We start from the raw sequence: 141,613 nt of genomic DNA on the forward strand, positions 1-141,613 counted from the left end.
GGGGCGTGGCGAGCTGCGAGTCCGGGTCCTAGAAGGGCCCGGATTCGTGGCTCACCATGCTCTTGGCCTTCCTCGCCCTCCCCTTCTCTGGTTTTGCCTGCGCTGCTCTTGGCTGCTCCTCCGAGATGGGCTCAGCCTGGGCCCATCTCGGAGGAGCAGCTGCAGTGGGCGGGGAGGGGGCAGCAGCGGCGCGGCGGCCTCGCTCGCTCCAGGATCGGGCGGCTCGCCATGCTCCCTGGCGCCGTTTCCCCCCTCCCCCCGCTTCCGGTTTTTTGGGGAGCGGGGGAAGAGGGTGGAAATCCTGGGGTCCCCTGCCAGGGCGGGAGGGTTGGGAAGCCTAGCTTTAAAGCATAGTCTCCTGAGAGGGGGGAGGGGAAATAAGGCTATTTTGTGTGGTTTGGCCTGAGGGACCTCAAGGTAAGAGCTGGACGAGGCAATTTATTTGAGCAAGGTCACGCAGGTACCAACATGGGTTAAACCAGAAGCCTGTATTGTGCTGTCTGCCGACACTTTTTTCTGGCGCTCACCGAGTGTTCTTAGGAAACGAGTCTTTTCCCCAGTATGGCTTCTGACTGACCTTTGGAGAATTGATCGGCCGTGCAGATATTTTAAAACGTTGCTCTGGCAGCAGCTGCCACTGCAGCACAAAGATCTACACCCTGCGTGTTCCTGTAGTTAAGCGGCGGCAATTATTATGCGGCTGGCTCCGCCTCCTGTGGAAGCCATTTTGTTGCCAGGCCCACCGTACCGTGTCAGAATTCCAAAGATGCCTCAAAGTTCAAAAAGGTCAGGGGACTCCTGGATTAAACCCGTAGGGATGCATTCCACAGATTCCTTTCCGCTAAGAGTTCTCCTCTGGTGTAAAGTTTCCTCCAATCCAGGAGATACAAAGAGCCTCTTGTGTTAGAGCAGGGGTGTCATGAACATGCGGCCCAGAGGCTGAATTAGGCCCTCAGAAGGCTCTTATCAGGCCCCTGAGCAACTGGCTCTTGTCCACTTCCTTCTCCCTCTCTTGCTTCCTTCTGCACCTCAGCTTGCTTTGCCAGGCTTGCTCCATTGCACAGAAGCTGCAAAGCAAAACCTCAATTTTCTCCATTGGTTGCGGCTCCTCCCTCTCCTGGTCCCCTGGGGAGGGAGGGAAAGAGCCAGAGCTTCCTTTGCTTCCCTGGATCCCATAGGAGAGATACAAAGAAAGCACCTTTAAGACCAAAAAGTGCTAATGTTTTAAGCATATTTTATTTTAAGGTGCTGGAAAGCCAGTTGGGTGTAGTGGTTAAGTGTGCGGACTCTTATCTGGGAGAACCGGGTTTGATTCCCCACTCCTCCACTTGCACCTGCTGGAATGGCCTTGGGTCAGCCATAGCTCTGGCAGAGGTTGTCCTTGAAAGGGCAGACTCTTATCTGGGAGAACCGGGTTTGATTCCCCACTCCTCCACTTGCACCTGCTGGAATGGCCTTGGGTCAGCCATAGCTCTGGCAGAGGTTGTCCTTGAAAGGGCAGACTCTTATCTGGGAGAACCGGGTTTGATTCCCCACTCCTCCACTTGCACCTGCTGGAATGGCCTTGGGTCAGCCATAGCTCTGGCAGAGGTTGTCCTTGAAAGGGCAGACTCTTATCTGGGAGAACCGGGTTTGATTCCCCACTCCTCCACTTGCACCTGCTGGAATGGCCTTGGGTCAGCCATAGCTCTGGCAGAGGTTGTCCTTGAAAGGGCAGACTCTTATCTGGGAGAACCGGGTTTGATTCCCCACTCCTCCACTTGCACCTGCTGGAATGGCCTTGGGTCAGCCATAGCTCTGGCAGAGGTTGTCCTTGAAAGGGCAGCTGCTGTGAGAGCCCTCTCAGCCCCACCCACCTCACAGGGTGTCTGTTGTGGGGGAGGAAGGTAAAGGAGATTGTGAGCGGCTCTGAGACTCTTCGCCGTGGAGGGCGGGATATAAATCCAATATCTTCTTCATCTTCTTCTTCTTTTTTTGTCATGTTTCTCCATGTCTTTTAAAAAGTTTATATCTCTGCTACCTAATCTTAAATAGGTACACACACGGCCTGGCCTGATACTAGGGTTGCCAATCCCCAGGTGGGGGCTGGGGATCCCCCGGTTTGGAGGCCCTCCCCCCGCTTCAGGGTCATCAGAAAGCGGGGGCAGAGGGAGGGAAATGTCTCCTGGGCACTCCATTATTCCCTGTGGAGACAGATTCCCATAGGGACTAATGGAGAATTGATCCGCAGGTATCTGGGGCTCTGGGGGGGGGTGTGGGCTGTCTTTTGAGGTAGAGGCACCAAATTTGCAGCATACCATCCTTTGCCTCACCTCAAAACACCCTCCAAGTTTCAAAAGGATTGGACCAGGGGGGTCCAATTCTATGAGCCTCAAAAGAAGGTGCTCCTATCCTTCATTATTCCAAATTGAGGGACGGCATTTAAAAGGCACGTGGTCCCTTTAAATGTGATGGCCAGAACTCCCTTTGGAATTCAATTACACTTGTCACCACCTTGCTCCTTGCTCCACCCCCAATGTCTCCTGGCTCCGCCCCCAAAGTCTCCTGGCTCCACCCCCAAAGTCCCCAGATATTTCTTGAATTGGACTTGGCAACCCTACCTGACATGGCCCAGCCTGGCCCGACAAGGCCTAATTTATATAACAAACGAGTTCAGCATCCCTGTGTTAGAGAGAAGGGTTCCCAAGCAAAAGAAAGTGCTGCCAATGGAACCAATCCATGAGATCCAACCCTTTACATGCTGGGGCTCCTGTTTTGTTCCAAGCAGGAGTCATTTAGTAGAAAAAGAGGTGCCGGAGCTCATATGCCACACACCCCTGACATCACCAGAAGGTGTACTAAAGTATATCAGTTCAGCATCTACCTTAAAATGCTTCTTGAATTATAATGAAGAGGAAGAAGAAGAATTGCAGATTTATACCCTGCCCTTCTCTCTGACTCAGAGACTCAGAGTACAATCTCCTATATCTTCTCCCCCCACAACAGACACCCTATGAGCTGAGTGGGGCTGGGAGAGCTCTGACAGAAGCTGCCCTTTCAAGGACAAGTCTTGCGAGAGCTATGGCTGACCCATGGCCATTCCAGCAGCTGCAAGTGGAGGAGTGGGGAATCAAACCCGGTTCTTCCAGATAAGAGTCTGCCCTTTCAAGGACAATTCCTGCGATAGTTATGGCTGACCCAAGGCCATTCCAGCAGCTGCAAGTGGAGGAGTGGGGAATCAAACCCGGTTCTCCCAGATAAGAGTCTGCTCTTTCAAGAATAACCTCTGCCAGAGCTACGGCTGACCCAAGGCCATTCCAGCAGCTGGAAGTGGAGGAGTGGGGAATCAAACCCGGTTCTCCCAGATAAGAGTCTGCCCTTTCAAGGCCAACTTCTGCCAGAGCGATGGCTGACCCAAGGCCATTCCAGCAGATGCAAGTGGAGGAGTGCGGAATCAAACCTGGTTCTCCCAGATAAGAGTCCGCACACTTCACCACTATACCAAACTGACTTTCATAATGGTCATCATAAAACCTTACTCCCATCATATTTTTTAAAATGACTTTCTCCTATGTGGCCACAGTGGCATGAGGAAGATTTCCATCTGTCTGCTCGATATGTTTTGGTTATTTTCCCATTTTTGGTGGGGAAAAATATTAGGAAGTTTGTAAAATCTTAGAATTCAGCAAAATTCTCACAGGGGCTTTGAGCAATGGAATCCAGACGCAGGATTTTTTGGGGGGGAGGGGGGGGGAGAAAGAAAGAGCGCAATAACATTTAGAGGTTCCAGAGCTCCACTCTTGTGAGCTCCTGCCCAAAATAAGGCCTGATTCCAAGACAGAGCGAGAAAGAAAGAGGCGGCAACAGAAATGTAGCTGCTTCTTTTAAAAACAGCTTCCCCTCCTGAGCTTTTGAACTTCTCCATGATCATCACTGTTATTATTAGCAGGTTACCCATCATTATTATAGGCCAGAACAATCTGGAGCTTGTATATTAGCAATGTAGAAGGCTCGCTTGGTGCCTCTCTGCACTGTGAGGTTAGGAAGAGATTGAATACACACGAGGGTTGCCAAGTCCAACTCAAGAAATACCTGGGGACTTTGGGGGTGGAGCCAGGAGCAAGGGTGTGGCAATGTGATTGAACTCCAAAAGGAGTTCTGGCCATCACATTTAAAGGGACCACGCTCCTTTTAAATGCCTTCATCCCATAGGAAATAATGGAGAATAGGGGCACCTCCTTTGGGGGCTCATAAAATTGGACCCCCTGGTCCAATCTTTTTGAAGCTTGGGGAGTTGTTTTGAGGACAGGCACCAGGTGCTATGCTGAAATTTTGGTGCCTCTACCTCAAAAAGACAGCCCCTCCAGAGCTCCAGATACCCATGGATCAATTCTCCATTATACCGTATGGGAATCAATCTCTGTAGGGTATAATGGAGTGCCCAGCAGACATTTCCCTCCCACCTCCTTGCTTTCTGATAACCTTGAAGCAGAGGGAGGGCTTCAAAACGGCAGGATCCCCTGCCCCCACCTGGGGATTGGCATCTCATAATACACTCATTTGAAGGATTCCTGTCACCAGGGGACAGAACAATTGTTCCCAGCGACAGATGTTAGGTACATGAAGCCCCTGCCCCACAACGGCGCTTGGCTTTCCTTTATTGAGGCAAAGGATTCAGTTATGGGGAGAGGGGATGCTTTATCCACTCCCAGCCAGTGAGAAGCAGTTCTTCTCCTATCCACCCAATCCCATCTTGGATGCTGTTTGTGATGGGGGGTGTGATGGGAAAGCTTTAAGGTCCACCGGTTGTAAGTCTGTTCCCTCTAAGCTGAGTTAGTGTGAGCTAGCTCACAGTTTTTTAGCCTCCAGCTCACACTATTTTGTCTTCGCTCAGGAAAAATGGCCCCAGAGCAAACTAATTCATGCAGTAGCTCACAAAGTTGCATTTTTGCTCACAAGACTCCACAGCTTAGAGGAAGCGTTGTAAGATTATGGAAAGACTCGCCATCCTTCTTGAGCCTGTGGGTGCTGTTGGAATTCCGATATAGGGGAGGTGGGTGCAGCCACAAAATGGCTGCCAGCAAATGGCTGCTTTGGGAGATGGAGCCAGTCACAAAATGGCTGCCACAGCTTACTTTCAGTCACACAGTGAAGATCCTTGTGTTGTGGTGGCAGCTGCTACCGCCAAGGCAACTTTTTAAAAAATCTGCACAGCCAGTTACATTTCTAATAGCAAATGAGAAGCCTTGCTAGGGGAAAAGCCTCATGTGCCCCGGCCTACTTTCTAAAGACATTTGCCAGCTCCCCAGAAACATGTCAGAAGGCACCACAGTGCCCTCGAGCAGCACACTGGGATCCCTTGATTATAGGCAGTCATATTACGTTACAGATGATGAGAAACTTGGTTAAGTGGTTCTGAAAGGCCTCTAAGAGACAGGGAGGAGGTTGGGGCTCGAAGGACAAAATGGTTCCAAGATGGACGCTCCTGACAAGCCCTGCCCCACGCGTAGGGTTGCCAGGTCCAATTCAAGAAATATCTAGGGACTTTGGGGGTGGAGCCAGGAGACTTTGGGGGCGGAGCCAGGAGCAAGGGTGTGGCAAGCAGGATTGAACTCCAAAGGGAGTTCTGGCCACCACACTGAAAGGAATTGCATACCTTTGAAATGCCTTCACTCCTTGGAAATAATGGAGGATAGGGGCACCTCCTTTTGGGGGCTCATAGAATTGGACCCCCTGGTCCAATCTTTTTGAAACTTGGAGGGGCTTTTGAGGAGAGGCACTGGATGCTATGCTGAAAAGTTGGTGCCTCTTTAAAAAACAGCTCTCTTAGAGCCCCAGATATCTGCATATCAGTTCTCCATTATACTCTATGGGAATCGGTCTCCATAGGGAATAATGGAGTGCCCAGCAGGCATCTCCCCCCCCCCCGCTTTCTGATGGCTCTGAAGCGGGGGAAGGGCCTCCAAACCGGGGGATCCCCTGCCGCCTCCTGGGATTGGCAACCCTAGTTCTGGCCATCACACTTAAAAGGGACCGCACACCTTTTAAATGCCTTCCCTCCATTTGAAAATAATGAAGGATAGGGGCATCCAGGGCCGGCCCTCCTGCTAGGCAAAGTAGGCGGCTGCCTAGGGCACCAAGAGGTGGGGGAGCGGCAAATTGGGCTCTCGGCCCCCCCCTCCGGTGCCCCAGGCAAGCGCTTAGCTTGCCTCCCTCCTCCCTCTCCACTGCTGCGGCCGCTGCTAGCCCCCTCTGGACCGCTACCGCCACTGCCCACCACCCCTGCGGCGCCCCGCTCGCTCCCTTCCCCCTGCTTGTTGCCGACTAAAAGTAAGCTTTACTGGCTTCGCAGCTCATACCTGCGTGTTATAACGCAGGTTGAAATTAAATCAAAAGAGTTTCCGGCTCAATATTAGGAAGAACTTCCTGACCGTTAGAGCGGTTCCTCAGTGGAACAGGCTTCCTCCTTGGGAGGTGGTGGGCTCTCCTTCCTTGGAGGTTTTTCAACAGAGGCTAGAGGGCCATCTGACAGCAATGAGGATCCTGTGAATTTAGGGGGAGGTATCTGTGAGTTTCCTGCATTGTGCAGGGGGTTGGACTAGATGACCCTGAAGGTCCCTTCCAACTCTAGGATTCTAAGTGCGAGCAGAGGTCCAAAATGGAAGCCGACTGTCTCAGGATGGAGGTGGGGGGATTCATCCATGGAGGGGGTGGGAACCCCAAAATTAACCACTCGCTTTTTGCTTCCAACCCTAGAACGACTCCTCGAGCGACAGCGATACGGAGAGCGAGAGCAGTTTCTCTACACTGCTGCCGCAGGATTACCTTGGCCTGGCTGTCTTCTCTATGCTGTGCTGCTTCTGGCCACTAGGCATCGCTGCCTTCTACCTGTCCCAAAAGGTAAGTACCACCCAAAGTGAACAGGAAACTGGGTGGGCGGCTTCAGGGGTCTGGCTGGGGGGAGGTTATGAAACTGGAAGAAGGAAGAGGCAACTCGGCAGTCAATGCCTCTCTGTCTAGTCCCCCCTGCTAAATTTGGGAACACTTTAGGGTTGCCAAGTCCAATTCAAGAAATATCTGGGAACTTTGGGGGTGGAGCCAGGAGGCTTTAAGGGTGGAGCCAAGAGACACTGGGGGTGGGGCCTGGAGCAAGGGTGTGACAATCATAATTGAACTCTAAAGGGAGTTCTGGCCATCACATTCAAAGGGACCGCACGCCTTTTAAAATGCCTTCCTTCCATAGGAAATAATGAAGGATAGGGGCACCTTCTTTGGGGGGCTCATAGAATTGGACCCCCTGGTCCAACCTTTTCGAAACTTGGGGGGAACTTTGGGGAGAGGCACTGGGTGCTATACAGAAAATTTGGTACCTCTACCTCAAAAAGCATTCCTCCCAGAGCCCCAGGTACTCGCAGATCAATTCGCCATTATTTCCTATGGGAATAAGTCTCCATAGGGAATAATAGAGTTCCCAGCAGACATTTCCCTCCCCTCCCCCCACTTTCTGATGACCCTGAAGCAGGGAGAGGGCCTCCAAATTGGGGGATCCCCTCGCAGGGATGTCATCGCGCTGGTGAAGCCGTGCACCGGCCGCTCTAGGAGCTTCCGGGAAAACTCTATGGTTTTCCTGGGCGCTCCAGCAATTTGGGAGGGAAAACTCTATGTACCATAGAGGACCATAGAGTTTACCCTCCCAAATTGCCAGAGCGTCTAGGAAAACCATAGAGTTTTCCTGGACGCGTCTAGAGTGGCCGGAGCGCGACGTCGCCGGTGCGATGACATCACTTACGAGTGATGTTATCACTCCACGCACATGAAAACAGTCCCCTGCCGGACGCCGTGAGGGACTTGCCAACCCTAGTCCCCCCCTTAGTTGTCTCTTTTCTAAGTCCCAGAGTATGAAATGATACAAGTATGTATGAAATGATACAACAGAGAAACCCAGAGCATGCACAGAGTGCTTCCCCTGCATCACAGCCACTATGTGCTTTGCTGGCATTTAAGCTAGCACTCGCAGAGGACAGGTGCATGCACGTCAGGTGGGCCTTAGCCCCCAAACCTCTTTCCTCCCCCCAGACAACTGATTTGTTTCCTTCTCACAGACCAACAAGGCGTCGGCGAAAGGAGACTACCCCAGAGCGTGGACGGCTTCCCGACAGACCTTCGCGTTGGCCGTCCTGTCCATCATCCTCGGGATCTGCACCTACGTTGGGGCGGTGGTGGCCCTCATCGCCTATCTCTCCAACAAAGCGCCAACATAGGGCGGCCCCCCTGCCAGCCCCACGGGACAGAGATGCGTGCCCTGCTCCCCCTGGTGGCCGGGGCGGGGAGAGCAGAGGGGGAGACGGCCAAGACGAGATGGAGAAACTGCACACCTCCAAAAGCTGATTCAGCTTCAACGCAGCGACCGAAGCAGGAAACGGCTGTGGATTCGGTTGCGAAAGGCAGGACCTGAACTCGGGGTTGGTCCCTTGCTAAGTTTCGGAGGGGAGGGGCAGGGCGAAGGGCAGAGGTGGAAAGGGACCAAATCTGACCAGGTACTGCCTTCCCCTGGCCTCAAGGACAAAAGTTTGGTCTGGGCAGTTTTGCTTTCAACAGCCACCCAGTTCGGGGAGACACCGACTCCGCTCTCCCCACCCTGAAGAGACAGACATGGACTACTATCAAGCTGGGCATGTAACGGAACCAGGACCTTTGGTGTTTGGGACTGTCCCCCACACACAGTGCGCACATGTGTGGGGGGGTTACCTCTTGCCTTTGGACAGCTCCCCCTTTAGACCTTGCCATCCTCTCGCTGCTTCCTTCCAGCACTGTTCCTTTTATACAGACATTCGTCCCCTTTCAACCATCACATCCCAGCTTTAGATGCACAGGTCACGTGTTCGCCTCAATGCTCAATAAAACGACAATGCGCTCCCCGTCTCCGTTGCCTTGTACATTGCCGCCTCACCAGGGATCGCTTTGCAGAAAAATAGGTGGTGGAGCTCATTTGTATAACTCATTAGCATATGCGGGGGGCCCCCCCAGCAGCCAAAAGCAACCTGACGCAAGAAAGGAGAGCCCCGTCAAAAGGTCAGCAAGCTGCTCAAAAGCACAGCAAAAGTGGAGAAAGGGTGGCGTGGGCTTCTCCAGGGGTTAATGAGGGCTGCTAGGGGTGTGGCAAAGTCCCTGGTGGCTGGCTGGCTGCCCGCTCTCCTAATTCAAGGATTGTTATGCAGCTGCACTACTGTTCAATGGACAAGGTAGGTGGGGAGGAGGAGGGGGAACCCTCAGAAAGGTTCAGGAGCTCCTGTGAGCTCCTGCTGAATTCAAGGCCTGCGCCTCACAACTCCCCACCCTCAATATGGTGGAAATGTTTGTAAAAGCGATTGTGAGGTGGGCAGTTCAGGAAAGTCCCCCCAAACCTCAATGAGCTTCTCGAACCGGCTGTCAAAAGGTGTCTTCGCCTTTCCTGCACCATGTGACTGGGTCTTGGATCTTTCTCCGCCACTTGCAACCCCTTAGCCTGCCCCCCCTTCAAAAAAAAATCTCCTTCAGGAGTTTTGTGTCTGCCTAAACAACAGCAGATTGCACCCGGCACGTTTGGAGTCAGCATTCCTTTTGTTGATCACACAAGCTCCGGCATAGTTCCTTAAGGGAATTTAGGGATCAGGAACGACAGGGTCGAAGTCAGGTTATCAATGCAGTAGGAAAGAAGAAGAAGAAGAAGAAGAAGAAGAAGAAGAAGAAGAAGAAGAAGAAGAAGAAGAAGAAGAAGAAGAAGAAGAAGAAGAAGAAGAAGAAGATGATGATGATGATGATGATGATGATGATGATGATGATGATGATGATGATGATGATGATATTGGATTTATATCCTGCCCTATACTCTGAATCTCCTTTCCCTTCCGCCCCCCACAACAGGCACCCTGTGAGGTGGGTGGGGCTGAGAGAGCTCTCCCAGAAGCTGCCCTTTCAAGGACAACTCCTGTTAGAGCTATGGCTGACCCAAGGCTGTTCCAGCAGCTGCAAGTGGGAATCAAACCTGGTTCTTCCAGATAAGAGTCTGCGCTAGGATTGCCAATCCCCAGGTCCCAGCGGGGGTTCTCCTGCTTTCCCATGCTCCTTCCTGCCTGCAGTCATATGGCCGATTGGGCCAGGGAGTCCAGTTCTATGAGCCCCAAAAGAAGGTGCCCCTATCCTTCATTATTTCCTATGGAAGGAAGGCATTTAAAAAGCTGTGCTGTCCCTTTCAATGTGATGGCCAGAACTCCCTTGGAGTTCAATGATGCTTGCCACACCCTTGCTCCTGACTCCGCCCCAATGGCTCCTGGCTCCACCCCCAAAGTCCCCAGATATTTCTTGAATTGGACTTGGCAGCCCTAGTCTGCGCACTCAACCACTACAGCAAACTGGCTCCAAGGCAATTGGATCACACCTCCATGCACAGAGGCAGCCTGTCTCTGAATTGTGGACAGCGAGAACAAATAACAGGGAAGGGGGCTGTTTGCCCTTCTGAAATGCACATCACTGGATGCTGCCGACAGCCGGAGGACAGGTCTTTGTAGTTCCTCGACCTACTCTGAAGCTTTCTTATTCTGCATTGGTGATTATAAACAATTTTATTAGTAACATATGGTAGCAGAACTATATCTACAACTTATAAAAGCTTAAAATTGACCCCCGCCAGTGTTAAATAAAATAACACTGGCGGGGGTCAAGTAACGGAGGGAGGGGTGGGGGAAAAGTAAGATATGGGGTAGAAAGATCTTATTCTGCATTGGGGAACTGAGTTCTCCTCTGATGGAACCCCCCCCACCCCGAAATTCTTGGCAGCTACAAAGACCAGAAGGCTAGGCGGAACTCCACTCTCTGCCCGTCTTATTTCCCCCATGCTCTGAACTTATAAAAACCCTCATTGAAAGTTGCTACCTAGAATCAGAGAGTTGGAAGGGACCTCTCGGGTCATATAGTCCAACCCCCTGCGCACTGCAGGAAACTCACAAAGACCTCCGCCTAAATTCACAGGATCTTCATTGCTGTCAGATGGCCAGATGGCCTCTGTTTAAAAACCTCCAAGGAAGGAGAGCCCACCCCCTCCCGAGGAAGCCTGTTTCACTGAGGAACCACTCTAACGGTCAGGAAGTTCTTCCTAATGCTGAGCCGGAAACTCTTTTGATTTAATTTCAACCCATTGGTTCTGGTCCTACCTTCCGGGGCCATAGAAAACAATTCCACCCCATCCTCTATAGGACACCCCTTCAAGTACTTGATGGTGATCCTATCACCTCTCAGCCGCCTCCTCTCCAGGCTAAACATGCCCAGCTCCTTCAACCTTTCCTCATAGGACTTGGTCTCCAGACACCTCACCATCTTCATAGCCCTCCTCTGGACCCGTTCCAGCTTGTCTATATCCTTCTTAAAATGTGGTGCCCAAAACTGAACACAATACTCCAAATGAGGCCTTACCCCTTCCTTCCGCCTCCCAGATCCCGAAATCAGTGCTGGATTAAACCCTGCGGAGGCCCCTAGGCAGTCAAAATCTCAGGGGGGCCCTTGCAAATTATCTCAGAGAGCACCCGCCCCATCCCCCGTGGCCCCGCTGTAGCCACCTTCTCAAAAGCCCCTCTGACAAAGCTGCGGGGGAGAGGCAGAGAGAGGCAAACTGGGTGATGAGGCCAGCAGCAGCCTCACCAGGCAAGTCAGGCAAAGAGCGGCTCAGTTGCTGGCTGCGCATGCAAGGCTGGGAGGGCTGCAAGGAGGGAGGAAATGTTGGTGGGGAGCCAGCCCGGGGCCCCTAAAGGCACGGGGGCCCCTAGGTAGGGTTGACAAGTCCAATTTAAGAAATATCTGGGGACTTTGGGGGTGGAGCCAGGAGATTTTGGGGGTGGAGCCAGGAGACATTAGGGGTGGAGCCAGGAGACATTAGGGGTGGAGCCAAGATCAAGGCTGTGACAAGCATCATTGAACTCCAAAGGGAGTTCTGGCCATCACATTTAAAGGGACGGCACACCTTTTCAATGCCTTCCTTCCATAGGAAATAATGGATAGGGGCACCTTCTTTTGGGGCTCATAGAATTGGACCCCCTGGTCCAATCGTTTTGAAACTTGGGGGAATTTTGGGGAGAGGCACTGGATGCAATACTGAAAAATGTGGTGCCTCTACCTCAAAAAACAGCCCCCCAGAGCCCCAGATACCCGCGGATCAATTCTCCATTATTTTCTATGGGAATAAATCTCCATAGGGAATAACAGAGTTCCCAGCAGACATTCTCCTCCCCTCACCCCGCTTTCTGACGACCCTGAAGCGGGGGGGGGGGGACCTCCAAACCGGGGGATCCCCTGCCCCCACCTGCGGATTGGCAACCCTACCTATAGGCCAGTGCCTACTGGGCCTAACTGTTAATCTGGCCCTACCAAAACTGAACAGCCAGGGCCAGTCTTTTGCGCTCTACGCTGCTGCACATCAAAATCATCTCTCGGATCGGTGCCTTCCTTCTCCTCTCCTTGCTTGCTCCTGCCCACTCGCCCCCTCACACCATTACAGTCCTCTCCTGCTCTCTCACCTCCCAAAGAGCCATGAATTATTGAGCGTCCCGGCGCTTTATCATATATTTATGCGCAGTCCGCCGTCTGCTCTGCTTCCTTCTAAAGCGTTAAGCGTCACCGTCGCCTCTGCTCATCCGGAAAGGGCTCCAGTGTTGAAGATACTTTGGTGCCTGCCTTTCCAGCCGATGGGCTGGGTTCCTGCAGATCTGCTCCGCCAACAAGAGTGCTTTTCTCTGAGGCAAGGAGCAGCCGCTGATTCAAGAGGTTCAGAGAGCCTTTTGAAGGAGGAGGAGGAGAGCTCTTTGGGCCAGGGGGAAGTGCTGGTGCTTGTGGAACAGACGGATGCGGAGCAGTCTGGTTTCAGGAGCACAGCCCTTGGGAGAGGAGGAGGAGGAGGAGAAGTCTGTAGATCTATACCCCAACTTTCTCTCTGAATCTCAGAGCTGCTTACAATCTCCTTTATCTTCTTCCCCCACAACAGATACCCTGTGAGGTAGGTGGGGCTGAGAGAGCTCTCCCGGAAGCTGCCCTTTCAAGGATAACTCCTGCGAAAGCTATGGCTGACCCAAGGCCATTCCAGCAGGTGCAAGTAGAGGAGTGGAGAATCAAACCCGGTTAAGAGTACATAAGAACATAAGAGAAGCCATGTTGGATCAGGCCAATGGCCCATCCAGTCCAACACTCTGTGTCACATAAGAACATAAGAGAAGCCATGTTGGATCAGGCCAATGGCCCATCCAGTCCAACACTCTGTGTCACATAAGAACATAAGAGAAGCCATGTTGGATCAGGCCAATGGCCCATCCAGTCCAACACTCTGTGTCACACAGTGGCCAAAAAAAAAAACAAGTGCCATCAGGAGGTTCACCAGCGGGGCTAGAAGCCCTCCCACTGTGCCCCCCCCAAGCACTAAGAATACAGAGCATCACTGCCCCAGACAGAGAGTTCCAACAATAGGCTGTGGCTAATAGCCACTGATGGATCTCTGCCCCATATATTGATCCAATCCCCTCTTGAAGCTGTCTATGCTTGTAGCCACCACCACCTCCTGTGGCAGTGTTAATCACCCCTTGTGTTAAGGTAGTTCTTTTTATCCGTTCTAACCCAACTGCGAAAGGGAGGAAAGTACTTCTTTCTCTACCTTCTCCATCCCATGTATAATCTTGTAAACCTCTATCATGTCACCCCGCAGTCGATGTTTCTCCAAGCTAAAGAGCCCCAAGCGTTTTAACAAGATAAAAGTCCGCACACTTTTCTCCCAGATAAAAGTCCGTACACTTAACCACTACACCAAACTGTTTCTCAGGAAGGGAAGGTCCTGCAATGGCTGAGGGTTGGACTAGATTACTCTGGTGGTCCCTTCCCACTCTGAGATTAAATATATAATTGTAACCAGTGATCTAGAATTTACTAAGAACCCCTGATCTGAAACCCAGTCCGCTTGTGATTCTTCCTTCTCTCCACCCTTCCCGATAAAGGTCTCTTATTAGAGCACTCCAGAGGCAAGATTGTGCTCTTGACTGAATCTGCAAAGGTTGTCTCTCCACACCGCTGGCATCTCTCGGAGACAGGCTACTGGGCTGTCTCAACCAAAGGTCCAAAGAAAAGCGTGAGACAGATTATTTTTTTAAGGCAGCGGGCGGAATTAATCACTCCCCCAGCCCCCTCTTCCCAAATCAGCAGGATCCGAACCAAGTGGCTAAAATTTCCCCTTGGCAGGATTCGGGGACGGTTAAGGAAACAGCTGTCCTAGAATGAAGGGTCAGTCAGCAGGCCTGGAACAGCTGCAGAGACGCAAGGGCAGATTGGCCAGCGCTCCTCTCCCCGTTCCGGAGAATAAAACCCAAATTGCCGCTTCGTTCCAGAAGCCAAAAATCACGTCTCAAAAGCCAGCCCTGGGAGGGAGCGGGAGCAAACAGATTCAAAGGAAGCCAGGCTAACGGAAAAGAGAGAAAAGGAACAGAGGAAACCAGAGCGACAAGAGTTTTTTGCTTGATGCCCTCAACCGCTGCACCTTCGTTCTCCTTATTAGGGAATTAGTGGGGAAATGAGAAGGAACCAGGAGGGGCCATAGCAGAGGTGGCCAAACTGTGACTCTTTCACACATATTGTGTGGCTCTTGAAGTCCCCACTGCCCTGTTGGCCAGCTTGAAGAAGGCATTTGTCTCTTTAAATCACTTCTCCAAGAGAAGAAGAAGGTGCAGATTTACACCCCACCCTTCTCTCTGAATCAGAGAACTCAGAGTGGCTTTACGATCTCCTTTATCTTCTTCCCCACAACAGACACCCTGTGAGGTGGGTGGGGCCGAGAGAGCGTTCCCAGAAGCTGCCATTTCAAGGACAACTCCTACAAGAGCTATGGCTGACCCAAGGCCATTCCAGCAGCTGCAAGTGGAGCAGTGGGGAATCAAACCCAGTTCTCTCAGATAAGAGTCCGCGCACTTAACCACTACACCAAACTGGCTCTCCAAGTCAACCAGCGGCTTGGATAATGCATTTAAAGTTGCTTTCTTTCCACCTCCCCCATCTATTTTCCTTTCCTTTCCTTTCCTTTCCTTTCCTTTCCTTTCCTTTCCTTTCTTTCCTTTCCTTTCCTTTCCTTTCCTTTCCTTTCCTTTCCTTCCCAGTCGATATTCACGTCTTTCAGCTCTCAAACATCTGACATTTATTCTATGTGGCTCTTACATTAAGCAAGTTTGGCCACTCCTGGGCTATAGGAAAAAGGGGTGTAAGGTAATGCTCCACTGCCTGACTGAATATTCACAGCAAGAAATGGGAGGCAGAGAGCTGGCAGGAAAGCAGAGGCTGTGTGTTCTGCAGTGGGAGAGAGGAGACGAGGTCACCCCATCCTTTATGGGGAAGAGAGAAGAAGGATGTTTGAGGGGAAAAGAGGAAGAGGTTCCAGGCAGCGCTCCGTCCTCTCCCGAGGGATGGTTGACTTATATAAAGAGAATAACAAAGACCTCAAAAAGCACCAGCACAGTGGGTTGTAGAGGGGGGGGGGGGGAACCATCTTAGTTCCATCAACACAATTAGGCTCATTAATCAAAGCAGGTTCTGCACTTCTACCGAGAGGCAGACAGTGAAGGTTAAAAGAGCACCAAGAACGCCCCGGAGGCAACAGAGGAGAGGAGCAGGGAACTGGAAAGAGGGAGGGAGACTTGGGCGGGGGGTGGTGGTGGTGGTGGTTAACATATGGGTAGCCACGCAGAGCATAATGGGCCATGACGGAGATGAATGGTACAGCTTAACAGCATGGCAAAACCATTTTTTTTGTTTGTTATCTCATTTTTTTAATCCCTCTCACCTTCTTCAAAGAGTTTAGAGCAGCGTATTTTTCTCCCCCCTCCCCCAATTTCGTTCCCATAACCACCCTGTGATGGCGCTTAGGAACAAAAAAAAAAAAAAGCCCTGCTGGATCAAACCAGTGGCCCATCTAGTCCAGTGGCCAGCCAGTTTCTCCAGAGGGCCAACAACAGGGCAGAGAGGCTGAGGCCTTCCCCTCACAAGAACATCAGAAGAGCCCGGCTGGACCAGACCAGTGAGGGTCCATCTAGTCCAGCCTCCTGTCTCACACAGGGGCTAACCAGTTCCTCTGGAGGGCCAACAACAGGGCAGAGAGGCCCTGAGAAGGCCTCCCCCTGAGAAGAACATCAGAAGAGCCCTGCTGGATCAGACCAGTGAGGGTCCATCAAGTCCAGTCTCCTGTCTCACACAGGGGCTAACCAGTTCCTCTGGAGGGTCAACAACAGGGCACAGAGGCCCTGAGAAGGCCTTCCCCTGAGAAGAACATCAGAAGAGCCTGCTGGACCAGACCAGTGAGGGTCCATCTAGTCCAGTCTCCTGTCTCACACAGGGGCTAACCAGTTCCTCTGGAGGGTCAACAACAGGGCACAGAGGCCCTGAGAAGGCCTCCCCTGAGAAGAACATCAGAAGAGCCCTGCTGGATCAGACCAGTGAGGGTCCATCAAGTCCAGCATCCTGTCTCACACAGTGGCCAACCAGTCCCTCTGGAGGACAAACAGACAGGGCATAGAGGTCAAGGTTGCCTCCTGGCTCTGGGATTCAGAGGATTATTGCCTCTGAATGTGGAGGTTCCCCTCAGCTGCCATGGCTAGTAGTTATTGAAAGACTTACTCTCCAAGTTAACTATCTAATCCTCTTTTAAAGCTGTTGATTCTGAGGCCCTCATGACACCTTCTGGCAGCCAATTCCTCCTGCCCCCCCCCCCAGTTTTAGTGGAAGCCGTCACGTTCCAGTAATTGGGGAGAGGGTGAAAAAGTTCTTTTTTGTCAGCTCTCCATCCCATGCATAATTTTATAAACCTCTACCATGTCCCTCCCTTAGTCATCTCTTTCTAAACTGAAAAGTCCCAGTTTTTTCAGCCTTTCCTTCTAGAGAAGGTGCTCCAACCCTCCGCCCCCATCATTTTGCTCGCCGGATAAGCAAGGGAGGACCTAGCAGGGTAGGGAACAGCAGCTCTCCAGATGTTTTTTGCCTACAACTCCCATCAGCCCCAGCCAGCATGGCCAATGGCTGGGGCTGATGGGAGTTGAAGGCAAAAAAACATCTGGAGAGCCGCTGTTCCCTACCCCCGAGCAGCTTCCAAAGAGCAACTAGAATGATTCAAGGGTTGGAACCCTTTCCCTATGAAGAAAGGTTAAAACGCTTGGGGCTCTTTAGCTTGGAAAAAACGTCGACTGCGGGGTGACATGATAGAGGTTTCCAAGATTATGCATGGGATAGAGAAGGTAGAGAAAGAAGTACTTTTCTCCCTTTCTCACAATACGAGAACTTGTGGGCATTCGATGAATTGCTGAGCAGTCGGGTTAGAATGGATAAAAGAAGTCCTTCTTCACCCAAAGGGTGATTAACACATGGAATTCACTGCCACAGGTGGTGGCGGCGGCTACAAGCATAGCCAGCTTCAAGAGGGGAATGGATAAGCATATGGAGCAGAGGTCTATCAGTGGCTATTAGCCACAGCTTATTGTTGGTCGAGGGCAGTGATGCTCTGTATTTTTGTGTTTGGCAGGAGGGGGGGGCACAGTGGGAAGGCTTCTAGCCCCACTGATGGACCTCCTGATGGCACTTGGTTTTTTGGCTGCTGTGTGACACATAGTGTTGGACTGGATGGGCCGTTGGCCTGATCCAACATGGCTTCTCTTATGTTCTCTTATGCCTTCTTCTGTAGTTTTTCCAGATCTGCAATGTCCTTTTTGAGATACGGTGACCAGAACTGAATGCAGTATTCCAAATGAGGCTGCACCACAGATCTATAAATGAATTGCAATATTGGCCATTTTATTCCTTTCCTAGTAATCCCAAGCAGAAAGTTTGTCTTTTTGAGCACTGCAGTGCATTGGATTGATGCTTTCATTGAGCTCCTGTGACAACCCCAAGATCTTTTCCCCTCTCAGCCTCAGTGAGTTCAGATCTCATTAACTTAGCCTTGAAGTTGGGATTTTTTTCCCCCTCCCAATCTGCATCACCAAAGGTTAGGCTGGCCCAAAATCACCCAATGAGCTTGATGTCTGAGTGGGGGTCTGAATCCAAGACTCTGTGGTCCTATTCTGATGGCTAACACCACCAAACTGCACCAGATAGGGAAGGGAGAACCTAGTGGCCTCCAATCGGGGCTTTTTTGGTAGCAGGAACTCCTTTGTATATTAGGCCACACCCCTCTTATGTAGCCAATCTTCCAAGAGCTTACAGGGTTCTTTTGACAGGGCCTACTGTAATCTCCAGGAGGATTGGCTACATCAGGGAGGTGTGGCCTAATATACAAAGGAGATCCTGCTACAAAAAAAACCCCTGCCTCCAATGCAGGAATTGCAATAGAATTAGAAATCTAGGGTCTACCTGGATCGCAGAGCATTCCATGTTTCAGGAGTGGCCAACGGTAGCTCTCCAGATGTTTTTTTTGCCTACAACTCCCATCAGCCCTAGCCATCAGTCATGCTGGCTGGGGCTGATGGGAGTTGTAGGCACAAAAACATCTGGAGAGCTATCGTTGGCCACCCCTGCTATATTTCTTCCTTTTCTTTACAAAGGTGATGGTACCAGCATACAGACAATATCAGGCAAAGGGCCAGGCTGGGGGGAAGCAAGACACTCGTTAACAGAACATATCTGGCAGAAAGGGGAGAAGGTGGTTTGAAGAAGCAGTTTGGGGTGAATGGGGCCCACCCTGTAACGACTCCCAAGAGCCTAACGAGAAAACTATTCTGGCTCCCCCGCAATTACCAGTGAACACAGCTATCATTTTGTCGTCTCCTGAGTCTAAATGTGTTTGAAGTGTCCTTTTCTACACATGGGAGGAGAGAGAAAGATACCTTGCTTGATAATTGGTAAACCCAGCAACTCTGGAGGAAGCCAGATTTTACCCCCAGGATGTTAGCCACTGACGCTTTTCAGTCAAGCTGGAGACCAAAGTTCAAACCTCAGTTTAGCCGACGACAAGGTTTTTTGTGCAGCAGGAGCTCCTTTGCATATTAGGCCACACACCCCTGATGTAGCCAATCCCCCAAGAGCCCCCTAATGTAGCCAATCCCCCAATTCCAATCCTTGGAATTCTAGCAGGAGCTCCTTTGCATATTAGGCCACACACCCCTGATGTAGCCAATCCCCCAAGAGCTTCCAAAGGAGAGCCTTGGAATTCTAGCAGGGGCTCCTTTGCATATTAGGCCACACACCCCTGATGTAGCCAATCCCCCAAGAGCTTCCAAAGGAGAGCCTTGGAATTCTAGCAGGAGCTCCTTTGCATATGAGGCCACACCCCCTGATGTAGCCAATCCCCCAAGAGCTTCCAAAGGAGAGCCTTGGAATTCTAGCAGGAGCTCCTTTGCATATGAGGCCACACACCCTTGATGTAGCCAGTCCTCCTGGAGCTTACAGGGTTCTTCTGACAGGGCCTACTGTAAGCTCCAGGAGGACTGGCTACATCAAGGGTGTGTGGCCTAATATGCAAAGGAGTTCCAGCTACACGCAAAACCCTGGCCGATGACCTCAGTTGGGTAGCCACAGGCAAGCGACACGAGAGTCAGTCCTCCTAACAATTCAGCCATCGGCCTTGCATTGCTCTTGGAAGCAAAAAGATGGATCATAATGTATTGTACAGGAGCCCCGTGGCGCAGAGTGTTAAAGCTGCAGTACTGCAGTCCTAAGCTCTGCTCACGACCTGAGTTTGATCCCCGGCGGAAGCGGAGTTGTCAGGTCGCTGGCTCGAGGTTGACTCAGCCTTCCCTCCTTCCGAGGTCGGTCAAAGGATTTCCCAGCTTGGCGGGGGGAAAGCGCAGATGACTGGGGAAGGAAATGGCAAACCACCCCGTAAAAAGTCTGCAGTGAAAACACTGCGATGCGGTGTCACCCCAGAGTTGAAAACGACCGGTGCTTGCACAGGGGACTACCTTGACCTTTCAAGTATTGTATACAGAACTCGTATGAGGAACGTCTCCAGCTCCCCGAAGGAAGGCGGAAGCAAAGCCTCCAGGGTTTTCGCTGCCCAGCTCTGGGAATAAACCCTTTGAACTCGGCAGTTCTATCACCACAATGCTATGCGGTCCCTTCTGACGCTTAAGAGCGAAAGCACCGAAGAGGCCGGTCAGAAGCAGCCTTTGGAGGCCGGGACTCCTCTGGGAAATCAAGGCTGCGTCTCCGCGTTCCGAGGCAGGGAACGCGTAATTAAGAAATATCTGCCAGGCTTGGAGCAGGCTCCCAGTTTTGGCAAAGAGCGGTGCTCTCACCTCCGTGGCTGCCAAAACTGCAAGATTAAAGAGAAGCAGGAAAGTTGTGCAGAATGTTAATCAAGGGGGGGCGGGTAGGGAGGGAAGGTTGGCGCAGAACCCCTGAATCTTCCTTCGTGTCCCACAGCCTGAGTCAAGGCTGCCGGCTGCGATAAAGGCTTCCCTGCTGGGGGAGTTTCCGCATGCGGCTTCTCACCCGAGACTGCAGCGGCGCTGCCTAACACACTGCAGAGGAATCCCGCGGCAGGCGAGAAGCGAGAGGGCCAAAAGAGAATGTAGCGGGGCAGGCGTTGCTACTTACGTTCTGAGGGAAGTACAGAGGTCTTGAGGCCACAAAACCTAGTAGTTTGCTGCAGTGGTTAAGTGTGTGGACCCTTATCTGGGAGAACCAGGCTTGATTCCCTACTCTTCTACTTGCAGCTGCTGGGATGGCCTTGGGTTAGCCATAACTTTCGCAGTTGTCCTTGAAAGGGCAGCTTTTGGGGGAGCTCTCTCAGCCCCACCCACCTCACAGGGTGTCTGCTGATGGGGAAGGAGATAAAGGAGATTGTAAGCCGCTCTGAGTTCCTGATACAGAGAGAAGGGCCGGGTATAAATCTGCAATTCTTCCTCTATAGGGGTGGCAAAACTGTGACTCGGGAGCCACGTGTGGCTCTTTCACACGTATTGTGTGGCTCTCAAAGCCCCCACCATTCTGTCGGCTGGCTTGGAGAAGGCATTTCTGTCTTTAAATCACTTCTCAAAACCAAGCCAGCCAAAGAAGGCATTTAAAGTTAAAGCTGCTTTCTTTCCATCTCTCGCTCCCCCACCAATTTTCCTTCCTTCCTTCTGACATTCATGTCTTGCGGCTCTCAAACATCTGACATTTATTCTGTGTGGCTCTTACGTTAAGCAAGTTTGGCCACCCCTGGCCTAGTAATTCTAGCAAGGATAAAAAAAAGGGGGCACCATAGCAAACGGTGCCTGTAATCAACAAGACGACTCACAGCCCAAACCAGAAAAGCATCGGTCTGCGGAGCCCTTGCAGGAGCCATGGTGCCTGCTGACACCTTTTCCCGTTCCCACCAAGCGTTTCTAGAAAATGACAGGTGGCGCTTGGGGCTTTTGCCCAGCAAGGTTTCTGATTGGCCGCTGGAAAATTGATTGGCTGTGCCCCCACACTGCAAGGATCTTCACCGTGTGGCTGAAGGGAAGTTGCGGCAGCCATTTTGTGGTTGGCCCCGCCTCTTGTGACAGCCATTTTGAGGCTGTGCCCACCGTACTGTATCAGAATTCCAAAAGGGGCCACAGGCTCAAAAAAGTTAGGGGATCCTTGGTCTGGGGTAAAGGGGGAGGTGATGGCAACTGCCCTCTCCATTCGAGGTCACAATTACCCTCCCCTGCTGCGAGCTTTTTGTTCTAGACACGACAAAAGGAGTACTTGAAAAGAGAAAATTCCGCTTCAAGGGCAGCACTGATACTAATTGCATTCAAGCTGAAGAATCTTTCCCCCTCTCTTTATTAGCGTGGCTAAAAGAACAGCTTCTAGCAAAGACGGCAAGCAAAAAATTCAGTGACCTTTAATGATCATAAAACTACTATTTTAGACAGAGAAAGAGAAAGAGAGAGAGAGAGAGATCAGAAAGGAATCCATATCCACATTTAGGCCAGAGATGAAACTTCTTCTACACAGCCTAGTTGCAACTGAAGCTTTGGTTGAAGAACAACAAATGTGCATATCAAAATGCAACAGAAATGGAAAAGTCTGTACTCTAGGAAGATACGGAACATCCTATCGCAGAGGGGCGTGCATTATAGTCCTGAGGGGTAGAGGGCACAGTGGTGAGGGCTGTCTGGCACGTACTTCCACCTTCTCGCAATCCCGACCCGCAGTCTGTTACGCAAGCTCAGTCGACGGCAATCGAACTGCACCGCCGTGCCGTTTGGGAGGAGCCAGAAAAGCAGGAACGATCCCATCGGCTCCCCCTGCGTGCCTTAAACAGCCGGTCTCTGTTCTGTTCCCCTTGTGGGCGGAGTCACCACTTGGAGTACTTCCTGTGAGTGGAGTCCTGGTAAAACTGGAAGATGGTGTCCGCGGCTCGTTGTGAGGTGGCGATGCACTGCTGGAGCTGCAGGGACGGAGAAGAGTGTTTGTTAGGCCAGAAGAGAAAGGAACGCTCACGGATCTCTGGGAAGCAAAAGAGCCTCCCCCAAGAAGTCAGTAGAAAAGAGCAAGAGTCCAGGGGTGGAATTCTAGATAGAGCTCCTTTGCATATTAGGCCACACACCCCTGATGTAGCAAATCCTCCAAGAGCTTACAAGGCTCTTTTTTGTAAACTCCAGGAGGATTGGCTACATCAGAGGGGGTGTGGCCTAACATGCAAAGGAGCTCCTGCTAGAATTCCACCCCTGCCTGAGTCACTGCTCACTTCTTCAGAAGATGTGATGCGCAAGTGCTCATGTCCTGCCACAAATTTTGAACAAAGCAGGAGTCAAGTTGCACCTTTAAGACCAACCAAGTTTTATTCTGAACATAAACTTTTGTATGCTCTCTAAGCACACTTCATCAGATGAGGGGATCTGGTATTGTGGGCTGAAATGCAAGCAGTTTGTTGATTTGAGTATGCAGACTGATCACGTGGTAAACGAGTGTGGCTTGGCCACTTGGTCTGGATAGCCGTAAAAGGTAATAAAGTCCTCTGCCAATTGGTGTTTCTGTAAATCTAGGTGAATCACAAAAGGACGTGTATTTCCTAGTTCCTGTTCCACTGAGGAACTGCTCTAACTGTCAGGAAGTTCTTTTAATGCTGAGCCGGAACCTCTTTTGATTTAATTTCAACCCACTGGTTCTGGTCCGACCTTCTGGGGCCACAGAAAAACAATTCTACACCATCTTCTATAGGACAGCCCTTCAAGTACTTGAAGATGGTGATCAGATCATCTCTCAGCTGCCTCCTCTCCAGGCTAAACATGCCCAGCTCCTTCAACCTTCCTTCATAGGGCTTGGTCTCCAGGCCCCTCACCATCTTTGTCGGTCAGGGTGGCTACGAGGAGGCAGGCGACGGCGAACCCACCTCTGAACGTCCCTTGCCTTGAGATGCCTACAGGGTCTCTCGTAAATCAGCTGCAACCTGATGCCACTTCCCGCCACATTTTGATTTGCACAGACAATTTCATTACTCGCCGTACTTCCTTAATCCAAAATTTAATGGACAATTTCTTAGCCTCTTGCCATACTGGGAGTATTGGCCAGGCAGTATCATTAGCCCCATCTATGTTAGGGGGCAGCACATTCTGGGAAAAGAGTTCTTACGGGCATGGAAACCCCTCCTCTGTTATAAACCCCTACCACAGTGCACTGAGAAGTAAATCCCAAAGAATGTATTACTAAAGACGACCGACAGTGAACTCATGACCTTGTACAAAATTACCCATAATAGCTATTTTCGAGTCTCTCCCAGACCCAGGAGGTTTGTCAAGGAATATCACTTACTGCTGGTAATTTCCACCCCTTTTAGTGTCTACAAAGTGCTTAAGAACATAAGAGAAGCCATGTTGGATCAGGCCAATGGCCCATCCAGTCCAACACTCTGTATCACACATAAGAACATAAGAGAAGCCATGTTGGATCAGGCCAATGGCCCATCCAGTCCAACACTCTGTGTCACACAGTGGCAAAAAAACCTCAAGTGCTATCAGGAGGTCCACCAGTGGGGCTAGAAGCCCTTCCACTGTGCCCCCCCCAAGCACCAAGAATACAGAGCATCACTGCCCCACACAGAGAGCTTCAACAATACGCTGCGGCTAACAGCCGCTGATGGACCCCTGCTCCATATCCTTATCCAAACCACTCTTAAGCTGCTTATGCTTGTAGCTGCCGCCACCTCCTGTGGCAGTGAATTCCACGTGTTAATCACCCTTTGGGTGAAGGACTTCCTTTTACCCGTTCTAACCTGACTGCTCAGCAATTTCATTGAATGTCCACAAGTTCTTGAGAAAGGGAGAAAAGGACTTCTTTCTCTACCTTCTCCATCCCATGCATAATCTTGTAAACCTCTATCATGTCACCCCGCAGTCGACATTTCTCCGAGCTAAAGAGCCCCAAGCGTTTTAACCTTTCTTCATAGGGAAAGTGTTCCAACACTTTGATCATTCTAGTTGCCCTTTTCTGCACTTTTTCCAATGCTATAATATCTTTTTTGAGGTGCGGTGACCAGTATTCCAAATGAGACCGCACCATCGATTTATTCAGGGGCATTATGATACTGGCTGATCTGTTTTCAATTCCCTTCCTAATAATTCCCAGCATGGCGTTGGCCTTTTTTATTGCAATCGCACACTGTCTCGACATTTTCAGTGAGTTATCTACCACGACCCCAAGTTCCCTCTCTTGGTCAGTCTCCTCCAGTCTCCACTTTACAACCTCTATCTCAGGGGTGTAAAACTCATTTGGTATGAGGGGCGGATCCAACATAAATGAGACATTGTTGGGCCGGGCCTTGTGTGTCATAAAATGTAATGCCAGGTAGCGGAGAAATAAACTTTATAAACAACACAGACAAGTACAATTAAAAATTTTGTGTCTGTCCCGTGTGATTGAGGGAACTGGGCAAAGGAAGCTCTGGCTCTTTCTCTCCCTCCTCAGAGGATGATGAAGGTGTGGAGCCACAGCCAACAGAAGGAAAAGAGGCTTGGCTCAGGAGCTCTGCTGTGCAATTCAGAGAGCCTGGCAAAGTGAGCTCTCCCTCCTCCCTTTGGGAGGAGCCTCAGTCAATGGAGAAAATAGAGCATCTGCCTGATCCTGGGAACGTAATCGTAGAGTCATGAATTCCTGTCCCAGAGCCAGTGTGGTGTAGTGGTTAAGCGTGCAGACTCTTATCTGGGAGAACTAGGTTTGATTTCCCACTCCTCCACTTCCACCTGCTGGAATGGCCTTGGGTCAACCATAGCTCTTGTAGGAGTTGTTCTTGAAAGGGCAGCTTCTGGGAGAGCTCTCTCAGCCCCACCCACCTCACAGGGTGTCTGTTGTGGGAGAGAAAGGAGATTGTGTGCCACTCTTAAGACTCTAAGATCTGGAGTGGAGGGCGGGATATAAATCCAATTATCTTTTTCTTCTTCATACAGTTCCAAAATCTGCTGCTTGCCCTCAGTCGGGGCAACTCAAATTTGCTCTCTATATCAGCAGACTTGTGAAGTGTAACATTCGGGTCCAGCGCCCAATAGCATTCTCCACATAACGCTCGCTCCAAACCCACACGTTCGGGTTCCTTCCCTGCGGCTAGGCCTCCATCGTGACCTCTGGCAGATTAAAGGAAACCGACGGAGAACGGAGAAGGTAGAAAAGTTCTAACGCTTTGGAAAGGGAGGGCAGAGAAAGGTCTCCCAGCGGGGAGAAAGAGAGAGAGAAAGCAGGAGCTTTCAAAAGAGATAAGCAGTAAAAAAAAAAAAAAAGACTTTTCCTCAGGAAACTGATGCAAAGAGAACATTCGAGCAGCGAGTCCCCAATTTAGCGTGTCCCAGGCACCCGCCGGCTCCCGCGGGTCAATTAAACCCCGAAGCTAGATTTTCCCACTACCTCTGTGGAAGAATCGAGGGTCATGGCGCGCTCATCTTCCTCGTGTCTTAATTAGTCGATTTATATGCAAGGGAGGTTACCGAACCCCAGCATGTACAACACAAGGGCCGAGTGTCCCCCCCGCCCAACACCACAGCCCTGCGCATGTGGGACTGTTACGAACTGTCACGGCCCGCTTAGGACTCTGTAAGTCAATTACTACAGGTGCGCCGCATGGAGCCGGGGCAGTGTTGGCGTGCAGCACATCACCTCACGTTCCATCTTCCCTTCCCCCCACGTCGATGAGGCCGCCACTTGCTGGGAGGCAGCGTCTGGCAGTTGATTTACAAACAGCGGTGAGCGCGGTTTCCTCGCCGCGGCCGGTGTGGCGAGCAAGCGAGCGGGAGAACATAGACAAACAGCTACAAATAAGGTACCAGCTCGGCCTTCCTGCTCAATATTAGATCTCATCCATCTTCCAGCAGCCCTCGCTTTGTTTTCCAGTGCCGTGGCCCCAAAAAATGTGGCGCGGCGTACCATGAGGCGGTCTCAAAGAACACGGCTGGCCTTTCCAGAGGGAGAGAGAAGCAATTCCGAAGTGAAATTTCAACTTTCTTTGCCCAGATAACTCCTTCAAAATGCGCGTTTGTGTGCGTCTCTCTTGCTCTCATTTAGGGGGGAAATTTAAACCAGGGGTGTCAAACTTATATCTAACATAAATAAGACCTTGTTAGGCCAGGCCACATGTGTACCTATTTAAGATTAGGTAACAGAGATATAAACTTTAAAAAGGACACAAACACAATTAGTGATTTAAAAAAAAGAAATAAATAAAACATGCTTAAAACATTAGCTCTCATTGGTCTTAAAGGCTCTTTCTTTGTATTTCTCCCATGGGATCCAGGGAACTGGGCAAAGGAAGCTGTGGCTCTTTCCTTCCTTCCCTAGGGGACCAGGAGGGGGTGGGTTGCCTCAGCCAACAGAAGGAATAAAAGCTTGACTCAGCAGCTCTGCTGTGGGATTGAGAGAGCCTGGCAAAGCAAGCTCTGCCTCTCCCCCCCCTCCCCAAGGGAGGAGCCTCAGCTAATGGAGAAAACAGAGGTTTTGTTCCATAGCTCTGCTGTGCGATTTAGCAAGCCTGGCAAAGCAAGCTGTTACGCAGAAGGAAGCAAGAGAAAGGCAGAAGGAAGCAGATGATGGCCAGTTGCTCGGGGGCCTGATAGGAGCCCTCTGGGGGCCTGGTTTGGCCCCCGGGCTGCATGTTTGACACCCCTGATTTAGACGTTTCCCAGAACCACGAGTACTCTAAGCCAAGGAGGAAAGATTATTTAATTTTTTTAATCTTCCCATCTCTCCCCATCAAGAAGCTTATGGCTGCATACACAGGTCCCCTTCCCTTTTATCCTCACTATCGCCCTGACCTAGATGGACCAAAGACAGCCCCATCTTGTCAGATCTCAGAAGCTGAGCAGGGTCGGTCCTGGTTAGTATTTGGATGGGAGATCACCAAGGAAACCAGGAACTGCTATGCAGAGGCGGGCAGTGGGAAACCACCACTGTCCCTCTCTTGCCTTGACCTGGATGGCCCAGGCTAGCCTGATCTGATAGAATCATAGAGGTGGAAGGGACCTCCAGGGTCATCTCCAGTGGTCCCCAACCTTTTTGGCACCAGGGGCCGGTTTTGTGGAAGACCATTTTTCTACGGACGGGGGAGGGAGGGGCATGATTTCAGGATGATACAATTGTGCACTTTATTTTGGTGTGGTGGTTAAGTGCGTTGGCTTTTATCTGGGAAAACCGGGTTTGATTTCTCACTCCTCCCCTTGCATCTGCTGGAATGGCCTTGGGTCAGCCAAAGCTCTCGCAGAGTTGTCCTTGAAAGGGCAGCTGCTGTGAGAGCTCTTTCGGCCCCACCTACCTCACAGGGTGACTGTTGTGGGGGAGGAAGATAAAGGAGATTGTGAGCCACTCTGAGATTCGGAGCGGAGGGCAGGATATAAATCCAATGTCGCATTATTATTACTACATTGTAATATATAATGAAATAATTATACAACTCACGGCCCAGTTGCTAACAGGCCACGGACTGGTACCGGTCCACGGCCCGGGGTTGGGGACCCCTGATCTAGTCCAAACCCCTGCACAATGCAGGAAACTCACCAATACCTCCCCCTAAATTCACAGGATCCACATGGCTGTCCGATGGCCATCCAGCCTCTGTTGAGAAACCTCCAAGGAAGGCGAGCCCACCACCTCCTAAGGAAGCCTGTTCCACTGAGGAGCCGCTCTAACCGTCAGGGAGTTCTTCCTAATGTTGAGCCGGAAACTCTTTTGGTTTCATTTCAACCCATTGATCTCAGAAGCTAAGCTGGGTTGACCTTGGTTAGCGATTGGACAGGTGATCACCGAGAAAGCACCCTGTCTGTCTCTTGCCTGGAAAACCTAACAAGGTCGCCTTAAGCCGGCTGCAACTTGACAGGACTTTCCACCACCCCTCCACCCTGCAAGATAGGTGAAGTCAAGAGCAGGCAGGCTTAAGGCTGCCCACGTTGAGTTTACGGGGCCAAGGAGGATTTGAACCCGGGCCTCTGTGCCCTAAGCCCAATACTTTGCTGTTGCCGTACCATACTGCTACTCACAATTCCGTGCCAAGGTTAGCCAAATTCCAGCCCAGAACAGCCTGCACCAAAGGAAGCATGCAAATTAAGTACATTAGCATGACACAGTTTTGTTTTCATGATTTGTGCAGCAATCTCTGTTTTGCATAATTTATTCAGCTTCTGCTCGCTGTTGGACACTGGAGCTCTCCCTTCCCCACGCAACTATCCAATCAGTGGAAATTTTATTCCTTCAAAGGCGTTTATTCCTTCCATCGCTCACAAGCTATCTACCGTACTTAATTCATTTGCCTTCCCTCCCGGCCCTGCCAAATGAAAGATGACTGAACAGCGGAATTCAAGAAAGAAGAGGGATCCTTTAAGGACAGGCTTTTTCCTTTCCCCGAACTCGATTTAGTGCCGTCAATCTTCAGAGGTAGCAGAGACTGAGCCAGAATCAAGGACAGGATAACTTTCACAGAAACAGAGGTGAACCCTACCGTTTGTTCTCTCAATCTTCACTTGATACTCTTTCACCACCCAGCAATCAGCCCCAGAACCTATTCTCTCTCTCTCTCGCGTGTTCAGCCAGGTTACAGGGCAGGGGAAGAAATGTTCTGTAGGTCAGGACTATGACCTCTTTTTTCAAAAGTGGGTTCCGGGCTGGACACAGAGAAAGACAATAAGGGACAGGTAAAAGACGGAATCGGGCCACAGAGAGCGTGATGGGGGAAGATGAGAGCAAGGATTTATGAGCAGCTAGGAGCTTTTAAGACACAGAACGAGGGTCCCCACCATTGTGCCCGTGGGCGCCATGTGCCCACCAACACCTTTCTTGGGGCCTGCCAAGCATACCACCCTGAACATGCCCGATCTCATCTGATCTTGGAAGCTTAAGAACAGAAGAGAAGCCCTGTTGGATCAGGCCAATAGCCCATCCAGTCCAACACTCTGAGTCACATAAGAACAGAGGAGAAGCCCTGTTGGATCAGGCCAATAGCCCATCCAGTCCAACACTCTGTGTCACACAGCAGCCAAAAGATCCAAGTGCCATCAGGAGGTCCACCAGTGGGGCTTGGAGCCCTCCCACTGTGCCCTCCCCAGAATACAGAGCATCACTGCCCCAGAAAGAGAGTTCCAACAATACGCTGTGGCTAAGAGCCACTAATGAACCTCTGCTCCATATGCTTATGCAATCCCCTCTTGAAGCTGTCTATGCTTGTAGCCGCCGCCACCTCCTGTGGCAGTGAATTCCATGTGTTCATCACCCTTTGGAGTGCTTGACTAATAAGTGGGAGGGCCAGCCATGGCTTTTGCTCAGAGCAAGGGTTCTTATCAGCCGCTGAAGATCTGTTCGGCTGTGCAGATTTTTCAAGACATTGGTTTGGCACCAGCCGCTACTACGGCATGAGGATCTCGGCTGCGTGACGGAAGGAAAGCTGCAGCAGCCATTTTGTGGCTGCACCCATCATGCTGTGTCAGAATTTCAAAGGTGCCCAGGGGGTCAAAAAGGTTAGGGACCCCGGGACCAGAAGCTTGAAAGCAAGAGCCAGTTTGGTGTAGTGGTTAAGTGCGAGGACTCTTTTCTGGGAGAACCGGGTTTGGTTCCCTGCTCCTCCACATGCACCTGCTGGAATGGCCTTGGGTCAGCCGTAGCTTTCATAGGAGTCGTCCTTGAAAGGGCAGCTGCTGTAAGAGCTCTCTCTCAGTCCCACCTACCTCAGAGGGTGTCTGTTGGCGGGGGGGGGGGGGGAAGGTAAAGGAGGTTGTGACTGCTCTGAGATGCAGAGTATAGGGTGGGATATAAATCCGTTGTTGTCTTCTTTTTCTTCTTTCAGTTTGGTGTAGTGGTTAAGTGCGCGGACTCTTATCTGGGAGAACCAGGTTTGATCCCCCACTCCTCCACTTGCAGCTGCTGGAATGGCCTTGGGTCAGCCATAGCTCTGGCAGAGGTTGTCCTTGAAAGGGCAGACTCTTATCTGGGAGAACCGGGTTTGATTCCCCACTCCTCCACTTGCAGCTGCTGGAATGGCCTTGGGTCAGCCATAGCTCTGGCAGAGGTTGTCCTTGAAAGGGCAGACTCTTATCTGGGAGAACCGGGTTTGATCCCCCACTCCTCCACTTGCAGCTGCTGGAATGGCCTTGGGTCAGCCATAGCTCTGGCAGAGGTTGTCCTCGAAAGGGCAGACTCTTATCTGGGAGAACCGGGTTTGATTCCCCACTCCTCCACTTGCAGCTGCTGGAATGGCCTTGGGTCAGCCATAGCTCTCGCAGAGGTTGTCCTTGAAAGGGCAGACTCTTATCTGGGAGAACCGGGTTTGATCCCCCACTCCTCCACTTGCAGCTGCTGGAATGGCCTTGGGTCAGCCATAGCTCTCACAGGAGTTGCCCTTGAAAGGGCAGCTGCTGTAAGAGCTCTCTCAGCCCCATTTACCTCAAAGGTTGTCTGTTGTGGGGAGGGTGGGGAAGGTAAAGGAGACTGTGACCGCTCTGAGACGCTGAGATTCAGAGTATAGGGCGGGATATAAATCCAATATCTTCTTCAAAAGAGGGAACCAGGGCACAGACCGAAGGTAAGGGAGGGTTATAAATCTTGGTAGCAGGTGCCGGAAGATGAACCCGTCTATTCCACCATCTGAGCGTCCTGTTTTTTCCTCTCTTGCCTGTTTTCCATTTAAAATGCAAGGCGTCAGGGATGGAGCCCTGCCAACACCCCACTCAACAGCTGTTAGCAGGAGAGTTCAAAAGGGTTGCTTCAATTTCCTCCCTGGTGTTCAGCTGGCATGACAAATATCTCTCTCCTGGGTGCTAAGATGCCTGAACGTATAGTTTTCTCCTGGTAGCCGAGTCGCATTGTCAAGGGGATGCAGGGACCCGAGTAGGCATTGGAGGACACTTAAAATGCAAATTTGCTGCTCCTTAAGACATCCCGCGTCAATCTGCATTGGCACAATGGGCAAAATTGCGCGGGAAACTCTTGACAATTCACGGGGCACAGATTTTGGTGAACTCAGAGTCCTAGGTTCTGTTCAAGACCTGAGTTCGATCCCCAGCAGAAGCTGGGTTTTCAGGTAGCCGGCTCGAGGTTGACTCAGCCTTCCATCCTTCCGAGGTCGGTAAAATGAGGACCCAGCTTGCTGGGGGGAAAGTGTAGCTGACTGGGGAAGGCAAGGGCAAACCACCCCGTAAAAGTCTGCAGTGAAAATGTTGTGAAAGCGACGTCACCCCAGAGTCGGAAACGACTGGTGCTTGCCTTTCCGTCTTTTTAGAGATTCGTTTCCATTCTTTTGTAAGAAGTGAATCCTAGAAATGAGAGACTAGGGAGGAGGGGAAACTCGGAAAATTCGTTTGCAAACGCACTCTGCTCGGGGACTGCAGCCAGGGGTTCGGATGCACCAAAGACTCGTCTACCGCAGTCGAATGTGAGACTTGCTTATTTACAACCTCCATTTGGGCAGCTCCGCAACCCTGATTCAGCACTTCCAGTTCCAAGAGCTCAGTCCTAATGTGCTGGGGAAACGGTGCCCAAAGCCGTATCAGAAGCTTGCATTCTTCAACCAAGGGTCTCTAAAAGTAGCTGCTGGGAGCAGAGGATTCGTCAGGAATCTGAACTGCAAGGAGTGACAAACACTGTCCTCACCCGGATGGCCCAGGCTGACCCCATTTCATCAGATCTTGGAAGCTAAGAATGGTTGGCCCTTGTTAGTCCTTGGATGGAAGAACACCAAAGAAGGCCAGGTTTGCTATGCAGAGGCAGACAATGGCAAAACACCTCTGAATGCCTCTTGCCTTGACCTGAAGGGCTTAAGGTCACATAAAAACATCAGCTGCAGTTGGTGCAGAACGCGGCGTCTAGGCTGCTATTGGGGCTCCCGAAATGGGAGCACGTACAGCCAGGGCTGCGCAGACTGCACTGGTTGCCAGTTATATACCGGATTCGTTACAAAGTGCTGGTTATTACCTTTAAAGCCCTATATGGCCGAGGACCTGCCTACCTGAGGGACCGTCTTTCCCCATATGGACCTCAGAGACCACTGAGATCAGCAGGGAGAGCCAGTTTGGTGTAGTGGTTAAGTGTGTGGACTCTTATCTGGGAGAACCAGGTTTGATTCCCCACTCCTCCACTTGCACCTGCTGGAATGGCCTTGGGTCAGCCATAGCTCTGGCAGAGGTTGTCCTTGAAAGGGCAGACTCTTATCTGGGAGAACCGGGTTTGATTCCCCACTCCTCCACTTGCACCTGCTGGAATGGCCTTGGGTCAGCCAGAGCTCTGGCAGAGGTTGTCCTTGAAAGGGCAGCTGCTGTGAGAGCCCTCTCCAGCCCCACCCACCTCACAGGGTGTCTGTTGTGAGGGGAGAAGACATAGGAGATTGTAAGCCACTCTGAGTCTCTGATTCAGGGAGAAGGGCGGGATATAAATCTGCAATTCTTCTTCTTCTTCTTCTTCTTCTTCTTCTTCTTCTTCTTCTTCTTCTTCTTCTTCTTCTTCTTCTTCTTCTTCTTTTTCAGGGAAGAACCAACTGACCATCCCCGGGCCGAAGGAGGCAAAACTGCAGAGCACTCGCATGCGGGCCTTCTCTATTGTAGCCCCACACCTATGGAACCAGCTCCCGGAAGAAGTGCGGGCCCTGCGGGACTTTGAACAGTTTTGCAGGGCCTGCAAGACCATCCTTTTTGGGATGGCCTTCACCGATTAAAATGACAGAGGGACTCGCCTAAATGACTTTCACCATCATGCTGAAATAGCACCAGAATGTTAATTTTAGAAATTTTAAATTAAAATGTTTAAATTAGTTACTCTTTTTAAATATTTATTGTATAATTTACTGTATTTGATGCTGTTAGCCGCCCTGAGCCTGCTCCAGCAGGGAGGGCGGGATATAAATAAAATGTTGATTGATTGATTGAGAAGATCCCTGAGCGCTTACAAAAAAAGAGCCTTGTAAGCTCTTGAAGGAATGCCTCCATCAGGGGGGTGGGGCCTAATATGCAAAGGAGCTCCTGCTAGAATTCCACAAAAAAGAGCCTTGTAAGCTCCTGGAGGATTGGCTCCATCAGGGGGGTGGGGCCTAATATGCAAAGGAGTTCCTGCTAGAATTCCACAAAAAAGAGCCTTGTAAGCTCTTGATTGGCTCCATCAGGGGGGTAGGGCCTAATATGCAAAGGAGCTCCTGCTAGAATTCCACAAAAAAAGAGCCTTGTAAGCTTTTGGAGGATTGGCTCCATCAGGGGGGTGGGGCCTAATATACAAAGGAGCTCCTGCTAGAATTCCACAAAAAAGAGCCTTGTAAGCTTTTGGAGGATTGGCTCCATCAGGGGGGTGGGGCCTAATATACAAAGGAGCTCCTGCTAGAATTCCACAAAAAAAAGAGCCTTGTAAGCTCTTGGAGGATGAGGCCTAATATGCAAAGGGGCTCCCGCCAGGATTCCATCCCTGCCCCTCGTTAAAGGGTCCCATCATGACCGAGAGAAGCCATCGATCCACTTTGTTTGAGACAAAACTGGACGCTCAGCAGATGGCTTTCCTACTGCGATTGCCAAACAGGGAATGTAAGCCTCTATTGTCAAAACGAGCAGGCTCTCCTTTCTCTTTGCCGGTAGATGGGGGACTTATTTTTCCAGACAGCAGCCCACAAAATAGATTTAAGACTTCGCCGCAGAAGTCGATCAGGTGAAACCCGCCTGACTCGAGGGGGGACCTGGCAGCTTTCAACGCCAAGGGAGCTGAACGTTCCTCCCGCCCTACCCGCACATACACTTTTGCCAAGCCTGCAGGGCTTTAACCGAGCCAATGATGGCGTTAGCATGCGGCGCACGGCTCTGAGCACTCGCCGGGAAAAGATGGTAAATCATCATTATTTATTGCGTGCTCTGAGGCTGCCTGTTGCTTTCCGAGAGAAAAAAGTTTCCCCCGGCAGAGAATTCGACAGCGGCTGATAGATGCCAGCTCAGCGGGTCGATCCCGACAACAACCCGTCTCCTGTGGCTCTGGAATGGCTGGCTGCCAGGGAAGTAGAAGAGGACTGACATGCTTGCCCAGTGGTTGGGCACCTGTTCCCAGGTGAAAAGAGAGCCCCGTGTCTCTTTTCCACCCCAGAGTTTAGGGGGACTGTGCACTATGAAGAGCCAGGCTGGATCCATAAGAGATCTTTCCCCATCCAAGATTCTCAGCCTTTGGCAGAGCTAACCCTAATCCTTTTTGTTGTTCGGTCGCACAGTCGAGTCCGACTCTTTGCGACCCCACGGACCAAGTCACGCCAGGCCCTCCTGTCTTCCACCATCCTATGAAGTCTGCTCAAATTCGTGTTTGTTACATCAGTAATGCTGTCCAGCAGTCTCATCTTTTGCCGTCCCCTTCTTCTTTTGCCTTCTGTCTGTCTTTCCCAGCATCAGGGTCTTCTCCAATGAGTGCTCCGTTCTTATTGGGTGGCCAAAGTATTTGAGCTTCAGCATCCGACCTTCCAGGGAACAGTCTGGGTTGACTTCCCTTAGAACTGACTGACTGGATCTTCTTGCAGTCCAAGGGACTCTCAAGAGTCTTCTCCAGCACCACAGCTCAAAAGCATCCGTTCTGCGTTCGGCCTTCCTTATGGTCCAGCTCTCACAGCCATACATTATTACTGGGAATACCATTGCTTTGACTATACGGACTTTTGTTGGCAGGCTGATGTCTCTACTTTTTATTATACTGCCCAGGTTCGCCATAGTTGTCCTCCCAAGGAGAAAATGTCTTTTAATTTCACGGCTACAGTCACCATCTGCACCATCTTGGATCCCAAAAATGTGAAGTCTGTCACTACTTCCATGTCTTCCCATTCAATTTGCCAAGATGTGATGGGGCTGGATGCCATGATCTTAGGTTTTTTGATGTTGAGTTTCAAGCCTACTTTTGTGCTCTCCTCTTTCGCCCTCAACAAGAGGTTTTTTAGGTCCTCCTCACGTTCTGCCATTAGAGTGGTGTCATCTGCATATCTGAGGTTGTTGATGTTTTTCCCGGCAATCTTAACTCCGACTTGTGCTTCATCCAGGCCAGCATTCCGCATGATGTACTCGGCATATAAATTAAATAAGCAGGGTGACAATATACATCCTTGTCGAACTCCTTTTCCTATTCTAAACCAATCAGTTGTTCCATATCCTGTTCTGACAGTTGCTTCTTGGCCCTTGGGTCAGCTGTAGCTTTGGCAGAGGTTGTCCTTGAAAGGGCAGCTGCTGTAAGAGCCCTCTCAGCTCCACCCACCTCACAGGGTGTCTGTTGTGTGGGGAGAAGATATGGGAGATTGTAAGCCGCTCTGAGTCTCTGATTCAGAGAGAAGGGTGGCATATAAATCTGCAGTCTTCTCCCTCCCCCCTCCCTCCCTCCCTTCCTTCCTTCCTTCCGCAGCATTCTCTCACTCTGGGTAAAATCAATTACTAGGGACTCTGGATGGTTTTTAAATTATATTTCTATCTCATGAGTTTCATGGGCAGGTATTTAAGTCCAGGTGTTTATTTCCCATTCTCTGCTTAATGTGCAGGTATTTAAGCCCAAGCATTTATTTATTTAAGCTCAGGTATTTACTTCCCATTCTCTACTACACCATTCTCTGCTACACCATTTCCCATTCTCTGTTACACCATTAATGTATGCCAAGATTGTACGCCTTATGGTTGCATAGGTATACTCCACAATGTGGCTGCTGGCTGTTGAAATAGAAGTTTCCAGTGGTTCAGAAGCTCCTGTAAAACACCCTAGGTAGCACCTCTCATCCCTCTGAGGTCAGCAAAACTGAAAGTTATGCAAAACAGGAATTGAAAACTCGGAATAAATTATGCAAAAGACACATATTTCCCCTTAATTCACAAGAATTTATAAAGGGCAACATTAATTGTAAGCAGGGGCGGAATTCTAGCAGGAGCTCCTTTGCATATTAGGCCACAAGCCCCTGATGTAGCCAATCCCCCAAGAGTTTACAAAAAAAGAGCCCTGCAAGCTCTCGGAGGATTGGCTACATCAGGGGCGTGTGGCTTAATATGCAAAGGAGCTCCTGCTAGAATTCCACTCCCTTTAAAAGGAAAAACAGGGCTGATTCATACCCATGAAGCTGCTGTATACTGAATCCGACCACTGGTCCATCAAGGTCAGTTATGTCTACTCAGAGTGGCAGCAGCTCTTCGGGGTCTCCGGAAGAATTCTGCTTCACTTACTGCCCGGTCCTTCTAACTGGAGATGCCAGGGGTTGATCTGGTGACCTTCTGCACACCAACAGGAAGCTCTACCACTGAGCCATGGCCCTTCCACATTTTTTTGTTGGCCTTGCCAATTTCCCCAGCTACTAGGAAAGTTCAGCCTGCTTACCCGTGATTCTGCAAGATACATTTTTAGAAGAAGAAGACTGCAGATTTATACTCCACCCTTCTCTCTGAATCAGAGACTCAGAGCAGCTTACAATCTCCTATATCTTCTCCCCCCCACAACAGACACCCTATGAGGTGGGTGGGGCTGAGAGGGCTCTCACAGCAGCTGCCTTTTCAAGGACAACTCCTGCCATAGCTATGGCTGACCCAAGGCCATTCCAGCAGGTGCAAGTGGAGGAGTGGGGAATCAAACTCGGTTCTCCCAGATAAGAGTCCACACAACCACTACACCAAACTGGCTCTCTTTTAAACTTCTTCTATACACATGCGACTTGACTCGCTTGTCAGAGACACCTGAAGTCAGTGGCTTGACAAAACTCTTTTATCTCCTCAGTCCCTGCTCCTTTCACTTGTGGCACGTCACAGCTCTACTGACTTACATGAACTAATAATTGGTGTGTGGCCCAACATACGAGGTAAACCACTTGGGGAGAGAGACTTTTATTTCCTTGCAATTCCTTGAAAGGAACCTGCAGGGCAGAGTCGGCTTATGACAGACATTAGATAAACCCCGAAAAAGGAAAATAACTGTTGTTGTTTTTAAAAAGAATTCCTCTCTGTTGTTGTCATTATTATTTTTTCCAAAAACACACACGCTAAAGCTCATTAGAATTCATCCCCCCCCCAAAGCCATTTCCACACACCCTTCCCTTCTCCTGACAGAAACACTTGTCTAATTAATGGCGCCTGGCAGACACCTCCGTTCAATAGCACATTAGCGTTCATAATTGTTCCTTTAGAACCAAACGGGCTCGCCGTTCCAAGCCATTTGGCAGAAACCGCGACGGCGGCGGTAATGAGAAACGACTCCGCACTGCTTCTCCTCCGGAATACTAACAGAGGTCCCTAAACAGATATAGGGGACAGGGTAGGGTGGGAGGGAGAAAGATTCATTTGCCCTCCTAAGCCTCCCCCCCCCCATCTTCATGGCCTTCGGCTCTCGAAAGGCCCTTCAGCACAGACACATCCCCCCACATCACCACTGTCCCCACGCAAAGCAAACAAGACATGATGGATGGGGGAGGACAGATGCGCTGGCTGAAAGAGATGCGTATTTTTTAATAAAAGTGAGCCCAGGAGACCTCCCTGAGCCTCCCATTCAGGTTGGCTTGTCAAGAGCGGTTCCAAAAGGAGCAGGCAGATGTGGGGACTGAGAACATGGCCGCCCAGCCTTGGGGGTCTGATCCATGGTCGCCCTACTGGAGGGGGAATGAGAACATGGCTGCCCTGCCACGGGCGGACTTAGAACATGGCCACACTGCTGCCAGGGGACTGAGAACATGGCTGCCGGGGGGACTAAGAACACGGTCGCTGTGCCGCCAGAGGACTGAGAACATGGCCACCCTGCCATCTGTCTCAACAGGGCACTGCGTCTGAGAGGATGAATAAACCCCCAGGATATCAGCCACCAAGCAATAACATTGCCGAACCCTTAAACATTTACCACAACAATAAAAAGGCTTTAATGTGGACTCTTCGGCCACATCAATATTCTTATTTCCCTCAGCCTCCTTTCTTTCCATCGTTGGCAGTTAACAGGCAAGAGGAGGTGTTTTCTTATTTTTAAAAAGGCTGCCATTGCCCGCTGTGGAGGGGGGAACATCACAAAACAAAACAAAATCCCACTGACAAGAAACTCTGAAACCCCACAACAGCCGGCGAGAGGGCTGCCAAGCCCAGAGCTACCAACGCAGCAGTGCTTAGCGGTGATATTTCATCCAGGCCTTGGTTACCGTGGCAACCATTAAGGGTGTGCAATTATTTTTAAACGGTATTTTTCAGTTTGGGTTTATCGGACCGGGAAAAAATTTAGGTATTTCGAAAAAATCCTGGATCCTAAAACTGATACGATATTTAAATCTGGGATTTTTTATGGAAATCCCAAATTCTTCCAAGTCCAATAGACCCCAAAAGACGGAAATGGTACCCCTGCGGGGGGGGGAGGGGGGATGTTCATATTTCTTTCTGGTATATGAAAATCCAGGTCTAGATGTTGGCAGGTCTGAGGCCCGAGCCTTGTGTGGAAAAATGCTGGCAGTGTGGCGTTTGGCTCAGGGATTCCAGATTCCCCCACCGATTTCCCTCTTGCCACCACAACAGCTGTCGCTTATTTAGAAGCCCAAAAGCAGGTGCGTGGGGTGCAAACTGCTTTCAAACATCCCTGTTTTTTCGCTTGAACGCTCTCCAAAACACATTTAAGAAACAAAATACCTTGTGTTTTGGCCTTCCTGGGGAGCAAAATGCCGGCGATTTAAGATTCCCGGCCTTCCAAACGAGGGCTACATATAGTCCCAGAAGTTTTTTCGTGAAGGTAACACAGCTGGATTCTGGTTTCTGTGGCCAAATTTCAGAATTGCACGAAAATCAGCACATTATACAGTAGTGTAGCTCATCCCGCTCAGGATTTTCCAACTCTGGGGCAGAAAAATCCTAGCGATTTGAGACTGGACCCTTGAGAATTATGATGACGACATTGGATTTATATCCCGTCCTCCACTCTGAACCTCAGAGTGGCTTACAATCTTCTTTACCTTCCTCCCTCACGACATGCACCCTGTGAGGTGGGTGGGGCTGAGAGAGCTCTCCCAGAAACACAGTTGGAATGTTTATGAACATTCTAGGCCACACCCCAGCAGCTAAGCTAATGTGGAGGTTCCAGTTCAGTGCACTGCACCTACAAGCTTTCCCATCTGAGGTTTCGAAACAACAGTCGCCCAGACTGACTTCAATCTTATTTCCCCCCCCCCCTTTGTTGAGAGTTTATCAGGGTGCAATTGGCCCTGAGTCCCAGGCAGAAAGGGGCACTGCAGAACGCAGTAAAATAAAATTTGTAAAACAACAATTCTATTTTCCCCTCCTGCATATTGGGATCTTGTTGTAACAACAGTCACGGTAGTACAAATTTATCTAAAGCAGACTTTTGACATTTAGAGACTGCAAAGTTGATACACAGAACAACGGGTTTTGGGCTCACGCTCCAGACTCACCTCTTCCTCAGAGAAGGTCCCCTTGGTGTTGGACATCAACACCTTCTTCTCCGCGCTGTCGACAGCAAATGTCAGGATCGCTCGGGCTTCCTACAAGAACAAACAACACCCGTTGGGCTCCTTTCCACACCAACACTTTCTGCAACATGAGCCACGGTCAGCTCCAGAGGGTGGCAAAATGAGTTACACTAGGGCATGAATCGCCATTTTGAGCCTGCAGTCACCTTTGGAATTCTGACACAAAATGGTGGGCGCACCCACAAAATGGCTGTTGCAGGAGGTGGAGTCAACCACAAAGCATCATGGAGTGAGGTTACATGTAACTCTAAGAGTAATTCATCAACATTTCAGTCTAAAACCTCTTCTCTGCACCTCTTTGGTGTAGGGGTTAAGTGCGTGGACTCTTATCTGGGAGAACCGGGTTTGATTCCCTCCTCCACATCCACCTGCTGATGTGACCTTGGGTCAGCCACAAGTTCTCTCCAGACTGTTCTGCTCAAGAGTAGTTTCTGTCAGAGATCTCTCAGCTTCACCTACCTCACAGGGTGTCTGTCGTGGGAGGGGAAGGGAAAGAAGAAGACCATAGATTTATACCCCACCCTTCTCTCGGAATCAGAGTCAGAGTGGCTTACAATCTCCTTTATCTTCTTTCCCGCAATAGACACCCTGTGAGGTAGGTGGGGCTGAGAGGGCTCTCACAGCTGCTGCCCTTTCAAGGACAACTCTTGCAAGAGCTATGGCTGACCCAAGGCCATTCCAGCAGCTGCCAGTGGAGGAGTGGGGGAATCAAACCCAGTTCTCCCAGATAAGAGTTCGCACACTTAACCACTACACCAAACTGGGTTTTGTGAGCTGCTGAGACTCCTTTTGCTTGCAAAGGGTAGGGTATAAATCCAATCTCTTCTTCCTTTTTCTTCTTCTTAACAAGGCATCTTTTTAAAGAACCCATTGTTTAAAAATATTTTCTTCCACACATACGTAGAACTTATGTTCAGTCACACAACAAAGATCCTTGTGTCGAGGTGGCAGCTGCTGAAGCAACTTTTTAAAAATCGGCACAGACAATCCAATCTCCGATGGCCAATCAAAAGCCTTGCTGGGCAAAAGTCAACCTGCGCACTTTCTAAAGACACTTGTCGCTCACCAGGAAAAGTGTCTGTGGGCACCATGATGCTTGAGACCCCTGTGCTAACAAAGGGCCCCTTTAGCGGTTTCCCTAGAACAGGGGTGGCTAAACTGTGGTTCAGGAGTGACATGTGGCTCTCGAAACCCCTACAGTCTCGTTGGCTGGCTTGAAGAAGGCATTAGTCTCTTTAAATCACTTGGCAGCTTGGAGGATGCATTTAAAGTTGCTTTCTTCTCTCTCCCTCCTCCCATTTGCTTGCCTGCCTGCCTTCCTTCCTTCCTTCCAGCTCTCAAACATCTGATGTTTATTCTATGCGGCTTTTATGTTAAGCAAGTTTGGCCACCCCTGCACTAGAAGCTAAAATGACTGAACCGAGACTATCGTTACTTCGGTGCCGTTACAAGAAGACAAGAGTCACTGGAAAAGACAATCCTGTTAGGAAAAGTCAAAAGCAGAAGAAGAAGAGGCAGACCCAACATGAGACAGAGTGACTCCACAAAAGAAGCTCCGGCGCTCTGTTTGCAAGACCTGAGAACGGCTGCTAACGATAGAACATTTCGGAGAATGTTAGCTCATGGCATCACCACAAATCGACAGTCACTTGACGGCATTTAACACACACACACACAGAAGCTATGCAAAACTTGCACAACTAAGGTCTCCGTTGCCACCGTACCGCACACCACAGTGGTGACCCAAACATTTGATTTTTCTCTTTAAACAAAATCAAAATCAGCCTCTGGGTGAACGAGGGTGCATCACGTTCTTTTTTTGTAACTGAATACGAACTCAGGGTCTTAGTTTGATAATGCAGTATATTAAAAGCATGAGTTTGTACAGGCATAAGAACATCAGAGAAGCCATGTTGGATCAGGCCAATGGCCCATCCAGTCCAACACACTGTGTCACATAAGAACATAAGAGAAGCCATGTTGGATCAGGCCAGTGGCCCCTCCAGTCCAACACTCTGTGTCACATAAGAACATAAGAGAAGCCATGTTGGATCAGGCCAATGGCCCATCCAGTCCAACACTCTGAGTCACATGAGAACATCAGAGAAGCCATGTTGGATCAGGCCAATGGCCCATCCAGTCCAACACTGTGTCACACAGTGGCCGAAAACACCAGGCACCATCAGGAGGTCCACCAATGGGGCCAAGACACTAGAAGCCCTCCCACTGTTACCCCCACCCCAAGCACCAAGAATAGAGAGCATCACTGCCCCAGACAGAGAGTTACAACAATACACTGTGGCTAATAACCACTGATAGACCTCTGCTCTACATAAGAACATCAGAGAAGCCATGTTGGATCAGGCCAATGGCCCATCCAGTCCAACACTCTGTGTCACACAGAGGCCAAAAGATCAGGTGACATCAGGAGGTCCACCAGCAGCGCCAGAACTTGTACTGTTGCCTTCTCAGCACCAAGAACACACAGCATCACTGCCCCAGTCATAAGAACTTAAGAGAAGCCATGTTGGATCAGGCCAATGGTCCATCCAGTCCAACACTCTGTGTCACACAGTGGCCGAAAAAACCCACGGGCCATCAGGAGGTCCATCAGTGGGGCCAGAACTCCAGAAGGTCTCCCACTGTTGCCCCCCCTGCAAGCACCAAGGATACAGAGCATCACTGCCCCAGACAGAGAGTTCCAACAATACGCTGTGGCTCATAGCCACTGATGGACCTCTGCTTCATAGGTTTATCCAGGCAGTTGGTGAGACTGTGGAAGGGGCCAGGGGCACTGTTCCTGGGCAGCGCTAAATTGAATTTTTCAGTTATGCTTGGGAAAAAACAGACACTCCACAAATGGAGAATCAGGAGAATATTATTTTATTATTATTTTACAGGCAATGGGATTGCCCCGACATAGATGTCTGGGATGCAACAGGAGTTCTCCATGATGCTCTGCTTGCACCCATTCGCTTTGCCAGTTCTGTTCCTCTTGGCAACCCTCCCCCATGAAGCTGCTCTTTAGTTCCTTGACAGGCAGATAGCCGCTAAATTAATTTTTAAAAATACTCACATGAGTAACTATGCAGGAAAACGCTACTCGTGTCGTTAATCCAGTAAATCAATTCAGGATCGCAGGAATGGGAAAGGTACAGCGTGATTCAGAACAAGTAATGACTTTTCAAAGGTACTTTATTCCAAAAGGGAGGACTGGATCGAAACTTTTTTGCCTCACCGCCCAGGCCATTTGGGGAATCAACAGGAAGGGAGAGAAAAGAAACTCGCACCTTCCACCCACAGATATAATCCACCAGTTCCAACTGACGGCTTTGCACCGCATTCATCTAGCGCAGGGAGCCCCCCCACAATCTTTCTGAGTCAGCAGGCATATTTGGAATTCTGACACGGCATGGTGGACAAAGCAGCAAAATGGCTGCCGCAGGAGGTGGAGCCAGCTACAAAATGGCTGCCACAGCAGGCGGTTTAACTTCAGCAACACAGAGTAGATCCTTGTGCTATAGCGGCAGCTGCTGCCAAAGCGACATTCTACAAATCTGCACAGTCAATCAAATCTCCAGTAGCCAATCCGAAGCCTTGCTGCCCCACCTGGCCCCACCCACTTTCTAAAAACACCTGGGCTGAGTGCAGGGTTGCCAAGTCCGCCTCAAGAAATATCTGAGGACCTGGGGGGTGGAGCCAGGTGACTTCAGGGGTGGAGCCAGGAGCAAGGGTGTGGCAAGCATAATTGAACTCCAAAGGGAGTTCTGGCCATCACATTTAAAGGGATCACACTCCTTTTAAATGCCTTCCCTCCATTTGGAATAATGACGGTTAGGGGTACCTTCTTTTGGGGCTCATAGAATTGGATCCCCCCCCCCGCCCCGAGTTGAATAGTTTTGAAACGTGGGGGATATTTTGAGGAGAGTCATCAAATGCTAAGCTAAAAATGTGGCGCTTCTACCTCAGAAAACAGCCTCCCCAGAGCCCCAGATATCTGCAGATCAAATCTCCATTATTCCCTATGGGAATCGGTCTCCATACGGAATCATGGAGTGCCCAGCGGACATTTCCCTCCCCCACTTTCCGAAGACCCTGAAGCGGGGGGAGGGCCTCCAAACCGGGGCATCCCCTGCCCCCACCTGGGGACTTATACAACAACACAAAAAAACTGTGGAAAATAACCAATAAATCATGACAGTTACTTCAGAAATATAATTAATTTTTAAACACTACAACATCACATATTATCAAGAATTCATGAATACAAGGTATAAAGTGCAGAGAATAAATTTTCAAAAGTGCTTGTAGTTAATCATGTCCATTGCCGACTTAAGATGCTTGAAGACTATTCACCCGACTCCGCGGGACAAATAAAGTGCCAGCGTCAACCGTGTTGCGATTGTAGATAGTTCTTTTTTTTCAGAAATTTTTTTTTTATTTTAAGACGTTACTTTAGACTTTCATCCTTTAAAGAAGTTTGATATATAGTAAATTTATGAACATACGAAGCTGCCTTCTACTGAATCAGACCCTTGGTCCATCAAAGTCAGTATTGTCTTCTCAGACTGGCAGCGTTCTCCAGGGTCTCAAGCTGAGGATTTTCACACCTATTTGCCTGGACCCTTTTTTGGAGATGCCAGGGATTGAACCTGGGACCTTCTGCTTCCCAAGCAGATGCTCTACCACTGAGCCACCGTTCCTAATCAGCCTCTAGCAGTAAAGCCTGTAATGCTGTTTCAAATATCTTCATCTGAGAGACGTATTCCACTTATCAGCAGCCAGCATACCAAATTCCTGTGACGCTAGCTCTGGAGAAAACCTCAACCTGGGGACTGCCAGAAATGGTTTTTGGCGGGTGCCACAGCACCTGCAAGTACCGGGTCAGAGACCCCTAGTCTAGCAGGCCTACAAAGAATGGAAGATCCCATTTCTTTCTGGGGAAAGCTTGCAAAGAGAGAGACAGGGCTGTATGCCGACTACAGGGAGAGGAAGGAGTGGAGGGAGAGGAAGGTGCGGAGGCCAACTGCAGTTGATAAAGGAGCGTTCTGGGCGGAGAAGGCTGTTTGCGATAGATCGAATCTGGCAACCGATAAACAAGCAAAGCCATTACAAGGGCGGAGGGGTTCCGGCGGCCGAGGAGACGCGAGAGCTATTGACCTGCTGAGACCGCTGGAAGCAATTACCTGCCAGGGCTGACAAAGGAACTGCGATTGGTTCACAATCCCTTCACGGCACCTGGCAAAGAAGCAACCTTGAGATCATTAGGTTACTAAATTGGGGGAGGAAGGGAAGACGTTGCACGACAAGGAAAACGGCGAACAGATCCCCGGAGGCAAAACCACACCCCTTCCCCACTTGTCACAGATTTAGCAGACCCTTCTTCAGCAGCCCCTAGAGCAGGGGTGGGCAAACTTGCTTAATGAAAGAGCCACATAAAATAAGCACCAGATGTTTGAGAGCCGCAAGACAGGAAAGTCAGATGTTTGAGAGCTGCAGGGAGGGAGGGAGAGGTGGAAAGAAAGCAACTTTAAATGCATTCTCCAAGCCACCAGCTGGCTTGGCTTGGAGAAGGAATTTTAAAGAGACAAATGCCTTGTCCAAGCTGGCTTACGGGGTGGCGGGGGGTTTCGAGAGCCACACAATATGTGTGGAAGAGTCACATGTGGCTCCTGAGCCACAGTCTGGCCAGTCTTGCCCTAGAGGCAAAGACTCAAGCCCCCTTCCTGTTCACCACACCATCTTAGAGACAGGAATCAAATCAAGTGTCCACTATCATTAACTCTCTCAGAATAATCTGGTCTCAGATCAGCCACAAATTCTCCTAGAAGGGCTATTTTCGTGCAAGGTACAAGGGGTGGCGGAGAATAAGACAGCTGTCAAGATCCATTGGAAACTTCTTTAATCTCAGCCAGAGACAGTCTGGTTAGGTCCAACTGGATCCTCTGACCCTCCCTACGGTTCCCCACCAGACCAGACACGGCTAGTCCTGAAGTAAGCGAAATTTTTTCTCCTGACACTGTAGTAGGTTTTCGACAAGCAACACCGGCCACATTTCCCCCTTCTACACAGCAACTGAAAGACGCAGGAGCCCAGATGTGGAGAAGGTTGTCGTTCTTTCGCTACACCAGGGGCTCCTCCAACAGGAGGCTCATGGGCACCGTGGAGCCTGCCAACACCTTTTCTAGTGCCCACCCTGTGCTTTGAGAAAGTGGGCAGGGCTAAAAGAGGCCTTTTGCCCAGTAGGGCCGTTGATTGGATGGGCCTTTTGCCCAGTAGGGCCGCTGATTGGATGGGCCTTTTGCCCAATAGGGCCGCTGACTGGGTGGGCAGATTAAAAGGCAGATTAACAGGACTTCTGCTTGAAATGCTGAAGAGGCATTATCAGAGCTACAGAGAACCTCGCTCCCTGACATTTTGCGGTTGGCTCTGCCTGCTGTGGCAGCCATTTTGTGACTGGTGGGCCCACCAACCCGTGTCAGAATTCCTTTTTTTAAAAATATATATATATATATATATATTTTGTATTTTATACATGTATGTGTGCCTGCACCTGGATGCCATGGTGACCTCTGGTGACTGACCCCTACTGGTGGCCTGGATGATATGCAGAGAGGTGGCTGAATAAAGCCTGCCCATGCCTCCTGTCTACTGGTATTCCAAGGAGGTCTCCCATCCCAGTATTTGCCAGAGTTGGCCCTGCGTAGCTTCCGAGATCTAATGAGGTCACAACTGCCGTGTCAGAATTCCAAAGACGCCCACAGGCTCAAAAAGGTTTGGGGGGCCATTGCTAGGCAGAACTGTTGGTTCCACATGCCCCCCTCCACAGGCCAGAGAAGCAGAGCCTGGATCCTCTGTTTCAAATGTAAATCTTCTCCCCCACCCAAACCTACCACACTGCTAACCTGTGGAACCCCCTGACACCAGAAATACCCGTGCCGCACACTCCCTTCCCTGAGTAAATCCAGACACCCACCTTCTCTTGCTTCGCTGTGGGGTCCAGGGTGATAGCGCCCTCTGCGTCCAAAGCACACGTCACGCTGCAGAACAAGGAATTCAGGGGAAGTCCCGCATCCATGAGGCCCATGCACGTAGCATTCAAGGAGCTTGACAGTAGCTGTGGGATGGGGGGGGGGGGGGGTGTTAAGGAAAAAAGGACACCCTTCGGGTGGATTGGGGGGGGAGGGGAAGAGGGAGCGACACTAGATCAGGGGTGTCAGACATGCGGCCCGGGGGCCAAATCAGCCCCCTAAGTAACTGGCTGTCATCTGCTTCCTTCTCCCTCTCTCTTCCTTCCTTCTTGCTTCCTCTGGTTTCCTTCTGCATCACAGCACAATCGCACAGGAGCTACAGAGCAAAGCCTTCATTTCCTCCATTGGCTGAGGCTCCACCCCCTCCTGGTCCCCTGGGGAAGGCAGGAAAGAGCCAGAGCTTCCTTTGCCCAGTTCTCTGGATCCCGTGATGGGAGAAAAACAAAGAAAGCACCTTTAAGGTCAACAAGTGCTAATGTTTTAAGGGGTTTTTTTTAAAACTTTAATTGTGTTTGTCTGTATCCTTTATAAAGTTTACATCTCAGCTACCTAATCTTAAACAGGTACACACATGGTCCAGCCTGACATGACGTGACCCAACAAGCTCTCATTTATTTCTGATCTGGCCCTCATGACAAATGAGTTCGACACCCCTATACTACATGGCCTGTTCTCAGGTCCTAGAGGTCCAGGCCCAGGGTCAGCAGTGGTGCTCGAAAGGTTGCATTTTGCTACAAAACTGGAAAAAAAAAACCCCCCAACACATCAGCCTTACGATAGGCGACTTCTTCCTATAGGAAAAATATGGGGATTCGCCAAACTGTACAAGGCAAATTCTGTCATTTCCATCCCATAGCTCACAACAGGGGTGGTGGGCCAAACTTGCTTGACGTAAGTGCCACACAGAATAAATGTCTGATGTTTGAGAGACACAAGACGGACGGAAGGAAGGAAGGAAGGAAGGAAGGAAGGAAGGAAGGAAGGAAGGAAGGAAGGAAGGAAGGAAGGAAGGAAGGAAGGAAGGAAGGAAGGAAGGAAGGAAGGAAGGAGGGAAGGGAGAGGTGGAAAGAAAACAACTTTAAATGCATTCTCCAAGCTGCCACCTGGCTTGGCTTGGAGAAATGATTTGAAGTGAGAAATTCCTTCTCCAAGTCAACTGATGGGGCAGCGAGGGCTTTGAGAGCCACACAATATGTGTGAAAGAGCCAAACGTGGCTCCCGAGTCACACTTTGGCCACCCCCAGTGTAGAATACACAGAGCAGGCTGATACTGAATCACACCCTCGGTCCATCCAGGTCAGTATTACGTCTAGTCAGATCGGCAGTGTAAGATGTAATGTAATGTAAGAACCACAAAGAATAAATGTCAGATGTTTGAGAGCCAGAGGACATGAATGTCAGATGCTTGAGAGCCAGAAAGAAGGAAAGTAGATGGGGGAAAGGGAGGGAGAGATGAAAAGAAAGCAACTTTAACTTGAGATGGATTCTCCAAGCTGCCGGCTGGCTTGGCTCAGAGAAGTGATCTAAAGTGACAAATGCCTTCTCCAAGCTGGCCAATGGGGCAATGGGGGCTTTGAGAGCCACACAATATGTGCGAAAGAGCCACATGTGGCTCCCGAGCCACAGTTTGGCCCACCCCTGCCTAATTATGAACCTGGCTTTCCTTTTGGAGACACAAACCACTTTTCACCCCCTTTTTAGGAAGCAGTTTCAGCAAGGAAAATGGGGTGGGGAAGCTGCTGAGCGCCAGGGGTTTCCTGGAGACTGTTGGACGGAACAATTGCCATTCAGAACACCCAAATCCTTCTTCACGCCCAGAGGAATTAATCTGTGGATCCTACTGTGGCGGGAGACAGCAACGTATTGCTGGTTTAGCCAGCTCTGAAAAGGGATTAGGCAAATCCGTGAAGGACAGGCCCGTCAGGGGTAATTATCCTCAGTGATTAAATGGAACCTCCATTTTTAGAGGCAGTGGAACTCTCTGAATAGCAGTACTTGAGGGGGAAACTACAGGAGCAATTCTGGCCACAGCACCCTGGTGGCATCTGACCAGGAAGACGGGGTGATGGAGCAGACAGGGTGGCAGGTTAGGAGCCTGGGCTACCTACGGTTCGAATCCCCACCTCTACCATGGGCCCCGGCCTACCTCTCAAGGTCGGTGTAGGAAAACGGAGGAGAGATCCATGTTCTAATGCAGGGGTGTCAAACTCATTTTGTTATGAGGGCCGAATCTGACATAAACGAGACCTCGTCGGGCTGGGCCGTGTGCGTTCCTATTTAAGTTTTGATAGCAGAGATTTAAACTTCATAAAGGACCCAAACAAAGATTTATTTAAAAACTTAGAACACACTTAAAACATTAGCACTCATTGGTCCTAAGGTGCTTTCTTTGCATCCCTCCCATGTGATGCAGGGAACTGGGCAAAGGAAGCTCTGGCTCTTTCCTTCCATCCCCAGAGGGCCAGGAGGGAGGAGGAGCCTCAGCCAGTAGAAGGAAGAGAGAGGCTTGGCTCAGTAGCTTTGCTCTGCAATTGAGGGAGCCTGGCAAAGCAAGCTCTCCCTCCCCCCTTCCTCCCCAAGGGAGGAGTCTCAGCCAATAGAGAAAACAGAGGTTCTGCTCTGTAGCTCCTGTGCAATTGAGCAAGCTGGCAAAGCAAGCTGTGATGCAGAAGGAAGCAAGGGAGAGGGAGAAAGAAGCAGATGACAGGCAGTTGCTCGGGAGCCTGATGGGAGCCCTCCGGGGGCCTGATTTGGCGGCCCTCGGGTCACATGTTTGACACCCCATCTCTAATGGCACTTTGAATCCGAATGGAGGAGAAAACCAAATATTTGCAGAGCACATAAACGCATCATCTGCTGCGCTGGAGTAGGACGACTGTGCGACCTGATCTAGCATAACCAATTGGATATTTCGGCAGCCTTACTTCCAGCCCAGGTAGCAACCCAGCAGGTCCAAGATACTTTCTGCAGGCTCTCTGCTGCTCAAAAGCTAGAGGAAGAAGCCCCCTTGAATCTGCAGTGGCGGCAGAGAGACCCGAAAGAGGGGGAAGCGGACCCAAAACTGCAACCTTCCTTCCTCGCTGCTCCATTTAATCAATAAGCAGCAGGAAGACTTCCAGCAGAAGGAGACGGTGAACTGGCAGCTCTCGTTATCCAAAGCTGATGAACAGACACGACAAGCCCAGCGAGAAGGATGACAAATCGGAGGCAGAACAGGTGTTCCCTCTAAGCTGCAGAATTCTACTTTGGAAAGAGAGCCAGTTTGGTGTAGCGGTTAAGTGCACGGAGTCTTATCTGGGAGAACCGGGTTCGATTCCCCACTCCTCCACTTGCAGCTGCTGGAATGGCCTTGGGTCAGTCGTAGCTCTGGCAGAGGTTGTCCTTGAAAGGGCAGCTTCTGTCAGAGCTCTCTCAGCCCCACCCACCTCACAGGGTGTCTGTTGTGGGGGAGGAAGATAAAGGAGATTGTAGGCTGCTCTGAGACTCTGTCCTTGAAAGGGCAGCTGCTGGGAGAGCCCTCTCAGCCTCACCCACCTCACAGGGTGTCTGTTGTGGGGGAGGAAGGGAAAGGAGATTGTAGGCTGCCCTGAGACTCTGTCCTTGAAAGGGCAGCTTCTGGGAGAGCTCTCTCAGCTTCACCCACCTCACAGGGTGTCCGTTGTGGGGGGGGGGGAGATAAAGGAGATGGTGAGACGCTTGGAGACTCTAAGATTCGGAGTGGAGGGGGGGGGAGATATAAATCCAATATCATCATCATCTTCGTGAGCTCCTGGCACTAAAGTCGGGAGCCGCCGCACAAATTAGCTTCCTCCAGGGTCGTTTTCCCCGAGCTGAGACAAAAACGCGTGAGCCGGAATCTCAAAAGGTGTCAGCCAGCTTGCACTAACTCAGTGTAGAAGGAACACTGGCAGCAATGGAGGAGGGAAGTGGGGAAATTGGAGGCCTGCCGAGATTGTAAGGACAGGCTGCAGCCAGACCGATTCCCATAGGGTATAATGGAGAAATGATATGCGGGTATCTGGGGCTCGGGTGGGGGGCTGTTTTTTGAGGTAAAGGCACCAGATTTTCAGCACAGCATCCGGTGTCTCTCCTCAAAACACCCTCCAAGTTTCAAAAAGTTTGGGCCAGGGGGTCCAATTCAATGAGCCCCCAAAGAAGGTGCCTCTATCTTTCATTATTTCCAGTGGAGGGAAGGCTTTTTAAAGGCATAGGAAAGGAAAGGTCCCCTGTGCAAGCACCAGTCGTTTCTGACTCTGGGGTGACGTTGCTTTCACAACGTTTTCACGGCAAGCTTTTTACGGGGCGGTTTGCCATTGCCTTCCCCAGTCGTCTCCACTTTCCCCCCAGCAAGCTGGGGACTCATTTGACCGACCTCGGAAGGAGGGAAGGCTGAGTCAACCTCAAACCAGCTACTTGAAAACCCAGCTTCCGAAGGGGATCGAACTCAGGTCGTGAGCAGAGCTTAGGACTGCAGTACTGCAGCTTTAACACTCTGCACCACGGGGCTCTTCTTTTAAAGGCATGCAGTCCCTTTAAAAGGGATGGCCAGAACTCCCTTTGGAGTTCAGTTACGCTTGGCACAACCTGGTTCCTCCCCATCTCTCCTGTCTCCACCCCCAAAGTCCCCAGGTATTTCTTATATTGGACCTGACAACCTGAGTCCTGCACTTCTCATTGGGGCTGCTGGAGCCTGGAACCCCCTCCCCATTTTAGAAAAAGTTCCAGCTAGCCCACTAGAGAGGCGAGGAAGAAAGATTCTCCACTTGCCAAGAACAGAGCTCGCTCCCATTCTACGCCGCCAGAGTCCAGACAGAAAACAATCTCCTTGCTTCTCTCTGTGGCATCAAGCTTAAGCTAATGTCTCTCCCTCTTCCACCTTCGGCTGGTGATTTAAGGCAATTTTTCCCTTCCGTTTTATTAGGCTCGAGATCGGCCATGTCCATCGGCTGTAAAACCTCTCAGCTGGCACATCCAAGACGGCCAATACAATTTAACACACAGCAGCTTAATATAGAACACCCTCTCTCTACGAGTACATTAATCCACTCCTGCCCAGTTGATTGGTAGCTCCAGACTCATTTTTATACGCCGGATTCCCTCCTCAAACTACCCTGCTTTGTCTGAGGCAAATTAACGCAGCCTGAAAAGGGCCTCATCCTCTCTGAAACGCCATTTTCATGCCGGCCAACTAAGATGCGTGAAAGGTAACCGAGGAGATAAGGGCAAAATCAATCATCAAATACAACCAAACATATGGTGCTGATATAAAAATACACTATTTTAAATGGTAAAGGTAGTCCCCTGTGCAAGCACCAGTCGTTTTCGACTCTGGGGTGACGTTGCTTTCACATTTTCACAGCAGACTTTTTACGGGGTGGTTTGCCACTGCCTTCCCCAGTCTTCCACACTTTCCCCCCCAGCAAGCTGGGGACTCATTTTACTGACCTCGGAAGGACGGAAGGCTGAGTCAACCTGGAGCCGGCCACCTGAACCAGCTTCTGCTGGGATCCAACTCAGGTCATGAGCAGAGGTTAGGACTGCAGTACTGCAGCTTTACCACACTGCGCCACGGGTCTCTTATCCTTTTTTAATTATACATAATATTAAAATTATAATAAAAACCATATATCTAAGGTTCTGTATATAAGTACCTATACCCGATATCAGGACAAATATAGGTAAAAAAGAACAAAATGTGCAAATACAAGAACCAAAGAATGCTCTGGCTAAAAAGCCTTCCTCAGTGGTAATCTAAACTTAGGGAGGCTTTTTAGCCGAAAAGTGTTTGGTTCTTGTATTTGCATGCATTTTGTACCTTTTTTACTCATATTAAATAGTCTCCCATTTGCCCTGCTACTGAGTACAGGTACTTCTATACAGAACCTCAGATAGGTGGTTTTTAATTCTGGTTTTAATGTTTCTTATATATAATTAAAATGCAGTGCAGTTTTGTATCAGCACTGCATGTTTGGCCATATTTGATTACTGGTTTTATTTATTTTATTTATTTATTTATTTAGAATTTATATCCCGCCCTTCCCACAAGTGGCTCAGGGCGGCTTCCAACAATAGATCCGACATAAGAATTAAACAATATTTAGAATAAACAATACGCAATTTACAATAACCAATAAACATGTAAACAATTAAATGTTTAAAACAGATAAAACCTTAAAAATTAATAAATATTCCAAATATATATAAGAAGAAGTCTGGCAAGCTACATTGAGTTCTCAAGCTAGGTGTAAGCTAGCCGGAAGAGGGTCGTCTTACAGGCCCTGCGGAACTGAACAAGGGCCCTCACCTCCTCCGGCAGCTGATTCCACCATGTAGGGGCCATAACAGAGAAGGCCCTTTCTCTGGTGGATTTCAAGCGGGCTTCTTTTGGCCCAGGGATAGTAAGGAGATTTTGTGTTCCCGACCTCAGTACTCTCTGGGGAACATGTGGGGAAAGACGGTCCTTCAGGTAGACAGGTCCCAAGCCATATACGGCTTTAAAGGTAATAACCAGCACCTTGTACTGGACTCAGTATATCACTGGAAGCCAGTGCAGGGTCCGAAGACCTGGCCGAATGTGTCCCCACTTTGGGAGACCCAGTAACAGCCGGGCCGCGGCATTCTGCACCAGCTGCAATTTCCGAGTTCGGGACAGGGGCAGCCCCATGTAGAGGGCATTACAGTAGTCCAACCTCGAGGTGACCGTAGCATGGATCACTGTTGCTAGGTCGTCGCGCTCCAGGAAGGGGGCCAACTGCCTTGCCCGCCTAAGGTGAAAAAATGCGGACTTGGCAGCGGCTGCTATCTGAGCCTCCATCTTTAAGGAAGGCTCCAATAGCACCCCCAAGCTCCTGACCCTGTCCGTCGCTGTCAGCGGCGCACCGTCAAAAACTGGTAGGGGGATTCCCCCTCCCGGGCCGCGGCGACCCAGGCAAAGGACCTCTGTCTTCGCAGGATTAAGCTTCAGCCCGCTCAGTCTGAGCCACTCAGCCACGGCATATAGTGCCCGATCTAGATTTTCCAGGGCGCAGACTGGCTGGCCGTCCATCAGTAGATAGAGCTGGGTGTCATCAGCGTGCTGGTGACACCCTAGCCCGTACCTTCGGGCAATCTGGGCAAGAGGCCGCATATAGATGTTAAATAACATCGGGGAGAGAACCGCCTCTTGGGGCACACCACAATCGAGTGTGCACCTCCGGGATAGTTCCCCCCCAACTGCGACCCTTTGTCCCCGACCTTCCAGGAAAGAGGAAAGCCACTGTAAGGCCATCCCCTGAATCCCCGCGTCGGCGAGGCGACCCTTCAGTAGCTGATGGTCGACCATGTCGAACGCAGCCGACAGGTCTAACAGCATCAGCACCGCCGAGCCACCCCGATCCAGATGCCGTTGAAGGTCATCCACTAGGGCGACCAGCACCGTCTCCGTCCCATGTCCCGGGCGAAAGCCGGACTGAAATGGGTCAAGGACGGAAGCATCCTCCAGGAAAGTCTGTAGCGGCATCGCCACTGCCCTCTCAATAAGTTTGCCCGAAAAGGGCAAATTTGAGACCGGCCGATAGTGTGCCAATTGGGCCGGGTCTAAAGATGATTTCTTTAAGAGGGGGCGGACCAAAAGAGGGGTTTTGCCCTAAGTGCCTTGGCTACCTTTCGAGTATTGCGTCCCTCTCACCTTTTTGGACTTTACTAAGTTGCATGACCTGCAGAAGTTTGGGTTTCTTAAAAAAAAGAAAAGAAAGATAAGTCATAACTGCATTTCCAGTAAATCACAGAGTTGGAAGGGACCTCCAGGGTCATCTAGTCCAACCCCCTGCACAATGCAGGAAATTCACAAATTCTGCCCCCTAAATTCACAGGATCCTCTTTGCTGTCGGATGGCCATCTAGCCTTTGCTTGAAAACCTCCAAGGAAGGAGAGCCCAGCACCTCCCGAGGAAGCCTGTTTCACTGAGGAACCGCTCTGTCATGAAGTTCTTAATAATGTTGAGCCAAAAACTCTTTTAATTTCAACTCATCGGTTCTGGTCCTGCCTTCTGGGGCCACAGAAAACAATTCCACCCCGTTCTCTCGATGACAGCCTTTCAAGGACTTGAAGACGGCGATCCTATCACCTCTCAGCCGCCTCCTCTCCAGGCTAAACGTCCCCAGCTCCTTCAACCTTTCTTCACAGGACTTGGTCTCCAGACCCCTCACCATCTTTGTCGCCCTGCTCTGGACCCGTTCCAGCTTCTCTATATCCTTCTTAAAAAGTGGTGGGTATTTCTAGATGCAGTGCCTACTAGGGTTGCCAATCCCCAGGTAGGGGCAGGGGATCCCCTGGTTTGAAGCCTTTCCCCCCGCTTCAGGGTCATCAGAAAGCAGGTGGGAAGGGCAATGTCTGATGGGGATTCCAAGCATATGAACATATGAAGCTGCCTTATACTGAATCAGACCTTTGGTCCATCAAAGTCAGTATTGTCTTCTCAGACTGGCAGCGGCTCTCCAGGGTCTCAAGCTGAGGTTTTTCACACCTATTTGCCTGGACCCTTTTTGGGAGATGCCAGGGATTGAACCTGGGACCTTCTGCTTCCCAAGCAGATGCTCTACCACTGAGCCACTGTCCCTCCCCTAAAGCCAAGTCAGCTTCAAGAGGGGATTGGATAAACATCTGGAGCAGAGGTCCTTCAGTGGCTACTAGTCACAGTGTATTGTTGGAACTTTCTGTCTGGGGCAGTGATGCTCTGTATCCTTGGTGCTTGGGGAGGGGCAACAGTGTGAGGACTTCTAGTGTCCTGGCCACACTGGTGGACCTCCTGATGGCACTTAGGTTTTTTTTGGCCACTGTGTGACACAGAGTGTTGGACTGGATGGACCACTGGCCTGATCCAACATGGCTTCTTTTCTGTTCTTATGTCTGGAACAGGGATGCTCTGTCTTCTTGGTGTTGGGGGGGGCACAGTGGGAGGGCTTCTAGTGTCCTGGCCCCACTGTGATGGACCTCCTGATGGCGCCTGGGTTTTTTGGCCACTGTGTGACACAGAGTGTTGGACTGGATGGGTCACTGGCCTGATCCAACATGGCTTCTCTTATGTTCTTATGTGACACAGAGTGTTGGACTGGATGGGCCATTGGCATGATCCAACAGGGCTTCTCTTATGTTCTTATGTTATTACCTACGGAGACCAGTTCCCATATAATGGAGAATTGATCCATGGGTACCTGGGGCTCTAGGGAGCCTGTTTTTTGAGATAGAGGCACCAAATTTTCAGCATAGCATCCAGTACCTCTCCTCAAAACATCCCCCCACGTTTCAAAAAGATTGAACCAGAGCGTCCAATTCTATGAGCCCCAAAAGAAGATGCCCCTAGCCTTCATTATTTCCAAATGGAGGGAAGGCTTTTAAACAGTGTGCAAGCCCCATTAAATGTGATGGCCAGAACTCCCTTCGGAGCTCAATCGTGCTTGTCACACACTTGCTCCTAGTTCCATCCCCCAAGTCCCCAGATACTTCTTAAGTCAGTTCTGGCCACCGCGGCACCTACACAGCTATTTGCTGACCAATTTTACTGAGCGCAAAATGCCGAACTATTTCTAAGGTGCTGGTTGCCCCCCTCCCAGATTCCAGATCAAGCCCACCGCCCACTGCTCATCTACCTGTCGTATTGCAGAAAAACCTGCTGCCGACCAAACGGAGCGGCTTCTTTGGGCAGCCACCAGTGCGGTGTTGCTGCCACCTGCTGGATTCCATCAAGAATTTTTGGGGGAAATCTGTTTCTCAGAGGGGGAGGTGGGGGGAAGGGAGGAAGAACGAGGACTCGCCTGCACCAAAGAGAAACCTCGCCCAGCAAGAAGCACAGACTACAGTTGTTTCAGCCTCGCCACCCTGATCTGTGGTTTTCTAACCTCGGGGATTGACTCCTGCAATGCATGTTAATGGAGGCCTGCCCTGGAAGGTGACTCAAAAGTCTCAACCAAGTCCCAAGGGCCTGGCAAGAGCTCCAGGAACCACGGCTCTCTGGGACTGCCACCAATCCAACACACACCTCAGATGGCTGCCAATAGTATACCGGATTTGTTACAAGGTGCTGGTTATTGCCTTTAAAGCCCTATATGGCCTAGGACCTGCCTACCTTAGGGACCGTCTCTCCCCACATGTCCCCCAGAGAGTACTCAGATCGGGATCACAAAATCTATTAGTAATCCCCGGGGCCGAAGGAGGCCCGATTGAAATCGACTAGAGACAGGGCCTTCTCAGTCGTAGCCCCCTGCTTCAACTGCCAGATGAAGTGAGGGTCTTGCGGAACCTTGTGCAGCTCCGCAGGGCCTGCAAGACTGTCCTCTTCCGGCTGGCATTCAATTGACTCGGCACCGGTATTTAAGAGAAGTGGAAGAAGGCCGTCGCCACCAGAATAGCCCCAACTCAATATTCTGTTCTGTTTTAACTGGTTTAACTGTTTTAATCCTTGTATATTTATTTTATTACTGAATGTGTAATTTTAATACTCATTAATTTAATTGTTTGTGGGATTTTATGTTGTGGGCCGCCCTAAGTCTGCTTCGGCGGAGAGGGCGGGATATAAATCAAATCAAATAAATAAATCACCAGAAGCTGTAGGGTAGGGGTGTCAAACATGCAATTCAGGGGCTGAATCAGGCCCCAGGAGGGCTCCTATCAGGCCCCTGAGCAACTGGATGTCATCTGCTTCCTTCTCCCTCTCTCTTGCTTCCTTCTACATCACAGCTTGCATTGCAAGGCTTGCTCAATTGCACAGGAGCTACAGAGCAAAACCTCTATTTGCTCCATTGGCTGAGGCTCCTCCCTTGGGGAGCTTGCTTTGCCAGGCTCTCTCAATCTCACAGTGGAGCTACTGAGCCAAGACTGTATACCTTCTATTGACTGAGACCCCTTCCCCAGTCCCCCAGGGAGGGAAGGAAAGAGCATCTCGGCTACCTAATCCTAAATAGGCACACACATGGCCCAACTAGACATAGCTCAGCCCACCCCGACATAGCCCGGCCTGACAAGTTCTCATTGATGTCAAATCCGGCCCCCATAACAAATAAGTTTGGCACCCCTGCTGTAGAGTGTGTTGCAGATTGGGGTGGAAAGGAAAGGTCCCCTGTGCAAGCACCAGTCGTTTCCGACTCTGGGGTGACGTCGCTTTCACGACAGACTTTTTATGGGGTGATTTGCCATTGCCTTCCCCAGTCATCTACACTTCCCCCCCAGCAAGCTGGGGACTCATTTTACCGACCTCAGAAGGATGGAAGGCTGAGTCAACCCTGAGCCGGCTACCTGAACCCAGCTTCTGCCAGGATTGAACTCAGGTTGTGAGCAGAGAGTTCAGATCACAGTACTGCTTTACCACTCTGCGCCACGGGGCCGCTAAGATTGGGGTAGTGGGGGGAGACTAATGGGGACGCAACTCTAAGACAATTACTACCGTGGCTGTTATGTCCAAAATACAGGTCTGGAAATGGACTGGTGGCTATAGGCAAAGAATTCTGGGATACCCCCACAATGCCCCACTAAAACATGCAACTAGTCTCTGAAAAAGTGAGCCGTGACTCACGAAGGTTCCTCCCCCGCCACACGTTTTGTTAGTCTTTAAGGCGCTCCCGGACTCTGGCTCTTTCCTGAATCTAGCGGTGCCATCAAAGTCAAAGCAAATACGACCGATGGCTACATACCGGGGTGGCCAAACTGTGGCTCAGGAACCACGTGTGGCTTTTCTACACATATTGTGTGACTCTCAAAGTCCCCACTGCCCCGTTGGCTGGCTTGGAAACGGCATTTCTCTCTTTAGATCACTTCTGTTGGCAGCTTGGAGAATGCATTTAAAGTTAAAGTTGCTTTTTCCCACCTCTCGCTCTCTTCCCTATCTATTTCCCTTCCTTCCTTCCTTCCTTCCTTCCTTCTTCCTTCCTTCCTTCGTCTGGTGTTCATGTCTTGTGGCTCTCAAATATCTGACGTTTATGCACCTCTTATGTTAAGCAAGCTTGGCCAGCCCTGTTCCATACAAAGAATTCTCGGATACCCCCCACAACGGCCCACTATGGAAAGACTAACGCGGCTACCCATTTAAAAGTATTTTCTTTCTGTGTTCACTCGCGCAAACATTCTTTAGGCTCGCCCTCCAGCAATTATACGCTCCGGGACCACACCGTCTTCCCAAACACCAAACATAGGGAAAAGGATACAGAACCAGCATCTGTAATGACCTGAAGTACTATCGTGATGGAGGAACGAGGATGCAGGGTCCCCAAGACGACCGCCTCACATGTCTTCTTGATCATCTGTTCCCGGCTTCTCTCGTAGACCCCTGGCAAAGGAGACAAAATGGGTGTGAGACCCCAAAACTTACACCCACCCTCAGGAGAACCCCAATCAGAGATGGTTCTCTTCATTTTACTGGGCTAAAACCAATAAAATGAATTTTAACAGGGATAAATGTAAAGTTCTGCATTTAGGTAGGAAAAATCCAATGCATGGCTATAGGATGGGGGAGACTTGTCTTAGCAGGAGTATGTGCAAAAAGGATCTAGGGGTCTTAGGGGACCATACGCTGAACATGAGTCAACAGTGTGATGCGGTGGCTAAAAAGGCAGATGCGATTTTGGGTTGTATCAACAGAAGTCTTGTGTCTAGATCATGTGAAGTGATGGTATCGCTTTACACTGCTCTAGTAAGATCTCACCTGGAGTATTGTGTTCAGTTTTGGGCACCACATTTTAAGAAGGATATGAACAAGCTGGAACGGGTCCAGAGGAGGGCAAAGAAGATGGTGGGGAGTCTGGAGACCAAATCCTATGAAGAAAGGTTGAAGGAGCTGAGCATGTTTAGCCTGGAGAGGAGGCGGCTGAGAGGTGATAGGATCACCACCTTCAAGTACTTGAAGAGCTGTCATCTAGATGATGGGGTGGAATTGTTTTCTGTGGCCCCAGAAGGTCAGACCAGAACCAGTGGGTTGAAATTAAATCAAAACAGTTTCCGGCTCAACATTAGGAAGAACTTCCTGACCTTTAGAGCGGTTTCTAAGTGGAACAGGCTTCCTCAGGAGATGGTGGGCCCTCCTTCCTTGGAGGTTTTCAAACAGAGGCTGGATGGCCATCTGACAGCAATGCGGATCCTGTGAATTTAGGTGGAGGTATTTGTGAGTTTCCTGCATTGTGCAGGGGGTTGGACTAGATGGCCCTGGAGGTCCCTTCCAACTCTATGATCTTCAAAAGCTAATTTCTTAAGCACTCAGGGCTTTGAAGCACACACACGTCTGCCTCTAACTTCAACCATTCCGGAGAGATCGGCAACGTTTTCAAAATCTCTTTTGTCGCCACCGAGATCCTTTTTGTTTCTTAATTTAATTATTCACAGAAAAGCCAGACTCCCCAGAGATTTCACAGCAGCGGGGAAAGAAAATCTCAGCGGGGTGAGGGAGAGGGAGAAGGGAGGAGCGGAGAGAAAAAAATTTCTTCGCAAGCACCCTGCGGAGCGAACAAGCGCTCCAGATGGCATCGCGGCGGGATTCCAGATGGCCCGTGCGGTGGCGGAGATAACACTTCGTATCACCTTTTGATTACGCTCCTTCTCGGTGGGCGGGTGGGGCGAAAGGCAGCCATGCATGGCAAATCTAAATTAGGAGGAGGCAGGGAGGTGCCAACGCCTCCGTTGCTGACATCTCAATTGAAAGGCATTCTTTCGTTAACGGTATTGACGTTTTGGAAGGGATGAGGACAATTCATCTGGGACGCGAAGGAGGCGTAGAGGGGGAAGAAAGGATGACCCTGGGGAGGTGCTGCAGCGCAGCACACGGAACGCACAGGGGAAAGTCCAAGGCTCGAACGCTGCATTAGCTGCAGTGAGCGTTTCCTTGTCTGGTCAGCTCAGCAGTCCTGGGGTGTTAATGAACCCCATTTCCCCCCTGGCTAGACAGTCACTCTGCCTTAAGAACAGAAGAGAAGCCCTGTTGGATCAGGCCAATGGCCCATCCAGTCCAACACTCTGTGTCACATAAGAGAAGCCATGTTGGATCAGGCCAATGGCCTATCCCACCTGGTGGGAAGGGCGGGATATAAATCTCAGATAAAAAATTAAAAAAAAAAAAACCATAAGAGAAGCCCTGTTGGATCAGGCCAATGGCCCATCCAGTCCAACACTCTGCATCACATTAGAACATAAGAGAAGCCATGTTGGATCAGGCCAATGGCCCATCCAGTCCAACACTGTGTCACATAGTGGCCAATATATGTATGTATATATACATATATACAGACACACACACAAATATACATGCGTACATATATACACACACACAAACATATATATATACTGTGGTTAATAGCCACTGATGGACCTCTGCTCCATATTTTTATCCAATCCCCTCTTAAAGCTGGCTATGCTTGTAGCCGCCGCCACCTCCTGTGGCAGTGAATTCCACACGTTAATCACCCTTTGGGTGAAGAAGAACTTCCTTTTATCCGTTCTAACCCAACTGCTCAGCAACTCCTACGAGAGCTATGGCTGACCTAAGGCCATTCCAGCAGGTGCAAGTGGAGGAGTGGGGAATCAAACCTAGTTCTCCCAGGTAAGAGTCTGCACACTTAACCACTACACCAAACTGGCTGTGTAGAGCTTCCATGCTTCCAAGACAAGATTATTATTCTTTACATTGAACCCTGTATTTGTTACCTGGCAGCCCAATTTTGGGCTTCAGCAGCACTTCCAAGGTAGCTTTGTCATAGATCTCCTTGCTAACTTTGACTTCCGTAGGTCCGTAGACACCCACTACCACAGATGTTTCCCCTAGAAGCAAGCAGAAACAGGAAAGTGGGCGGGTGTAAGCATATTTGAACTCCATCCCTTGCCCATGGTGGCGGGGGAGGAGAAGGAAGGGTACAGACACTGAATTCCTATCTATATTAGAAGTAGGAAACCAGCCAGGGAGGCAGTGGGGCCCTTGGATGACCATGGGGTAAAAGGATTACTGAAGGGGGATAGGGAAATGGCTGAGAAGCTGAATGAATTTTTTGCCTCCGTCTTCACTGTGGAAGATGAGAACTTTTTGCCCGCCCCAGAACCACTAATTTTGGAAGGGGTGTTGAAAGACCTGAGTCAGATTGAGGTGACAAAAGAGAAGGTCCTACAACTGATAGACAAATTAAAAACTAATAAGTCACCGGGTCCGGATGGCATACATCCGAGAGTTCTGAAAGAACTCAAAATTGAACTTGTAGATCTTCTAACAAAAATCTGTAAACTTTCATTGAAATCTGCCTCCGTTCCTGAGGACTGGAAGGTAGCAAATGTCACCCCCATCTTTAAAAAGGGTTCCAGAGGAGATCCGGGAAATTACAGGCCTGTCAGTCTGACTTCAATACCGGGAAAGTTGGTAGAAACCATTATCAAGGACAGAATGAGTAGGCACATTGATGAACATGGGTTATTGAGGAGGACTCAGCATGGGTTCTGCAAGGGAAGATCTTGCCTCACTAACCTGTTACATTTCTTTGAGGGGGTGAACAAACATGTGGACAAAGGAGACCCGATAGATGTTGTTTACCTTGACTTCCAGAAAGCTTTTGATAAAGTTCCTCATCAAAGACTCCTTAGAAAGCTTGAGAGTCGTGGAGTAAAAGGACAGGTCCTCTTGTGGATCAAAAACTGGCTGAGTAATAGGAAGCAGAGAGTGAGTATAAATGGGCAGTCTTCGCAGTGGAGGACGGTAAGCAGTGGGGTGCCGCAGGGCTCAGTACTGGGTCCCATGCTCTTTAACTTGTTCATAAATGATTTAGAGTTGGGAGTGAGCAGTGAAGTGGCCAAGTTTGCGGATGACACTAAATTGTTCAGGGTGGTGAGAACCAGAGAGGATTGTGAGGAACTCCAAAGGGATCTGTTGAGGCTGGGTAAGTGGGCGTCAACGTGGCAGATGCGGTTCAATGTGGCCAAGTGCAAAGTAATGCACATTGGGGCCAAGAATCCCAGCTACTAATACAAGTTGATGGGGTGTGAACTGGCAGAGACTGACCAAGAGGGGTCGTGGTAGATAACTCACTGAAAATGAGTCGTGGTAGATAACTCACTGAAAATGGCCAAGTGCAAAGTAATGCACATTGGGGCCAAGAATCCCAGCTACTAATACAAGTTGATGGGGTGTGAACTGGCAGAGACTGACCAAGAGGGGTCGTGGTAGATAACTCACTGAAAATGTCAAGACAGTGTGGGATTGCAATAAAAAAGGCCAACGCCATGCTGGGAATTATTAGGAAGGGAATTGAAAACAAATCAGCCAGTATCATAATGCCCCTGTATAAATCGATGGTGCGGTCTCATTTGGAGTACTGTGTGCAGTTCTGGTCGCCGCACCTCAAAAAGGATATTATAGCATTGGAGAAAGTCCAGAAAAGGGCAACTAGAATGATTAAAGGGCTCGAACAGGGCTCGAACAGGGGCATTATGATACTGGCTGATTTGTTTTCAATTCCCTTCCTAATAATTCCCAGCATGGCGTTGGCCTTTTTTATTGCAATCGCACACTGTCTTGATATTTCCAGTGAGTTATCTACCACGACCCAAGATCTTTCTCTTGGTCAGTCTCTGCCAGTTCACACCCCATCAACTTGTATTTGTGGCTGGGATTTTTGGCCCCAATGTGCATTACTTTGCACTTGGCCACATTGAACCGCATCTGCAACGTTGACACCCACTCACCCAGCCTCAACAGATCCCTTTGGAGTGCCTCACAATCCTCTCTGGTTCTCACCACCCTGAACAATTTAGTGTCATCTGCAAACTTAGCCACTTCACTGCTTACTCCCAACTCCAGATCATTTATGAACATGTTAAAGAGCATGGGACCCAATACTGAGCCCTGTGGCATTCCACTGCTTACCATCTTCCACTGCGAAGACTGCCCATTTATACTCTGTTTCCTACTAATTATCCAGTTTTTGATCCACAAGAGGACTTGTCCTTTTACTTTATGACTCTTGAGCTTACTAAGGAACCTTTGATGAAGAACTTTATCAAAAGCTTTCTGGAAGTCAAGGTAAACAACATCTATTGGATCCCCTTTGACCACATGTTTGTTCACCCCCTCAAAGAACTCTAACAGGTTAGTGAGGCAAGATCTTTCCTTACAGAACCCATGCTGAGTCTTCCTCAATAACTTGTGTTCATCAATGTGCCTACTCATTCTGTCCTTGATAATGGTTTCTACCAACTTTCCTGGTATTGAAGTCAGACTGACTGGCCTGTAATTTCCTGGATCTCCTCTGGAGCCCTTTTTAAAGATGGGGGTGACATTTGCTACCTTCCAGTCCTCAGGAACGGAGGCAGATTTCAATGAAAGATTACATATTTTTGTCAGGAGGTCCACAAGTTCACCTTTGAGTTCTTTCAGAACTCTTGGATGTACGCCATCTGAACCTGGTGACAGTTTTTAATTTATCTATCAGTTGTAGGACCTCCTCTTTTGTCACCTCAATCTGACTCTCTAAGCTGAGAGTCTCTAAACTGTTCCCTCTAAGCTGAGTTAGCATGAGCTAGCTCACAGATTTTTAGCCTCCAGCTCACACATTTTTGTCTTCGCTCAGGAAGGATGACCCCAGAGCAGAATAATTTACACAGTAGCTCACAACATTAATGCCAGTAGCTTACAACTTTAAAACCAGTAGCTCACAAAGTAGAATTTTTGCTCACAGCACTCTGCAGCTTCGAGGGAACATTGCTTACCAGGGGTGGAATTCTAGCAGGAGTTCCTTTGCATATTAGGCCACACACCTCTGATGTATCCAATCCTCCAAGAGTTTACAAAAAAGAGCCTTGTAAGCTCTTGGAGGATTGGCTATTTCAGAGGGGTGTGGCCTCACATGCAAAGGAGCTCCTGCTAGAATATCACCCCTGCTACTTACTGTTTTATAAGAGCCCCGTGGCGCAGAGTGGTAAAGCTGCAGTACTGCAGTCTGAACTCTCTGCTCATGACCTGAGTTCGATCCCGGCGGAAGCTGGGTTCAGGTAGCCGGTTCAGGTTGACTCAGCCTTCCATCCTTCCGAGGTCGGTAAAATGAGTACCCAGCTTGCTGGGGAGGGGAAAGTGAAGATCAGGAGTGGCCAACGGTAGCTCTCCAGATGTTTTCTGCCTACGACTCCCATCAGCCCCAACCATTGGCCATGCTGGCTGGGGCTGATGGGAGTTGTAGGCAAAAAACCATCTGGAGAGCTACCATTGGCCACCCCTGGTGTAGATGACTGGGGAAGGCAATCGCAAACCACCCCAAAAAAAGTCTGCTGTGAAAATGTGAAAGCAACGTCACCCCAGAGTCAGAAATGACTGGTGCTTGAACAGGGGACCTTTCCTTTTTACTTACTGTTTTAGACTCTCAGTATATATACTATGTGCCCAACAGAGCTGCCACTTATAACTTATTGTGAACTATCAAACTATTGTTCACACTGATTTGGTTCGAACTGTGGTTTTATACCGTTTTTAGAATGTCTTATCTGCCCTGAGCCTGCTTTTGGGAAAGGGCAGAATATTGATTGCTTAAAATCAAAGGAGTCCCCAGCTTGCTGCGGGGGAAGTGTAGATGACTGGGGAAGACAAGGGCAATGAAAAGTAAAGGTAGTCCCCTGTGCAAGCACCAGTCGTTTCCAACTCTGGGGTGACGTTGCTTTCACAACGTTTTCACGGCAGACTTTTTACGGGGTGGTTTGCCACTGCCTTCCCCAGTCATCTATGCTCCCCCCCCCCCCAGCAAGCTGGGTATTCATTTTACCAACTTCGGAAGGATGGAAGGCTGAGTCAACCTCGAGCCAGCTACCTGAAAACCCAGCTTCCACCGGGGATCGAACTCAGGTCGTGAGCAGAGCTTAGGACTGCAGCATTGCAGCTTTAACACTCTGCATCACGGGGCGCAGAGTACTGCAGTCCTAAGCTCTGCTCACGATCTGAGTTCGATCCCCGGCGGACTTTCTGGGTCTGCTTAACTTGGGGGGGACCAGGGAGGAGAGAGGAGAGGAGCCAGCCGGGCTGGCTGAAGAAGGCTGACCCTGCATCCAAGACGCGGAGCCGTCGGGCCGGGAAAGCAGCCCCTGCTCGCATACGATCCGGCGCAGCGCCGGCAGATCGCCGGAATCGAAGCGCTTCTGCTCCCGCTCCATCCTTCCCTCTCCCACCCACGTGGCTCCCCTGAACATTTCCGGATCCGGGTCCTGCCAGGCCGTTGGGCGACGGGGCATTCAGTCCCGCCTCCTCTTAAAGGCACACGCGCCTCGACGCTGCTGCAAAGGGAAAGGGGGTTGCCTTTATCTTGTATTGGCTTTTACGCTTCTGGAGAGATCTTCCTGTCCCTAGGCTATATGGAAATATTGTTGTCTCTCTCTGTTGTTTGGTTTGGTTTTGTCTGTTGGAAAAAAAATTGTAATAATAATATTTTTGTCTTCATTAAATTATTAATTTAATTTTTTTAAGCGCTCTGAAATCAGCCTAATCACAAACTAGCTTAACATGAGAGCCACATAGAATAAATCCTAGACTCCTAGAGTTGGAAGGGACCTCTAAGTCATCTAGTCCAACCCCCTGCACAATGCAGGAAACTCACAAACACCTCCCCCTAAAATTTAGAGCCTAAATTCACAGGATCTGCATTGCTGTCAGATGGCCCTTTAGCCTCTGTTGAAAAACCTCTAAGGAAGGAGAGCCCACCGCCTCCCAAGGAGGAAGCCTGTTCCACTGAGGAACCGCTCTAACGGTCAGGAAGTTCTTCCTAATGGCAGAGAGCCGCAAAACATGAACATGAAGGAAGGAAGGAAGGAAGGAAGGAAGGAAGGAAGGAAGGAAGGAAGGAAGGAAGGAAGGAAGGAAGGAAGGAAGGAAGGAAGGAAGGAAGGAAGGAAGGAAGGAAGATGGAGGAGGGAGGGAAAGGTGGAAAGAAAGCAACTTTAACTTGTAATTCATTCTCCAAGCTGCTGACTGACTTGGCAACGTGTTTTCAAGAGAGAAATGCCTTCTCCAAGGTGGCCGACGGGGCAGTGGGCGCTTTGAGAGCCACACAATATGTGTGGAAGAGCCACATGTGGCTCCTGAGCCGCAGTTTGGCCACCCCTGCTCTACGCTTTTCTTCCCTGGGACTTGAGTCGATCTGCTGCGCTCCAGAAACAGAATCCAACAGAAATCCACAAGGACCTTTCAAGATCAACCAGATTTATTTCTGTAGCGGCTTGCAGAAGCTCAGCTGTATACCACAGAGTGTAGATCCATAGGAAACGTCTTGACATTTATTTATAATTAGAGTGACTTACGCTTCTACACTTGTAAGATAATGCAGCTTCAATGCATTTCAGAAACTATTTGCAAGTGGATTTTGCCATTTCAAAATGGGAAATGGAATCTAGAGATGGTGTGGAAGAGGAAAGAGGGGATTGGATAAACATCTGGAGCAGAGGTCCATCAGTGGCTATTAGTCACAGTGTATTGTTGGAACTCTGTCTGGGGCAAGTGATGCTCTGTATTCTTGGTGCTTGGGGGGGGGCACAGTGGGAGGGCTTCTAGTGTCCTGGCCCCGCTGGTGGACCTCCTGATGGCACCTGGGGTTTTTTGGCCACTGTGTGACACAGAGTGTTGGACTGGATGGGCCACTGGCCTGATCCAACATGGCTTCTCTTCTGTTCTGATGTGACACAGAGTGTTGGACTGGATGGGCCATTGGCCTGATCCAACATGGCTTCTCTTATGTTCTTAAGTGACAAAGAGTGTTGGACTGGATGGGCCACTGGCCTGATCCAACATGGCTTCTCTTCTGTTCTGATGTGACACAGAGTGTTGGACTGGATGGGCCATTGGCCTGATCCAACATGGCTTCTCTTATGTTCTTAAGTGACAAAGAGTGTTGGACTGGATGGGCCACTGGCCTGATCCAACAGGGCTTCTCTTCTGTTCTGATGTGACACAGAGTGTTGGACTGGATGGGCCACTGGCCTGATCCAACATGGCTTCTCTTCTGTTCTGATGTGACACAGAGTGTTGGACTGGATGGGCCATTGGCCTGATCCAACATGGCTTCTCTTATGTTCTTAAGTGACACAGAGTGTTGGACTGGATGGGCCACTGGCCTGATCCAACATGGCTTCTCTTATGTTCTTAAGTGACAAAGAGTGTTGGACTGGATGGGCCACTGGCCTGATCCGACATGGCTTCTCTTATGTTCTTAAGTGACAAAGAGTGTTGGACTGGATGGGCCATTGGCCTGATCCAACATGGCTTCTCTTATGTTCTTAAGTGACAAAGAGTGTTGGACTGGATGGGCCATTGGCCTGATCCAACATGGCTTCTCTTATGTTCTTAAGTGACAAAGAGTGTTGGACTGGATGGGCCACTGGCCTGATCCAACAGGGCTTCTCTTCTGTTCTGATGTGACACAGAGTGTTGGACTGGATGGGCCACTGGCCTGATCCAACAGGGCTTCTCTTCTGTTCTGATGTGACACAGAGTGTTGGACTGGATGGGCCACTGGCCTGATCCAACAGGGCTTCTCTTCTGTTCTTATGTGACACAGAGTGTTGGACTGGATGGGCCATTGGCCTGATCCAACATGGCTTCTCTTCTGTTCTTAAGTGACACAGAGTGTTGGACTGGATGGGCCACTGGCCTGATCCAACATGGCTTCTCTTCTGTTCTGATGTAAGAGACCTTAGCATAGAGTGCACCTTCCAAAGCATCCTTTTTCTCCAGGGGAACCGATCTGTGTCACCACCAGATGAGATGGAATCCCAGGAGATCTCCAGCTACCACCTGGAGGTAGAACAAGGTGGATAACCGTGTTAGTCTGTAGCAGGAGAAAAGAGCAAGAGTCCAGCAGCACCTTAAAGACTGGCACAATTTGTAGCAGGGGAGGAGCTTTCGGGAGTCACTGCTCATTTCTTCAAGACGGGTAGCTGTGTTAGTCTGCAACAGGGGAAAAGAGCCAAGAATCCAGTAGCACCTTCAAGACGACACTATTTGCGGCAAGAGAGAAGCTTTCAGGGATCACTCACTGCCCACTTCTTCAAATAGATTTAGATGGGAAAAGAGGAAGCAGGAGCACCTTAAAGAATAACAAAACGTCTGGCAGGGTGTGAGCTTTCGGGCATCACTGCTCTCCTCTTCAGACTGTATCTCAGACGTGAAAGTTCCTCCCCTGCTACGAATGTTGTGGGCTACTCAGGCGTTCCTGGACTCCTGCTCTTTTCTCCTACACCTAGAGGTTGGCAAACCAATCCCTGTAGTGATTTTGGCCCAGTCGCTCTTTCACACACACACGCTCACACACAAACACCCTTTCCACCTAGCCTACCTTGGTGGACTGTCGTGAGGCTGCCACGGAGGCGGGGTGGGGTGGGGGTGCCTCTCTCTCGTGGGTAGGGTTGCCAGCCTCCAGGCAAGGCCTGGAGATCTCCCGCTTTGACCACTGATCTCCAGCTGGCAAAGATTTTTCTTTTGAGGATATAATAAACAAATTTTTAAAAAAGAAAAGAAAAAGAAAGTATTCCATAAAACAGAGAACCAAGGAGCAGTCATACAATTATACTGAAGAGCATCCAGTGACAATACATTCTATTGACTGATTCTACTGTAGGAAGAAGGAGGTGGTGGCGGCTACAAGCATAGCCAGCTTTAAGAGGGGATTGGATAAGAATATGGAGCAGAGGTCCATCAGTGGCTATTAGCCACAGGGTATATATGTGTGTATATGTATGTATGTGTGTGTGTGTGTGTATGTATGTATGTACACACACGCATATATTGGCCACTGTGTGACACAGAGTGTTGGACTGGATGGGCCATTGGCCTGATCCAACATGGCTTCTCTTCTGTTCTTATGTGACCCAGAGTGCTGGACTGGATGGGCCATTGGCCTGATCCAACAGGGCTTCTCTTCTGTTCTTATGTGACCCAGAGTGTTGGACTGGATGGGCCACTGGCCTGATCCAACAGGGCTTCTCTTCTGTTCTTATGTGACTCAGTTGGACTGGATGGGCCATTGGCCTGATCCAACAGGGCTTCTCTTCTGTTCTTATGTGACTCAGTTGGACTGGATGGGCCATTGGCCTGATCCAACAGGGCTTCTCTTCCGTTCTTATGTGACCCAGAGTGTTGGACTGGATGGGCCTTTGGCCTGATCCAACAGGGCTTCTCTTATGTTCTTATGTGACCCAGAGTGTTGGACTGGATGGGCCTTTGGCCTGATCCAACATGGCTTCTCTTCTGTTCTTATGTGACACAGAGTGTTGGACTGGATGGGCCATTGGCCTGATCCAACAGGGCTTCTTATGTTCTTATGTGACACAGAGTGTTGGACTGGATGGGCCATTGGCCTGATCCAACAGGGCTTCTCTTCTGTTCTTATGTGACCCAGAGTGTTGGACTGGATGGGCCATTGGCCTGATCCAACATGGCTTCTCTTATGTTCTTATGTGACCCAGAGTGTTGGACTGGATGGGCCACTGGCCTGATCCAACATGGCTTCTCTTATGTTCTTATGTGACACAGAGTGTTGGACTGGTTGGGCCACTGGCCTGATCTAACATGGCTTCTCTTATGTTCTTATGTGACACAGAGTGTTGGACTGGTTGGGCCACTGGCCTGATCCAACAGGGCTTCTCTTATGTTCTTATGTGACCCAGAGTGTTGGACTGGATGGGCCACTGGCCTGATCCAACATGGCTTCTCTTATGTTCTTATGTGACACAGAGTGTTGGACTGGTTGGGCCACTGGCCTGATCCAACGTGGCTTCTTTTCTGTTCTTAATGTACAAACAACTGTCCCAATATTCTATTATGAAATCCAGTTAATCAAACAACTAATTAGAGCTCACAGGAGAGAAAGTGAGCCCAGAACATATTAGAAACAGAGCATATCATGATTAAAAAACGGGTTTTGGGGAGAATATTATGTTTGGTGAGATATCCCACTATTTGGAACCAGAAGACAGTCAATTTTTCTGGAGTACGTTCTGTCAGAGCATCAGCACTATACGTTGAGATTTCACTTAGTAGGAAATAATCCCACAGTCGGGTTCTCCGAGCATGCATTGAAGGCAGAGCCTTGTCTTTCCAGCACGCAGCAACCTCCAAGCTGGCAGAGATCAGCTCCCCTGGAGAAAACGGCTGCTTGAAAGGGTAGGTTCTATATCGCTGAAGCCCCTCCCCAAACCCCGCCCACTCCTGGCTCCACCCACAAAGTCTCCAGGCATTTCCCACCCCAGATCTGGCAACCCTAACAACAAAACGTCGGTGACTTCCAAACTGGGACCTGGAAGAACATTTTTTTGGGGGGGTGGGGGTGGGAAGGAAAGCAATAAGGAGGTGGGGGAGAACTGCAGAAAAACAGGCTGGGAAGGGAAGATCTGCAAAAAAGCAGGTTGGGAAGATCTGCAAAAAAGGCAGGTAGTGCTGGGGAGAGATCTGCCGGAGATCCCCCAGCCGGAGCCCTCCTGCCCGCCCGCCCCGGAGAGGCGCGGCTTCGCCTGCCTGCCTGGGCGGCCCTTGCTGCAAGATGGCGACGCGCGCTGGGCTGCTGCTGCGCTGGCTCCGCCTGGGCCGCCCCCCGACGCCAGCCCCCCGCCGGCCGCTCCACGCTGGGGTGAGCCGCCCCCTGGATAGGGAAGGGGGAGATCTGGGGGGGTGAATCCCCGGTGGGGTCTCCCCACTGGCCGGGGAGCGGTGGGGGCTGAGATGTCCAGGGAAGGAGCCAAGCTTGCCCTAGAGAAGGGCGTGGGGGGCGTTATGTGAAGGGAGGGTGCCCTCCCTAGTGCGGGGTGGGGGGGGGAGGGTTAGGTGAAGGGAGGGTGCCCTTGAGAGTGGGGTTCAACAGTGGGTGCCCCATGGGAGTGGGCACTGCAGAGGGTACCTTCGGCTAGGTGAATAACAACAACAGTTGGGGGTCTCTAGTGGTTAGAGCAAAGGGGAAGCAGAGCCGGGGTGCTGGGTTCCAGTCCTCCGTTGGAGGTGTCGTTTGCTGTTGCTGTTACGCCTACTTGCCCTTTTGAGTGAGAGATGAATATATATATATATATATATATATGAATATATATGAAACTGCCTTCTACTGAATCAGACTCCTGGTCCATCAAAGTCAGTATTTACTCAGACTGGCAGCGGCTCTCTAGGGTCTCAAGCTGAGGTTTTTCACACCTATTTGCCCGGACCCGTTTTAGTTGGAGATGCCGGGGATTGAACCTGGGACCTTCTGCTTCCCCAGCAGATGCTCTACCACTGAGCTACCGTCCCTTCCCAAACCACTTAACCATGTTCCCCCACCGCCAACATTTTATACCCCTAACAGCCCTGCCAGGTAGGCTAGACTGAGAGAGGACAGCACAGCCCCTGAAGTGCTGAGTCAGATTTGTGACTCAGCAGGTTTTGAACCTGGTCCCTTGCGCGTGTCCCTCCCCTTGTATCTGCACCAGCCTCCCTAGCGCAGGCAGGGGTATGGGGGTGCGGGGCTAGAAGAGGGAGTTGGCAAGGAGCTAGGATTGGGGAGGTGACGTCTGTCTTTTGAGAAGGGAGCATGCACATATATTGTGTGGCTCTTGGAGAAGGCATTTGTCTCTTTAAATCACTTGTCCAAGCTAAACCAGCCGGTAGCTTGGATAATGTATTGAAAGTTGCTTTCTTTCCACCTCTCCCTCCCCCCCCATCTATTTCCCTGCTTGCCTTCCTGCCTTGTGACTCTCAAACACCTGGCGTTCATGTCTTGTGGCTCTCAAGCATCTGACATTCATCTCCTGCGGCTCTCAGACAGACACCTGACATTTATTCTGTGTGGCTCTTATGTTAAGCACATTTGGCTGCTCCGATCTAGGGTTAGCGCTTCCCTCCAAGATGCCAGGGGAGTCCGTAGGGCTGCCCTCTCACCCCCCTTTCCCATAGACTCAGGCCGGGTTGTAGCATTTTACACCAAAACAATAATATCCCAAATGGTCGGTTTCGGCACTTGCATTCACCTGCTACCTTGCTGTATAATTAAGGCTGTTCCCTCTTTAGAGTAAGCCCCACTGAAGTCAATTGCTGCTCCCTTATAAATATGGGGTTCTTGCACGCACTTCCCATGATGCTAAGATCTATTTTGTTTATGCGCCTGGAGAGGTCACCGGCTGCAGCGCTTGCAGGGAGAAGAAATCCAGTTTCCTCCTTTGCAGAATAGGAGGGAGCTGTGTGGTTTCCTGCAATCCAATTGGGCCATTCCAGGGGGTGTGAGAGAGTGTGTATTTCTTTCCCAGGGCGCCTTCTAGTTAAACACCCCCCCCTTCCTTTGGGTTGGTTAGTTGGCCAAAGGCAAACAGAAACCTGTCTTGCTTCTTGGAAAGGCATCCAGAAGGACATTCGGCCTGTTAATTCAAACTTCCCCTCCTTGATCCAGAAATTAAATCTGCTGTCCTTTTGAAGGACTCCTCTGGGATAGCCGCTTAAGAGGAAGAAACGCTTTTTTTTACTGAATTAAAAAAAGAGCTGTCCAATGAAGCTTCAGATTGGTGGAAGAATCAGAGGGCGTATCCGGGAGAACGAACACATTTATACTGTGTGTTTGCAAAAAGGTCCAAGGCGGTGAACAGCAGTAAAATTCAAAACATTCATGGTCTATATCAGGAGTGGGCCAAACTTGCTTAATGTAAGAGCCACATAGAATAAACATCAGATGTTTGAGAGCTGCAAGACGTGAATGTCAGATGTTTGAGACCAGGAAGGAGGGCAAATAGGTGGGGAGAGAGAGGTGGAAATAAAACAATTTTAACTTTAAATGTATTCTCCAGACTGCCAACTGGCTTGGCTTGGAGACGTGATTTAAAATTTAAAGAGAGAAATGCCTTCTCCAAGCAGGCTGATGGGGCGGTGGCAGTTTTGAGAGCCACACAATATGTGTGAAAGAGCCACACGTGGCTCCCAAGCCACAGTTTGGCCACCCCTGGTCTATACAGTCAGATTCCGCTATCTTTTGTCACTTTGGTGTGACCACAGGACACATTTCTCGGAAGCATCTCAGTAATTTACAACAGCCCTATAAGGTCTCCCAACATTCTCCTGGCCTGTGGTGACATTCAAACCAGCAACCTCTGCTTTATAGCTCATATGTCCTCAGTTCTATAATTTCTCCCCCAAAAGACCAGGGCCCTGCAGGACTTGCCACAATTCCGCAGGGTCTGCAAAACAGAACTGTTTAAATTAGCTTTTAACAACTAACAGGGAAGCGACCGCTATACCACAGCATTGATATCGAAACCCATCCCAGCATAAATAGGGAGCGCTGAACAATATTTGACAACATCATTGTATGCAGCGCCAAATACGGACGAATAATATTGATGGCATCTTGGATTTTAGGACTGAAACTGCAAATGTATTGTATGGATGGAGGGACGGTGGCTCAGTGGTAGAACGTCTGCTTGGGAAGCAGAAGGTCCCAGGTTCAATCCCCGGCATCTCCTACTAAAAAGGGTCCAGGCAAATAGGCGTGAAAAACCTCAGCTTGAGACTCTGGAGAGCCGCTGCCAATCTGAGAAGACAATACTGACTTTGATGGACTGAAGGTCTGATTCAGTAGAAGGCAGCTTCATATGGTCATATGTGTACAATGAAGTTTAACGATTTTACTGGATTTTATTTTGACATTATATATTTCAACTGTTGTTAGCCACCCTGAGCCCGATAGTAGAGGATGGGATATAAATAAATTATAATAAAAATAAATTTAAGCTACAGCTGGATTAACCCATTATACGAAGCTCAGAGAGGCTTCAGTCCAAAGGACTGGTAGTCTTCTATACTTTTAGAAAAAAGAAGTATCCTTGTCCTTTATGACATAATTTCAAGTGATCTTTACTTTTTTGGTAGTCAAGAGCCACTGTGGGGAGTACTTAGACTAGGATCTGGGAGACCCGAGTTCGAATCCCTGCTCTGCCGTGGAGGCTTGCGGGGTGACCTTGAGCTAGTCACACATTCTCAGCCTGACCTACCTCATAAGGTTGTTGTGAGGGGGGGAGGAATAGAGGGAAAAAAGAATGATGCGAGCCACTTTGAGTTTGCTTCGGAAAGAAAGGGTATAAAACGAAGCAAATAAATAATATATACCATATATGCCCAGGAGATCGTTACGTTTGGCCTCCCAACATCTGTTGGCCATCCCCAGCCCAAGAGACGCCCGCCTCACCTCAGCTAGAGCCAGGGCCTTTTCTGGCCCCACCCTGGTGGAATCAGCTCCCTGTTGAGATCCGGGCCCTACCTGGCTTATTAGCCTTCCGTAGGGCCTGTAAAACGGAGCTGTTCCGCCAGGTTTCTAGCTGAGGCTGCAGGCGTCTATTCTTGATCTGTTTGTCCTCCCCAGCCAGCACTGTCATCTGTGCTAGGAAATGGAATAAAAACTGCCTATTCCTATGAGATATCACGATGTGAGATGGCTAGGCTGGGCAATATGCAATGACATGGTCATCTGAGTGCTGTCGAGTTGTCTGCTTATAGAATGTTTTTATTGTATTTTATTGTTTTATCGTATGTTGTACTCTGCTCTGAGCCCTGCGGGAGTGGGTGGAATAGAAATGTACTAAAATAAATAAAATACATAAATAATCATTTAGACCCAGAATGGCTTTATTATTATGGATGGCCACAGTCAGATATTTAAGGAAAAATACAGCCACACGGCTAGAGTGACGAAATAATATTGACAAGGCACAATCGCAATAGTAACAATATTAACAGTTAGCAATTATAAACGCCAAAGAGTCCCAACGGGCAGGGGGTCGACTTGAAACGTCCGGCTTCGATCGTTTTTCCTGTGTAGGGTGCTCCGTTCATATTGTACATACAGCTTCAAAATACTAAATCAAATTAGAAAACGAGCAACAAAGGCTGATAATATGAATGGAGCACCCTATACATCAGGGGTGGCCAATGGTAGCTCTCCAGATGTTTGTTGCCTACAACTCCCATCAGCTGCAGCCATTGGCCATGCTGGCTGGGGCTGATGGGAGTTGTAGGCAAAAAAACATCTGGAGAGCTGCCGTTGGCCACCCTTGCTATACATGAAGAATGACCGAAGCGAAGTTTCAAGTCGACCCCCTGCACGTTAGGATTCCTTGGTGTTTATAATTGTTAATGTTATTACTATTGCAGTTGTACCTTGTCAATATTATTCCGTTATTTGGTCGCTATAACCGTGTGGTTGTATTTCTCCTTATCTCAAAGTGTTACCTCTCTCGTGTTTTGATTTATCGCCAGGGAGTTGCAGTCAGATATTTGACAGGTAGATGGTGTTCTACGATTCGAGATCCATCAAAGTTCTCGGGAATTGCCAACGTATTATTCCGATGTTGATGAATTGGCGCAGTCAGATATCTGACAGGTGTTCTGCGGTTTGCGATCCAGCCAAGTGCTTGAGAATTGCGGGATTTTGGCTATTCCAAGAAACGCCGTCCTCTGGAACTGAGCCGGTGTTATTTGCTCAATGCCCCAAATGCCCAGCTGTTTCTTGAGACCCCTAGGCAAGGGCTCTGATGGCAACGGGCATTATTAATGTTGCTGTCATCTTTATTGCTGTCGCTCCGGCTCGTATATAGGAGTCATTACAGGACAAACGATGAAAAGTTGTTTTATAAACCGAAAACAAGCTCGCCAGGACTTCTGTGTGCCACCCCAGGTCAGCTGCGTTTTTGAGTGCCAGCCACTCCCGTGGCTACCAGCCTCCCACTCTCGGTCGCTGTATATTTCTCTAACCCCTGCATGCCCAACGTTGTGCCTTGGAATCTTTAACAAGCAAGCAGCCTACTGAAATCAGCTTGTTACGCGTCTTTGACATTGTATTTATTGCATGTAGACGTGTGGATGACTCTGTCAGTCTTGGCTGGTCTACGACTGCAACAAATAAAGGCATATATCGGGCGACCCCAATATTTTTGAGTATGTGGGCGTCGTTGGAATTCTGGCACAGCGTGGGGGGGCACAGTCACAGATCGACTGCCGCAGGAGACGGGGTCAACCACAACAGCACTTCTTTAAATCACCTCTCCGAGCCAAGCCAGCCAGTGGTTTGGAGAACGCATTTAAAGTTAAAGTTGCTTTCTTTCCACCTCTCTCTCCCCTCCCCACCTTCCTTCCTTCCTTCCTTCCTTCCTTCCTTCCTTCCTTCCTTCCTTCCTTCCTTCCTTCCGTTCATGTCTTGCAGCTCTCAATCATCTGACGTTTATTCTGTGCGGCTCTTACGTTTAGCAAGTTTGGCCACTCCTGGGCTATACAGAGGGTTCCTGAACTTTTGCGGCTATCATTGAAAGTCCCCAGCCATAAGCGAATTCCAGTGTTATGCCCCCTGTCATGACTCAGGGGGGTCCTACCAATTGCTGCCACCACTCTGGGTTAAGGGTCTCCCTTGAGAAGGCCCAGAGTTCTCTCCCAAGCCCTTCTAGGCCTCCCTTAGCTTAGGCCAAATAATGGGCGTGAGGACCAGGCAGAGTGAACAGGAAAAAAAAGATTTATTTAAAAGGTCAGTGCAATATAACAAACAAGGTGCATAAAACAGTAAAAGGGGTGAAGGGGAAATAACCAAATGCCCTAATGTGTCTATCTATACAGTCCCTAAACTGTCAATCAGACCTGGACTTGCTCACCCCTCCTCACAGGGCAAGGGTCTCTTCCTGGCAGCAGCTCTTCCTCAGCTCTGCCTCCTAGGAAAAGAACACCCCCTTCCTGGGCTTGGTCCTTTTATCTTCTCCTCCCAGGCCCCAGGGATCCTGGGAAATGTAGGCTCTTCCCAGTAACTCCTAAGCAGGCTTCCTTGGGGCCTGCAGGCCTCCTAGGCTAGGGTTACCAATCCCCAGGTGGGGGCAGGGGATCCCCCGTTTGGAGTCCCTCCCCCTGCTTCAGGGTCGTCAGAAAGCGGGGGGAGGGGAGGGAAATGTCTTCTGGGAACTATATTATTCCCTATGGAGATTTATTCCCATAGAAAATAATGGAAAATTGATCCGTGGGTATTTGGAGCTCTAGGGGGGGGGCTGTTTGTTGAGGTAGATGTTCAGTACAGCATCTAGTGCCTCTCCCCAAAATATCTCCCAAGTTTGAAAAAGTTTGGACCAGGGGGTCCAATTCTATGAGCCCCAAAAGAAGGTGCCCCTATCCTTCATTATTTCCTATGGAAGGAAGGCATTGAAAAGGTGTGCCGTCCCTTTAAATGTGATGGCCAGAACTCCCTTTGGAGTTCAATTATGCTTGTCACAGCCTTGATCTTGGCTCCACCCCTAATGTCTCCTGGCTCCACCCCCAAAGTCTCCTGGCTCCACCCCCAAAGTCCCCAGATATTTCTTGAATTGGACTTGGCAACCCTATCCTAGGCCCAGGATCATGACACCCCCATTTGGAACGGGACTCAAAGGCTTTTCGTAGCAGCCATTGTGGGGGACGTTTGAAGCCCGCAAAAGCTGCAGGAGGTGGCAGGGTTCCTCATGCCAGGTGTGGGGTGCCACTTTCAAGGCTTCTTGTCCTTTTCTCCCCTTCCCCCCCCTCAGGGATCCCTTCGGCAGCAGGAGGAGTTCACCTCACTGGAAGAGAAGCCGCAGTTCCCGGGTGCCTCGGCTGAATTTGTGGACAGACTTGAGTTCATCCAACCCAATGTGATCTCCGGGATCCCGATCTACCGGGTCATCGACCGGCAGGGGCAGATCGTCAATCCCAGTGAGGACCCACAGGTGAGACAAAGCGGGGCTTGCGATCCTGTAGGGCCCCTGGGAATATCCCCGGGATCCAGAGCCTGGGAACGGCAAGTGTTCTTTTTGGCCCTGTTTGTGTATTTTGCACGCAACCCTCTTTTCCATTCTGTTCCCCTCTGTCCCTTTTTGCAGCTTCCTAAAGAGCAAGTGTTGAAATTCTACAGGAGCATGACGCTGCTCAATACGATGGATCGGATCCTGTATGAGTCCCAGAGGCAGGTAAGGCCGCCAGGTAACCTCTGGTTTGGTGTAGTGCCGGTTTGGTGTAGTGGTTAAGTGCGTGGACTCTTATCTGGGAGAACCGGGCTTGATTCCCCACTCCTCCACTTGCAGCTGCTGAAATTGCCTTGGGTCAGCCATTGCTCTCGCAGAGCTGTCCTTGAAAGGACAACTTCTGTCAGAGCTCTCTCAGCCCCACCCAGTTTGGTGTAGTGATTAAGTGTGTGGACTCTTATCTGGGAGAACCGGGTTTTATTCCCTTTTCCTCCACTTGGCGCTGCTGGAATGGCCTTGGATCAGCCATCGCTCTCTCAGAGCTGTCCTTGAAAGGGCAGCTTCTGTCAGAGCTTTCTCAGCCCCACCCAGTTTGGTGTAGTGGTTAAGTGCGCAGACTCTTATCTGGGAGAACCGGGTTTGATTCCCCACTCCTCTACTTGCAGCTGCTGGAATGGCCTTGGGTCAGCCATAGCTCTGGCAGAGGTTGTCCTTGAAAGGGCAGACTCTTATCTGGGAGAACCGGGTTTGATTCCCCACTCCTCCACTTGCACCTGCTGGAATGGCCTTGGGTCAGTCATAGCTCTGGCAGGAGTTGTCCTTGAAAGGGCAGCTTCTGGGAGAGCTCTCTTAGCCCCACCCACCTCACAGGGTGTCTGTTGTGGGGGAGGAAGATAAAGGAGATTGTGAGCAATTCTGAGACTCTAAGATTCAGAGTGAAGGGTGGGATATAAATCCAATGTCTTCTTCTTCTAGTTGGGGTAGGCCAGCTAAGTGCCAGGCCTCTTTAACCGCATGTCAAAAAGTAAGGCATGAACGGTTCCTTAGAGTGACCAAGTAAAAATTCTCTGCTCCTTTTTGAGTCTGCGGGCTCCTTTGGAGTTTTGCCACAGTGTGGTGGGCACAGCCACAAAATGGCTGCTGGTCACAGGAGGTGGAGCCAGCCAGTGAATGGCAGCCACGGCTTACCTTCAGCCGCATGGTGGAGAGCCTTGTGCTGTGGTGGCAGCTGCTGCCAAAGCAATGTTTTTTTAAAAAAACAACTTGCACAGTCAATCAAAACTCCAGTGGCCAGTCAGAAGCCTGGCTGGGAAAAAGCCCTACCTGGTCCCACCCACTTTCTGAAAACACTTGGTGGGTGCAGGAAATGTGTCAGTGAGCATCATGGCTCCTATTGAGCACCATGCTGGGGAACCCTGGTTTAGAGACAGTGTTGACTGCGGGGTGACAGGATGGAGGTTTACAAGATTATGCGTGGGAGAGAGAAAAGAGAGAAAGAAGTACTTTTCTCCCTTTCTCACGAGAACTCAAAAGAAATTGCTGAGCAGTCGGGTTAGAACGGATAAAAGGAAGTCCTTCTTCACCCAAAGGGTGATTAACATGTAGAATTCACTGCCACAGGAGGTGGTGGCGGCTACAAGCATAGCCAGCTTCGAGATTGGTTTGGATCAGCATATGGAGCAGAGGTTCATCAGCGGCTATTAGCCGCAGCGTATTGTTGCAGCTCTCTGTCTGGGGCAGTGATGCTTTGTATTTTTGGTGCTTGGGGGGGACACAGTGGGAGGGCTTCTAGTCCCACTGATGGTACTTGGGTTTTTTTGGCCACCATGTGACACAGAGTGTTGGACTGGATGGGCCATTGGCCTGATCCAACATGGCTTCTGTTATGTTCTTATGTCTAGAGCAGTGATGCTCTGTATTCTTGGTGCTTGGGGGGCAACAGTGTGGAACATCTGGAGTTCTGGCCCTGCTGGTGGACCTCCTGATGGCACTTGGGTTTCGGCTGCTGTGTGACACAGAGTGTTGGACTTGATGGGCCATTGGCCTGATCCAGCACAGCTTTTCTTATGTAGAGTAGAGGTCCATCAGTCGCTATTAGCCACAGTATATTGTTGGAACTTTCTGTTTGGGGCAGTGATGCTCTGTATTCTTGGTGCTTGGGTGGGGGAGCACACTGGGAGGGTTATTGGTGTTCTGGCCCCACTGGGGGACCTCCTGATGGCACCTAGTTTTTTTGGCCCCTGTGTGACACAGAGTGTTGGACTGGATGGGCCATTGGCCTGATCCAACATGGCTTCTCTTCTGTTCTTATGTGACACAGAGTGTTGGAATGGATGGGCCATTGGCCTGATCCAACAGGGCTTCTCTTATGTGACTCAGAGTGTTGGACTGGATGGGCCATTGGCCTGATCCAACATGGCTTCTCTTCTGTTCTTATGTGACACAGAGTGTTGGACTGGAGAGGCCATTGGCCTGATCCCCAGGGCTTCTCTTATGTTCTTATGTGTAATGCTGGAGTCCTCCACTGTGTGGGACAGTAAGTTCTGTCTTCTGTCACTAGGGCCGGATCTCCTTCTACATGACCAACTATGGGGAGGAAGGCACGCACATCGGCAGCGCAGCCGCTCTTGATGACACTGATCTCGTGTTCGGACAGTATCGGGAAGCAGGTAACGAATGGGCTCTTGCCGGATGCAGTATTGAAAACAAATCAGCCAGTATCATAATGCCCCTGTATAAATCGATGGTGCGGTCTCATTTGGAATACTGTGTGCAGTTCTGGTCGCCGCACCTCAAAAAGGATATTATAGCATTGGAGAAAGTTCAGAAAAGGGCAACTAGAATGATTAAAGGGCTGGAACACCTTCCCTATGAAGAAAGGTTGAAACGCTTAGGGCTCTTTAGCTTGGAGAAACGTCGACTGAGGGGTGACATGATAGAGGTTTACAAGATAATGCATGGGATGGAGAAAGTAGAGAAAGAAGTACTTTTCTCCCTTTCTCACAATACAAGAACTCGTGGGCATTCGATGAAATTGCTGAGCAGACAGGTTAAAACGGATAAAAGGAAGTCCTTCTTCACCCAAAGGGTGATTAACATGTGGAATTCACTGCCACAGGAGGTGGTGGCGTCCACAAGCATGGCCACCTTCAAGAGGGGGTTAGATAAAAATATGGAGCAGAGGTCCATCAGTGGCTATTAGCCACATTGTGTGTGTGTGTATATATATATATATTTGGCCGCTGTGTGACACAGAATGTTGGACTGGATGGGCCATTGGCCTGATCTAACATGGCTTCTCTTATGTTCTTATGTTCTTATGTATCTGTGATCAACTCTTGCTGTCTTTGACAAGCCAATAAAGCCTATGATGTGGCCCATGGAGCTGGGAGAAGTTTTAAACCCTACCCTGATCCCTGCACCTTTTTGGTTGATCTGAATTCTCCCAACTGTTTGCTGCCATCAGTGGGGGAGCATACCAGCATCGGTGTGTGCCCCCTGGTGGTGGTAAATGGCAGCCATGTGTTCCCTCCAAGCTGAGTTAGCGTGAGCAAACTCACAGTTTTTTAGGACTCTGGCTCACACCTTTTTGTCTTCGCTCAGGAAAAATGGCCCCAGAGCAAACTAATTGATGCAGGAGCTCACCACGTGAATGCCAGGAGCTCATGAAGTGGAAGTTTTGCTCACAAGACTCTGCAGCTTAGAGGGAGCATTGGCGATGGGATGCGTCTCCCAGCTAAAATGACCCAGCTATTGCATTTCGGTCACATTGTGAGAAAACAAGGAGTCACTGGAAAAAGACAGTAATGTTAGAAAAAGTCAAAGGCCAGGAGGATAAGAGAGGAGAACACAACGTGAGATGGATGGACTCCATCAAGGAAGCCAAAGCCCCATGTTTGCAAAATATACAAAAAGAGTTAAAGTTACATATCTCACCACTGACTCGGGTTGAGACCTCAGTAAAAAAACTACCATCTTCCTAGAACAAAGCAGGAGTCAAGGTGCACCTTTAAAACCAACAAAGTTTTATTATTGCGGAGGGATGGTGGCTCAGCGGTAGAGCATCTGCTTGGGAAGCAGAAGGCCCCAGGTTCAATCCCTGGCATCTCCAAAAAAGGGTCCAGGCAAATAGGTGTGAAAAACCTCAGCTTGAGACCCTGGAGAGCCGCTGCCAGTCTGAGGAGACAATACTGACTTTGATGGACCAGGGGTCTGATTCAGTATAAGGCAGCTTCATATGTAGGAGGGATAGTGGCTCAGTGGTAGAGCATCTGCTTGGTAAGCAGAAGGTCCCAGGTTCAATCCCTGGCATCTCCAAAAAAGGGTCCAGGCAAATAGGTGTGAAAAACCTCAGCTTGAGACCCTGGAGAGCTGCTGCCAGTCTGAGAAGACAATACTGACTTTGATGGACCCAGGGTCTGATTCAGTATAAGGCAGCTTCATATGTTCATGTTCAAGCTTTCGTGTGCTCTAAGCACGCTTCATCGGACAGTAGGATGGAATGGCAAGCAGTCCTAAATATAGAGAAAGTGGGCAGTGAATCTGCCTGCAAAATCATGGAAATGTCCCTTCGCATACTAAAAGAATCAAAAGCCGGGGCCTAGCGACTGCCAGCCTGTGTCCACTGGGCTAAAACAACAAAAACAGTAATAAATGCCAGAATAGCAGATTGATGTCCATTAAGTATCCTGCAATCAGTGAGAGTCTGCTCTAGGTTAAAAGGAGGCTGGCAGTCGCTAGGCCTGGCTTGTGATTCTTTTAGTCCGCTAAGGGACATTTCCACGATTCTGCATGCTGATTCACTGCCCACTTTCTCTATATTTAGGACTGCTTGCCCTTCCATCCTACCGTCTGATGAAGTGTGCTTAGAGCGCACGAAAGCTTCTGCTCTGAATAAAGCGTAGTTGGTCGTAGAGGTGCTGCTGAACTCTGCTTGTTCGGCTGCTTCAGACAAACACGGCTGCCCACCTGGATCTATCATCTTCCTGGACCTACACCTTGCTCTGGTGCTGCAAACCACTCTGCCACTAGGGGGCAGCACACGATAGCCATTCTCCAGCATCCTCCACCATGCCGAGCTTCACTTCCACGGCCTCTATGACCCTCACAGCCTCCTTTCATTTCTTCCTCCCGTCTACCCTCCGGAGGACCTGGCTCTCTGGCCAATCAATAGCTCTGGCCAATCAAAACGACTTGCTACAGAACAGGAGATGGGCCAAGGAAAGAGCCTGGAAGCATCTCAGAGACCCAAATCCCTTTAGTGTAATATAAAGCAGGAGTGGGGATTACGAGTTGCCAACACTGCTGCTGTTGTTCTAGGACAGGGGTGTCAAACATGCAGCCTGAGGGCCAAATCAGGCCCTCCAGCAATTGGCTGTTTTCTGCTTCTTTCTGTCTCTCTCTTGTTTCCTTCTGCATTGCAGCTTGCTTTGCCAGGCTTGCTCAATCACACAGGAGCTGTCAGCAAAGGGTTCGTTGAAGTTTCAAAATAATCAGACTTGTCTTTGTTTAAAAACTAAGTTTCATTTATTGATTACAGCAATGTTACTCTCTACTAAGAAGCATTGAACCTGATAACGAGTGGCTTCACATCTCAGCATTTATGCATACAGTTCAAAGGATTGGGCTTTAAACTAATTCCCATAATAAAATACATTTTGGCCCTGCAAGCAACTCCTTCACACGCCAGCTTATCAGTTGCTGGGGACTGCCGGTCTCACCCCCCTGGTGGTGTCTTTGCTTTGCTCGGGAGGCGCCAGAGAGGCGCGCTTGGCGCTTTTGCACTTCAAAGGCAGTGCTGGCCTCTAGGGCCCTGGCACCTCCGTTCCCACCCCTCCTCCTTCTCTTGCAGGGCATAGGTGTTAGTGGTACAATATTTCATTCAGGCATAGGGTTAGTAAACATAAGACATTCATAACTTCAATGAGACATTTCTGACACAGTCTCTATTTTCTCCATCGACTGAGGCTTCCCCCCTTGGAGAGGAAGTGGGGGAGGGGGAGCTTCCTTTGCCAGACTCTCTCAATCGCACAGCAGAGCGACTGAGCCAAGCCTCTCTTTCTTCTGTTGGCTGGGGCTCCTCAGAACAAGAATTGGCAGTTACCAGAGACTGTTAAACAAACAAAATATTACAAGAGCACTAACGTTGCAAGCATGTTTTAAGTTTTAAAATTTTCTAAATTGTATCTGTGTCCTTTATAAAGTTTACTTCACTTCCTGGTATTACGTTTTATGACATGCATGGTCCGGCCGGCCATATGGCTCAGCCCATCAAGGTCTCATTGATGCCAGATCCGGCCCTCATAACAAATGAGTTTGACACCTCTGTTCTAGGATATTTAAGAAAAACAATCCCGGCCAGGGCTCTTGATTGGTTATTTTGCAATTTTTTAAAACGGGGTACAAATTCAAAATTCTTTGAACCCCTAAAATAGCACGTCTGGCAACCTTATTCCTGGACTCGAGAATATTCTCAGCATGAAGTGCCAGCCAGGCTCTCTCCTAGTGAATCCTGCGTCTCCTTGCCCTCCTCTCCAGGCGTCCTGATGCACAGAGGGTACCCCCTGGACCTGTTCATGGCGCAGTGCTACGGAAACGCCAGTGACCCTGGGAAAGGTCGTCAGATGCCGGTGCATTACGGCTGCAAGGACCTGCACTTCGTCACGATCTCGTCCCCGCTGGCCACGCAGATCCCACAAGGTGAGGTCAAACGTCTCTTTCCAGGGAGGGAGGGAAGTGATCTCGGCCTGCACGTCAGGTACTGTTTGAGGACGGGGATGTGCAAAGCCCTCTTAAGTTTTGGAGCAGAGAGCTCAGCTGCCGTAGGCTTGGGAGCTACGTACACCGAAGCCTTATTGCTCTCCTTCAGTAAAGAGCTGGCGACGTTACTCAGGATGGGACTAGCCCTTAGACGTTTTTCGTTGGCCAGCTGGTCTTCCACCAACGCAAGTCCTTTACGGCACAAGCTTAGCCTCGGAGGCCACAGACCGACCACATTTCCCATTCTGTTTACAAAAAACGCCCCTGTCTGCTCGTGGGGAGACAGATATTTGCCTCACCTGAGTGGCTGTGCACAATCCTGTAGGACAGGGGTGGCCAAGGGTAGCTCTCCAGATGTTTTTGCCTACAACTCCCATCAGCCCCAGCCAGCATGGCCAATGGCTGGGGCTGATGGGAGTTGTAGGCAAAAAACATCTACACCCCTGGTGTAGGAAATACAAAGTACATTAAATCAGGTGTGAATTAGGCAGATCATGAGAGGGAGGGCCAGAAGGGTTACATCAGTGCTTAGTTCTCGTGGCCTTTCTTACACGCCCTGGGTAATGCCGATTGCCACTTTGGGGTCAGGCAGCAATCTTCTCCAGCCCAGTTTGACTAGGGATCCTGGAGGCTTTATGGCCGTCTTGGAACAGATGTCATTGTGGTGGGGGGGCGGTATTTTTGAATTCCCTGCATTGTGCAGAAGGTTGGACTAGATGACTCTGGAGGTCCCTTCCAAGTCTATGATTTGATATCATTTTGCATAGCCTTTTGCCTGGTGTGGGGTGCTTCCCAGCCAGAAACAAAGAGCCGATCAAGCGTTCTGTTATGCCGGAAGACTTGCACGCACTCACAGCAGCTTACATTCATAGAATAATAGAACTGAGGTAAGAAAGGGCCATGATAACGAAGCACTAACTGTCAGGAAGTTCTTTCTAATATTTAGCCAAAAAGTCTTGATTTAATTTCTCTTTTGATTTAATTGGTTCAGTGAACAGTTCATTTACCTGCTTTCATTACTTTCTTGTTCATTGGGAGCCACCACAGTCTACATCGGGTATGACAGGCCAGGTTGGGTTTTTGCCTGGGAGGGCCTCTGATTGGCTGTCCAGGTTTTAAAGGCATCCCATTAAACAGCATTTCTGCCTGAAACATTGGAGAGTTACTATCCAAGTTATACATTACCTTGCTCTCTGACATTTTGTGGTTGGCTCCTCCTCTCATGACGGCCATTTTGTAGTTGGCTCCACCTTTTGTGGCAGCCATTTTGTGGCCGGCTCTGCCTTTTGTGGCAGCCATATTGTGGTTGCGCCCATCACCCTGTGTCAGAATTCCAAAGTTGCCTGCAGGCTTAGAAAGCCGGGGGACTGCAGGATTCCTAAATATACCACAAGAGTAGTCGTGAATGGACAGTTTTCTTTTCCCGAATTCAAACAATAACTTTATGGAGATTTTTAGTGACATTGCCAGGGGGGAAACTGTGTTGCTCATGTGTGGAAAAACAAAACAAAAAAAGCATCCTGTGAGGTCTTAAAGACTAACAGATACTTTGGTTAATGCTTAAGGTGGCACCAGATGCCCCTTTGGTGTTTGTGGCAAGATTGTTCTAGGACTGTGTCTGTTTAAAATAAAAAAGTCGGTAGAACAAAACTGTGATCTTTGCATTCTTGTTTCTGGTGTTGCTGTAATGCATTAAGATTAAATAAAGCTGCAGGTTTTAAAATAAAAAACAACAACTGTGATCTTCCTAATGTTGAGGAGAACAGGGTAATGTCACTTGTTGGCATATATTTCAAGTTCTGTTCTCTGCCTGCAGATGGAAATGCAATTTTTAGGTAAGCCCTTGGTCTCAATCCCAAACCCACATCGTTCCCCCTCCTAATAGCCCTTGGTCTCAACCCCAAACCCTTTATTCCCCCCCCCCAACATTGTTCCACCTACCTAGTAGTCTCCTTATTCTCAGGACAGCCCGCCCACCTCTGTCCGCAGTCCCAGATCTAGTCACCTGCGTCTCTCCTGTACAAGCTGAGTAGAAGAGCACTCCGTCTGCTCTCTCTCTCAGGCTCCTAGGACAACTGTGGTTCACATCCCATCCTATCCAGTGCTACGTTCACATAAACAACGGCAAATAGCCTGGGTGGAGGGGGGGGAATTACTTGGACATAAGAGCTGCATAGAATAAATTTCATATGTTTGAGAGCTGCAAGACATGAATGTCATATGTTTGAGAGGTGGAAGGAAGAAAGGAGATGATAGATAGATAGATAGATAGATAGATAGATAGATAGATAGATAGATAGATAGATAGATAGATAGATAGATAGATAGATAGATAGATAGATAGATAAGGGAGGGAGGGAGGGAGGGAGGGAGGGAGGATAAAAGGAGAGGCAGAAAGAAAGCAACTTTTAATGCATTCTCTAAACTGCCAGCTGACTTAACTTGGAGAAGTGATTTAAAGAGACAAATGCCTACTCCAAGCTGGCTAATGAGGCAGAGGGGGCTTCAAGAGCCAAACAAAATCTGTGAAAGAGCCACATGTGGCTTTTGAGCCACAGTTTGGTCACCCCTAGTCTAGACTCGACGGATCTGACCTGCTGGTCCTCTTCGATTGACCTTTTACCAATAAAAAGATTTGCTAAAATGGCCCCGGCTGTTTGTGTGAACGTAGCCCCAGTGATTTGTAGCCCTACTGCCGCAGCCCCCTTCCCGCCCTCCGCTTTCATTCCCTCTGCCTTTCCTCCCACCCGCCCCGGTAGCCGTCGGTTCCGCCTACGCCTTTAAGAGGGAGAACACCAACCGGGTCGTGATCTGCTACTTCGGGGAAGGCGCAGCCAGCGAGGGTGACGCCCACGCCGGCTTCAACTTCGCCGCCACCCTCGAGTGCCCCATCATCTTCTTCTGCCGCAACAACGGCTACGCCATCTCCACCCCGACGTCTGAGCAGTACCGGGGCGACGGGATTGGTAAGAGGGAGAGCCCTGGGAATGGAGGGGCAAGTTTGTGAGTCGAATGAGTAAAGGGGTTCAAGAATCTAAGGCAGCGGCCCCCAACCTTTTTGGCACAAGGGACCGGTTTCGTGGAAGACAACTTTTCCACGGAGCGGGGGGCAGGGGGGCTGATGGTTTTGGGATGATACAATTGTGCACTTTACTCTCCGTAATGCAGAATCGGTAGAAGCCCTGAGCTTGTTTTCCTGCAACTAGACGGTCCCATCTGGGGGTGATAGGAGACACTGACACCCAAAGTGTGTTTCCTTTGTCTAGCCGACTCCGTAATCTCGTTTTGGTTGCCATCACTGCAGAAAACCCTGCTTCCTTCACAAAGATAGGATGTTGGAAATGGAAGCAGGCTTTTCAGAGCTTTTGTGCAACCTCCTGTGCGGCCCGGTTGCTCGCAGGCCATAGACCAGTTCCGGTCCATGGCCCGGGGGTTGGGAACCCCTGATCTAAGGTGCTCGGACCTGGCGGGCGGGTAGCTTTGAAGTGGCAGGAGCACCCGCTTGAACTCTCAGTTGCTTTGCTCATTGGGCAAGAGGTGGGGAAACGTTAGGTTCCTTGAGAAGATTGGACCGACAGGGGGAACCATTGTCTTTCATTCAACTTTTATAATATAATAACGTTATATCCCGCCCTCCCCGCCGAGGCAGGCTCAGGGCGGCTAACAACATATCAATAGAATAAATTATACAATAGGTATTACAAACAGCATTTAACCTTAAAAACATTCCAGTTTAAAATTACACATTAAATATTTCTGGTGCTATTCCATCAGCAGATATGATATGATGGCGGATCTCAATTAAGGCGAATCCATCAAGTGTTTAGTCAGGCAAAGGCCCTGCAAAACTGTCCGAGGCTCCGCAGGGCCCGCACTTCTTCCGGGAGCTGGTTCCATAGGGGTGGGGCTGCAATAGAGAAGGCTCGTATACGGGTGTTCTGTAGTTTTGCCTCCTTCGGCCCAGGGGTAGTCAGTTGGTTCTTCCCCACTGACCTCAGTGCTCTCTGGGGTTCATATGGGGAGAGACGGTCCCTCAGGTAGGCAGGTCCTCAACCAGACCTGGAGGTATTTCTCAGCCTTTGACTGAGTGAACGGGATGCCTGTCTCAATTGGGGAGAGCTAGATCTGAGGCCGGTAGAACCCGAGAGATTTTGTGGGGCTTACGAGAGACACAGCTCCGTCCATCAGATGATTGTTTATTTCTTGTCTCCGATGGTTTTAAAAAGTTATTATATGATTGGAGGGCAGGTCTTTCTCTAGTTCCACAAAGGCTACTTGGAACTTCCTAATCCGGGGCGATATATTTCCAAACATCAGTTGCTGGGGCTGTCGTTTTCCTGCATTGCGTATGAGATTCCCAGAATCTCATAAGGGAGGTGGGAGGACGCTGGGGATTCAAGGCAGCTCAGGGACTGCGGTACACAGATTGCAAGTTTGCCCACCTCTCCCTCCCCAGCTGCTCGGGGTCCAGGTTACGGCATCCACTCTATCCGGGTGGATGGCAATGACGTCTTTGCGGTGTACAATGCCACCAAGGAGGCCCGGCGTCGTGCTGTTGCTGAGAACCAGCCATTCCTCATTGAGGCCATGACCTACAGGTGAGTTTAGAGGCACATGCCTAAAGGCAGTGAGTTCCATTAGACAACAGCCTAGAGTGGAGAGGGCGGGGCTAAAGAATTTAGTTGATGACCTAGAGTGACGGGGTGGGGCCAAGGAATTTAGGTGATGACCTACAGTGGAGAAGGGATGGAGCTAAGGTGTTTAGGTAGTGGATGGAGTGGGGCTAATGGATGGCCTGTAATGGATGGAGTGGGGCTAATTTGTGTAGGATATGGCCTAGAGCCAGTTTGGTGTCCTGGTTAAGTGTGCGGACTCTTATCTGGGAGAACCAGGTTTGATTCCCCACTCCTCCACTTGCAGCTGCTAGAATGGCCTTGGGTCAGCCATAGCTCTCGCAGTTATCCTTGAAAGGGCAGCTTCTGAGAGAGCTCTCTCAGTCCCACCTACCTCACAGGCTTTCTGTTGCGGGGGAGGAAGGTAAAGAAGATTGTAGGCCACTCTGACCTAGAGTGGAGAAGGGATGGGGCTAAGGTGTTTAGGTGATGGCCTATATTGGATAGAGTGGGGCTAATTTGTATAGGATATGGCCTAGAGCCAGTTTGGTTTAGTGGTTAAGTGTGCGGACTCTTATCTGGGAGAACCGGGTTTGATTCCCCCACTCTTCCACTTGCAGCTGCTGGAATGGCCTTGGGTCAGCAATAGCTCTCACAGAGCTGTCCTTAAAAGGGTAGCTTCTGAGAGAGCTCTGTCAGCCCCACCTACCTCACAGGGTATCTGTTGTGGGGGAGGAAGCTAGAGGAGATTGTAAGCCACTCTGAGATTCAGAGTGAAGGGTGAGATATAAATCCAATATAATAATAATAACAATAATAATAATTATTATTATTGTTATTATTAATATATTTATAATAATAATACACCAGTTTGGTGTAGTGGTTAAGTGTGTGAACTCTTATCTGGGAGAACCAGGTTTGATTCCCCACTCCTCCACTTGCACCTGCTAGCATGGCCTTCGGTTAGCCATAGCTCTCACAGAGTTATCCTTGAAAGGGCAGCTTCTAGGAGAGCTCTCTCAGTCCCACCTACCTCACAGGCTTTCTGTTGCAGGGGAGGAAGGTAAAGAAGATTGTAGGCTGCTCTGAGACTCAAGAGTGAAGGGCGGGGTATAAATCCAATATCTTCTTCTTCTAGAGTGGAGGGGTGGGGCTAAAGAGTTTAGGTGACCGCCTAGAGTGGAGGGGATGGGGCTAATTTGTGTAGGTGACGGCCTAAAGTGGAGGAGGTGGGGGCGAAGGAGTTTGGGTAATGGCCTGGAGATGAGGGGCGGGACGAAGGAGTTTGTCTGACTGGATTGGCCGCTCCTCATTGTCTCAGGATCGGGCACCACAGCACGAGTGACGACAGCTCCGCCTACCGTTCGGTGGATGAAGTCAACTACTGGGACAAGCAGGACCACCCCATCTCTCGGCTTCGTCACTACATGGTGAACCAAGGCTGGTGGGAAGAGGATCAGGAGAAAAGCTGGCGCAAGAAATCCCGCAAGAGGGTGAGTGGCTTTGAGGGGTGCCCGTTCCGGCCCTCCCTCCAGGTCAACATGGCTCAGGTAGACACTGCCGGAGAAAAAGAGCTGTATTCTTACAGCGTTGATCCAACTCGCATTCATTGTCCTGGTTTTCTCCACGGGGAGTTTAGTTTCAGGAGGAGAGCCTGTGCCGCTTTCTGGTCCAACAAGAACCCTGGTTCGCGCAGGTGGGAGTGCGAGGTGGCAGAATAAAGTGGACTGTACTCACAGTAGGATTGTGGAGAATCACATTTTTGAAGGGCTTTCCTACGTTTAAGAGTGATGGGGATAAACCTTCTCCCCTGCTGTGCCAGATTTCTCTTTGCAAGGAAGTTGTTTTTGCTTTGAAACTTGGAGGAACATCCAAGTCTGGAATCCTGCTCCTTCAGTTCGAAACAGTACAGTTCATTCTACCCCTTCATTTTGCAGCATGTGCCAACCAGGCCTCGCTTCAGTTTAATGAAGGATTCTGGGTATTTTAACTCCTGCATCGTTCTCACCAAGAGTTAAGGATTGAGGAATCCTCTCTTTGCTCGGATACATTTGTGCAAAGGCTCGCTAGGGATCTTTTGATAGGAAATGTTCGTGCATTCTTGCCAGATTAATTCAGTAGGAGAGCAAGATTCAAGTCTAGAGACCGACAAGATTTTGAGGGTATAAGCTTTCAAGAAGATGAAGATACTGGATTTATATCTCGCCCTATACTATCTGAGAATCTCAGAGCGGTCACAATCTCCTTTACCTTCCTCCCCAACAGCAGACACCCTGTGAGGTGGGTGGGGCTGAGAGAGCTCTTACAGAAACTGCCCTTTCAAGGACAACTCCTGTGAAAGCTATGACTGACCCAAGGGCATTCCAGCAGCTGCAAGTGGAGGAGCGGGGATTCAAACCTGGTTCTCCCAGATAAGAGTCCATTTGTTTAACCACTACACCATTGGCCAAAGCCCCCTTTGTCAGATACAAGGTACTACTGGACTAGAATCTTCCAAGATTAAAAATCCAATAAAAGTGAATACTATTCAGATCTTTTAAGGACTCAGGAAGACGTGCCAGTTCTGTCCGCATATGTTTTACAGACAGCGGTTCATTCCCCCATGAACCGAGAGCCAGTTTGGTGTAGTGGTTAAGTTTGGCGAACACAGCAGTCGGTCCCCCTACCTTGAGCGTAGCGACTTAGCAATGGTGATCCACGCCTCGGTCACCTCAAGAATCCATTACTGTAATGCTGTCTACATGGGGCTGCCCTTGACTCAGATTCGGAAGCTGCAGCTGGTGCAGAATGCTGCAGCCAGGCTACTAATGGGGCTTCCACGTCAGGAGCACATTCAGCCTGTGCTGAGAGCGCTGCACTGGCTGCTTGTAGCGTACCGAATCCATTTCAAGGTCCTGGTTTTAACCTTCAAAGCCCTATATGGCCTAGGACCTACCTATCTGCGGGGCCGCCTTGCCCCACATGTTCCCCAGAGAGGACTGTGATCAAGCTCTCAAAATCTTTTGGCTGTCCCTGGGCTAAAGGAGGCTAGGCTCAGCTCCACCAAAGCAAGTATTGGGGCCGCAACCGAGAAGGTGCGGCAAGTATTGGGGCCGCACCTTCTCGGCTGTGGCCCCAATACTTTGGAACACCCCTCCAGAAGCCATCAGGGCCCTGTGGGATTTATCGCAGTTCCGCAGGGCCTGCAAGACTGAACTGTTTCGGATGGCATATAGCATCTAATGGGAGAGGGCTGCCACCACTTCTGGATCCACATCTGGATCCACATCCACATGGGAGAGGGTTGCCACCACATTTGGAGAGCCAGTTTGGTGTAGCGGTTAAGTGTGCGGACTCTTATCTGGGAGAACAGGGTTTGATTCCCCACTCCTCCACTCGCAGCTGCTGGAATGGCCTTGGGTCAGCCGTAGCTCTGGCAGAGGTTGTCCTTGAAAGGGCAGACTCTTATCTGGGAGAACCGGGTTGGATTTCCCACTCCTGCACTTGCAGCTGCTGGAATGGCCTTGGGTCAGCCATAGCTCTGGCAGAGGTTGTCCTTGAAAGGGCAGACTCTTATCTGGGAGAACCGGGTTTGATTCCCCACTCCTCCACTTGCACCTCCTAGCATGGCCTTGGGTCAGCCGTAGCTCTGGCAGAAGTTGTCCTTGAAAAGGCAGCTGCTGTGAGAGCCCTCTCAGCCCCACCCACCTCACAGGGTGTCTGTTGTGGGGGAGGAAGGTAAAGGAGATTGTGAGCTGCTCTGAGACTCTTCAGAGTGGAGGGCGGAATATAAATCCAATATCTTGTTCTTCCATAGCGCTTTTATTACTAACTGCCTAGGATCTGTGCGCGTGAGAAAGAAAATATTACATGAACTGTCTGAAGTAGCACCATTGTCATTTATCTGATTGTTTTAATATTGTTTTTGTTTATTGTCTATTTTATGCTGCTAGCCACCTTGAGTCTGTAAATAAATAAATAAAAATAACTGCACAGACTCTGGGAGAACTGGGTTGGATTCCCCACTTCTCCACATGCAGCTGCCGGAGCGACCTTGGGTCAGTCATAATGCTCTCAGAGCTGTTATTTCAAGAGCACTTCTCTCAGAGCTCTCTCAGCCCCGCCTACCTTACAGGGTGTCTGCTGTGGGGAGAGGAAGGGAAAGGAGATGGTAAGCTGCCCTGAAACTCCTTCAGGTAGTGGAGGGCGGAGTATAAATCCAATCCTCCTCTCCTCCCCCCACAGAGTTTAGTTTTTAGTTTAGTTTATTTGTAATTTGTATCCCGCCCTTCCCACCAGGTGGCTCAGGGCGGCTTACAGCATATAAAATCTAACATAAGAATATAAAAATTTAAACATTTCACAAAGTTTACATAGTTAAAATTAAACATTTCGCACAGTTTACATAGTTAAAACATTAAAAACATACAAGGGAAAGGAGATTGGGTAGTGAAGGGCGGGTCATAAGAGATAGTTTGGTGCAGTGGTCAAGTGCGCAGACTCCCACCTGGGAGAACCGGGCCCGACTCCCCACCCCTCCACCCGCACCCGATGGAATGGCCCCGGGCCAGCCAGAGCCCCTGCAGAGGCCGTCCCCGAAAGGGCAACCTCCGGGAGAGCCCTCCCAGCCCCTTGAAAAGATCCCAGAGGATCTTGTTCGTTGCAATTTCCCCAGAAGGATACTCAGGAGCAATGTGCCATCTAAGCTGCAGAGTCTCATGAGCAAAAATTCTACTTCGTGAGCTACTGGCATTCAAGTTGTGAGCTACTGCATAAATTACTGTGCTCCGGGGTCATCCTTCCTGAGCCAAGACAAAAATGTGTGCGCTGGAGGCTAAAAATCTGTGAGCTAGCTCACGCTAACTCAGCTTAGAGGGAGCACTGCTCAGGATCCTTCCCTGAAAGGATACCCCTCCAGTTTCTTTTCAGAGGACAAAGTAATACCCTGTCAAAAGAGTCACGCTAACCTCAAAATAATTATTATCGGATAGATGGATATAGATAATTATTTTGAGGTTAGCTTGACCCTTCTGACGTTGTCAATGTGTTTTGGGTCGCGTTTGCCCTTTTTCATCCTTTCTTTCAAAGTCATACCCTGTTCCAGGGAAAGGCGAATTTTTCAGACTCTGGTCCACCTCTGGATCTCTGCCCTTGAAACCCTTTTAACGGTTTCTCTTGAGTATCCGCCCATTATAGCCTGACATGTTGTTGTTCCAACCAAACGATGAAGCAGCTTTAGGGTCTGACGAAAAATGCCTGCAGATCAGACAGGTGATTTGTTCACCTCCATTCTTTGAGGGCGGAAAGAAGCATCGCAGGCCAGAGGGGTTCATACTCTTGTTATCCTTCACACACTTCAACCATCCTCTTTTTAGAGGGCACTGCAAACTCGCCAGATGGAGCCTCCGTTTCGGTGAGAGCAGGGATCCCATCTCCGGCTTCCCTTGACGTTCTGCCCCTTTTCTCCAGGTCATGGAGGCCTTCGAAGAGGCCGAGCGCAAACTAAAGCCCCGGCCTCAGCTTCTCTTCTCGGATGTTTACTGCGAGATGCCCTGGCACATCCGGAAGCAACAGGAATCCCTGGAGCGACACCTCAAGCAATACGGCGAACACTACCCCTTGGGACAGTTCGAGAAATGAACACCCCCCAGCCACCCCCACTTGCCATCACCAGCAGCAGGAGCCTGGAAGAGGAGTCTCGGTCAAAAACTGTGCCCCCTTTACACCTGACAAACTTTTCCTTGGTTCTTTGGTGAGAGTGGGGAGGTGGGGCTGCTTGGAACACTGGTGCCTGGGGTCTTTACGGGGGGGGTAGAAGACCTGGGTTTAGGGACAACTCTCGGAGGTTCCAAGCTGGCCTCTGCTAACATAAGCTGCTAACACAGTGATAGCTCACAAAGATGTGTCACAAAGCCACTGTCACCACCCACCCCATGGTACCGTACACCCTCCTCCCGATTTGAACCACCTAATGCTCCTCTCGTTTTCTCGGTGGTGGTTAAATACAGTGTGGCGAACCCTCGTGTGCCGAATGGGAATTCCCGAACTCTTGTTTGCGAAAATTCGAGAAGTCCCATGGAGCACTCAGAGCTCTGGGGGGTGGTTTGGGACAGCTCCGAGGGTGGAGGCTGCCAGCACCTCTGAAAAATCCACCTTCCACACCTTGCCTCACCTCATCGAGACGGCTGTGGTCGTGGACGACTCGCATAAAGCACAAGGGCCCCCACCCTCTGTAGAACCGCAGTGCCTTATCTCTGCCGGTTTTCCTAACGGGGGGTCTCGTCCACGCGCCCCCCACCCCCTTGCTGCCTCGCACAACCCGGCTGCTTTCCTTGAAGCTGTCATTCTGAAAAGCACAGAACGGCAGGCAGCCTCTCCGCTTCTGTCCACAGACAAGTCCCGTGTCTGAAAAGGAACCTGAAAAGGACCTCCATTTTCGGTGCCTCTGGATCCAGGTACCGCCTGCGGTGGCTTTGCGTGTTCATGAGATTTCCCACCTGGTTATCGCTGCAAATATGCTGCTGAAATTAAGGGGCAAACCGCAGCCTGTGCCTTCCCCAGGAGAAGAACCCTTGACAGTGTCACCGTTAGGCCACACCCCCCTGATGTAGCCAATCCTCCAAGAGTTTACAAGAAAGAGCTTTGTAAGCTCTTGGAGGACTGGCTCCATCAGGGGGGTGTGGCCTCCCTTGACAGTGTCACCCAGAGAATATGGTCTCTTTTGGCAAAGCGGATATCACCCTGAAATTTAGCCTGGCCGCTTGGCCAACACTCCGGAAGAGGATAAATTTTTAAAAAGTATTTTCCATAGGACTGGGGAGCTTTTAGAAGTTGGGCTGGCTTTAGCGATGAATCAGAACAGGGCCTGGCGCAAATAGAGCCTGGATCTTTTGGGGGGCTTTCGTTAGAAACTCAAACAGCGTACATTCTCAGCGCCTCTTTTTGAACGATTGGGGGTGTTTGTTTGAGGCAGAGTTCTGTTGGCCTGTTACAGTTCAGTGGGGGAGGGTGTTACTGCTGAATGTGATTACATTCGGGGCTGCGGGGAGACACGGGTGAACGCAGGTAGTCTAGGGCAAACATGGGTGTCTCAGCAAGGCAGGTTGGGAAATGAATAAAACGTCTATGGGCAGATCGCCTCTGGCCTTTCTTCATGTCGTCTGCCTCTTGAGGTCACTGGTTAATTTCTAGAGCCAGTTTGGTGTAGTGGTTAAGTGCGTGGACCCTTACCTGAGAGAACTGGGTTTGATTCCCCGCTCCTCCACTTGCAGCTGCTGGAATGGCCTTGGGTCAGCCATAGCTCTGGCAGAGGTTGTCCTTGAAAGGGCAGACTCTTATCTGGGAGAGCCGGGTTTGATTCCCCGCTCCTCCACTTGCAACTGCTGGAATGGCCTTGGGTCAACTAAAGCTCTCACAGAGCTGTCCTTGAAAGGGCAGCTTCTGGGAGATCTCTCTCAGCCCCACCCACATCTCAGGGTGTCTGTTGTCGGGGAGGAAGGGAAAGGAGATTGTGAGCTGCTCTGAGACTCTTGAGATTCAGAGCGAAGGGCAGGGTATAAATCCAATATCTTCTGCTGGTTCTGCTTCTTCTTAAAGCAAGAGGAAGGTCTGTTCCCCAAAAGGGCAGAGGTTGTAAAGGAAAAGTAATTTGAAACCGGTCACTGTTCACTATTTGGAGCATCAGCCCCGCCTTAGAAACAAATCTTGAAACGGAGCCCTGCCGACTTTTGGTTAAAGCACCTAATGTGGGATCAAGTTGGCTATTTCATCGTGTGACTCTGGGGTGGATAAAGCGATGCTTATTCCACAATCACCCTGTGCAGACTCAGCACTGCTTGGGGTAGAAACCGCTGTCGGGGTGCAGGATCTCTGGTTCAGTTTTAAGCAGAGCTTTTTCTTTTTTTTTTAGCAGGAACTTCTTTGCATATTAGGCCACACACCCCTGATGTAGCCAGTCCTCCAAGAGCTTACAAGGCTCTTTTTTGTAAACTCCAGGAGGATTGGCTACATCGGGGGTGTGCGGCCTAATATGCAAAGGAGCTCCTGCTAGAATTCCACCCCTGACCACAACCCCTCTCAAATTATCTCAGAGTCTGATTGCCCGCCCCACCACCCACGGTCCCCGCTGCAGGCCCCTTCTCAAAAGCCCCTCTGACAAAGCTGCGGGGGAGAGGCAGAGAGAGGCAAACTTGGCGACGACGCCAGCAGCAGCCCCAGCAGGCAAGTCGGGCAAAGAGCGGCTCCGTGGCTGGCTTTGCGCACAGGCTCCAAGGGCTGCAAGCAGGGGGGGAAACGGGAGGGGGAGGGAAGCCAGCCTGGGGCCCCTAAAGGTGTGGGGGCCCTTAGTCCAGTGCCTACTCGGCCTAATTGTTAATCCCGCCCCGCTCTTCTTCATGCACCAGAAACACTGCCACAATTCGTGACATATCAGCATTCCCCTCAATTGATTTTTCAACCCGGGGTTTGCCTGAAAATGCATCAGGCATGCTGGGATCAGCGCCCAGGACCACTGTCTGCCTTAATGCAAAATGCAGCTCGACGGGGCTTTTTTTTGTTTTTTGTAGGAAAGCCTCCGCGGGAACCTATTTGCGTATTAGGCCACACCCCCTGGCAGCAGCATCATTTCGCGCCGGGGGGGGGGTTTGGCAGAAAAAGCCACACCTTGATACCAAGCCAGCCCGAACGGTGTTCCTGTGCGTTCCTGCTCAAAAAACAAGCCCTGGAGCGCGATGTCAGTAATGTAGTATCCCGTATAAGCCGCTCGGAGCTGTTTTAAAGGCCACTCGGAGATAACGACGAATAAGTACGCTCACAAATCAATCGGTACAGCGCCTAAGGCGTGTTTTACTACGTACATCACTTTATAAACATGGCAGGAAACAGTTCCCCCCCCCCCTGCCCTTTAAATAGGTCGCATGAAAACAATGGAACCTTCTTCAAGTTTTAGTGCTGGGAAGGGAGTTAGAACAGCCATGGAAATAGCAGGATTTGTTTTATTTTTACAGTCCACTTTAAAGGCTTATCTAAGCCCTAGGAGATTTATGGAAGGAACGAGAGCAAGGTTGTTAAATCAATTCCACGGCCTTTTGTTTACCCGGCGTTGGGCGTGTCGGCCCATAGAGCGGAAAGCCACAAAGGGAGACTGTGTCAAATGACACAGATCTCTTCATCAGGAAGAAAGCTATTAAGCAGGTGAAGAAAAAGGGGGCGGATGCAGCATTGTTACCTGTCCCGTGTCTGTGCTTTTCAAGGCAGCAAGCTGCACAAATTAAATAGGGGATGCTCCCTCCCTCTGCACCTCCATTTCACCTTTTAAGGAAAAGATAGCACCACCCAATTGCGTATCTGTATTGATTCTTAAGAAAGGCCAGGAGTTACTTGGTTATCCTAGCACAGGGGTGACCAAACTGCGGCTCGGGAGCCACATGCGGCTCTTTCGCACATGTTGTGTGGCTCTTGAAGGCCCCACCACCCCATCGGCCAGTTTGGAGAAGGCATTTGTCACTTTAGATCACTTCTCCAGCCAGCACCTTGGAGAATGCATTTAAAGTTGCATTATTTTCATCTCTCCTTCCCTCCCACCATTTTCCTTCCTTCCCTCCCTCCCTCTCTCAAACATCTGATGTTTGTGTCTTTTAGCTCTCAAACATCTGACGTTTATTCTATGTGGCTTTTAATGTTAAGCAAGTTTAACTGGGGTGATGATCAGAGGCTATGACCCTCTCCTAATTAGGGAGGGGCAGAGTTATATACATCCCAGTGTTCTGGATTTTTTAAAACATCCCTGACTGGCCCGACCCGACCAGCTCTGGGGGTATCTTCCTTCAGAAGCCATGATTTTCACAGAAAACACATTTGAAGCGCCTGAAATGTATCTGATGTGATAGAAAGCGAGCGTAAGGTTAGAGCTGGAATTTGTTTACGAGTCAGCCCAGCTGACCCTTCTCTCTAGCCTGCGTGATCCGAACAAGTAATAAGATCTGGAAAAAAACCCCATCCTTTTATTTTGAGTTGACAGGTGGGAGGGACAGTGGCTCAGTGGTAGAGCATCTGCTTGGTAAGCAGAAGGTCCCAGGTTCAATCCCCGGCATCTCCAAAAAAGGGTCCAGGCAAGTAGGTGTGAAAAACCTCAGCTGGAGAGCCGCTGCCAGTCTGAGTAGACAATACTGACTTTGATGGACCAAGAGTCTAATTCAGTATAACGCAGCTTCATATGTTCATATGTGGAATCACCATATTCCTGTCTAACCCTACATTTAGAGTTTTTCTTTTTTCAAAAGCAAGACCAATTTGTTTTTATCCCTTTGCAATAGATTTAAGCTTCACAGGTATAGGATAGAGAAGGAACCACCTTGGACTAAGGCAAAACATTCCGCATTGACTCTCAGTCCCAGCATCCCTTCAAGATATCAGGCAGAGCATCTTTCCTAGTCTCGCAACCCAAGATATGCTTTAACTGGAGTTGTCAAAGACCAAACTGAGGTCTTTCTAACGGGCTCCGTTATTGAGAAATGGGCTCCTTTCCATCACTGCCCAATTGACAAAGTATCTTTCCTTTCCCCTGTACCTGGCATTCTGGAGCGTTGTCCATTGCTTGCCCTCTATACGGAACTGAATCCCATTTTGCTGTTTCCCCCTACTACTTGACAGGCTCTGAACATAAAAGTGTCGGGCCCTGGGTCTGTTTGCAACGACAGCTGGCAGATGCATTTGGGTGCAAGAGAGTCGACGGCCCTTCCTTTGCCTTTCTCCAGGAGTTGGGATTCTGAAGGACCCTGCCTCTAAACCCCGGAATTGGCAAGGAGGCAATGCTCCCCCTTGCTGGAGACACCTGCGTCCAACTGCAAAGGATATCCCGCTCCTGCATCCGTAAGCTCTCCCCATCCCAGTCCCGAGAAGGACCTGCCGCCTCAGTGGAGAGAGAAGCTGGATTGTTTCTGGCTCTCTTAACACGTGAGGTTGGGGTCCCTGATCTGTTTCCAGAGATGGAGGGTCTGATGCGGGCTCCGCTGGTGGACCAAGAGTAATTCTCTGTGTACGCAGGGATTCTCGCGATCCTTCTCTGCAATGTCAAATGTCTGGAAGCCAGGGTGTGCTTCGGGATGGATGCCCAGGGCTTGGAAGCACAGCCCTGTGTAAACATCATCTATTGGGTAGAAGGGTATATACTGAGAGATGATGTACAGCCACTGGGTCAGAATGCCCGAGAAGATATAGCCCCCGCCACCTGCGTAAGCTGGGTATGGACCTACATAATACGACTCGGGCACATAGTACTTGCTCTTGCGGACACGGAATGGCGAGGCGTTGGCCATCACTTGGCCCATGTAGATTGGCTTGCGGTCATCTAAAGAGCTCAGGTAGTCTACGACCTTGGGTGTGTTAATGAAAACATCATCGTCGCCCTTGAGAATAAAGCGGACGCTGTGGCAGTGTTCCAGCGTCCAGTTGAGGAAGAGGTAGTCCTTCAGTGTCAGGTTGAAGAAAGTGTCTTCAAAGTCCCACATCAAGATGTCCCCAAAAGTATGACTCTCGTACTCCACCATGCGTTGCAGGTTGGGCCCATACCGGCCCCCGGCTATTCCCAGCAAGAAGACAGTGCGCACAGGTAGCCCACCATGTTCACCCTCCTGTCCCCAGGTGTCCCGTACAGCCTGGCGGGCAGCAAAATTCCCTGGCAGAGATTTAATAGCCAGAAGCAGAAACGTGCGGTTCCTGCTGTGGGCACACTTGCCTGGCTGGTTGATCAAGAGCGAAAAGTTCCGGCATTCATCATACAGGATAAAGTTTCTGTAAAGCTCCGAGTAGGTTCCAAAGTCTTTGATCCTGCTCACTCTTTCTGCGTCTCTGGACCCTTCACAAGCATGCAAGGAAGTATTACTCCACCCAGTGTCCAGCGCATGGAAGATCTGGTGTTGCTTCCCATTCCAGTAGGCCTTGGATTTCGGGATACTCTGGCGCAGCTGCTGCAGGGATGCGTTGAAACGGAGCAGGGCTACTGCCGCGGCATCTTCAGCTGTGGTCTGGGCAGGTGTGAAGGCGCTGGTTTGCCAGTTGGCCTCGTGAGGGGTCGGGAATCGCTCGTCTTGTTCGGCAGACCACTCGATATAAGCCTTGAGGGCCACCAGTGTCAGCAAAGCAGTGGCTACCGTTAGGCAGCGCGAGCCTTTCATCTTTTTCCTGGAATGCAGCAGAGACAAAAAAAAAAATTAGGATTGAAAATAAAATGGCAAGTCTCGTTATCTTAACCCTTTGTATTTATACAGTAGGGAGTCAAAACTCTTGAGGTACATTATCTCAGTAATTTCTGTCTACTTATATCCCACTTTACTGCCCATTGGGGACTTAAAGTGGCTTAGAACATGATTCTTTCCTCTATTATTTTAACTCCTTGAAGTAACCCTGTGAGGTAAGAACAGAAAAGAAGCCATGTTGGATCAGGCCAATGGCTCATCCATTCCAACACTCTGTGTCACATAAGAACATAAGAGAAGCCATGTTGGATCAGTCCAGTGGCCCATCCAGTCCAACACTCTGTGTCACATAAGAACAGAAGAGAAGCCATGTTGGATCAGGCCAATGGCCCATCCAGTCCAACACTCTGTGTCACATAAGAACATAAAAGAAGCCATCTTGGATCAGGCCAGTAGCCCATCCAGTCAAACACTCTGTGTCACATAAGAACAGAAGAGAAGCCATGTTGGATCAGGCCAATGGCCCATCCAGTCAAACACTCTGTGTCACATAAGAACATCAGAGAAGCCATGTTGGATCAGGCCAATGGCCCATCCAGTCCAACACTCTGTGTCACATAAGAACATAAGAGAAGCCATCTTGGATCAGGCCAGTAGCCCATCCAGTCAAACACTCTGTGTCACATAAGAACAGAAGAGAAGCCATGTTGGATCAGGCCAATGGCCCATCCAGTCAAACACTCTGTGTCACATAAGAACATCAGAGAAGCCATGTTGGATCAGGCCAATGGCCCATCCATTCCAACACTCTGTGTCACATAAGAACATAAGAGAAGCCATGTTGGATCAGGCCAGTGGCCCATCCAGTCCAACACTCTGAGTCACATAAGAACATAAGAGAAGCCATGTTGGATCAGGCCAGTGGCCCATCCAGTCCAACACTCTGAGTCACATAAGAGCATAAGAGAAGCCATGTTGGATCAGGCCAGTGGCCCATCCAGTCCAACACTCTGTGTCACACGGTGGCCAAAAAAACCCTCTAGTGTCATCAGGAGGTCCATCAGGAGGTAGTCTAGGCTGAGAGAGCCAAAGTCACCAAGCAGTCTACTCTGAGCTATATAACCCCCTCTGAATTCCTTGGAAGAAAGATAGGATAAGACAGGGGTGCCCAACGGTAGCTCTCCGGATGTTTTTTTGCCTACAACTCCCATCAGCCCCAGCCAGCATGGCCAATGGCTGGGGCTGATGGGAGTTGTAGGCAAAAAACATCTGGAGAGCTACCCTTGGCCACCCCTGGGATAAGACATTTGGGGAGATTGACGTTTAGGGGAGAGGCTGTAGCTCAATGATAGGACATCTCCTTTGATTGCAGATTGTCCCAGGTTCAGTCCCCAGCATTTCCAGGGCAAAGTACCAGGTAATAGGTTATATGAGATAATAATACTCCATACCATAGACCTTTATTGGCATTAAAATAGGTTATATGAAAAGATTTTACACAAGACCAGCAGTGGCCAAACTGTGGCTCTTTCACGCATGTTGTGTGGCTCTTAAAGCTTCCAGCCACCCTGTCAACCAGCTTGGAGAAGGCATTTCTCTCTTTAAATCACTTCTGGAAGCCAAGCCAGCCAGCGGTTTAGAGAATGCATCTAAAGTTAGAGTTGCTTTCTTTCCACCTCTCCCTACCCCTCCCTCCCTCCTTCCTCCCTCCCTCCCTCCAACATCTGACATTCATGTCTTGCAGCTCTCAAACATCTGACGTTTATTCTCTGTGGGCCACCCCTACACAAGACCCTGGAAACAGGCTGCCGGTTCAAGTAGACAATATGGACTTGATGAACCGAGGGTCTGACTTTGCATGTGTCAGCACTGTGTGTTTGTGTGAGCTCAGACATAATCACTTGCCTATGGCAACGAGGGATTTAATGACAGGTGAGATTCAAAACCAGGGACTTCCTGGGCCCATAGCTCAGCCTTGCGAGCACAGTGTGCCGTTGTGGTTACAAGCTTGTCCCAGCGGATATTGGCAAGCCAGATAAAGTGCAGAAACAGATGATAAAATAATCACAGGGTTGGAGAATGTTCCATTACGACTTGACGGGGTTTTTTTTTTAAACTTTAGATAAACAAGTGACTAAAGATCCAGGAAGGTAGCTGCACTGGTCTGGAGCAACAGAATAAAGAGAGTCCCGTGGCAGCTTTAAGACCAACAAAGTTTTACTCAAGGTATGCGCTTTTGCATGCATGCACACTTCTTCAGATATAATGAAATGGAAGAAAACCATTCAACTTTATAGACAGAGGCTGAATAGCAAATTAGCATTTAACATGATGAAGATATATTTGAGACAAACTAAGAATAACAAATTAAGTATATAGGGTCAATAGCCATATAGATTTAATTAACGGGGAACAACAAGTAAAGTAATAAATGTGTCAAAATATGAAATAAATGAACATATGAAGCTGCCTTATACTGAATCAGACCCTTGGTCCATCAAAGTCAGTATGTCTACTCAGACTAGCAGCAGCTCTCCAGGGTCTCAAACTGAGGTTTTTCACACCTATTTGCCTGGACCCTTTTTTTGGAGATGCCAGGCATTGAACCTGGGACCTTCTGCTTACCAAGCAGACGCTCTACCACTGAGCCACCGTCCCTCCCCAAATGTGTACGAGAATCCTTTCTAGTTGCAGGAAGTTAACCGAGATTCATTTACCACAACCCATTTGTCTCACGTCAATCGTGAGGGTAATGAATTTATTGTCCATCAATTCAGGACACAAGAAGTATTTCTTCATAATATGACCAGAGGCCTTGGACTGCTGATTGGACAAGGATTGAATGCAGAATTCATGTAGAATAGGCTTCTCAGCAGCTTGCTAACAGGTCATTCAAACCTTCATGTGCAGAGGCAGTATACCTTAGAATACCAGATAACATTTATTTTGCATTTTTATGGTGCTTTCGGCATTCAAAGTATTTCCCATGAATTATTTTAAAATCCAGACAACAGCTCTGTAAGGCAGACGGGCCTCATCCCCTTTTTGCATATGGAGGGAGAAGAGAGAAAGAATGTATTAGGAGAGCCAGTTTGGTGTAGTGGTTAAGTGCGCGGACTCTTATCTGGGAGAACCGGGTTTGATTCCCCACTCCTCCACTTGCACCTGCTGGAATGGCCTCGGGTCAGCCATAGCTCTGGCAGAGGTTGTCCTTGAAAGGGCAGCTGCTGTGAGAGCCCTCTCAGCCCCCCCCACCTCACAGGGTGTCTGTTGTGGGGGAGGAAGGTCAAGGAGATTGTGAGCTGCTCTGAGACTCTTCGGAGTGGAGGGCGGGATATAAATCCAATACCTTCTTCTTCTTAAAGTGTATGAGTTTATGGCAAAGATTAGTGACCTCTGAGATGCTGGGCTCAATCAGCATAGAGAAGTCAACGCTGCGTATCACAACAAACACACAGAGATGTCAGTCAGCCACGAGTCACAGAGAAGCAGGAGGAGGATATTGGGTTTATATCCCGCCCTATACTCCGAATCTCAGAGTCTCTGAGTGGTCACAATTCCCTTTACCTCCCCCCCGACAACAGACACCCTGTGAGGTGGGTTGTGCTGAGACAGCTTTTTACAGCAGCTGCCCTTTCAAGGAAAACTCATGCGAGAGCTAAGGCTGACCCAAGGCCATTCCAGCAGCTGCAAGTGGAGGAGTGGGGAATCAAACCCAGTTCTCCCAGATAAGAGTCTGCCCTTTCAAGGACAACCTCTGCCAGAGCTATGGCTGATCCAAGGCCATTCCAGAAGCTGCAAGTGGAGGAGTGGGAAATCAAACCTGGTTCTCCCAGATAAGAGTCTGCCCTTTCAAGGACAACCTCTGCTAGAGCTATGGCTGACCCAAGGCCATTCCAGCAGCTGCAAGTGTGTGACCCACAGACCGCTTTAGCACGGCGATTCCCTGCCACACACTTTTTCTCTAGCCACCGGACGGACAGTTTAGGATCGAACTATACACAATGCTATACACTATACTATTTAGAATCAAACTATACACTATATTCCAGTTATCAGCTATGGGATGGGTGGCAGATAATCAAGATCAGGACTGCGATGAGAAATGGGACATGGGTTAACTACCCCCCATCACCCCTCTCTAGACCTTTTCTCAGATCAAAAACACTCGCTTTAAGCCACGATAAAACACATGAACACATGAAGCTGCCTTCTACTGAATCAGACCCTCGGTCCATGAAAGTCAGTATTGTCTACTCAGACTGGCAGCAGCTCTCCAGGGTCTCAAGCTGAGGTTTTTCACACCTATTTGCCTGGACCCTTTTTAGTGGGAGATGCCAGGGATTGAACCTGGGACCTTCTACTTACCAAGCAGATGCTCTACCACTGAGCCAGCCTTTGGGCTGCCTGTCTTCTGTTCCTGCTAAAAACAGCCCAGGGAGAATTTCTGGCTGGAGAAACGGGAGAAGGGAATGAACCCCCATCTCCCAGCAACCACGGAGCTGTTCAAGATTGCAGCCATCCAGAGCCATATTAACAATTAAGTAGGGTTGCCAAGTCCAATTCAAGAAATATCTGGGGACTTTGGGGGTGGAGCAGGGAGACATTGGGGGTGGAGCCAGGAGCAAGGGTGTGGCAAGAATAACTGAACTCCAAAGGGAGTTCTGGCCATCATATTTAAAGGGACAGCACACCTTTTAAAACCCCTTCCTTCCGTAGGAAATAATGAAGGATAGAGGCACCTTTTGGGGGGGGCTCATAGAATTGAACCCCGGGTCCAATCTTTTTGAAACTTGGGGGGTATTTTGGGGAGAGGCACTGAATGCTATGTTGAACATTTGGTGCCTCTGCCTCAAAAAACAGCCCCTCCGGAGCCCCAGATACCCACGGATCAATTAATCGTTATTTCCTATGGAGAATTATTTCCTGATGACCCTGAAGCGGGGGGAGGGCCTCCAAACCGGGGGATCCCCTGCCCCCACCTGGGGATTGGAAACCCTACAAGTAGGCACTGGCCTAGGGGGCCCAAGGCCTTTAGGGGCCCCAGGCCGGCTTTCCCCGTTTGCAGCCCTCCCAGCCTGCCCGTGCAGCCAGCAACTGAGCCGCTCTTTGCCCGGCTTGCCTGGTGCGGCTGCTGCTGGCGTCATTGCCAAGTTTGCCTCTCTCTGCCTCTCCCCCGCGGCTTAGTCAAAGGGGCTTTTGAGAAGGGGCCTGCAGGCCGCAGCGGGGGCTGTGGGTGGTGAGGCGGGCACTCAGGCTCCGAGATCATTTGGGGGGGGGGGGCTCAAGATTTCAACTGCCTAGGGGCCTCCACAGGGTTTAATCCAGCACTGCAGCCCTCCACAGGTGCTATTCGGTATCAAACTGCTCCTCTGAAGTCCCAGTCGCAGAGCTCCCAGCATCCCAGGTCCTAGAGTCCCTTATCTATTTAAGCAGGACTTTGATTGTAGGTAGCCATGGCTCCCTGCCAGGGTCTAAGTGAGGAAGCTCAGAACCGTATCTTCACCATCTCGATTCATTAAGACCGCCGCTATAATGCCAGCTCTCGACTTCCTTCTGTGCGTAGCAGTTCTCAGATAAGCTCTTTGCCCCACGGACCTTGTCCCTGGTAGCGGTTGCCAAGCTATAGGGGCGCCAGCTCCCATTTCCTGGGATATATTGGGTGGCGTGTTGATGAACGTCCCTTCTTCAAGGAAAAAATGGCATGAAAAACATTAATTGTGCTCAAGAAAACCACTGTCTTGAAAGCTCTACATTTTCAAAATGCTCTTACGAAGTGTTGAAGCTTCTTCACTTGGAAAGGAGGAAGACAAAGATCCTGTTGACCCCTCCCCTTCCACCAAAAAAAAAGGATGATTATATCTTCAGCAGACATGAGGAAAAAAGGAAAGGAAAGGAAAGGTCTCCTGTGCAAGCACCAGTTGTTTCCGACTCTGGGGGTGACGTTGCTTCCACGTTTTCACGGCAGACTTTTTACGGGGTGGTTTGCCATTGCCTTCTCCAGTCATCTACGCTTCCCCCCCAGCAAGCTGGGGACTCATTTGATCGACCTCGGAAGGATGGAAGGCTGAGTCAACCTCAAGCCGGCTACCTGAAAACCCAGCTTCCGCCGGGGATCGAACTCAGGTCGTGAGCAGAGCTTAGGACTGCAGTGCTGCAGCTTTACCACTCTGCGTCACGGGGCAAACATGAACCTGATGCTAAAGCTAGCAGATTGGTGCTTGGACCAGGGGTGACCAAACTTGCTTAACATAAGAGCCATATAGAATAAGTGTCAGATGTTTGAGACATGAACATCCGATGTTGGTTGGTTGGTTGGTGGATTGGAAGGAAGGGAAGGAAGAAGGGAGGGAGGAAAAGAGGGAGGGAGGGAAGAAGGGAAGGAGGAAAAGAGGGAGGAAGGGAGGGAGGAAGGAAAAGAGGAGGGAGGGAAGAAGGGAGGGAGGAAAAGAGGGAGGGAGGGAGGGAAGAAGGGAGGGAGGGAGGAAAAGAGGGAGGGAAGGAGGAAAAGAGGGAGGGAGGGAGGGAAGAAGGGAGGGAGGGAGGAAAAGAGGGAGGAAGGAAGGGAGGGAGGAAAAGAGGGAGGGAGGGAAGGAGGGAAGGAGGAAAAGAGGGAGGAAGGGAGGGAGGGAGGAAGGAAAAGAGGGAGGGAGGGAAGGAGGAAAAGAGGGAGGGAGGGAAGAAGGGAGGGAAGAAGGGAGGGAGGGAGGAAGGAAAAGAGGGAGGGAGGGAAGGAGGAAAAGAGGGAGGATGGAGGGAGGGAGGGAAGAAGGGAGGGAGGGAGGAAAAGAGGAAGGGAGGGAAGAAGGAAAGGAGGGAGGGAGGGAAGAAGGGAGGGAGGGAGGAAGGAAAAGAGGGAGGGAGGAAGGGAGGGAGGGAGGAAAAGAGGGAGGAAGGAAGGGAGGGAGGGAAGAAGGGAGGAAGACAGACAGACAGATAGACAGACAGACATAGGCAGATAGGAAAGGTGAAGAGGTAGAAAGAAAGCAACTTTAAATGCATTCTCCAAGCTGCTGGCTGGTTTGGCTTGGAGAAGGGATTTAAAGCCAGCTGATGGGATGGTAGAGGCTTCGAGAGCCACACTATATGTGTGGAAGACCCACATGTGGCTCCCGAGCCACAGTTTGGCCACCCCTGGATGCTTCTCAGTCTTGGGAGCTAAGCAAGGTCGGCCCCGGTGAGTACTTGGATGGTAGACCAGCAAGGAAGGCTACGGTTGCTACGCAGAGGCAGGCAACATCAAACCACCTCTTAACATCACTTGCTTGGTCAACTTGACAGCATTTTTCATACCTACCAGTCCTGTCTTGGTCTCTGAAACCTAATTTCCCTCTTTAGTCATTCATTCAGGGGTGGAATTCTAGCAGAAGCTCCTTTGCATATCAGGCCACACCCCCTGATGTAGCCAATCCTCTGAGAGCTTACAAAAAAGAGCCTTGTAAGCTCTCGGAGGATTGGCTACATCAGGGGTGTGTGGCCTAATATGCCAAGGAGCTCCTGCTAGAATTCCACCCCTGGAAGAAAGTCTACATAGCGCACAGGCTTTTAGCCCAAATGATATAGCCACGCTTGATTTCCATCTTTAGAAAGCCATCCAGCACAAAATAATTTTTTTAAAAAATTATCCAAAGCAGAAACATTAATGAGAACTACAGGAGCCGATGTAGACTGCATTTCTGTTCTTTACAAGTTTACGTCAGTCCCCGCTCCTCCAGAAATAGCTAACCGCATTTGAAAATTTAACGTCGAAGAGATCGCCTTTAAAAGGATTCATTTCCTTTGTATATCTTTTAATGGGACTGTATCATTGGAACAACAGCGCAAGAGACAGGAAACCTTTGAAAACGGGGCTGGGGGGAGCCATTAGAAGAGGATGCTGGGAATACATTAATCCCACGTTTTAAATCCAAAATGCCTTAGCGTTAAATGACGCATGCTCCATCAGATAGTATCTCACACCAGAGACATCCAAACAGCGCTGAGCTACGACTTAACGGTGTACAACTGAGCCACAAATGGTGGCGTAGATGACGATCCTTTCCACGTTTGTGCTCTTGTTCCAAGGTTCAACTTGGAGTAGAGTTATCCAGCGTACAGAAGTAATTAGCCACTTTCAAATACCAGAAGACTGAGGTTGCTGATCCCCAGGTAGGGGCAGGGGATCCCCCGGTTTGGAGACCCCCCCCCCCGCTTCAGGGCCATCAGAAAGTGGGGGGAGAGGGAAATGTCTGCTGGGCACTCCATTATTTCCCATGGAGACCGATTCCCATAGGGTAATGGAGAATTGATCTGGCGGTATCTGGGGCTCTAGATGAGCTGGGGGGGGGGGGGTTAGATAGAGGCACCCAAATTTTTGGCATAGAATCCGATTCCTCTCTTCAAAACACCCTCCAAGTTTCAAAAGGATTGGACCATGAGGTCCAATTCTATGAGCCCCCAAAGAAGGTGCCCCTATCCGTCATTATTTCCAATGGAGGGAAGGCATCGAAAAGGTGTGAGGTCCCTTTCAATGTGATGGCCAGACATCCTCTCCCAATCTGGGAAATGTACAACACATATAAAGTCACAACAAAATTAAATAAAACCAGTTAAAACCAGTTTACAGAAATACTGTAACAGTCCAATGGCGAGTAACAGTCCAATGGTGAGTAATTTCAACTGCTGGCTACATTCACAAGGCGAGGAGAAGAGGGCAAAATAGGTGGAAATAATAGAGAAGGGTGCCAGGCGGGTGGAAACTTTTGCTGTCCTCAACCAATGGAGCATTGTACCCCATTCAAGTCCCCTCCCCAAACCCCACCTCCTGGTCTCCACACCACCCACCCCCCCTCCAATATTCAAGTATTTCCCAACCTGGAGCTGGCGATCCTAGAACTCTTCCACATCTGATTCAACCCAATACAGAGAGACAACAGAAGTAGCACCCTCTGTTGAACATAAGAGAAGCCATGTTGGATGAGGCCAATGGCTCATCCAGTGCAACCCTCTGTGTCACACAGTGGCCAAAACCCGGGGGCCATCAAGAGGTCTACCAGTGAGGCCAGAACTTCAGAGGTCCTCCCACTGTTGCCCCCCAAGCGTCAAGAAGACAGAACCTCTAGGAGGAGAAAAAGGGTCAGAAATTAAACCATTAATCTGGAGATTAGGCTGATTATAAATAGAATGAATTGCTAATAAGAAGGAATCACCAAAACCCATTAATTGCAGTAAATTCATCAAATAATTTCTTTCCGAAGAATCAAACGCTTTTTCTAAATCAAGGGATAAAAGAATAGAAGGCAATATTATAATTACGCCCATCATGAATTATATTCAACGATTTGCAGATGTTATCTCTAACCCCTCACTTGAAGCTGTCTACGCCTGTAGCGGCGACCACTTCCTGTGGCAGTGAATTCCCCATGTTAATGACTCTTTGCATCCACAAAATGACAGCATATAAACTCTGGAAGTAAACCCATTGGCGTCAGAATCATACGTGCTTCCAGTTTTAATTTGGGGTGTGTCTTTGTGTTTGTGGGGAGAACTGCTCTCAGAGGTTTGGACGACTGAATGAAGCACGCGCCAAACACGTGCCTGTTGAAAAGGCCATTTTGCAAGGGAAGAAAATAAAGACCCCTCAGTCGCAGAACACGGTAATGTTCTTCCGCCGACAATTGCCTACCGATCTTTTACTCTTTTTGAAGAACGACTGTAAAACGAACACATTAGTAACATTCATTTAGGCACAGAGAAAAGAGATTTCATTTCGAGCCCAAGCCTGCTGGGTGCTAAACAGCCTTATCTTATCTCTGTTCTCTTCCTCACGCAATCAGAATAAGCTCTTGCAGTTTTGTAAGTTACGGATATTTCCGGACCTGGATTTTAACCTTTAAAACAACATCTTATTTATACAGTTTTAACGATACTTACGTAAATTCAATATCGTTATTATAGATTATAGATTCCCTCAATGAAGCCTGTTGGCTAAACTGGCAGGGTGTTTTTGAGTAATAAAAAATGTTAATTTTACCTGATTTCATACTAATGGCCAATTCCAGGTGGAGGCAGGGGATCCCCAGTTTGGAGGCCTTCCCCCCACTTCAGGGTCATCAGAAAGCAGGGGCAGGAAGGGAAATGTCTGCTAGGTCTCCATTATTCCCTATGGAGACTGATTCCCAGAGGGTATAACGGAGAATTGAACTGCAGGTATCTGGGGCTCTGGGGGGGGGGGTGGGGCTGTTTTTTGAGGTAGAGGCACCAATTCTGCAGCATAGCATCTGATACCTCTCCTCAAAAGACCCTCCAAGTTTCAAAAAGATTGGATTGGGGGGTCCAATTCTATGAGCTCCCAAAGAAGGCGCCCCCATCCTTCATTATTTCCAATGGAGGGAAGGCGCTTAAAAGGTGTACAGCCCCACTAAATGTGACAGCCAAAACTCCCTTCGGAGTTCAATTATACTTGTCACACCCTTCCTCCAGGCTCCGTCCCCAAAGTCTCTTGGCTCCACCCCCAATGTCTCCTGGCTCCACCCCCAAAGTCCCCAGATATTTCTTGAATTGGACCTGGCAACCCTAATCGGCTTTGGCCATATTTTTTAATCCCCATTTTGTGAAGTGCCAACTGGTGTTTCTTTTCTCTTCCTGGCATGGCTGGCAGAGAATACATCAACAACCGAAACAACAGGAAGCAGAATCCCACAGGGCAATCCCTCTCTCTCGTTCTCTCCATTAAGAAAGGCACGCAGCTCTAATTGGTTACAGTTATAATCTAGGGCTGGGAAATCCCTAGAGCTAGGGTTGCCAATCCCCAGGTGGGAGCAGTGGATCCCCTGGGTTGGAGACCCTCCTCCCACTTCAGGGACATCAGAAAGCGGGGGGGGAGGGAAATGTCTGCTGGGCTCTCCATTATTCCCTATGGAGACCGATTCCCATTATAATGGAGAATTGATCTGTGGGTATCTGGCGCTCTGGAAGGGCTGTTTTTAGAGCTAGAGACACCAAATTTGCAGCATAGCATCCGATGTCTCTCACCAAAGTACCCTCCATGTTTCTCAAAGATTGGACCAGGGGTCCCAATTCATGAGGCCCAAAAGAAGCTGCTCCTATCCTTTATTATTTCCTATGGAAGGAAGGCATTTGAAAGGTATGTGGTCCCTTTCAATGTGATGGCCAGAACTCCCTTTGGAGTTCATTTATGCTTGTCACACCCTTGCGCTTGGCTCCACCCCAAGAGTCTTCTGGCTCCTCCCCCAAAGTCCCCAGATATTTCTTGAATTGGACTCAGCAACCCTACCTAGAGCAGGGGTGTCAGACTCATTTGTTATGAGGGCCGAATCTGACATAAACGAGACCATGTCGGGCCAGCCATATTGGGCCAGGCCGGGCCATGTCAGACTGAGCCATGTGTCTACCTATTTAAGAAGAAGAAGATATTGGATTTATATCCCGCCCTCTACTCCAAAGAGTCTCAGAGCAGCTCACAATCTCCTTTCCCTTCCTCCCCCACAACAGACACCCTGTGAGGTAGATGAAGATATTGGATTTATATCCCGCCCTCCACTCAGAAGAGTCTCAGAGCAGCTCACAATCTCCTTTCCCTTCCTCCCCCACAACAGACACCCTGTGAGGTAGATGAAGATATTGGATTTATATCCCGCCCTCCGCTCAGAAGAATCTCAGAGCAGCTCACAATCTCCTTTCCCTTCCTCCCCCACAACAGACACCCTGTGAGGTAGATGAAGATATTGGATTTATATCCCGCCCTCCACTCCGAAGAGTCTCAGAGCGGCTCACAATCTCCTTTCCCTTCCTCCCCCACAACAGACACCCTGTGAGGTAGATGAAGATATTGGATTTATATCCCGCCCTCCACTCCGAAGAGTCTCAGAGCGGCTCGCAATCTCCTTTCCCTTCCTCCCCCACAACAGACACCCTGTGAGGTGGGTGGGGCTGAGAGGGCTCTCACAGCAGCTGCCCTTTCAAGGACAACCCCTGCCAGAGCTATGGCTGACCCAAGGCCATTCCAGCAGCTGCAAGTGGAAGAGTGGGGAATCAAACCCGTTCTCCCAGATAAGAGACCGCGCACTTAACCACTACACCAAACTGTCTCTCTTTTTTTAAGATAAGGTAGCAGAGATATAAAGGACACAAACAAATACAATTAATTATTTTTTTTTAAAAAAAGACAAACTTAAAGCATGCTTAAAACATTAACACTCCTTGGTCATAAAGGTGCTTTCTTTGTAGCTTTCCTATAGGATCCAGGGAACTGGGCAAAGGAAGCTCTCTGGCTCTTTCCTTACTTCCCCAGGGGACCAGGAGGGGGAGGAGCCTCAGCGGAAGAGAGGTTTGACTCAGTAGCGCTGCAGTGCAATTGAGAGACGTCAAACAATGCCGGGACCACTGAGGTTTTACAACCAGGAAATAACAAGAAAAATACTCTCCGTGTAACAAACCAACATCAAAATATAATCGCAATGATTCCCAGTGCAACAATATATTACAGTAACAGCAGCCTGGCAAAGAAAGCTCTCCCTCCTCCCCAAGGGAGGAGCCTCAGCCAATGGAGAAAATAGAGGTTTTGCTCTGTAGCTCCTGTGCGATTGAGCAAGCCTGGCAAAGCCAGTTGTGATGCAGAAGGAAGCAAGAGAGAGGGAGAAGGAAGCAGAGGACAGCCAGTTGCTCGGGGGCCTGATAGGGAGCGCTCTGGGGGCCTGATTCGGCCCCCGAACTGCATGTTTGACACCCCTGCCCTAGAGATTTGAGGGGTGAAACCTGGGGGGAGTGGGGTTTGGGGGCCCCGGGCTGGGCATTTCCACCCAGTTTCCCCCCTGCTTGCAGCCCTCCCCGCCTGCATGTGCAGCCAGCAACTGAGCCGTTCTTTGCCCGACTTGCCTGCTGCGGCTGCTGCTGGCGTCGTTGCCAAGTTTGCCTCCCCTCTGCCTCTCCCCTGCAGCTTTGTCAGAGGGGCTTTTAAGAAGGTGCCTGCAGGCTGCAGCGGGGTGGGGGGTGGGGATGGGCAGCAGAGCAGGCGCTCTGATGCGGAGATAATTTGTGAGCGGCCCTTGAGATTTTGACTCCACAGGGTTTAATCTGGCACTGCTTCCAAAGCATCCATTTCCTCCGGTAGGGTTGCCAAGTCCAATTCAAGAAATATCTGGGGACTTTTGGGGGTGGAGCCAGGAGACATTGGGGTGGAGCCAGGAGCAAGGGTGTGGCAAGCATCACTGAACTCCAAAGGGAGTTCTGGCCATCGCATTTAAAGGGACCGCACACCTTTTAAATGCCTTCCCTCCATTGGAAATAACGAAAGATAGGGGCACCTTCTTTTGGGGCTCATAAAATCGGACCCCCTATTCCAACCTTTTTGAAACTTGGAGGTTGTTTTAATTAGAGGTGCCGGATGCTATGCTGAAAATGTGGTGCCTCTAGCTCAAAAAACAGCCCCCCCCAAAGCCCAGATACCTGCAGATCAGTTCTCCATTATACTCTATGGGAATCAGTCTCCATAGGGAATAATGGAATGTGCATCCCACCCCCCGCTTTGGTTTCTGATGATCCTGAAGCGGGGGGAGAGCCTCCAAACCAGGGGATCCCCTGCCCTCGCTTGGGTATTGGCAACCCTCCCTCCAGGTAATTCCAGGAGATCTCCAGCCACCATCTGGTGGTTGGCAACCCTAGTTTTTCCCACAGTACAGCAACTCCACCTTACCTTCGACACCAAGAGGCGGGGAAGGGGTCTTTCTACCGGCTCACCCTCGACTCGCTCGGCTTCATAGCTGACGTCTTCACCGTGTGCGCCTCGAGGATGGGCAGCGGCTGGAAGCCATTGAAAACATTCAATGAAGCCATTGAAAACATTGGAGAGCCACTTTGGCGTAAAGTCATGTGATAAACCTAAAAGTCATGTGAATTTCTATTAACTCAAATTCCCACAGATACAGACGACACAAAAACCAAATCTACTTCTCAAACTGAGTCCTTAATCTTTCACTGGCATCTCCTTAATCTTCACTGGTCTTAATTTTCACTGGTCCCCGCACATGCTTTAAGAGCGGTGCAAAGCCCACTCTTACATGCGCGTTACATGCCCACTGCTTCTGCGATGCACATCTAGGGTTGCCAAGTCCAATTCAAGAAATATCTGGGGACTTTGGGGGTGGAGCCAGGAGACATTGGGGGCGGAGCCAGGGACAAGGCTGTGACAAGCATAACTGAACTCCAAAGGGAGTTCTGGCCATCACATTTAAAGGGACTGCACACCCTTTTTAAATGCCTTCCTTCCATAGGAAATAATGAAGAATAGGGACACCTCTTTTGGGAGCTCATAAAATTGGACCCCCTGGTCCAATCCTCTTGAAACCTGGAGAGTATTTTGGGGAGAGGTACTGGATGTTATGCTGAAAATTTGGTGCTTCTACCTCAAAAAACAGAGCCCCAGATACTCACGGATCAATTCTCCATTATTTCCTATGGGAATAAGTCTCCATAGGGAATAATAGAGTTTCCAGCAGACATTTCCCTCCCCTCCCCCTGCTTTCTGATGACCCTGAAGCGGGGGGAGGGCCTCCAAACCGAGGGATCCCCTGTCCCCACCTGGGGATTGGCAACCCTATGCACATCACATGCAAATAGTGCTGCAAAAGGAAAACCGGTGTGTTGATCCTGTTTTGCAAATCCGCTTTTTCCAAGCTTCTGTAATTTTATCGCAGCTTCCAAGTCTCCCGGTAGTTACATTCCCTAGACCAGGGGTCCTCAACCTTTTTAAATAGGGGGCCAGTTCACTGTCCCTCAGACTGTTGGAGGGCCGGACTGCCGTTACTGTACAAGGCCGCGGGCCGTCAGTTCTCCATCTTCTGCATCTCTCTCCCTTCCCCACACCATACACCCCGGCCTGGGAACTCACCTCACCTCGGTATCACCACACTCTGTCTCCGCCGCCTCAGCCCAGTGCTGGAAGTGTGCGTTGCTAACGCGAGTTTAGGTCGAACATCACTTCCGGTCTGATTTTGCCATAACCCGGAGGGCCGCATAAACGTCCTCAGCGGGCCGCATCTGGCCCGCGGGCCGTAGGTTGAGGACCCCTGCCCTAGACAGTATAGAGGAGCATGTAAGAGTGGTTCTTGCACACCTTGTAAAGCTACACGGGGACCAGTGAAGATTCCGACAAAAGATTAAGGACTGTTCAGTTTTGAGAAGTAGATTTGGTTTCTGTGCCATCTCGCAGGGGGGGGGGGTTTGTAGCAGGAGCTCCTTTGCATATTAGGCCACGCCCCCTGCGGTAGCCAATCCTCCAAGAGCTTATAGGGCTCTTCGTGCAGGGCCTACTGTAAGCTCCAGGAGGATTGGCTACGTCAGAGGTGTGTGGCCTAATATGCAAAGGCGGTCCTGCTACCCAAAAAAGCCCATCTGTATCTGTGGGCATTGGCGTTCTAAGAAATGCACACGACTTTTGGATTTATCACAGACTTTATTATAAAATGTATTACAATTGCGGTTATTGTTCTCAGGAGGTGATTTGTACACGGAACCAACTTGGCTTTCTTTGCTGACTCTACTGGGGATTGGCTACCCTAGTTCCCACTTGGGGGGAAAAAAAAAACAGGATATAAGCAAATGATAGGGTTGCCAGTCCAATTCAAGAAATATCTGGGGACTTTGGGGGTGGAGCCAAGATCAAGGCTGTGACAAGCATAATTGAACACCAAAGGGAGTTCTGGCCATCACATTTAAAGGGACGGCACACCTTTTCAATTCCTTCATTCCATAGGAAATAATGGATAGGGGCACCTTCTTTTGGGGATCATAGAATTGGACCCCCTGGTCCAACCTTTTTGAAACTTGGGGGGTATTTTGAGGAGAGGCACCAGATGCTATACTGAAAATTTGGTGCCTTTACCCCAAAAAACAGCCCCCCCAGAGCCCTGGATACCCGCCTGGATTTTCTATGGGAATAAATCTCCATAGGGAATAACAGAGTTCCCAGCAGACATTTCCCTCCCCTCCCCTTGCTTTCTGACAACCCTGAAGCGGGGGGAGGGCCTCCAAACCGGGGGATCCCCTGCCCCCACCTGGGGATTGGCAACCCTAGCAAATGAACAAGCGAGGGCCTTGCCCAAGCCATGTCTGTAATGTTTGATCGAAAACACCAAAAACACCAAAAAGATTGGTGATAATTCAAATGGAGATTCTCCCTTAGGGTTGCCAGGTCTGTGTTAAAAAATATCTAGAGACTTTGGGGGTGAAGCCGGGAGGGGGCGGGGTTTGGGGAGGGGAGGGGCCTCAGCATGGGACAAGGCCACCGAGTCCACCCCTCCAAGCAGCCATTTGCTCCAGGGGAGCTGATCTTTGCCAGCTGGAGATCGGTTATAAAAGCAGGAGATCTCCAGGCCCCTCCTGGAGGCTGGCCACTCTACTTGTCGATGGAGAGATTAGAAGGGCTGTTTTGAGGGACGTGCTGGGACTCAGGCCTTGGAAACTCGCTGGGTGACCCTGGGCCAGTCACACGCTTTTGGCCTAACCTACAGGGTTGTTGTGAGGATAAAATGGTGGAGGGGAGAATGCTGTGAGGTGATCTGGGTCCCCAAGGAAGACAGGATATAAATAAATAAAATACAACAATGGCAGTATCCTTGGAACACTCAAAGCTGTCCCATCCTGGTCTCTGGAGGACAGTCTTGGGTTTGTTTTTTTTCAGTACTGTGGAAAGAATCCTTCTCTGACTGGAAGTGGCTCTCGAGGGTCTCACTTTTAGGGTTTCCAGTCTCCAGGTGGGGCCTGGAGATCTCCCACTATGACAACTGATCTCCAGCTGGCAGAGATCAGCTCCCCTGGAGAAAATGGCCGCCCTGAAGGGTGGAGTCTGTGGCATTGTACCAGCCTGAGGCCCCTCCCCAAACTCCGCCCTTTCCTGGCTCCACCCCCAAAGTCACCAGTCATTTTCAGGACTCTTACTGGACCACTAAGTCACAGTCTCACCCCTCCATAATAAGCTCCCTTAGAGTGTATCATTCCACTGATCTATCAAGGTAGGTCTCCAGGGAAGATTTTTCCCATCACCTATGACATGATCCTTTTAACTGGAGAAGCCAGGAATTTAACCTTGAATCTTCTACAAGCAAAACAGATGCTTTCCCACAGAGCCATGGCCGGTCCCTCCTAGGGTTGCCAAATCCAATTCAAGGAATATCTGGGGACTTTGGGGGTGGAGCTAGGAGACTTTGGGGGTGGAGCCAGGAGACATTGGGGGTGGAGCCAGAAGCAAGGTTGTGACAAGCATAACTGAACTCCAAAGGGAGTTCTGGCCAGCACATTTAAAGGGATCAGACACCTTTTAAATGCCTTCTCTCCATTGGAAATAATGAAGGATAGGGGCACCTTCTTTGGGGGCTCACAGAATTGGACCTCCTGGTCCAGTCTTTTTGCATCTTGGAGAGTATTTGGGGGGAAGACACCAGATGCTATGCTGCAAATTTGGTGCCTCTACCTCAAAAAACAGCACCCCCCCCCCAGAGCCCCAGATACTCGCAGAACAATTCACCATTATACCCTATCGGAATTGGTCTCCATAGGAAATAATGAAGTGCCCAGCAGACATTTCCCTCGGCCCCCTGCTTTCTGCTAAGCCTGAAGCGGGGGGGGGAGCCCCCAAAACAGGGGATCCCCTGCCCCCACCTGGGATTTAGGCAACCAACAGAGACTCGCGGAAAAATGGAGCAGGGAACAAGGTATACACCTCTGCGAAAAACCAGCCTCAAAAAAAATATAACAAACGCGGAGGTGTATACCTTGTTCCCTGCCCCACCTGGGGATTGGCAACCCCAGTCCCTCCCCAGCTCGCAACCATTTCACAAAAGTCAGGCAAATGTCTTTCCTTCACCCCGAACACCAATCCCTGCTTCTTTTCGGCAGCTCTCTGAGCTGTTCCTTCCAGGGGGATTTCTAAATATAAATCCCAGCTGCGTTCTTCCCGGCTTCAAGTTCGGCCCACCCAACGTAGGGCATGATAAGACACATACCGAGGCCCATATGGGAATTCCAAACTTCTGTGCATTGCCTACAAGGTGTATCAGGACCATGGGGGGGGGGGGGGGGAACCGAAAAGCATGAGCCCACCTCCATTAATTTTGACACTAAGACAATTACAAATCGACACTCTTCCAGCTATGATGTGAATGGCCCCCAGGGTGGAAAACGGTCTTTTAGGTACCCACAGCCCTTACCTCCAAACGTACAGAAAGGTAGGTATTTGTGAGGTGGACTGACCCCTCCCAGAGATACACTTTTTCATGAGGAGTGAATAAATTTAAAGGCCGGGGGTCATTCCAATCCACTGTGCAAACTACCTCCAAACTCTGTAGCTCAAAGTTGGGTTCTAGTTGGGCCCGTATGGGAAATCCAGACCTCTGTGCATTGCCTACAACAGGGGTGGGCCAATGGTAGCTCTCCAGATGTTTCTTGCCTACAACTCTCATCAGCCCCAGCCAGCATGGCCAATGGCTGGGGCTGATGGGAGTTGTAGGCAAAAACATCTGGAAAGCTACCATTGCCCACCCCTGGCCTACAAGATGTATCAGGGCCATGGGGGGGCACGCCGAAAAGCATGAGCCCACCCCCTTAATTTGGCATTAAGACATCACCCCAGAGTCAAAAATGACTGGTGCTTGCACAGAGGACTACCTTTACCTTTTTTAAAACAATTACGAATCTAAACACTTCCAGCCACAATGTGAATGTCCCCCCTAGGTGGAAAGTGGTCTTTTGGGCAAGACCGGATCTACATGTTTTTGGAGGGGGGGGGGGGGCAAAATTAAAAAATGGTGCCTCCTTATGGGTCCATTCTACCATAGAATACAACGGACTCCATACCCAATTTGGCGCCCTCCCTCCGCTGAGGCCTGGGGCAAGATCCGGCCCTGCTTTTAGGAACCCACAGCCCTTACCTCCAAATGTACGGAAACGTAGGTATTCGTGAAACGAACTGACCCCTAACAGAGGTACACTTTTTTTGTGAGGGGTGTATAAAATTAAAGAAGAAGAATTGCAGATTGATACCCCGCCCTTCTCTCTGAATCAGAGACTCAGAGCGGCTTACAATCTCCTTTATCTTCTCCCCCCACAACAGACACCCTGTGAGGTGGGTGGGGCTGAGAGAGCTCTGAGAGAACTGTGACCGGTCCAAGGTCACCCAGCACCTGCATGTAAGAATATGACTGCAGATTTATACCCTGCCCTTCTCTCTGAATCAGAGACTCGGAGCGGCTCACAATCTCCTTTATCTACTCCCCCCACAACAGACACCCTGTGAGGTAGGTGGGGCTGAGAGAGCTCTGAGAGAACTGTGACCGGTCCAAGGTCACCCAGCACCTGCATGTAGAATATGACTGCAGATTTATACCCCGCCCGTCTCTCTGAATCAGAGACTCGGAGCGGCTCACAATCTCCTTTATCTACTCCCCCCACAACAGACACCCTGTGAGGTGGGTGGGGCTGAGAGAGCTCTCACAGCAGCTGCCCTTTCAAGGACAACTCTGCCAGAGCTATGGCTAATTCAAGGCCATTTCCAGCAGGTGCAAGTGTAGGAGTGGGGAATCAAACCCAGTTCTCCCAGATAAGAGCCTACGCACTTCACCACTACACCAGACTGGCCGAGGGTCATTCCAATCCACACTGTGCAAACCACGTCCAAACCCTGTGGCTCAAATCTGGGTCATTCCGATCCACTGTGCAAACCACCATGTTGCTCAAAATCACCTTTCATGGCAGAGAAGAGATTTCACAACTTTCTGTGGGTTCCCCCCCCCCCCGCAGCACATTCACACCACATTCTCCCACACCCACAGCATAAAGAAATCAGTGGGAACTCCCCCACTGCCCCATGACCCTGAAGCACTTTAATTGTCGTGCTGTGGGAAAGCCGTAAGAATTTCTGATCCAACGTCTTCACGCCACCCTTTCCCGGCTGTGGACAGATTCCACGTGTCTCGCCCACAAAAGAACCCAGTTTTTCACTTTTTGGCCCTCCGTCCGAATTCCGACAACTATCGCCATGAGAGAAACATCCAGCAGTCCTCTGCCTGCCCTAGAGCATTACAGTCAGTGCTAACAACCAAAAGCTGTCAAAGGAACATGAGGCCAAACCTTCCCTGGCTGTCTTCTTTTTCTTCTGCCTCCATGGAACAAAAGATCTCCTCAACAACAACACCCTCCTCTCCAGCAAGGGCTAAGAAATAATCCATTCCCCCATGCACCTTGGCTCACAGCGTGACCCGGCACATTTTTACGCTCACAGTGGGGGCTTCTCCCCGTGGGAAAGGTGCGCAGGGGTGCCTCTTGACAGAGCCTGTGCTTCAGAAAAAGACCCAGGTTTCACCTACCTTGAAGGGTGTCTCTTTCCTTCTTCCCTCCCTCCTGTCTGAAGTGCCTCTTCCCACAGCTTGCCTTCTCTCTCTCTCCTTCCTGTAGCTCCAGGCGATGTGGTGTCTCACTCCCAGCGCACACCGGAGACACCCACCCCGCCACCCAAAGTTAGCACGACAGCCGCCCACCTCTCTTCGCAGAGCCTAAAATTAAACTTCTCACAGCAAAGGAGAAAGCAGAGAGGGAAAAGGAGAGCCGTTCGCTGCACGCAGCCGGCGCAGCTAAGGCAAAGGGAGTGGCCGGTCATAAAAAAGTGTCTTAATATTTCATCTCCCATCAAATATGCATGCCGCCGAGGCTGAGTGTGAATTGCTTTCTCCACGTCAGCCTTCGAGAGGCCTTGGCAGGCAGCTGGGGAGAAGAGAATCCAAAGGGAAAGTGCCTAGGCAGGTCTCCACCTGTGGAATGGGCGCTCTCAAGAGGGTCAGGCCGAAGTTCACAGGGGCCTGAGGATCCCCTGGAGATAGCAATCTCCAGGTGGGACCGGGGACCCCCCCCCAGGAATTACAGCTCATCTCCAGATCAAAGAGAGCAGTTCCCCTGGAGGAAAAAAATGAATGTTTTGGAGGGTGGACTGTATGGCAGGCTCCATCCCCAAAGCTCCAGGAGTTCCCCAGGCTGGAGCTGGCAACCTTACCCCCCTCCATCCCCTATGAGTGGCCGGTAGGGTTGCCAATCCCCAGGTGGGGGCAGGGGATCCCCCGGTTTGGAGGCCCTCCCCCTGCTTCAAGGTCATGAGAAAGCGGGGGGAGGGGAGGGAAACGTCTGCTGGGAACTCTATTATTCCCTATGGAGACTTATTCCCATAGAGAATAATGCAGAATTGATCTGCGGGTATCTGGGGCTCCGGGGGGGGGGGCTGTTTTTTGAGGTAGAGGCAGCAAGTTTTGGCATAGCATCCAGCTCCTCTCCCTGAAATACCCTCCCCAAGTTTCAAAAGGATTGGACCAGGGGGTCCAATTCTATGAGCCCCAAAAGAAGGTGCCCCTATCCATTATTTCCTACGGAAGGAAGGCATTTAAAAAGGTGTGCTGTCCCTTTAAATGTGATGGCCAGAACTCCCTTTGGAGTTCCATTATGCCTGTCACACCCTTGCTCATGGCTCCACCCCCAATGTCTCCTGGCTCCACCCCCAAAGTCCCCAGATAGTTCTTGAATTGGACTTGGCAACCCTACCATCCCCCATGGGTGGCTGGGGATGGTAACTCTAAGATCCACACCACTGTGCCCATATCCGTGCCCTGCTGAGCGATGCTAGGAGCAACTGGTGGTGCCAGCCAGTGTTTCCTCTCAGCTGAGTCAGCGTGAGCTAGCTCACAGATTTTTAGCCTCCGGCTCACACATTTTTGCCTTAGCTCAGAAAGGATGACCCCAGAGCACACTAATTTATGCAGCAGCTCACAACTTTAATGCCAATAACTCATGCAGCAGAATTTTTGCTCACAAGACTCTCCAGCTTAGAGGGAACATTTGCAGCCCTTGTTTCCTCTGGCACGGTGACCTGGATGCGACCTGAACAATTCTGCCGGGCATGAAGTTCAGTGTGGGCTGGTCATGCACTTATTAAAGGCAGAAGTGCCAGGGGGTGGGGGTGGGGAAGACGATGAAGAAATACCACTGGTGTGTAGTGGTGGTTAGGCTGTTGGACTAAGATCTGAGAGACCCAGGTTCGAATCCCTGGTCTCCCATGAAGCTCACTGGGTGCTCTTGGGTCTATCACCACCTTTCGGCATCGCCTACTTCACAGAATTGTCGCTGAGGTAATAAAATGGAAGAGAGGGAACCACGTGCCCTCCTTGAGCTTTTTGGGGGAGCAACGGCGGAGTAAAAACATACTAGCTAGGACCACCCTCCCCATACCAGCCAAGTTTCTCACTGAACTAGATGGTTGCCAGCTCCAGACTGGGAAATATCTGGAGATTTGGGGGAGAGGGAGACTAACAAAGGTGGGGTTGGAGGAGAGGAGGGCCTTCAATGGGTTATAATGCCATAGAGTCCACCTTCCACAGTTACCATTTTCTGCAGGGGAACTGATCTCTGTTGCCTGGAGAGCAGTTGTGATGTTAGGAGATCTCCAGCCACTGCCTGGGAGTTGGCAACCCTAGGTGACTTCCTTCCACATCTTAGGAGCTGAGAACAACAAACCAGACTGGCCTAAAATCTGAGTTACTATTGATTTACTTCATTGTTACTCCACCTTTCTCTCCAAAGGGGCTTAAAAAGGAAAAGGTAGTCCCCTGTGCAAGCACCAGTCATTTCCGACTCTGGGGTGACATTGCTTTCACAATGTTTTCACGGCAGGATTTTACGGGGTGGTTTGCCATTGCCTTCCCCAGTCAGCTACACTTTCCCCCCAGCAAGCTGGGTACTCATTTTACTAACCTCGGAAGGAGGGAAGGCTGAGTCAACCATGAGCCGGCTACCTGAACCCAGCTTCCACCGGGATTGAACTCAGGACTGCAGCTTTACCACTCTGCGCCATGGATAACTCTTTTTTGCTTCCATTTAGCCTCCCTGTGAGGTAGGTTAGGCAGAGATTTTGTGATTGGTCACCCAGCAGGGCAGAGTTAAGTTTCTCTCTTGTTGCCACATTTCCCCCTGCCTCAACCAGAAAAAAAAATTGGGGGGGGGGGTTGTATTTTTTTTATGTGTGTGTCTGCACCTGGAAGTCATGGCAGCCTCTGGTGCCTAACCCCTGCTGGGGGCCTGGAGGATATTCAGGGAGGCGGCTCAATGCAGCCTGCCCCTGTCCTCCCGACTTCTGGTATTCCAAGGAGGTCTCCCCTCCAAGTACTTGACATAAGAACATAAGAGAAGCCATGTTGGATCAGGCCAATGGCCCATCCAGTCCAACACTCTGTGTCACGTAAGAACATAAGAGAAGCCATGTTGGATCAGGCCAGCGGCCCATCCAGTCCAACACTCTGTGTCACATAAGAACATAAGAGAAGCCATGTTGGATCAGGCCAATGGCCCATCCAGTCCAACACTCTGTGTCACGTAAGAACATAAGAGAAGCCATGTTGGATCAGGCCAGCGGCCCATCCAGTCCAACACTCTGTGTCACATAAGAACATAAGAGAAGCCATGTTGGATCAGGCCAATGGCCCATCCAGTCCAACACTCTGTGTCACATACGAACATAAGAGAAGCCATGTTGGATCAGGCCAATGGCCCATCCAGTCAACACTCTGTGTCACATAAGAACATAAGAGAAGCCATGTTGGATCAGGCCAATGGCCCATCCAGCCCAACACTCTGTGTCACATAAGAACATAAGAGAAGCCATGTTGGATCAGGCCAATGGCCCATCCAGTCAACACTCTGTGTCACATAAGAACATAAGAGAAGCCATGTTGGATCAGGCCAATGGCCCATCCAGTCCAACACTCTGTGTCACACAGTGGCCAAGGCCAATATATGTGTGTGTGTACACACACACACATATATATACTGTGGCTAATAGCCACTGATGGACCTCTGCTCCATATTTTTATCCAACCCCCTCTTAATAAGAACATAAGAGAAGCCATGTTGAATCAGGCCAGAGTTGGCCCTGCTTGGCTTCCGAGATCTGACTAAGATCTCAGGCTATCCAGGTCAGGGCCCTTGAACAGAAAACTTGACACACCGAAAAAAGGCAGAGGGAGCTCTTCCCATCCTTTCCCCTGCCTGCTGGTCACCAGGCAACCACACAACCAGGAAGGCCTACACAGCCTGAGGCTGGCCAAAGCAAACACGGCCTTCCACGCCACTCCTGTCGAACAGGCTCCCGGGAGTTTAGCCAAGCCTGTACCTTTCTTACCCCTCTGAAACCGCAAAAACAGGAGCCTTGCTGATAGGGCGGGATAAAACTCCAATTAATAAACGTAAATACTAAATAAATAATACTAGCGAGCGACCCCAGATGCTCTGTGGCGCCAATCAAAGTAGGGTTGCCAATCCCCAGGTGGGGGCAGGGATCCCCCAATTTGGAAGCCCTCCCTCCACTTCAGGGTTATCAGAAACGGGGGGGGGGGGGGGAAATGTCTGCTGGGCACTCCATTATTCCCTATGGAGACCGATTCCCAGAGGGTATAATGGAGAATTGATCTGTGGGTGTCTGGGGCTCGGGGGGGGGGCTGTTTTTTGAGGTAGAGGCACCAAATTTGCAGCACAGCATCTGATGCCTCTCCTCCAAAGACCCTCCAAATTTCAAAAGGATTGGACCAGGGAGTCCAATTCTATGAGTCCCCAAAAAGGTGCACCTATCCTTCATTATTTCCAATGAAGGGAAGGCATTAAGAACATAAGAACATAAGAGAAGCCATGTTAGATCAGGCCAATGGCCCATCCAGTCCAACATTCTGTGTCACACAGCGGCCAAATATATATATATATATATATATATATATATATATATATATATATATATACACACACACACACACACACACACACTGTGGCTAATAGGTGTGAGGTCCCTTTAACTGTGATGGCCAGAACTCCCTTTGGAGTTTAATGATGCTCGCCCGGACGTTGCTCCTGGCTCCACCCCCAAAGTCTCCTGGCTCCACCCCCATGGTCTCCAGTTATTTCTTTAATTGGACTTGGCCAACCTAAACCAAAGCCTTTGTGGAATCCAAAAAAAGCATTCTGCACATGCTCAAAGGCGCTCTGTTCTTTCTGGCTACTTCACACATCCTCAGCTACAACCCTTTCCTTCTCAGTAGGAATGCCAGCCTCCAGGTGGGACCTGGGGATCCTCTGGAATTAGAGCTCCTCTCCAGACTACAGGGATCAGTTCTCCTGGAGAAAATGGATGCTTTGGAGGGTTGGAGGGAAAATGGACTCTGTTGCACTCTGTACCTAGGGTTGCCAAGTCCAGTTCAAGAAATATCTGGGGACTTTGGGGGTGGAGCCAGGAGCAACGGCGTGACAAGCATAAATGAACTCCAAAGGGAGTTCTGGCCATCACATTTAAAGGGACCGCACACCTTTTCAATGCCTTCCCTCCATTGGAAAGAATGAAAGATAGGGGCACCTTTTGGGGGGCTCATAGAATTGGACCCCCTGGTCCAATCCTCTTGAAAGTTGGGGGGTGTTTTGAGGAGAGGCACCGGCTGTTATACTGAAAATTTGGTGCCTCTACCTCAAAAAACAGCCCCCAAGCCCCAGATACCCGCTGATCAATTCATTATTTCCTATGGGAATAAGTCTCCTTACGGAATAATAGAGTTCCCAGCAGACATTTCCCTCCCCTCCCCCTGCTTTCTGATGACCCTGAAGCGGGGGGAGGGCCTCCAAACCAGGGGATCCCCTGCTCCCACCTGGGAATTGGCAACCCTATCTGTACCCCAATGAGGTCCCTTCCCTCCCCAGTCTCCACCCCCAAATCTCCAGGAGTTTCCCAACCTGGAGCTGGCAACCTTGATTCCCAGCACCCCCTAAATCTGAAACCAATTTGGAGAGAGAGTGGGTTTTTCCTCTGCCTGCGGGGATACATCAGTGCGCGAGAAGGTCGATTCGGGCCAGGCGTTAGGAAAGCAAACACTGCCTAACAATCCTCATTGAAAAGGCAAGGTGTGTCAAGCGGTTAAAGAACAAGCTGATCTGCCCCCAGGTTGTAATTAAGGGCAGTGTGGCAGAATGGCTAGAGGGGACCCCTAGAACTGGTTTGAAACCAGGCCAAGAACAGTTCCTATGCCACAGATCGGGGCCCAGAGCCTTTCAAGAAGATGATGATGATATCGGATTTATATCCTACCCTATACTATGAATACTAGTACTGCAGTCCTAAGCTCTGCTCACGACCTGAGTCCAATCCCAGCGAAAGCTGGTTCAGGTAGCCGGCTCGAAGTTGACTCAGCCTTCCATCCTTCCGAGGTCGGTAAAATGAGCACCCAGCTTGCTGGGGGGAAAGTGTAGATGACTGGGGAAGGCAAGGGCAAACCACCCCATAAAATGTCTGCCGTGAAAATGTCGTGAAAGCAACGTCACCCCAGAGTCGGAAACGACTGGTGCTTGCACGGGGGACCTTTCCTTTTCTATACTCTGAATCTCAGAGTCTCGGAGCGGTCACAGTCTCCTTTACCTCCCCCGCACTACACAACAGACACCCTGTGAGGTGGGTGGGGCTGAGAGAGCTCTTACAGCAGCTAGCCTTTCAAGGACAACTCCTACGAGAACTATGGATGACCAGGGCAGGCTTGCCCACTAGGCAAACTAGGCAATTGCCTCAGGCGCTGGCAGGGTGGGGGCTCCAAATTCAGCTTCCCCCCCCCACTCCACTCCCTAGGCAAATGCCTATTTGCCTCCCTAATCACCTCCTCCCTCCCTTCCTCTTGATTTTAATGCCCGGGAACCAGCGGTGATTGGCAGGGGGGGTGAGGCCTTTAAAGAGCCCCGGGAATGTGGCCTTTAAAGAGCCTCGGGAATGCAGTGCTTCACCACTGGTTCCCAGGCATTAAAATCATAAGGAAAGGAGGGAGGAGGCGGCGGTGCAATGGAGGGGGGAGGGAGGAAGGGGAAGTGGATGTTGCGTGGCAGCACAGGGTGGCGGGAGGTGCCAGGGAGGGGGGTGGCAGGCAGCAAGGCTGCTAGGGGTGCTATGCACCCTAGAGCCAGCCCTGTGGCTGACCCAAGGCCATTCCAGCAGCTGCAAGTGGAGGAGTGGGGAATCAAACCCGGTTCTCCCAGACAAGAGAGCTATGGCTGACCCAAGGCCATTCCAGCAGCTGCAAGTGGAGGAGTGCGGAATCAAACCTGGTTCTCCCAGGCTGATCTGAGGCCGTTCCAGCAGCTGCAAGTGGAGGAGTGGGGAATCAAACCCGGTTCTCCCAGATAAGAGTCTGCCCTTTTAAGGCCAACCTCTGCCTGAGCTATGGCTGGCCCAAGGCCATTCCAGCAGGTGCAAGTGGAGTGCGGAATCAAACCCGGTTCTCCCAGATGAGAGTCTGCCCTTTCAAGGCCAACCTCTGCCTGAGCTATGGCTGACCCAAGGCCATTCCAGCAGGTGCAAGTGGAGGAGTGGGGAATCAAACCCGGTTCTCCCAGACAAGAGAGCTATGGCTGACCCAAGGCCATTCCAGCAGCTGCAAGTGGAGGAGTGCGGAATCAAACCTGGTTCTGCCAGGCTGATCCGAGGCCGTTCCAGCAGCTGCAAGTGGAGGAGTGCGGAATCAAACCTGGTTCTGCCAGGCTGATCCGAGGCCGTTCCAGCAGCTGCAAGTGGAGGAGTGAGGAATCAAACCGGGTTCTCTCAGATAAGAGTCCCGCGCACTTCACCGCTATACCACACTGGCTCTCTCAACAGTTTGATTCCCCCCCCCCTTACCCACATTTCTGGTGAGCAGCTAAAACTGGTCAATTTCTATTCCCGTTCTGTTTCACCGTACTTGAGAAAGTGGGCATGCGCACAAAAGCTTATACCTTGAATACAATTTTGTTGGTCTTAAAGGTGTCACAGGACTTAGACCTTGTTCTGGGCAACTTCTTGTGATTCACCCACAGAAATTAGCCACCTGTCTTGGCTTAGCCTAGTAGGTACTCAAGTTGAGCCGCCTTTGTGAATACCCCTGGAAAAGCCAGCATAACTTTGTTCTGTCCCATTCCTCCCCCTCCCCTCTTTTCCAAAGCCTACACATTCCTACGTCAGCCAAATTGCAAAAACCGGTGGGAAACCAAAATTTCTACAACTGGTCGCCCAGAAGAATTCGCAACTCGTCAGAGGTGAGGAAGAGATAGCTATTTGCCAGCATTTGCTAATCCAAGGAAAGGATTGTGTAAAACGATACAGCTGCGTCAACCCAAGGGTCCCTTTAGGTCAGTATTCATGGTGGATGCTTCAGGGGTGAACTTCATTTAAGAAACTGGCTTCTGTTTTTGGTGTAGTCATTCACCCAACGTCCTTCTTTGTGGAACTATTCAGCAAGAGGGAAAATATGCCCTAGTGGTTATAGCTGGAGGGTGAAGTAGAGGATCCAGGAAGAACCCACAAGGGCAGAAGCACCAGTACAAAACCAGTTTAACTTGCCTCTTAACGAGAGTTCAATGACTGCTTTGGGCCATTCACGGGCTTCTGTCATAACTTCTTCTCAAACTTGCTGGTGAAGTAGATTTTTTCTTTAAAAAATCTAGTATGTGGGGGGGGGGGGGGTGGAGTTAAATGGCATTATTTTAAGGAAACATAACCAGGATCCCTCAGGATCACCCCGATCAGCTGAACTCAGTAACATCCTGACATCTTCAGGGTTAAATTAAAAGGTGATTGTCCTGTCTGACCGAGGTATTAGAAAACAAGAACAAAATTCTTCCGTGCCTTTAAAAAAAAAAAAACGTCCCACAAAACCGACACTTTTATTTTTAGGGATTTTTCATTTCCTGTTTGCTCAAAGACACGAGCTGTATTATTTTTAATTTGGGTTTCTCAGGTGTCAAGCTGAGCCGGTAGCACTTTCTTGGCATGTGGAATTTTCCGGAACATTCTCAGCTCTGGGCTGAACAAACGGGGGGGGGGGGGGGTGTCCATCCACCCATTTGGGGCCTAGTAATCCCCCAAAAGGAAGATTTCCATTTTCCAAACAGAGGCTCAGGGATGATATTTCATTTTTATGGACCCTTCTCGACCAGTCCAGCCGGAAAGAAAGGGGTTTTTTTGCTGTTCGCAAATGACATATGGGACAAACAGGGTGTGATAGGGTTGCTAAGCCCAATACAAGAAGTATCTGTGGACTTTGGGGGTGGAACCAGGAGACATTGGGGTGAAGCCAGGAGCAAGGGTGTGACAAGCATAATTGAACTCCAAAGGGAGTTCTGGCCATCACATTTAAAGGGACAGCACACCTTTTCAACGCCTTCCCTACATTAGAAATAATGAAGGATAAGGGCACCTTCTTTTGGAGCTCATAGAACTGGACCCCCTTGTCCAATCTTTTTGAAACTTGGAGGATGTTTTGAGGAGAGGCACTGGGATGCTATGCTGAAAATTTGGTGCCTCTACCTAAAAAAACAGCCCCTCTCAGAGCCCCAAATACCCACAGATCAATTTTCCATTATACCCTCTGGGAATCGGTCTCCATAGGGAATAATGGAGTACTCAGCAGACATTTCCCTCCCCTCCCCCACTTTCTGATGACCCTGAAGTGGGGGGAGGGCCTCCAAACCAGGAGATTCCCTGCCCCCACCTGGAGATTGGCAAGGCTAGGGTGTGAGGTGGGAAAATGGAAACGATGAAGCTGTTTAAAAGAAAGTGCGCAAACCGGGCTGAAGATTTTTGGGAAAAGGAAGGAGATTTCATTCACCTGAACCTCAGGTTGGTTGCCAGAACTGAGCCAGTGCCCAAGGGAGATGAGCATGTGACTCTTCTCGCTCAGATGTGTGGCAATTTAGGAAGACTTAGCAGCAATGTCTGCATCCATGACATAAGAGGAGAATGTGGGAACTCATTCTCAAAATGCTTGTGCAATGGTGGGTGTAACCCATGCATGAGGCTCTCGGTTTCCTCGTCTTCCCGCACTCTCACGGAGAGCCTGTTTAGGAAACCCTCCAAGATCTGGTCTAGGCAGGCAGAAAAATGAGATGTTGCGGAGCGATTATTCCTGGTACAATTTGCAGGGGAGACAAGTCACTTTCTATTATTGACCTTCCTTTTTGTTTTCTTTTTTTAACAGCCTCTTCGCAAGTAAAGCAGCTAGCCCTTCAAGGAGAAAGGGCTGAGCCCAACCTACTGCTAGTTTTCTACTTGCAGGGAGATTGGTTTGTTCACATGGAAATGTTTGAAAATGTGATTCCTTCCCTGGAACCCACAGATTATTCACCTTCTCCAGTCTGATTCATAAGAGCATAAGAGAAAAGGAGGAGGAGGAAGAGGAGGTATTGGATTTATATCCCACCCTATACTCTGAATCTCAGAGTGGTCACCCTTTACCTTCCCCCACAACAGACACCCTGTGAGGTAGGTGAGTCTGAGAGAGCTCTTACAGCAGCTGCCCTTTCAGGGACAACTCCTACGAGAGCTATGGCTGACCCAAGGCCATTCCAGCAGATGCAAGTGGAGGAGTGGGGAATCAAACCCGGATCTCCCAGATAAGCGTCCGCACACTTAACCACTACACCAAACATGTTGGATCAGGCCAATGGCCCATCCAGTCCAACATTCTGTGTGTCACACAATGGCCAAAAAACCCAGGTGCCATCAGGAAGTCCACCAGTGGGGCCAGGAGGCTAGAAGCCCTCCCATTGTTGCCCCCTCCCCAAGCACCAAGAATACAGAGCAACACTTGCCCCAGACAGAGAGTTCCATCAATATGCTGTCGCTAATAGCCACTGATGGACCTCTGCTCCAGATGTTTATCACATCCCCTCTTGAAGCTGGCTATGCTTGTAGCTGCCACCACTTCCTTTCATCTGTTCTAACCCGACTGCTCAGCAGTCCCACAAGTGCCCACAAGTTCTTGTATTGTGAGAAAGGGAGAAAGGTCCTTCTTGCCCCCATTCTGTTCTTGGAACCAGCTGAGTTTAGCACAAGACACGTACCCCACCCCTGCATAACCACAGTGACTCGCCAGACAGAATCAAAACGGCACCTCACCAAAACCATATTAAATTGGCACGTCAGTGATGAAAACAATACCCAAACAGGGTTGGAACACTTGCCCTATGAAGAAAGGTTTAAAACGCTCGGGGCTCTTTAGCTTGGAGAAACGTCGACTGCGGGGTGACATGATAGAGGTTTACAAGATTATGCATGGGATTGGGAAAGTAGAGAAAGAAGTCCTTTTTGCCCTTTCTCACAATATAAGAACTCGTGGGCATTTGATGAAATTGCTGAGCAGTCAGGTTAAAATGGATAAAAGGAAGCCATTCTTCACCCAAAGGATGATTAACATGTGGAATTCAATGCCACAGGAGGTGGTGGCAGCTATAAGCATAGAGATCATTAAGAGGGGAGTGGATAAAAGGGCACACTGACACACAGTATTTTGAAAAGCTTTCTTAGGAAAAGAAAGTGCCACATGCCTGAAAAGATGAACAGATCGAGCGTGGCTTCAGTGTTTGTGGGCTGCAAGGGCACGTTGTAGATGCAAGGTCCAAATGATGACAACGATGATATTGGATTTATATCTCACCCTCCACTCCAAATCACAGAGCAGCTTACAATCTCCTTTCCCTTCCTCCCCCACAACAGACATCCTGTGAGCAGTGTTCCCTCTAAGCTGAGTTAGTGTGAGCTAGCTCACAATTCTTAACCCTCTGGCTCACACATTTTTTGTCTCAGCTCAGGAAGAATGGCCCCAGAGCAAACTAATTTATGCAGCAGCTCACAGCTTGAATGCCAGGAGCTCACAAAGTAGAATTTTTGCTCACAAGACTCCACAGCTTAGAGGGAACATTGCCTGGGAGGTGGGCGGGGCTGAGAGAGCTCTCCAAGAAGTTGTCCTTTCAAGAACATGAGAAGCCATGTTGGATCAGGCCAATGGCCCATCCAGTTCAACACTCTGCGTCACACAGTGGCCATAAAAACCGGCTTCCATCAGGAGGTCCACCAGTGGGCTAGAAGCCCTCCCACTGTGCCCCCCCTACAAGCACCAAGAATACAGAGTATCAGTGTCCCAGAGAGAGAATTCCAACAATACACTGTGGTGAATAGCCACTGATGGACCTCTGCTCCATATGCTTATCCACGCCCCTCTTAAAGCTCTCTGTGCTTGTAGCTGCACCACCTCCTGCGGCAGTGAATTCCACACGTTAATCACCCTTTGGGTGAAGAAGGACTTCCTTTTATCCATTCTAACCCAACTGCTCAGCAATTTCATTGAATGCCCACGAGTTCTTGTATTGTGAGAAAGGGAGAAAAGTCCTTCTTTCTCTGCCTTCTCCATCTTGTAATCCTCTATCATGTCACCCTGCAGTCGATGTTTCTCCAAGCTAAACAGCCCCAAGCATTTTAACCTTTCCTCATAGGGCAAGTGTTCCAACCTTGTTCAAGGACAACCTCTGCCAGAGCTATGGCTGACCCAAGCCAATTCCAGCAGCTGCAAATGGAGGAGTGGGGAATCAAACCCGGTTCTCCCAGATCAAACCATTACACCAAACTGGCCGTCCAGAAAATTATCCTTGCACACACAATCCATTTAGTCATCGATTGAAACAATGAGCAACGGCCACAGACATGACGCAACTAAGTCCTCTCCTCATGTTGCCAGTGATTGAAAGACCTGTGCCAGATTACAAATAGGGTTGCCAAGTCCAATTCAAGAAATATCTGGGGACTTTGGAGGTGGAGCCAGGAGACTTTGGGGGTGGAGCCAGGAGACATTAGGGGTGGAGCCAAAATCAAGGCTGTGACAAGCATAATTGTACTCCAAAGGGAGTTCTGGCCATCACATTTAAAGGGACGGAGACCCCCGGTTTGGAGACCCTCCCCCTGCTTCAGGGTCATCAGAAAGCGGGGGGAGGGGAGGGAAATGTCTGCTGGGAACTCTATTATTCCCTATGGAGATTTATTCCTATAGAAAATCATGGAGAATTGATCCGCGGGTATCTGGGGGGGGGGCTGTTTTTTGGGATAGAGGCACCAAATTTTCAATATAGCATCTAGTGCCTCTCCCCAAAATACCTCCCAAGTTTCAAAAAGATTGACCAGGGGGTCCAATTCTATGAGCCCCAAAAGAAGGTGCCCCTATCCTTCATTATTTCCTATGGAAGGAATTGAAAAGGTTTGCGGTCCCTTTAAATGTGATGGCCAGAACTCCCTTTGGAGTTCAATTATGCTTGTCACAGCCTTGATCCTGGCTCCACCCCAAAGTCTCCTGGCTCCACCCCCAAAGTCTCCTGGCTCCACCACCAAAGTCCCCAGATATTTCTTGAAGTGGATTTGGCAACCCTACCTGCCACACACACCCCCCTCCTGAACAACTTCCTCATCTCCCTCCCCCCAGCAAACCCACCCCAAAAGTACCTTCTGCCAAAATTATCTTGGGCCGGATGGGAAGCCGCGCAAACCTGGAGCCCAGTCAACCCAGTCTCCTGGTAGGGCGAAGAAAAAAGCAGAGCAGGGCAAAGGCACAGAGAGAGAGAGAGTTTGTGGAGGGGAGGGGAGGAAGAAGGGAGAAAAGCATGAGCTGTGTCCCACGCCTGCGTCACGTCTATTATGAGAATCATGAGGAACGAAGTGAGGCGATAAAAGGAAGTCTGGACTGGGGAAAACAGCTGTTAAAAATAAAGCGGCATGACAACAGGCCGCTGCACTGCATGCGCCACGGCAGGCGATGGGAGTTGACGGCAGCCCTGGGAGGCAAGCTGCAGCAGGAAAAGTAAACAAATGGGTATCAGCCACAACCAGTGTCCCCTCTAAGCCGAGTTACTGTGAGCGAGCTATCGTGGGCATTCGATGAAATTGCTGAGCAGTCGGGTTAAAACGGATAAAAGGAAGTCCTTCTTCACCCAAAGGGTGATTAACATGTGGAATTCACTGCCACAGGAGGTGGCGGCGGCTACAAGCATAGCCAGCTTCAAGAGGGGGTTAGATAAAAATATGGAGCAGAGGTCCATCAGTGGCTATTAGCCACAGGGTGTAGATATATGTATTTGTGTATATATATATATAATTTTTTTTTTTGTCACTGTGTGACACAGAGTGTTGGACTGGATGGGCTACTGGCCTGATCCAAGATGGCTTCTCTTATGTTCTTATGTGACACAGAGTGTTAGACTGGATGGGCCATTGGCCTGATCCAACATGGCTTCTCTTATGCTCTTATGTGACACAGAGTGTTAGACTGGATGGGCCATTGGCCTGATCCAACATGGCTTCTCTTATGTTCTTACGTGACACAGATTGTTGGACTGGATGGGCCACTGGCCTGATCCAACATGGCTTCTCTTCTGTTCTTATGTGACACAGAGTGTTGGACTGGATGGGCCATTGGCCTGATCCAACATGGCTTCTCTTCTGTTCTTATGTGACACAGAGTGTTGGACTGGATGGGCCACTGGCCTGATCCAACATGGCTTCTCTTCTGCTCTTATGCGACACAGAGTGTTGGACTGGATGGGCCATTGGCCTGATCCAACAAGGCTTTTCTTCTGTTCTTATGTGACACAGAGTGTTAGACTGGATGGGCCATTGGCCTGATCCAACATGGCTTCTCTTATGTTCTTATGAGCTAGCTCCAACATTTTTGTCTTCACTCAGGAATGGTGGCCCCAGAGCACACTAATTGATGCAGGAGCTCACCACTTTCATGCCAGTAGCTCACAAAGTAGAATTTTTGCTCACAAGAGGGAACGTTGGCCAAAACCCAGGAGGCCTCCAGATTCTCTCCTGGAGTGATTCAAATGTGGATTTTGCTGCTGGAGGATGTAGCTATGGCTGCAGGAATAGGCAGCTTTCAATGGGGATGTGATAGATTCATGGGGGAGAAGTCTGTCAGTAGCTACTAGCCATGGGAACTGGGGGGAACCTCCACATTCAGAGGCACTAAACCTCTGAATCCCAGAGCCAGGAGGCAACATCAGGGGAAGGCCTCAGCCTCTGTGCCTGTTGTTGGCTCTGCAGAGGAACTGGTTCACCCTGTGTGAGACAGGAGGCTGGACTAGAGGAACCACTGGTCTGATCCAGCAGGGCTCTTCTGATGTTCTTAGGAAGGCCTCGGCCTCTCTGCTCTGTTGTTGGCCCTCCAGGGGAACTGGTTGGTCCCTGTGTGAGACAGGATGCAGGACTAGATGGACCACTGGTCTGATCCAGCCGGACTCTTCTGAAGTTTTTATGTTCTCTCCCCCCACGGGAAGCACAACACAGGGTTCAGTTGGTGGAGGCCCAAAAGGAGCCAAAAGGCTGCAAATCCTGCTGGATCGGAACAAGGCCTGGTCTTCTAGACGTGATTCCAGAAATGCCCAATGTCTGAGAAAGCCTGTTAAGCCGATGACTGAGGCCTCCATCCCTTCTCACGTTTGCAATCTGCCCCCAAACATGGAGGCTCTATTCAGCTCTCCCAGTGGGAGAAAAGCACAGAGCGATTCAGCTGCCTTCTACCAAGTCAAGGCATTGGTCCATCTATGTCAGCATCGTCTCCTTCAATTGGTGGCACACAGGGCTTTTTTTGGAGCAGGAATGTCCAGGAACACAGTTCTGGCTGGCTAGGCATCAGGAGGTGTGGCCTAATATGCAAATGAGTTCCTGCTGGGCTTTTTCTGCAGATTTATTCCCCGCCCTTCTCTCTGAATCAGTGACTTAGAGCGGCTATATCTTCTCCCCCAATAGACACCCTGTGAGGTGGGTGGGGCTGAGAGGGCTCTCACACCAACTGCCCTTTCAAGGACAACCTCTGCCAGAGCAACGGCTGACCTAAGGCCATTCCAGCAGCTGCAAGTGGAGGAGCGGGGAATCAAACCCAGTTCTTCCAGATAAGAGTCTGCCCTTTCAAGGACAACCTCTGCCAGAGCTATGGCTGACCCAAGGCCATTCCAGCAGCTGCAAGTGGAGGAGTGGGGAATCAAACCCGGTTATCCCAGATAAGAGTCTGCGCTTTCAAGGACAACCTCTGCCAGAGCGACGGCAGGCCTAAGGTCATTCCAGCAGCTGCAAGTGGAGGAGAGGGGAATCAAACCCGGTTCTCCCAGATAAGACTCTGCCCTTTCAAGGACAACCTCTGCCAGAGCTATGGCTGTCCCAAGGCCATTCCAGCAGCTGCAAGTGGAGGAGCGGGGAATCAAACCCAGTTCTCCCAGATAAGAGTCTGCGCTTTCAAGGACAACCTCTGCCAGAGCAACGGCTGACCTAAGGCCATTCCAGCAGCTGCAAGTGGAAGAGTGGGGAATCAAACCCGGTTCTCCCAGATAAGAGTCTGCCCTTTCAAGGACAACCTCTGCCAGAGCGACGGCTGCCTAAGGCCATTCCAGCAGCTGCAAGTGGAGGAGCAGGGAATCAAACCCAGTTCTTCCAGATAAGAGTCTGCCCTTTCAAGGACAACCTCTGCCAGAGCTATGGCTGACCCAAGGCCATTCCAGCAGCTGCAAGTGGAGGAGTGGGGAATCAAACCCGGTTATCCCAGATAAGAGTCTGCGCTTTCAAGGACAACCTCTGCCAGAGCGACGGCTGGCCTAAGGTCATTCCAGCAGCTGCAAGTGGAGGAGAGGGGAATCAAACCCGGTTCTCCCAGATAAGACTCTGCCCTTTCAAGGACAACCTCTGCCAGAGCTATGGCTGTCCCAAGGCCATTCCAGCAGCTGCAAGTGGAGGAGCGGGGAATCAAACCCAGTTCTCCCAGATAAGAGTCTGCGCTTTCAAGGACAACCTCTGCCAGAGCGACGGCTGGCCTAAGGTCATTCCAGCAGCTGCAAGTGGAGGAGTGGGGAATCAAACCCGGTTCTCCCAGATAAGAGTCTGCCCTTTCAAGGACAACCTCTGCCAGAGCTATGGCTGTCCCAAGGCCATTCCAGCAGCTGCAAGTGGAGGAGCAGGGAATCAAACCCAGTTCTTCCAGATAAGAGTCTGCGCTTTCAAGGACAACCTCTGCCAGAGTGACGGCTGGCCTAAGGCCATTCCAGCAGCTGCAAGTGGAGGAGTGGGGAATCAAACCCGGATAAGAGTCTGCATACTTAACCACTGGCTCGCGTGTGAAAAATGGTGACATCAGGGGTGGGGCCTAATATGCAAATGAGTCCCTGCTGTGCTTTTTCTACAAAGAAGCCCTATGTGAAACAATGGTGATGCAAGGGTGTGTGGCCTAACATGCAAATGAGTTCCTGCTGGGCTTTTTCTGCAAAAAAGCCATTTGAAGCAATGGTGATGTCGGGTGTGGCCTAATATGCAAATGAGACCCCGCTGAGCTTCTTATACAAAAAAACCGCACGGAACAATGATGATGCCAGTGGGTGTGGCCTGATATGCAAATTAGTCCCTGCTGGACTCTTTCTACAAAAAAAGCCCTGTGTGGAACAATGACGATGCCAGTGGGTGTGGCCTAATATGCAAATGAATTCCTGCTGGGGTTTTTCTACAAAAAAGCCCAGTGTGAAACAACGCCAGCGGGTGTGGCCTAATATGCAAATGAATTCCTGCTGGGCTTTTATTCTACAAAAAAGCCCTCTGTGAAACAATGGTGATGCCAGAGGGTGTGGCCTAATATGCAATGAGTGCCTGCCGGACTTTTGCTACAAAAAAGCCCTGTGTGAAACACTGGTGAAGTCAGGGGTGTGTGGCCTAATATGTAAATGAGTTGCTGCTGGGTTTCCCGGTTCTCCAGAGGTGGAAGGCCTGTCTCTGACGACTTCCGACTTGGGACTGTTTGAACAGGACTGAACCCGCAACCTCCCGCACGCAAAGTGGGTGCTCTGTTGATCACTGAGTTGCAGGCTCCCGCTGGATAGTCCAAGCCATGCACTGCCGAAGGCAGCAAAAAAAAAAAAAGTCATCCTAACGTTACACCCTGGCATTAACCCTGGAACGCAAAACTCATCTTACTGGTTCCATCGCCCAGTGTTCTACTTTCGGCAGTGGCCACAAGTTGCCTCTGAGCGCTTGGCGAGGGAGGGCGTGGCGGCAGCAATTTCCTCAGACGTTTGTTCTCTGCAGCAGTTACTCAAAGGTAGACTGCCACTGTGCACGGAGCTTCCGTCAAGCATTAGGGGCTAATCTTTGCGACTATCTTCTTCCCCGTGCCACCACCTGCTCCTTTGAGTCGTCAATCTCTGGTGAATGCCTTGAGATGTTTACCTGTTAAAGATTCAAAGACAGCTTGAAGGACAGAGATCTGTTGTCAGCTGCCCTGAGCCCGTTTGCGGGATAGGATGGGATATAAACCCCAAAATTAAATTAAATTAAAGCTGCCTTGAGGGCTTAGGGAGCCAGGAGGGCGATCCTTTTCAACCGGATCTTGAGCATTTGAAATTGAAATATAAATAAATTTTGCCTGTATGGCTCAACGGATGGGGCTCCAAGAACTGCAACGCCTCCACCAAATAAATGGGGGCAGTACATATAAGGCCCCGCCTCTGACCGTTCAGTGTTAACCGAGAATACCTTCAGAGAGCCAGTGTGGTGTAGCGGTTCGAATCACGTAGCTGGAGGGGACCTTCAGGGTCATCTAGCCCAGCACAATGCAGGAAATTAACAAATACCTCCCCTGAAGACTCCCCCAGCGACCTCTGCTCCGTGCCCAGAAGATGGCAAAAAAACTCCAAGAACCGCTGGCCAAGCTGGCCTGGATAAAAATTGCTAACTGACCCCAAAGTGAGAATCGGCATTTCCCTGAGCATGTAAGAAAGGGCCACGAGAGCTAAGCACTGATGCAACCCTTCCTGCCTGAACAGAAGAGAAGCCATGTTGGATCAGGCCAATGGCCCATCCAGTCCAGCACTCTGAGTCACATAAGAACATAAGAGAAGCCATGTTGGATTAGGCCAATGGCCCATCCAGTCCAGCACTCTGAGTCACATAAGAACATAAGAGAAGCCATGTTGGATTAGGCCAATGGCCCATCCAGTCCAGCACTCTGAGTCACATAAGAACAGAAGAGAAGCCATGTTGGATCAGGCCAATGGCCCATCCAGTCCAGCACTCTGAGTCACATAAGAACAGAAGAAAAGCCATGTTGGATCAGGCCCATGGCCCATCCAGTCCAGCACTCTGTGTCACATAAGAACATAAGAGAAGCCATGTTGAATTAGGCCAATGGCCCATCCAGTCCAGCACTCTGAGTCACATAAGAACAGAAGAGAAGCCATGTTGGATCAGGCCAATAGCCCATCCAGTCCAACACTCTGTGTCACAGAAGAATATAAGAGAAGCCATGTTGGATCAGGCCAATGGCCCATCCAGTCCAACACTCTGTGTCACAGAAGAACATAAGAGAAGCCATGTTGGATCAGGCCAATGGCCCATCCAGTCCAGCACTCTGTGTCACATAAGAACAGAAGAGAAGCCATGTTGGGTCAGGCCAATGGCCCATCCAGTCCAGCACTCTGTGTCACATAAGAACATAAGAGAAGCCATTTTGGATCAGCCCAATGGCCCATCCAGTCCAACACTCTGTCACACAGTGGCCAAAAAACCAGGCATCATCAAGAAGTCCACCAGTGAAGCCAGGACACTAGAAGCCCTTCCACTCTTGCCCCCCCCAC

The 141,613-nt window shown here is 49.9% G+C and overlaps 4 protein-coding genes across 5 annotated transcripts in view; 2 read left to right on the plus strand and 2 right to left on the minus strand.

Moving 5' to 3' along the window:
- Positions 1-8,892, plus strand: part of TMEM91 (transmembrane protein 91) — a 135,993-nt gene extending 127,101 nt beyond the window's left edge. Inside the window, exons 3-4 of the mRNA XM_060257616.1 lie at positions 6,736-6,879; positions 8,082-8,892. Of these exons, the coding sequence (XP_060113599.1) occupies positions 6,736-6,879; positions 8,082-8,240 (303 nt within the window). The 3' untranslated portion in view covers positions 8,241-8,892. The remainder of the gene's footprint in view (positions 1-6,735; positions 6,880-8,081) is intronic.
- A 12,840-nt stretch (positions 8,893-21,732) lies between these two features.
- On the minus strand, positions 21,733-66,048 carry EXOSC5 (exosome component 5). 2 transcript variants are annotated; one of them, XM_060257934.1, is made up of 6 exons: positions 65,892-66,048; positions 61,534-61,647; positions 59,049-59,170; positions 46,821-46,961; positions 39,767-39,856; positions 21,733-22,360 (listed from the first exon to the last, which is right to left on the minus strand). In XM_060257934.1, the coding sequence occupies exons 1-6, from the start codon at positions 66,037-66,039 to the stop codon at positions 22,268-22,270; spliced, it is 708 nt and encodes a 235-aa protein (XP_060113917.1). In that variant the 5' UTR covers positions 66,040-66,048; the 3' UTR covers positions 21,733-22,267. The 2 variants fall into 2 exon arrangements, with proteins under 2 accessions (XP_060113917.1, XP_060113918.1); XM_060257935.1 differs by having other exon boundaries at positions 39,767-39,852; positions 46,817-46,961.
- A 5,303-nt stretch (positions 66,049-71,351) lies between these two features.
- BCKDHA (branched chain keto acid dehydrogenase E1 subunit alpha) lies at positions 71,352-97,047 on the plus strand. The gene is made up of 9 exons (XM_060258238.1): positions 71,352-71,462; positions 78,370-78,549; positions 78,703-78,789; positions 81,125-81,233; positions 85,102-85,263; positions 88,083-88,289; positions 89,780-89,921; positions 91,258-91,429; positions 95,385-97,047. The coding sequence occupies exons 1-9, from the start codon at positions 71,376-71,378 to the stop codon at positions 95,553-95,555; spliced, it is 1,317 nt and encodes a 438-aa protein (XP_060114221.1). The 5' UTR covers positions 71,352-71,375; the 3' UTR covers positions 95,556-97,047.
- Positions 97,048-100,811: 3,764 nt separating this feature from the next.
- Positions 100,812-102,158, minus strand: B3GNT8 (UDP-GlcNAc:betaGal beta-1,3-N-acetylglucosaminyltransferase 8). Its single transcript, XM_060258429.1, has one exon. It carries the CDS (start codon positions 102,086-102,088, stop codon positions 100,862-100,864), a length of 1,227 nt encoding a protein of 408 aa, XP_060114412.1. The 5' UTR covers positions 102,089-102,158; the 3' UTR covers positions 100,812-100,861.
- Positions 102,159-141,613: the final 39,455 nt, after the last annotated feature.

The sequence above is a fragment of the Heteronotia binoei genome, chromosome 17, assembly GCF_032191835.1.
Source record: "Heteronotia binoei isolate CCM8104 ecotype False Entrance Well chromosome 17, APGP_CSIRO_Hbin_v1, whole genome shotgun sequence".
NCBI classification, from domain to species: Eukaryota; Metazoa; Chordata; class Lepidosauria; order Squamata; family Gekkonidae; genus Heteronotia; species Heteronotia binoei.

Excerpts from the sequence above, each read along its gene's own strand:
- EXOSC5 (XM_060257934.1), bottom strand. The coding sequence starts at position 66,039 with ATGTTCAGGGGAGCCACGTGGGTGGGAGAGGGAAGGATGGAGCGGGAG. Across the intron at positions 61,648-65,891 it reads CTCCGCGTCTTGGATGCAGG|GGGAAACATCTGTGGTAGTG; the intron begins GTCAGCCTTCTT and ends GCTTGCTTCTAG. Across the intron at positions 59,171-61,533 it reads GCCCAAAATTGGGCTGCCAG|GGGTCTACGAGAGAAGCCGG; the intron begins GTAACAAATACA and ends CTCCTTTGCCAG.
- BCKDHA (XM_060258238.1), top strand. The coding sequence starts at position 71,376 with ATGGCGACGCGCGCTGGGCTGCTGCTGCGCTGGCTCCGCCTGGGCCGC. Across the intron at positions 88,290-89,779 it reads GTACCGGGGCGACGGGATTG|CTGCTCGGGGTCCAGGTTAC; the intron begins GTAAGAGGGAGA and ends CTCCCTCCCCAG. Across the intron at positions 91,430-95,384 it reads GCAAGAAATCCCGCAAGAGG|GTCATGGAGGCCTTCGAAGA; the intron begins GTGAGTGGCTTT and ends CCTTTTCTCCAG.
- B3GNT8 (XM_060258429.1), bottom strand. The coding sequence starts at position 102,088 with ATGAAAGGCTCGCGCTGCCTAACGGTAGCCACTGCTTTGCTGACACTG.